Raw genomic sequence first — 135,466 nt, 5'->3', positions numbered from 1 at the left:
CTGTTATTGCGTCCGTCTCTCCCCCAGTTCTGACCCCGCTGACCAAAGTTATCCCGCGATCGGTTCTGGTATTGATCCCGGCGGTTCCCATAGAAGCTGTCGTAGTGACCTTCATAGGCGTTATCGTTGTCGTGTTCCGACTCGTTGTAATCGTAGCCGGAGCGGTACATGTCGCGGTCGTTCATTGAAGACCTCGAGTCATACGATTCGTACGAGTCGTACCTGCAAGAGACACATCAGTGAGACACCACTGAGGCAGAGCAGCAAAGATTAAGGAAATAAAACCCGCTGGCAGAGATTTCTGGGTTTATTTTTCCACCAGCAGATGCGTCCCTCAACACAGGACACATTTCACTGCATAGTGGGACAGGACAGGGACCAGCAGGTGACAGAACTTCCAAAGTTTCAAGTTCCAGTGGTGGAGGAACCAGAGACCTGTGGACACGAGAAAACCCCGACTCCAGGGAGCCCCACGAATCATCCATTTCTTCCAGAATTACCAGTGTTTTTTAAAGGAATATAAAAACACCCAACCACACTGAGCAAAGGTTCCTTCACCGGCTGAGGGGTCATCGCTTTGTCCTTGCTCCCAAACGAGCTCTAGGAGCAGCTGAAGCAAACCAAGAGTTGTTCGTCCTCACAGCAAGTTGCACCATGGCCAGAAATACTTCCAGGAACTGTAAAATTTACTCCTCCGCTACTCAAGGAATACCTTGGCACAACCAAAGACCTATTCCAGACTCATCTTTCCTCACTCTCCGTATGCGATCTACTAACCAACTACTTTTACCAGCTGGAAAGCCAACATACACCCTACTCATTTTATATGCAGTTTTCCCTCCTGGAAATGAGGTAGCGGAGGGTTTTGAACTTTACATTCTGCAATACTAAAACGCTTTGTGCTGGAGTTTAAGGCTTTGCACGTTTGCTGGCAGCACTTTGACTGACAAGGCAGGCGGGGAGGAAACCCGGTGCTTGAGAAAAGATCGTGACGCTGAACTAACGAACCTCATCAAAGCACGGCCCCTCGCCGCTGCGCTCGACAGCGAGACCTTGTGAGCAGGGAGACAGGAATCAGCGGAGGGAATAAAAAAGATGTTATCATGGCTCCAAGGTCAGAAGAAAGTCACCCCGCTGATCTAAGGAGAGACGCTGGGCCTTCAAAAATCAGGTCAGGCACTGATGGAGGAGCTGCCGGTGTCCGGTTACATGTAAAGCCGGAGCAGCTGGAGGGTGAGCAGCTCCTTGTAGCCCAGAGCCAGCGTTCTGCCAGGGATTGATCTTCCTCTTTACCGCATTTCTCATTGTTTCTTGCACGGAGCGGGAATTTTCTAACCTTTTAATCAAGTCTATCCCATTCCCAACCATGGTGCAGGGGTGCTGAAGCAGTGGAAACACGAAATCAAAGGGGAGAGGCTCAAAACGATGTCTGAAGGGACAAGAAGCTGGGGAACCAACTCGGCAACCCCATTCCAGTGTGCTTAAAGCAAGCAAGTGACCAAAAGAAATCAATCTGATATAAAAGTATGGGTATATTATTTTGTAGGAGACACAGACATACTGTTTCGTAGGAGCTTTACTGTTTTGGAAATACCGGAATGGAGCAGCAAAGAGCCACATCATATTTATTAATATTTACTCCTGAATTTTGCTTTGTCCAACATCCTTTTACCTCTTTAAGGCATGAAAAACCCCGACTAAGTAGTCACCCTGCAGAAATACCAAGTCCTGGCTCAAAACTCATAGTGCATGTTAATAAATCAGAAATCTTTGGGGAAAGCACCTTGTTTATTAGTACTTCACCATTAATTAAGATCAGTGAGGCGCTGATGGTGTCATAGAACTGAGCATCCACTGCAACACTGGCTACCAAAACCTCACTGCAGCAGCCAACCGATTCATCAAAATTAGTAATTTAAACTCAGTCCTTTGTTTTCCTTAGCACTACTCCTGAAGTACACAAGTAAGCTCGTGAGAGTATTCCTTGTAATTGTTTGATTTGTTTTGCAAGACACGGATGGAAATTTAGCGTAAAGCTCCTATTTGCAGGTGAGCGGAGGACAGCTGAGCCAGCTCCAGATGCTCGCTTGAGTCACGGTGCTGGAAAGGGCAAGAACGAGACCAGCGAGGAACAAACGGAGCAGTAACGACGCTTCACAAGCAACAGATCATTCCTGCGCCTCCTCACCTCATGCCCTGCGCTCACCTGTCTCCGCCAGAGCCGTAGTGGCCTCCTTGCATCGTGTCCGTATCCATGTGCGACACCATGTCCAAGCGCTGGTTCATTTTCGTGATGACAGCGTCGGCGTTGCCGCCGCCCGAACCGTCGGGGTTCATGTCAACGTCCGAATTGGCCATTTCCCAGGAGTTCGAAGCGGCCATGCCGTATCCATAATTGCCCGAGTTATCCTGGCCATATCCATAGCCGTAACTGTATCCCTCGTAACCTGGAACAACAAAAATAAGAGAGCTGGATTTATTTCCAATTATCCGGTTTTGCTAATATTTTAATCCGAATTCAGATGGCCCAAGCATTCGCCACAAGGAGTTAAAATAAAACAAAACTCAAATTTCTGTCTAAGTCGCTTATAAACTTTGAACTGTTGAGCTCGCACAGGTTTAAGGGAACGATTTGCTTGTAAAATTCCCATAAAAAGACAGCCATAGTTTATAGCTTCCTCTGTCCGGGGAGGAACGAACACGGCCCAAGGCAGAGCCTCCAGAAAAACCTGTTTTGGCTTAACAGAGATCTGGAACCCCCATTTTCAGCTGGTTTTAAGTTTGCTACAAACTGTTGGCGGCCAGCTGAACACAGCTAGGACATACCTCCACCAGGACCTATATAAGCTGCTTTATAAGCACTTAAATCCAAAGGGACGATGCTACAGCGTGTACCTGTGCTCTTTGGAGGCGGTACAGCTGAGTACCGACAGCACAAATGCTTTCGGCCTCGTGTTTCCCCACAAATTTTTATATCAAAAAGCAACAGAGAGGCTTCTCCTCTGGCTAAGGAGGCCCCAACTGTTATAAACAGAAAAAAAAAAAAACCACAGCAGGAACAACACAGAAGCCAATTAAAAACCTGCTGCAGCTTTAAATTTAGGTTTTTCTTCCCCCAGGCGTTTTATTTGGCTGCTGGCACATGCAGAGAGGGAATTTCTGTTTCTTCCTTCTCCGCAAGCCTCAATTTATATCATCACCTGCGCAGGTTTGCCAGGCGGCAGCAAAGTGGGGGCTTTTCTGGGGGGTGGGACAACCCCAAAGAACAAGGATTCCGCCTCAAACAGTTTTCCCGCGCAACCAGTGACAGCAGCAACGTTCTCTGTTGGCTTCTAGGCAAATTTTTCAAATAAAAAAGAAAATGGTCGCGCGGGTGGAACAGTAAGAGGCTACACAGGGTCTGCGCTGCAGCAGGGACAGTGGCTGTTTGTCACTGACGGCAGCGTGTTCCCCTCTGGCTCAGGAAACACATCTGAAGTGGAAGGTACTAAACCATGACTCCAGTTTTTACTGTACTTGCCTCTGTTCGTCCCAGAGTTCCAGTCTCCATAACCTAGAAAAAGAGCAGAAAGCAATTAAGGGATGAGCCTATCGTTATCATGGCGTTCGCAGCTAAAGATCCTTGTTCCCCAGCGCCAAAATGGAACGACGCCCCCGATAAGCCGCGGGTCTTGCGCCAAATAGCAAGGAAATCACACCTTAACGTCGTCACGTCCCCGCAAGGGCTACATTCTTTGCTTGGTTTAGGCAAAAAACCACAGGTTTTAATTTCAAGCTGAGCTCCCAGGAGCGATTTCCACGACTGAGGATTTTGGGAGCAGAGGTGAAGCGTTCGGGAAAGCAAGAGGGGTCTTGCATGGAATAACCCCCGCCCCAATTAACGCCTAAAATGGCGGGACTGGGACGCGATGGGGAAGTTTTAATCCCACCATCCGCCAACCCGCAGCATCCCGGGACTGACATACAGACGCCCTTTGGGGCAAAACGTATCTCGGCGACGTCGTTGCACTTTGCCCTTGTGGGAAACCGGCAAGAAGTTGGGAGATAGCGGGATGGGAAGGGATGGGACGATCCCAAGGAGCCGCGGGTGGGACGCCGACAGTCCGCTCCAGGAACTGTTACCCCAGCGCTAATTCTCCAATTAATTACAGCCTCATTAATCAGGGTATGTATACGTACGGCTTCCCTTCGTATCGATCCAGGTATCGATCCCTATGGATGCTACGGGCAAACGATGTTACCTCACAGCTTCTCGCTGTGATTTCCCCCTTAATTAGAAACTCTTTTTCTCGTAGGAAAGGTTAATTTATTAAACTTCTTTTTCTCTCCATTGCCCAGCATCACTGTTGGAGCCTAAGCCCCTTCCAGGAGACACCGAACAGTGGGAAATCTGCCCCGACAGCCGCCGCACTCCACAGGTGAGCGGAGAGGCCACCCCAGGAGCGGGTGAAAGAATAAAATCAAGATTAAAAGAAAAAAAAAAAAAGGTAAAAACGCCGCTGCTGCCCCAACCCGAGCACGGACGAGCAAACCCTGTCAGCAGCCGCGGCCGGGCGGCTGTCAGAGAGAAGCCAATGAAGCTTGATTAAAAAATTAATTAAAAATAAATCATTTTTCTGTCAGCAAAAGAGTCCGTCCCGCTCCCCACCCCCCCGGGGCCGGTAGACCCCCGGGGCCGGCAGCCTCCAACGCCCCACCGGGTGGCAGCGGGCCGGGGTCCCGGGGTGGCAGCAGCCGCGGGGCAGCTCCGAGGGCTGGGCCGGAGCCGCCCCACGCCCTGGGGGACGCTGACACCAGGACGGAGCCAGGCCCGGCGGCGGCACCGGCGGCACCCGCCCCCAGGGGCCGACCCGGCCGCGGCCTCCCCCCGCCCCCCAGCCCCGGGCCGGCGGGGCCCTTGGCAGCCCCCGGCCCCGGCCCGGCTCCCCCCGCGGGGCCGCCCCCGCCGCCATCTTGCGCCGCCGCCCCTCACCTGAGTAGCTCATGATGGCGGCGCCGCCGCCCGCCGCCGCCTCCCTCTGCGCGACACGGCAACGGCGGCGCGCGGACCCCGCCTCCCCGCCCCATTGGCCGCGGCGCACCGCCTTCCCCGCGCTCATTGGCCGGCGGCCCCACAGCGCCCCGCCGCCATTGGTCCGGCCTCCCCGTGTGATCCGCGGCTCCTATTGGCGGTCGGTGGGTGTCGCTCGGCGCCTCCCTCCCCCTCCGCTGGGCGGCCCCCACGGTGATTGGCGGGTGCGAGTGTCAATCGCGGCGCGGCGGGCGTCTCCCTCAATGGAACCCGCGGGGCCAGGCGCTGATTGGTCAGGGCGGCGGTCACCCCGCGAGGAGGCACGGCCGCTCCCGCTGCGCTCTCTCATTGGTCAGCTAGAGACCGGGGCGGCCCTACTTCCGCCAATAGCGCGGATATTAGCCCCACCCCTCCTCGCCGCAGCAACTGCTGCTATTGGCTGCCTCCGTGAAGGCCCCGCCCTGCCAGAGCCCCGCGCGACCCACCCGCGTGGGGGCCTCGTGGTGGGGGCGCCCCCTGGCGGCGGCGCAGGGTAAAGGGGGAGCTCGGCGGGGGGAGGGGCGGGGGCACATCCGTATCTGCCGTGGGGGTGGCCGTCACGGGGCGGTGGCCTCGGCGTGACCCCAGCCTGACCCCGGCGGCCCTTTTCCCAGGGGTCAAGGTCACATCCTGACCCCGGTGTCCCCAATCGCTGGGACCGGCCCTGCCTCGATCCCAGTGGCCAGAGGTGATGACCTCAGTTGACCTCGGCATCCCCTTCTCCCAGGGGTCAAGGTCACATCCTGGCCCCGGTGCCCCCCTTTCCTTGGGGTCAAGGCAAATCCCAGCTCCACGTCCCCATCCTGACCCGCGTCCCCACATCCCAACCCCTGCCCTCCTCCCCCCTGAGACCTAAAATCACCCCCATTCCCCCCAAAACCACCTCCCCCACTCCCCACCCCATCCCAACATTCTGGGTATCCAGAGACTCTGCTCTCCTCCCGGCTTCATTTCCAGAAGAATTTAATCCATCGTCCCATATTCCCGGGTACAAGAATCACCAGAATATGTCCCAAAAAATTGGAAATAAAAAAAAAAAAAAAAAAAAAAAAAAGAAAAAAAATTTATCCGTTAAAATTCCTTCCGAAATTCGGAAGTTTTGGGATTTCCAAATAAAAATGAATATTCCTTAATATTCCTTATTTCTACACAAATCTAGAGTTTAAAAAAGTCAGGAGGTCTATGGAGCTAGACGAGGAAAAACCAGGAAAAATAAAGAAATAATAAAGCAACGCTGAAAGTGAGAGGGGGGTTGGGGGAGGGGTGGGGGCTGAGCCGAATCCTCCCAGCGCCGCGGCGGCCCATCCTGGCTGGAAAACTGGGAATTCCCTGTTCCCACTGGAGCTCCCACCCGCTCTGCTCCTCTCCGGTGGATCGGGATGCAGCCGGGGGGGAGGCGGGGGGGGGATGGGGTGTGAATCCCACCGGATGGTGGGAAAAGCGGGAGGGAAGCAGCGGCAGGTTTTTTTTTGGTGTAGGAAAAGGGGATTTTGGGCAACATGCAACCCCGGAACTGAGGGATTCCGACATCTACGCGAGGCTAAATTTTATCATCGCCTATGGAGAGAACAAAAAAAAAAAAAAAAAAAAAAAAATCGAATATACATTAACTCTAAGGGTCATATACAAAATCCACAGCGTTTTCCGGGAACGTGGATGCTCCCTGAAATTCCCCTCCGGCCCGGCTCCATCCCGAATCGCCGTCGGTAAAGGTGACAGCGTTTGTTCTTTGGGTTAAAAAAAAAAAAAAATAAAAAAAAAAATCATCAAAACAAACAAACAAACAAACAAAAACCTAAAAAAAAAAACCCAACCAAAAAACCAAAACCCACACGGATTTTGGGAAGCGAGGAAGGGGAATAATTCCCCGTCCTGTCCCGAGACCGACACTGAGTTGTTCCCTCCCCGATCCGGTGCCGGATCGCGGTGTCTCCCGTGGGATCACCGAGGGTCGATCGCCGAGGGTTGTCTTGATCCATGTAGTGCTTGTAGCTGGGATTGTGCCCCCCCGCCAGCTCATTCCCCCGGACAAAGTGGGAAGCTCCGGAGAGGCAAAGGCAGCGCTCGATCCCCCCCTTTCCCGAAAAAAAAAAAAGTAACAACAAAAAAAAGGAATCGTGGATGTGGGGAGGGGGGGGGGATGGTGTCGCTTCCCTGTGCCGGCTCGGTCACCGTGAGGGTGGGGGCTCCCGTTACTGAGCCTCGGCGAGGGTGGGGGGGTCTGGGGCTGGGGGAGCTTCGCCCCGTAAAGGATCCGCTTTGGAGAAATTCATTTCCAGGATGTGTCGCTGGAGATGCCGTACCCATTCCTCCTGGATGGAGAGGGGCCCTTGGAATTCCACCTCGCAGAACCTATGGGGGAAGACAGCGTCGGCTCGGGGCGGGGGGGACACGACGTGCGGTTTTAGGGGACCCCTGAAACGAGGGATCCACGCTGGGGATCCCGTGGGATAGGGGGATAACCCCCCCTCCGCTTCCCCAGGGGACCCACCTGCACTTGAGGGTGTAGATGTTCCCCACAAACTTCACCAGGGAGGTCTGTGGGGGGCGGGGGACCAGGGATGGCACCGGCCTCATCCGCGGCGGCGGCTGCCGCGTCTCCTCCATCTTCTGCTGGAATTCAGCCCCTTCCTCTTCCCGGTGGAGCGCGGCATCCAGGGGTCTCGCCTGCCTCCGCTCAAACTCTGGGAGAAGGAGGAATGGGGTGGGGGGTTAGATCCGGCTGGGGGGCACCCAAGGCGGCGTGGCGCAGGGAGCAGCCCCCCCTCATCCCGGGGAACCGGCTCCCTGGGAGGAAGAGGAGGAGAGGGGGGGTCTCTGCTAAGGAAGCCCCGGGAATGGGCCGGGATTTTCCCGGTGTTTTGCCAGTGCTGGAGCCCCCCCCCCAGCCCCGACTCACTGCTGATGTTGGAGCGTTGATGTTCCTCCACCTTCACCAACGAGAGGGGGGAGGTGATCATGGGCCGCTCACCGCCGCTTCCCCCATCCAGGATTTTTCCGGCGTCGCCGTGAGCCAGCTCTCCCGTCAATCCTTTATTCAGAAAGGTCACGCCACTACCTTGAAGGCTGAGCGGCATCCGTCGTGCGCCGCCACCGTCGTGATCCCGGGCGTGGGAAGAATTCCGGAATTTCTTAGTGAAGGGGCGCCCGCCTTGGATGTAGCTCCGGTAAGCACCGGCTTTTTGGGGTCGGTGCCGGATCCACTCACTGAGGGTCTCAATGGGGGACCCGTTGACGCACCACTCAGTGACGCCGAACTGCCGCAGGTGCGCGCGCGCGTGGCTGGCCAAGGCCTTACGGTTCTCAAAGTAGAGGCCGCAGAGCTCGCAGCAGGCTTCACTGGCTGGGGGGAGGGGAGGGGGCAAGGCACCGGGGGGTCAGCGGGAAAGACAAGGGAAGGGGCAGGGAGCTGCGCCCCCCCCCCCAGGGTCCTGGGATGGATATGATCCCCCCGGCGCCAACTGCGAGGCGGCACCATGGAGCTGATTTGGGTCGGGGAAGAAGCTCCGACCACAAATCCCTGTTCCCGTCTCCCTCCTCTGTATCCCGAGCCACAATCCCAAATCCCTGCTCCTGTCTCCCTGCTCCCATCTCCCTCTTTATCCCCAAAGCCAAAAACCCACACGATCCCAAATCCCTGCTCCTGCCTCCCTCCTCTGGTAGCCTGAGCCAAAACCCACAGGACCCCAAATCCCTGCTCCCATCTCCTCCTCTGTATTCCCAGGAGCCAAAAACCACACGATCCCAAATCCCTGCTCCCGTCTCCCTCCTCTTTATCCCCAAGCCAAAACCCACAGGACCCCAAATCCCTGCTCTGCATCCCCAAAGCCAACACCCACACGATCCCAAATCCCTGCTCCCATCTCCCTCCTCTGTATCCCGAGCTACAAACCACACGATCCCAAATCCCTGCTCCCGTCTCCCTCCTCTTTATCCCCAAGCCAAAACCCACAGGACCCCAAATCCCTGCTCCCATCTCCTCCTCTGTATTCCCAGGAGCCAAAAACCACACGATCCCAAATCCCTGCTCCCGTCTCCCTCCTCTTTATCCCCAAGCCAAAACCCACAGGACCCCAAATCCCTGCTCTGCATCCCCAAAGCCAACACCCACACGATCCCAAATCCCTGCTCCCATCTCCTCCTCTGTATTCCCAGGAGCCAAAAACCACACGATCCCAAATCCCTGCTCCCGTCTCCCTCCTCTTTATCCCCAAGCCAAAACCCACAGGACCCCAAATCCCTGCTCTGCATCCCCAAAGCCAACACCCACACGATCCCAAATCCCTGCTCCCATCTCCCTCCTCTGTATCCCGAGCTACAAACCACACGATCCCAAATCCCTGCTCCTTCCTCCCTCCTCTGCACCCACAAATCCACACCCCCCCTTCCCCCCCCAGGGCTGGGGGGCTTCCCCCCGGCCCCGTTCTCCCCCCACTCACATGTGTGCGCCGGTTTGTCGTGCACGGCCTTGGATTTGAAGGGCAGCTCCGCCGGGATGTACGCCTTGTGCTTCCCGTCGGCAGGGGGGCCCAGGCGCTCGTCCTGCAGCGGCCGTTTGGCCGCCAGCGGTGTCAGGAAAGCGCCCTGGGATTTACCGGTGAGCGGCGACAGGGAAATCTCCCGGTTCAAGGTGGAGCTGCCCGGGCTGGGCTTCCCTGGCCGCCCTCCCAGGGATGCCAGGGCCATTCCCTGCAGGATTTTTCCCGAGGCCTTGGGGTCCGTCCCTTCTTCCCCGAGAGATTTGGGGAGTTCGATGCTGGAGGTGTGAGGTTCCTTCTTGATGACGCAAGGTTTGGATTTCTTCTTGAGGATCTCCCGCAGGGTGTCGATGGGTGAGCCGTTGACCGACCACTCGGTCACCCCCATCTGCCGGAGGTGGGATCGAGCGTGGCTCGACAAACCTTTGCGGTTCTCGAAATATTCGCCGCAAAATTCGCAGCGGATATCTCGCACTGGGTCAGCTCGGGAAGCTGCGGGGGAAGAGACAGGGGAGGAGGGAGAGAGAAGGATCAGGATTAAATCCCTCCGTGCTGCTCCCTGCCAGCCACAGCTGGGGTTCCCCTACCGCGGAAGGTGATGTGGGCTCCCCCCAAGCACCGGGAGGAGCCCTCAGCCCTTCCCAAAGCCAGAGGGGATCCCTGTTCCCGAGGGATCTCGGCCCCGCGGAGGGAGTGGGGAAGGCGACGGCCACGGACTTACAGAGGTTCAAGGGAGACATCTCCTCCCGCGGGGACCAGGCTCGGTCGGACGGGTGAGGTTCTCCGTGGAGTCCTCCCGACATCATCTCCCTCTTGATTTCCACCCTCAGCTGATCTTGTTTGAGTTTCTTCTGCAAGGAGGGAGGAGAAAGGCCTGGAAACATCTTCCGGGCGGTGGGAGGTGGGGACGAGGTAGGAGATTGCCCCAGGGGGCTGCCGGCTTGCTGGACCTTCTTGGGGAGGGTGGGGATGTGAAGCTCTCCGGGACCGCGTGGTTCCAAGGATCCCATACTGCCCAGGAGGGTCTTGGCCATGGCTTTTTGCCCGGGACCGGCGGGATTTGAGGCGCTGCTCCGCGGTTGGCTTCGCCGTTTGAGGATCTCCCGCAGGGTGTCGATGGGTGAACCGTTGACATACCACTCGGTCACCCCCATCTGCCGGAGGTGGGATCGAGCGTGGCTCGACAAACCTTTGCGGTTCTCGAAGTATTCGCCGCAAAACTCGCAGCGGATATCTCGCACCGGCTCCGACCCAGAGGCTGCAGGGAGAGAGAGGGAGAAAGAGAAGAAAGATCGGCGTTGTTTGACGGCGGAGCGCAGCCCACGGTGCCAAAGTCAATCCCAGCCTAAAACTGGAAGCAGGCTCAAATCCATCAGGATTCCCCAGGAAAACGCAACAGCTGGGGGCTGCGGGGAGCGGGAGGGCTTCCCAGTGCAACCAACAGCAAAGCTGTGGTCCGGAGCACTGGGATAACGGGGATGCTTGTGGACCCTGGAAGCTGCAAGTCCTGCTTGCGCTGCGGCATCTTCCCGGACACCGTGGAGCCAGTGGCACCGGGACAAACACTGCGTGCCTAAAGCGAGCACATCCTGGCTAACCCCGGCTCATCCCGGCCCTGCACGCTTGGCCCTCACGCCAGGGCAATTCCTGCCTCTGGGAAGCAGCGATTCCCGGCAGGATGATGAAGAGGAGGAGGAAGATGAAACAGGAAAAGCTTTTACAACGGCAAACAAGCTGCAGCCTGAGCCCCACGATATAGCGGGCGAGAAACGCAACTTCCCCGGTCCCTGCTGCCTTCCCGCTGCGGAGGGGAAGGAGAAACCACCCGCGCTGCAGCAGGATGGGGAATCCAGAGGCAGATCCCTGCCTGGGAACTGGGATCAAACCCCACAGCGGCTTGGGATCATTTCAGGCGGAGGGGAGATGGGTGCAGGCAGCTGTCCAGCCGTCCCTGCCGGTGGGAAGCGCTCACCGGGGAGGTCGGGGCCGTTCATTTCTAACCTGAGTTGGGATTTTGGGCACCACTGAAGTGATGCCGGGAAGGAACCTACGGAGAGGGAGCAGAGGCATCGCGGCCAGCCCTGGCTGAGAGCTGGCACGGCCGGGGCTTTAGGTTTTTAGCCAGCAGAAGGGAAATGAGGGTGATCAACCGATCCCTTGCGCCGCAGATTCGGATCTGTTGGCTGCCGCAGCCCGCAGCATGCCAGGGACTCTGCCAGCCCAGGGCCTGCCTGCTCCTACGGCTTCATTAGCAGCCTCACCGAGAGGAATTCCCATGCTGGCTACGGGACAGGCGGGAAGCGCTTTTCTGTTGCTGCTCCAAGTCAGCTGCAAGGATGAGCCGGGGCCGAAATCGGCGTTTTCTGCCACCGGCAGAGAAGCAGCACCCGGAGAGCATCTCCACTCCAGCAAACCCACAGGCGCCTGTCCCAGCACCCGCCAGCATCCTGCTCTGCCATCCCGGAGCTTTTCAGCTGATGAAAAGTGAGCTGGGAGATGGGACGGAGCAATTTTATAACCACGCGGCTCAGAGAAACCTGACAGGATTAGGAAATCCCCAGGCGTGGGGATCTGGAGGGATATCAGGTCTTCAAGCCACTCCTGCAACAAGGGGAGGAGCGGATACAGCACGTGCTGGGATGCCGTCTTCTGCTTTATCCCATGGAACGACCCCCAAACGCACCGCAGTTCCCACCGGGGATGGCCAAGTGCCTGCGGGCGCTGCCAGTGGTGGCACGGCTTTGCTGGGCAAGCCCAGGAATGAGGATGAAGAACTAACGAGGCAAAGAGCCCTTGGAAGTGTTGATGAAGACGTTCCCGGCAAGATGCGGCACGCTGGGAGAAGGCAGGTCTGCTGCCAGGAAAACCATTTCGATCCAAAGGTGTCGGAACGTCACCCATAGGGAGCTTGGGGACAAAGAGGGACACGGCAGGACCAGGGCTGCGGTCCTAAGAGCACATCTAGCGGTGGGAATGGCAACAGGGAACGGGCTGATGCTGGCCAAAGCCACCAGGCTCTGTTGGGAGAAGGGAGCTGGCTGTGCCGGATCAAGCCACGGCGCAGGAAGGTGCTCCGCACTGGCCAAACCACAGCCCAGAGGAGCTGAGGGAGGTGAGAGAAGCAAGCCAGAGAGATGTGAAAAGCTCAGAGGGCAGAGAGCCAGCAGTTTTCCTGAAATCCCGATGGAAATGCCCATTTTCCCAGGCAGGGAAGACTGTCACCTCCACTAGTCACAACCAAGTGGCACATTATCTCCCCGGCCTGGCCATTGCCAAACACCGGCTCCTGCCCTCCCAACACCAAGGGACACCCAGCTTAGCAGCACAGGATGGGAGAAGATGGGAATTTCTCCTCTAAACGGGAAACATTAGGAATAAAAAAGAAAAACTCACTTAAATTGAGTGGTCCTTCCTCATCTGCCTGCGGCCACTGGGCTTTCGGAGAGCTCTGCAGAGGGCTCAGTGAGAGCTTGGAGCTCTTCTCCTCGGGGTTTTTCGGAGACGGGGACCCCGAAAGAGCAGGTGGCACCTTCTTCAGGATGGGGGATCCCGGTTGCGAGAGGTTTTTCGAGAAGCCGGGAGGGGATTTGATGGCTTTATTTACGGGACCATCCAGCGGGCGATCGCTGGCCTTGCCGAGCGCCAGGAGCGTGGGTCGAGGGGAACCGGTGGCGGCGTCTTTGGGGGAACCGGATTTTTTGCCAAGGGTGGGAGACATGGGGCTGCCGTCGGGTTTGCCTTTTTGCTTCATCAGTTCGTAAAGCAAATCGATGGGAGCCCCACTGCTCTCCGATTCAGCTACGCCAAGTTGCCGTAGGTGAGAACGGGCGTGGCTGGATAAACCTTTGCGGGTTTCGAAGCAGGCACCGCACACTTCGCACGTCGTAAGGTTCTGGGCTAAAAAGAAAAAGAAGAAAAAGAAAAAAAAAAAAAGAGAGGAAAAAGAAAAACAAAAATCAGGGCACGGCTGCGGCAGGAGGCACAAGGAGCAGCACCCAGCAACGCTGTTTCTCTCCCCCCCTGCCCCCCCCAAGGGATTTTTCCCACCCCAACCCTAATTTTGAACAATAAGATGCTCCGTGTGCCCCGGCGCAGGCAGGAATAAAGCAGGGAAGAGCGAACAGAGCTGGGGGAGGACAAGGATCACTGCGCTGGGGTGGAAGGAGACCAGTTTTCCTGCTTGAGAATGTTTTCCAGAGTGTTTTGGGAAGCCTTGCCTGCAATTGGTGAGCCACAGGCAGGCTCCAAGGCCAAGCTAGGGAGGGAGAGGGATCTCAAAGCGATTGTTTTCGGGAAATGTCGTTAACTAGGAGAGGAAGGACTGATTGAGGTGGTTTAAGGAGAACAGGGAGTGCACATTGGTCCCAGCAAGCTTTGGAAAGCTGCTGGCACTGGGGAAAGAAAAGCGACGTAAACCAGTGGTACCGGAGTACTACGTGGCCACCATCTTAATTAAAGGATTAATTAAGCAAAACAACCTGAAAATCCTCCTGGATCAGGTTAAATAAACACCTGCCAGGCTGCCCGCTCTCTCCTCACAGCAAAAACTTAGTGCTGGGCTGTTGCAGACACCAAGAAGCCAGGCAAAATACTCACTTTTGGAGTCCTGAGGCTCTGGTTTGCTCCCGGGTGGCTCAGGAGACAGTTTGGTCCCTATCCTGGTGGGGGGTTGATCCATCTGCCCAGCGGGAGCACTTTTTTTCGGGAGAGGGGGTGAACCCACCTCCATGGCCACCAGCTCTTCCTCTTCTGGAGCCAGGACTGCCAAGATAAAGAAAGAGTCAGAGTCTCAGCGGGGATGATGCAGCTGACAGATCCATGGCAGGAGGTAGCAAAGGTTTAAGCTGTTCCAGAAGAGCTTCAGACAGAGAATGGGGGAGAACAGGGCTCTGCACGGGGCTGGCGGGGGCTTTCAGAGGGGGAGACCCACCCCGGTGGCAGATGACATGCCACCGGGACAGCGGTGACCTGCCAGTGGGATTTGGGGGAGCCTGGGGACAGCGGGAGGTGGGAAGGATGGTGGCATTTCCCTGCAGGAGGGGAGATGGTGACAGCTCCTTGCGAAGGGGGGAAATGGTGGCAGTGCCCTCAGAGAAGATGGTGGCAGCTCTCTGGAGAGGGGGGGGGACATAGATGAAGGTGGCAGCTCCCGGGGGGGGGGGTGACAGGGACATAAAGGTGGCATCTCTCTTTGGTGGGATGGATGGATGGATGGGGGCAGCTCCCTGTGAGGAGGGGGACAGAGACAGTGGCAGCTCCGGGGGGGGGGGGGGGGGGGGGAGGGCAGGAAAGGTGGCAGCTCCCTGGAGGCGGGGGGGGAACAGGGTCAGTGGCAGCTCCCTGCGGGGGGGGAGGGAAAACATAAAGGTGGCAGCTCCCTGCAGAGAGGGGGGCAGGGACATTGGCAAGTCGCTGCAGTGGGGGGAGGGCATAAAAGTGGCATCTCCTTGCGGGGAGAGGGACAGGGAAAATGGCAAGTCCCTGCGGGGGGGGGGACGGGGGACAGGGAAAGTGGCAGCTCCCTATGGGGAGGGGAACAGGGCCAGTGGCAGGTCCCTGCGGGGGTGGGGAGATGGGGAAGGTGGCAGCTCCCTGCAGGGGACCAGAAAGGTGGCAGCTGCCTAAGGGGAGGGGACAGGGAAAGTGGCAGCTCCCCGCGGGGGGGCCGGCCGCTGGCAGCCCCGCCCGGGCCAGGGGGCGGGTTGGGGGCTGCCTCGGGCTCCCCGGGCCCCGCTCCCAACCCCGGGGCGGTGCCAGGGCGCAGCCGGGATTTGCATCCCCCTACCCCAGATCGTGTGCCCCCCCCCCCCCCCGCCCCGGGGGGGCGGAGAGGAAGGGAAAGGCTTCCCCCCCCGCCCCCCACCCCCGCCCTTGCCCCCAGCAGTGACAGAAACCGGGCGCGGCCCGTTGCGAACGGCCAGGCCAGGCCTGGGGGCCCCGCCGAGGGGATGGCGGGGCCCCCGTGAGGAACAAAGCGAGGCCGGGGCACGGACAAAGGAGGGCGGCGGCTCGGCGACAGCGGCCTCCACCGGGCCCCCCCCCTCCCTTCCCCTCCCCTCCCCCGTCAGTGCCGGGCCTGGAACGGCGGCGGCCCCCGGCCGGGCCCGCCGCTGCGGCGGGGGAAGGGGGGGGGGGGGTGGGGGCCGCGGGTGGGCCCGGGCGCGGCGGGGCGGGGTCGGCGGAGGAAAAGGGGGCCTCACCCGGCTCGGGCGCCGCCTCGGGCTCGGGTTCGCCGTCCCCACCCCGGTCCCGGTCCCGGGGTCGCGGCGCCGCCGCCGCTTTTGTCACTTTGGGCTGCGAGGAGGTGGAGGCCGCCATCTTGGCTCCGGCACATGCGGGGCGGCCGCCAGGCCGTTAGGCCGAGCGCCGAGCCGCGCGCGCCCGCCCGCCAGGCCGAGCGGTCGAGCGCCGAGTGATGGGGGGGGTGGGGGGGCGGGAAGGAGAAAAAGCGGGTGGGGGCGCTCCCCGGGGCGGGAGGTCGAGTGCCGAGCGATCGGCGCCCCCCGCGGAGAGACGCGCGGGAGGTGGCGGCAGGGTGGAGGGGGGAGCGCCGAGCGATCGAGCAGTGCGGTGGGGAGGGGGCTGCTCGGCCCAGGTCTGCAGGCACCGGACAAGGCCCCGGGACCAGGCCCAGCTCAGCCCCAGGACGGACGTACCCAGGCGGCCGGGGGTCCCGGGCCCCACAGGGCCTGGCTCTGCCTACTGGGCCCCGGCTGCGATATGGGGCAGGGGCCGGGCCCAGCCCCACGGCCCATGTCCCCCCATGGTCCCCTCACACCTCCAGCCCCAGGGTCTAGGCCCCCACATGGGCCTGCTGCCCCCCAGCCCCATATCTCTCCATGGTCCCCCTCACAATCCAGTCCCACAGGTCCCCCAACGGGGCCTGCTGCCCCACAGGTCCCAGATCTATGTCCTTCCATGGTCCCCTCGCACCTCCAGCCCCAGGGTCTAGACCTCCACATGGGCCTGCTGCCCCCCAGGCCCCAGGTTTATGTCCCTCCACTGTTCCCTCACACCTCCAGCCCAGCCCCACGGGCCTGCTGCCCCCCCCAGCCCCATGGCCCATGGCCCTCCATGGTCCCCTCACACCTCTAGCCCAGCCCCACAGGCCCCCAGTGGGGCCTGCTACCCCACAGGCCCAGGCTCTATGTCCCCCCATGGTCCTCTCAAACCTCCAGCCCAGCCCTATAGGCCCCCCGATGGCACCTGCTGCCCCCCAGCCCTGTGGCCCACGTCCCTCCATGGTCCTCTCAAAGCTCCAGCCCCACAGGCCCCCCTGCTGCCTGCTGCCCCCCAGCCCCATGGCCCTCCGTGGTCCCCCTCACAGCCCTGCCCCACAGGCACCCCATGGTGCCTGCTGCCCCCCAGCCCCTGGCTCACCCCCCCTCCCCTACCAGGGCTCTCCCCATCCCCCATGGCTTGTGTGGGGCTGCCCCAGCCCCATACCCAGCCGACAGCACCATCTGGACACCTCCCGAGATGGAAAAGGCCACCCATGGCCTTTCTCCATCCCCATCCCTCTGCCACAGCCCCAGCTGCCACAGGGAGCGGGTTTCTGTTCAAACCACCCCCCAAAAAAGCAACAAAAAGCAAAAAGTGAAGCAATCCTCTGCCCAGAGCGGGGACACACGGACATCAGCCGCCTCATCGGGCACTGCGACCCCTCCTCAGAGCAGGGGGTCCCCAATAATGCCGGAGCACTGACTCAACGGGACACGAGGCAACTCGGCAAAGCCTCCCTGAAAGCCCCATTCCCAAGGAAACCAAGGAGCAGCGCTGGAGCCAGCTGAGGACGCCACATTTTTGGCGAGAGCTATCCCCAAATTACAGCAGGTGTTGGGAGAGAGCAAGCCCGGCAAAGGGAGGCCCAGCCGCGCTGCCCAAGGCAAAGAGCGGGTCCTGTCAGAAAAGGGAATGATGGAAACCATGTATAGGAACCCAAAATCCACCCAGAGTGGGGGAAAAAAAAAATCCACCTGGATTGCAAAGCAGCCGTAATGAGCGCAGACCGTTAACCTCAGTGGTGAGGAGATGACCCAATCCTGCAGGAACCATCCCCATCCACTCCTGGAACATCAGGGTGAAGGAATGTGGCTCTAACTGAAGGAACTTACAGATCAATAAAAGTTACGGAGCCTAAAATAGAAATACAGAAAGATGGAGCGTGTAATTGTTACCTTGGCCAGGTTCTGCTCAGCCCCATTCTCCTCCTCACATCCCTGGGGAAGGAAAAGCAGAGTCCCAGCATGGCCACAAGTGTTTCCTTACGGTTTCTGGGCTTAAGAGTTGAAAAACGGCGTTCAAAGCCGGCTGATTTGGTCCGTAATTCCACCAGGAAAACCCACGTGCGATGGCAAACCCGCCTGAGGCTCCCAGAGTACATCAACAAAAACAAACCAAGAAGGGCCAGCTGGGGAAAAGGAGACAGCCCGCGAGAGCCACAGCGAAAACAGAATCAGACCCACCCTGGACACTTCATTTTTTTACCACGGGGAAGCTCTGGAGGTTCAAATACCTCCTTTGGTATTGCAAGAGGGCTTAAAAACGGATGGTAGGTGCTTAATCCATCTACCGTCGGCTTCTGCGAGGTTAAAGAAGCCACGACGGGCCAAATCCTGATGTTTTTAGGGAGTTTCAAAGCCTGCAGCAGGAACCAGAGGTCTCCAGGGGCTCCGGTCTCTGTGCAGTGACGACACGGCGGGTCTTATCCTGGCCGGTTTTCGGGGGAGACGCGCTCACAGTAGCACAGTCACAAGTCCTCAAGGAGCCATGAAACACCTTCACCCCAATTCTCAACAAACCACGGGCAGAAGAGGAGAGGGAAAAGCCCCTCGTCGCAGTTGACATCCCATTGCACCTGCAAAAATGCTCCAGTAGGATAACCTGCTGCTTTAACCCGGATTCAAGGGATGATCTCTGGAGCAGCCAGTGCCGCTTCCCAGCTGCAGAGCTCAGCTTTGCCCTGTGGACTGAAAAAACCCCGATTCCCTCGAATTTGAGCCAAATCTTCCTGAAAAATATCCAGCGAAGGCAACCAGGGGTATGGGAAATGCCGGGACGGGCAGAGCTGCCTGCTCGCTGGCTCACTATCGGGCTCCGTCTGGGGTGAGGATGAAAGCATCTGTCTCGGCTGGCCAGCCTACAGCATCCAGAGCGCCGTGCAAGCCGGTTCCTTGCCAAGGAGCTTTTGCCAGCTCCCTGTCACGCTTTTGAGCCATCAAATCATTTTAAACGTGGTGCTTCCCCTTGCTGGCTCTGCCGAGGAGGACGGGCTGCCGACGAACTCCGCTTCAAGTCCTTCTCCTCTTTCTCCACTGGGGTGGTAAGGTAAAAAACCTCTCCTCGGGTTAAAAAAGCTGGAGAAAACGTCAGGAGGAGGAGGAGGTCATAAGGAATTGGTGTGGCAGGCACAGCTCGCCCAAATTGAACAGGGAGAGGAGAAAGACAAGGAATCGATGCTGTTCCTTTCTCTGCTGTCCTCTCGTTGGGACGTGGAGGTGGCTGCAGGACCCGTGGGTACCCCGGGTCATCCCAGCTCGGGGCTCCCCCCCCTACAACATCCCCTTCTCCAACACTTACAAACCAGGGTCTCCCCAAAACATGATGAAAGGGACAATTTCTACCCTCGGTTGCCAAGATTGAAATAGGTTACGGTGACCATCTGCCTTCCAGTGCTGCCCCCAGGGATCCTTACTCTGCGATTCCTGTGCTGGAAGACCTGGTTGAGAGATTTCACGTCTCTGGTGGCCATAAATCGGCAGTGGTGAAAATGGGAGCTCAAATCCAGGCTAAAAACCTGACGTATGGCCTCCCTGTGGCGCTGCCTACCATCCGAAATCTTCAGAGACTGGGAGAAAAAGAGTATCAAGGGCAATGGTGGTGCTATCCCCGTGCAGGGGAAGGAGGGAAGGGGAGCAGAAGGCCAACGCGAGCTCTTCACGTTGGAACTCAAGAAAGGAATCAAAGATGGGAGAAAGTAGGTCAGGCTGTGGGTGAGCAGCGAACAAGCACAGAGGGAGGAAAATCAGAAAAAACGACACAAAAGGAGAGCGTGACCCTGAGAGCCGTAACCTCAGGAGGGTCCTCAGGGCACATTAACCCGCGAGAGGGGTGGTGGCACCTCCAACCCTCTCCAAACTCAACGGGACATGGCCCTGAGCAACCTGACCTGGCTTTGGAGTTGGAGCTGGCACCAGCACCTGGGGGCAGGTCCAGATCTCCGGAAGGTTTTGTTAATCCGTTTGTCCGCGATGAACACGGCCACCACAGGACGCGTAGGCGTCGCTCCTCGACAGAAAGGAGGATGAAAGGCCACGTCCACAGAGCAACTTGGTTCCTTCGCGGAGGGTGACCACAAGGAAGAAAAGGTCAGGGTGGAGATCGGAGCTGCTGCTGAGCTGTGCCAAGGTCTTTCCTCTCCAGTCAAAGAGTCGAGGAAGAAATGAGGCTCAAAAAAACCCTGTAAAATCTAGTAGGAAATAATAATAAAAGTCCTCTTCCAGCCCTGGTTGTGCCTTCCCCTCCTGATCTCAGCCAGCCTCTTGCTGAGGCTGTGGTTGTCCCCATGCCAGGCACCATGGGCTCCTCCTGGCCCTGGCAGCTTGCACCCCCTGGATGAAAAGGGGGGGGCGGGGGCAGGAATCCAAGGAGTTGTAGGGCCTCTGCCTGCTCGTATCTCAGAGTGGATCACACCAGGGTTCCCCCAGGACACCCCTAAAATCAGTTTTGGAGCCCTGGACACTCAGACCCTGTCCCTTTTTCACTCGTCGTCTACTGGAAGGAGCTCCCAGTTCTCCACGTGTCCAGGAGCGCAGCCCTGCAGAGGGACCTGGGGCTTTTGGCCCATGAGAAGCTCCACCGGAGGCACAGCCAGAAGGGCCACCTGTGTCCCAGCCCAGTGGAGCAAACCAGGTGAAAGATGTGGTTGTCCCACATCTTGGTGTGACCTGGCCTTGAGCCTGTGGGCAAATTTTGGGCTCCACAATCTAAGGAGGACATAAAAAAATATTAGAACGTGTCCATAGCAAACTGAAAGTCGTGATTGTCCCATATCTTGGTGTGACCTGACCTTGAGTGTTGTGGGTGCTTTGGAGCTCCACCATTTTAAGGAGGACAGAAGAACATCAGAGAGGGCAACAGAGATGGTGGAAGGACTCAAGCAGAACCTTGGGAGGAGTGGCTGAGGCCATCAGGGTCGGTCAGCCTGGGAATGAGGAGGCTGAGGAGGGACCTTATCGCTGCCTCCAGCTTCCTTGTGATGGCCAACGGGGACGGAGGTGCTGATCTCCTCTCCCAGGTGCCTGGCGATAGGACGTGAGGGACCAACTTAAAGTGGCATCAAGGGAAGTTCAGACTGGCCATTGGGAAAGAGTTTTCCATGGAACAAGCTCCCCAGGGATGAGGTCATGGCTCCAAGCCTGCTGGTGTCCAAGAAGAGTTTGGAGAACGCTCTTAGATACAGGGTTTAATGTGTAGGTTGCCCCGTGTGGCATCTGGAGTTGGGCTCGATGATCCTCGTGGGTCTCTTGCAACCCAGGAGATCCTAAGAATGTTTCTTCTTTTTTATGTTCTAGAGAGGGAAAAGACATTCTAGCCAAGGCAGGACCCTGGGCATGGTAGGGGCAAGCTCAGTCCTCATGTGGGGGCTGAAGATGAGCAAGTACCAGATGAAGGAGTTACAGAATCATTCCCTGCCCTCTCCTCATCCTCCTGAAAACCCACGCCACGTCTGATGCACTCCAGAAGGAAAGACTCTGCGTGGGGGGTAGGTCAACCAGTAAATTCACGCCTGCTCCTACTCCCAGATGTGGTGAAACATCACTCTGCCTGCACGGGAGCAGATCAGGAGAAGAAATCTCACTCTAGCAGAAGACCTTGCAGTATGGGACAGTTGGGGAATTAAATCTGGGGGGGGGGGAAAGGGGGGAGAAGGGCAGGATGATGGTGGCCAGCCTGCAAAAGCAGTCCAGGCAACGGAGCGAGGCGAGGCAGGCTACGAAGAGGGGGAGCTGCGAGCCGTTTTGGAGAGGATGCAATTGCCTAACGCTTCTCAACGCCTGCCAAGAAGCGCCACGTGTTCTCCGAGGTGGCTGCCAAAACGCTGGGAGCCAGGAGATACATAAACAGCCTCGCTAATGAGCCAAGCTGGGCTTGACGGAGGCGGCTGCGGCAGCAGGGCACACCTCCAGCCATCACAGCGAGAGGGGGAAGCCACCGCTGAGCACGGGGACCTCCTCAGAGAAGCCACCAGCTCCACTGGGGACAGCCGAAGAACGAGCGGTCTCACAGAAAAGGGGCGAGGGGGCAAAAAAAAACCCCAAACCAAACAGTTTTCAGACTTTTAAGCTGTTCAAAACCAAACCAGAGCGAATGTTGCAACCCCTGCTGTGTCCTGGGATGGGCGAGAGCCAAGAGATCCCTCCTGCTCTCCACGGCACCGCATCTGGGACGCGTCCCACGTTAAGCGCAGAATTCCGTGGAGGGTTCAGACATACCAGGGAGGGAATTGCAAATGATCAGTGGTCTGAAACCATGGCCAAAACCTGGAGACTGACAGATATGGATCTACAGAAGAGCAGAAACCGTTGTCTTTGCTTACCGAGATAACCAGCGATGGGTTTAGATACTGAGAAAACCAACGACCCCGTCAGCTTCCTAAGGGTGAGGCCAGCGCGGGTGCTAAGGACAGTGGTGGAGGCTCCGTGAGGGAACTGGTAACCTCCAAGATCCCCCCAGTATCTCAAAACATCCTGGGTTTGCCACCCACGCTCCCATCCAACCCACCAGTGCAGCCAAACCCAAGTTCTCACCACTGACCCCAACACCTACTTCCTCCCTTTGACTTTTAGTTTTGCTTAAAGAGGTTGGTTTGGGGTTTCTTTTGTTTTTAAACAAGCAGCCAAGGGTAGGATACCAGCAAACTGGCAAATGTTTAACCCATGGCCCTTTCCCAGTGCTGCTCTTTGTTCCTCCTTCGCGTCCCGCCTGTGAACAGCTCTGGGAGGTGATGCTTCACCCCACGAGGACGGAGACCCTCGGGTGTCGCAGCGATTTGCTTATGAACCCAAGGAGGAAAAGCACCACCGTGCACATCAAATCGATCTCCCAACACCCAGAGCTGAATCCTCCGCCTTTGTTTCCCGCTGCAGCCTCGTTAGAAACCACAAACCGCAGCCAACTGCTCACCAAGGTCTCCCCACCCCCCCCCCCCCCCCAAAAAAAAAAAAAAAAAAGGGGGATTTCTCCCCGGAGTGCTTGGAGGGTTTCGGTTAAGGGTCTACCGATATTCTGAGCTCAACCGGCTCCGGAGGCATCTTGTGACGTTGGCAGAGACCTTCTGGCTGTTTCCTTCACTGGAAGCACAGAGGAAGGAAGCAGGAAGCGGTTTGCAGAGCTGCCTGTGGATTCTGAGCCGCGACATCAGCCCAGGGCACCGACAGCATCACCACTGCTGCAGCACGGGGCTGTCGGCACCGCGGCATGGAGACACCGCCGGGTCCGGTGCCCTGCCAGATCCTCCCACCTTTATTGCAAACAGCTTTTATCTCGTTCATGTGGCTTAAACAAACTGTACGTTGTGGAATGTGGATAAAAGACAGGCAGAGGGTGCCGGGCTAAGCAGGTGCCCTAATGCTGACTCCCGGCTCCAGCCCGGGAGCTGCGGTCGAGGCTTCGGCACGGCCACAAACACCCCTGCCGAAGCAGGCAGCTCACCTGAGCTCTCACACAAGCGATTCGGAGTGACAAACGGGCACAAAAAAACCCAGCCGAAATCCTCCCAGCGACGGGTTTGGCACTCCCCATCACCCAACCTGCTCCCCTGTTTGCTCAGCTGCATCCTCGCAGCCGGACCCAGAGCAAGAGTTAAATAAATATTGCAACGCCGCGGGTGCTGCTGCGTGCCGAAATCGGTTGCAACAGAGAGTTGCAGCGCGGAGTGCCCTGAAAGTGTCATGTGGGGCTGGAAGCAGAACGGGGAAGGGCTTGGAGTCGTCTCCATGAGCTGGGGTGGGTAACCAAAGAGCCTTCAGGCTGGGATTTAAATACAGAAGGCGTCCCCAGATCCCTGTCTCCAGCGGATCCATCCCCAGATTGCTGTCTCCACCTGATCCCTACCTCCACCCGACCCGTCCCCAGATCCCTACCCCCACCCGACCCGTCCCCAGATCCCTACCCCGACCCGATCCGTCCCCAGATCCCTACCCCCACCTGATCCGTCCCCAGATCCCTATCTCCACCTGACCTGTCCCTAGATCCCTATCTCCACAGGATCCCCTGTGCATGCTTTGGTTACACAACAGGCTGCCGAGCCGGGGATTGTGAAGTTTTCCAAATTTACCCATTTTCTTGGCCCCCGACGACAAAACTCGTAAGCAGACAGAGCTCGCAAGGTTAAACCTGGGAGCGCAGGACACCTAAGGGGGTGTTTGAGCTCCTGCCCTTGCGCAGGTCACGCTCACCCCACGCGAGGTGGGTCACCCCACGTGAGGACATCTGTCCTCAGCCTTATCTGGGTGGAAACACAACACCTAAACAGACCAAAACCGAGCTCTGATCCCACGACTTTTACCTAGAAGGACAATTTCCAACCTGATTTCACCCACCAGCATTTCAAAACGACGGGTGAGGGGCACGGCGAGGAGCAGGAGCCGTTCCCAGCCCAGGACCAACATCACATGCTGAAAAAAAAACCTCGAGTATGTTGCCCAAACCGATAAGCGAGATCGTATTTCAAGACGTGACCCATTTTTAAGAAGTGGAAAAAAAAACCAACCAAACTTCACATCGGGGACATTCGATAGGAGATCTGCCGCATGAAGAACTGCACTCGCCTCTACTCCACTAAGTGGTTGTTGCTGAAAGGCGGCCACATTTTCTTCACCGAGACACTTTCCACCCTTCTTCATCACAAAATACCCAAGCCCTAGTTTTTCCGAATGGTGGCGCTATCTCTAAAGGCTCGTGCCAATAAATTCTGGGCACTGGGAGATATAAAAATTGCCAAAGAATGGCCAGAGGCAGCAGGAACCCGGGGAAACCCTCCAAAACCACCTCACGTTGGCACTGGCTACCACCCTGGGCTGGTGGCCGTTCATCCTCCGAGGTTTGCCATACTGGGGAACAAGAATTTGGGTTTATTTGGTTTTTTTTTATTTTGCGTTTGTGGTGCTCAATGCTCGTTCCAAAGAGCAGTCAGGCACGTGGAGTAGCCTGGAGAGGTGGGATGACAGGCTTTTTGATATTTCGATTAAAGCCAGCGAGCTTCTCGCTGCAGGGATGGATCTAACGTCGGATTAGGCTGAGCAGCACCTAAAGAAGCTGCTTCAAAGGCTTCAAGATGCTGCCAGAAGCAACAGGCGTCAGTAGGTTGTTGCTTTTCCTCATGCAGGAGGAAGTTTTTAAGACTTTAGAAGCACAGGACGTTGCAAAGTTTTTGGTATGAGCTCAGTTTTGTGGTGCTTTGCAAGAGAAACCTGGAAGCTGTTTGGGATGGGCTCTGCTCTGGAATAAATAATCCTGTTTGAATAGTCTGGAGCTCCATGGATGGAGCAGGACCAGCTCAGCCCCAAATCCATTCGGGAAAGACCTTTTACACGTCCCACCATGGTCAGGAAAAACAAGGAGCTGCGGGGTAAAGACAGATCCCCAGCCCCGAGGTCACATCCTGCCCTCTGCGTGGCTGAGCGCTGCCAGGCTGGGCTGGCACCAGCGACCACGCTCTTCTCCTTCCTTCCACCCACGTTCTGCCCCAGGGATTTACAAAGCCCCGACAGAAACCCTGTTCCTAACCACGACGCTTTTCCAACAACCAAAGCCCGAGCGCCCCAAGCGCAGCTCCATGGCAAGACGCAACCCCTCCAGCCACCACGCCGCTCGGCTCTTTCATCCGCCGGCATCTCCACGCCCCTGCCGCCAAGCCGGCGTGGGATTCCACAGGACACACAGCGTCAACGATGGAGACTTAAATCAATGCCAGGTTACGGCGACTAAACCCTTCCCTGTAAAAATCTGCCCTCCGGCAAGGCTCCGTTCTGCGAGACGCGATGGGTCCGGGGTTATGAAAATTTGGGACCACTTACCGTCTCTGTAGGACTGCAGGGACTCGTCTCCCCACGACGGGGGGAACGGGGAGAGAGGAGAGCGTGGGATGCTGCACTCGGACATGGGGGTCATGCTCTTGTGAGGCACGAAGCCGTGAGCTTCCCTCTCTCGGCTCGGGGACGAGGGCTCAGCTCCCATCGCCGCTTGCAGCATCGGATGCTCCGAGGAGTTGGCCAACAGCTCCTTGAGGATGTTGATGGGCGAGATGGTGAGCTCCCAGTTGGTGATACCAAAGTCTCTCAGGTGGGCTCTGGCGTGGCTGGAGAGACCCGCCCGCGTGTCGAAACCGGCCCCGCAGAACTCGCATCGCATCAGGCTGAAAGTGCTCGGGTCGAAGTTCGCAACTGCAGAAAGAAGGACAGAGAGTCAGCGGCACCGCTAAACCCCCTGGACCGGGTGATCCTCTGCGGCAAGGATGGGGGAAGGGGCTTATCGCACCGGGGTCAACCACATGCCACCGGCTGTGCCGTGGCCACCGCCATTCAGGTCGGCTGCGATACCATACGTACCCAGTTCTTGGTGGGAGGGGAAAACCCCACTGATTAAAACAAGAAAATAGAAAGCATGGTGAATTGAATACATACTACCTTTTTTCTTCTTCTTTTGGAAGGAAAATTTTTGCTCAATAGCTTTCACTTCTTCCGCTGAGATGAAATGACGGACGTTGTAGCTCACCCCCACCCTGTTGAGGTGGCCCCGCACGTGGTTCGCCAGCCCGATGCCGTTGTGGAACCTGTCTGGGCAGTAGGGACATTTCCTCTCCTCGTTCTTCAACATGGGTGAGTCGGAGTCCAAGAGGTCGTCAAGCTCCAGAGGACCCTCCAGAGGAGCATCCAACAGGAGCATATCCAAGGGAAGGGGCTCTTCCATCATGAATTCCCGGGAAGGGAGCGTTGTTTTCTTCTTGAACGGCTTCCCCCGGGGCCGCTTCGTCGCCCTGGGGTGCAGGTTCACCTCCTCCAGCAAGACGATGGGGACCATCTTCCGCAACTGCTGCTGCTGCTCCTCCGAAGCGATCAAAGAGTCCGTGGCTTTCAAGGTGTCTCTGAACGTCCTCTTGAGGTCCAAGGCGGCTTGAGGGATGCTGACGGGTTTGACGCTTCTGTTCTCGCCCAAATCCATCTCTGCGCTTACGGAGATCTCCTCTTCCGTGCTCCCCGCGTCGTTGGCCAACACCCACTTGTGCCTGAGTTCTTCCAGCCCCATCGGGTGGCTCCTGAGACCGTCACCTTCTCCTTCGAGGTGCTGAGCCGCGGCTTTTTTTTTCAGCTGCTGCAGAGCGAACTGGGAATAAGCTTTTGCGGAGGGAAAACCAGACAAGCCCAGGTTTTTGTGGGGGGCAGCGTAGGGAGCTGCTTTTCTGGCATGAAACCCCGACGCCTGGTAGTCCTTTTTAGTAGCCCCGTTGCTTTTGTCGAGTCTCGGGTGAGTCAGGGCGAAACCGTGGACGGCTTCATAATGCGATGATGGGCTTTCTCGGTGGGGTGGAGGGAAAAGCCGGTCTGCTTTGCCAAAATAATCCGTCTCCGCAAACCGGCCCGGTCTGGCTGGGCTGTAGGCATCTCTGCTGGTTCCCGGTTGATTGGGATCCTCCTCGTACACCTCCGTGTCCCAGGAAAGGTGGGAATGGGCGTATTTCATGTGCTCCTTGAGAATGTTCTCATTGGGGGCCGGGAAGCTGCAGAGCATACAGGTGCTGAGCCCTTTGCTGCTGCCGTGAGGTGGTACCTGCATCTGCAGGGACGCGTGTTCGTTTGGTTTGAAGTGTTTGTAGATGCCGTGCACGGGGCTATCCCGTATTTCTCCACTGCCCGTGCTTCCAAAGAGATTCATGTTCTTCGCCCCTTGGTCCTTCCTCTCCTTGACGTGCATCTTGGCGTGCTGGACAAAGATCTTGGAGGAGTTTGTGCCAAAGACACACTTGGGGCACTGCAGCCGGGCTTCCCGCCCTTCGTCTGGAAACTCGTTCAACTTCTGGATCTCTTCGATAATTTTTTCCCTGGACTCTTGGTGGAGCCTCTTGTGCTGCTCCAAAGAGGTGGGGTCTCCAAAGGCCCAGCCGCACTCGTTGCAGCAGAACTGACACTGCCCCCCCCAGAGCATCCCTGTCTTGGTCCCTCCCTGGTCCGCGATTATGCTGAAGCATGTGATCCATCAAATGTTCTTTTTTCTTGAAGTAAATGCTGCACTCGATGCAGGTGTACACCGTCGGGTCCTCCTCTGGGGCCAGCTCCTCCTTCCCCTGCTCGTCCAACAAGACGCTGCACATGTAGGGCCTCATCTCGATGTCATAGGAGCTGCAGGGAGCCGGCTCCAGGGACATCAACGGGATCCGCTCCACCGAATCTTCAGCATTTACCGTCCAGGACTGTTTGCCGACGCCGAGGTCCGCGCCGAGCTGAAGACCTGGTTTCTGGATCGTCCACTCAGCCGTGTTGAGCGGGTTGATCTCGCCCAAGTCTGAGTCGACCATCAGCCCCTTCCTGTGGGATGAGGAGCTCTCCAGGGATTTGGACTTGCTGAGGACAGGGTTTAGCGTTTTTCTGAACACCGTGGGGGTCAGAGGAGGAGGCACTTCACGCACGGCCTGTCCCCGAAAGGGCAAGGTGGCTGCTACATCTGTCGGTTTGTTTATATCTTTGTAGTGAGGACTCGGGCTTTTGGTGGGTCTGGAAATCCAGTCAACCCTCTGGATTCCCCTCTTGCTTTTCTCTAAGTGCTCTTTGCTGAGGCCTTCGAGTTGCTTTGGTTCATTTTGAAGATATTTCTCTTCTCCACTGCCAACCGATGCCCCAGCGCAAGGGCCAGGCGTCTCTGCTGCCGCTGTGCCACCATCCAGGTCCTCAGGGTCGCTCTCCAGTTGCTCGGGATCCACCTGCACCGGATTGACAACCTGGGGCTCCATGGCGAACGACGACTCCTTCACACACCGCGCCTCCTTCGAGTCCTTCAAGCTAGAGAGTCTCTCTAAAGTGCTTTCTTCTCTCCCATCACCCGCTCTTGTCTCCAGGGTGGTGGCGTCCCATGTCACGCCGCTGCTGACCGTCATGTTGCGCAGGTCTAGGGAGCTCCTGGCATCCGTCCTGTACAAAGCCTTCTGGAACTCCAAATGCTCTTCATTCGGGGAGCTGCAAGTAAGTTTGGGGAGTTAATAACGGGATAATCAAAATATTTCCATTTATAAAAAGGGTGGTCTGGGGATGGCCCGACGCAGGCCGAGGGTTTCATGGGGACTCCCTCCTGTATCACCAAAAATATTAAAAACTCGGGACACAACCCACCCCACACCCTCCCACCCTCCCTTGGCCACGTGCAGCTGGAGCAGCTTCTACAACTTCTTCTGGGCTTGCTCCAAGCTCCTTTTGGCCACAGCTGCGTCTGCGCCCCGCAGGGGCTCTGCCACATCCCTGCCAGGGCCGTCGAGTTCCCATCACACCACCGATTCCTGCCTTGGGCCACATGTCACCTTCCTCTGGCTCCACCTCACTCTCTGCTTCTCCTTCCCTTTCCCCTTAGAACTTCTTGAGATGCTTGGACACCTTATTGTCACCTTTTAACCTGGCTCAAGAGGGACATTTGCTCCTAGCGAGGACACTTATCACCATCAGGCCAAAGACCAGGCCAGTGAGCTCTTCAAAGTTTCATAAAAATAGATTTAAGCGTCACCATGGACCACACTAAAGGTCTCCGGGACCAAAGCATGGTTTTTCTCCATGACTCAATGAAAGCCCGAGTGACCCCTCTTCACTGCAGGAGTGGGGAGCCTTTCTCCCCCGTGCAGAGACCCCAAGTCATGGTGGATCAAGGTGGTCCCTTCCCCATCCTCCTCCAAACCCTCCTGAAGGGCCCCGAAGCTGGGAAGACCCCACCAAGCAGCTGAAGAACATCAGCCTCCACGGAGCAAGCTCCACGCTGGGACCGGGTGGCCCCACGCCACCCAGACTGGTGCTGTGGGTACCACCGCGGCACTGAGGACATAGGGGGTGCTGAGAGGGGCTGAGCGCACCCACGGGCAGTCCCAGCCTTGGGGGTCTGCAAGTCCTGTGCTGGGCTTGGAGGCTTTTTGAGGGAAGATGGGAGATGATGAGGGTGCAAGAGAGGCATTCGATGTTCTCCGAGATGCCTTGAGGGACTGGAGACACCTGGCAGGGGACCAGCAGTTGTGAGATAGGATCTAAGGAGCCTCAAGCCCTTCTGCTGCGGTGGTGGGGGGCTTGGTGGGGAAGCAGAGCGCCCCGAAGGGCACCACATCCCCACGTTCAGGCTTCTGAACCGTGGTCCAAGAGATCCAGGAGCTCTGATGTCCCTCACGGCAGCTTCACAGGGGTTTGGCAGGTGCTGGGCAGACTTGGGGCTTCCATTGAGCTGCAGAGTGAGTCGAGACCCCTCTGTGTCCCCTGTCCCTGCCCTAAGGCTGTCACCCAGCTTCTGTCCTCCTCAGCCAGCCTCGTGCCCGGCTTCTCCCTCTACGCAGCACCTGTGGCACGGAGACACAGCCCCGAGCAGGATGCAGACCACCAGATCTCCTGCCGGGATGGTTTAGCAGCCATCCCTGGGGAAGAAACCTGCCAGACCGCAGAGCCCGACAGCCAGAGAACCCTGGTGACTCGAGACCTCACGCAAGGAGCTGCTCCAGGGCCAGCAAAACACTTATCTCACAGGTCAAGTTGTGCTGCCAGGAGAACAAAGCGCCTTTGTTGGGAGACAGCAGGGCTGCCAGCTCCACATGGTCCTTGCACTGCCTCTCTCTCTCTCCTCTCCTTCTTTTTAAACCTATTTATTTCCAGCTTGTTCCTGGAAAAAGCCAAGTTTAGGGGTGAACCGACCCTCCCAACCTACCGGGCTCGCCCTCCCAGCTCCAAACCTTTCCCTGTTTTATTATTATTTTTTGAATTATTATATTATCATTATGTATTTTGGAATTACTGCAGAGTGGAGGACGGGCTTGCCATTATCTGCAGCGTGATATCGGGGAAATGTGATTCCCATATGCACCATAAACTCTGCAAACATCATTAAAAATAACTCACTAAGGAAACCGCTGGCCCAGGAAGGATCAGGCAAGAGCAGATACTAAAATAAACCCATTAAAACGCACTGGGCATTGGTTGCATTGCTAAAGAGGCTAAGACAGAGCGATTCTGAGCCAGGCATGGGTCTCCAGTGCCACAAGGAGGGACAAGGACCCTTTGCCTTATATGAACCTTGGACTGGCACTCCAAAACCTGCCTTTTCCAGGCTGCTCAGAGCTATCTAGGACACCTCTTGGCAGCTTCGGGACACCCAAGGCAACCAAACCAAGCATCTACAGCATCCAGCATCCCAGCATCTCTCTTCCTGGCAGCGGGGACGACCCCAGCAGTGCCAAGGGGAACTGGGACGGCTCTGACGGGTGATTTAGGGTAGGCAGAAGCAGGACAAAATGAGATGAATTAGAGCAGCCAACACTGCTCTGCAGCAAGGGGACCGTGCTGGCTGGCCCTAGAGGGACCTGCTGACGTCCTTGGTGGTGGGACAACCCTCTTTGGGGACAGCCAGGGAGATATTTCGGGGCTTCGTGTAACTGGAGCAGTGCTAGCAAGAGGAGACGGGCTGCTGGGCGCTCCCCACTCCGCAACATCCCTTGGGAACTTACCCGAGTTCGGTCCTGTGAGCTGTGGCTGGGACAGCACCAGAGAGGGCAGGATCAGGCTCATCTGCAACAGAGAGGAAAGCTCCAAGGTCAGTGCCCAAGTAAGGCTTCTTCAACATAATTTGCAATAAAGTTTTTTTTTTGTTTTGGTTTGGTTTGGTTTTTTTGTGCCTGTGTGTTAAAAAAGCTTTCCCAGCAGATAAACCCCCTCTGCTCCTGCTGCCCGTCCTTCCCTCCTACAGCCGGGTCCGGATTACGGGAGGATTTCCGAGCCACACTTAAGAGGGTTTAATCCCGCGTGCAACTATTTGATGTATAATCGTTCCCGCAGCTAAGCAGTTTAACGGGAAGATGCACACGCCGGTGGCCCTGCTCCCGCCACCCCGGCTCGCCAGACAGGTACCCAGCAGGGAGCCGCAGCCGAGCGGCTGGACAGGGGTTGTTGTGGTCCACCCCGTGAAGAAGACCGGTTTCCCTGGCTCTACGGACGGGGCTTGTGACCCTCCCCGGCACTGGCACGCTTCCCTGCCCTTGGAACGGCACGCAGGACTTCTCCGGGTGCCTGAGCATCATCTGGGGCTTCGAGGAACTTGGCATCGCTCTGCTGCTGGCCAAATCCCTGGGATGGCTCCTGGACCAAAGCGTTTCCCAAGCCTGCTGGCAAGCAGATGCAGGATTTTGGGCAGCGATGACAGGCAGGCAAACGCCTCCTGAAGATCTGTAGGGTCTCCTGAGCCGTACCAGACCCAGGCACATCCTTCCTCAAGAGGAGGAGAGCCTTCATCTGCATGCAGTGATGTCTGGATGGAGCCTACCTTGCCCAGAGGCGGCTCCATCAGCTTGGGCTGAGCTCAGGGCAGGACAGAGGGGGTCTTGCTCTTCATGCTGGACCCCCCCTGCCCCGGTCTGGCCACATGGTGCCTGTCCCAGCAGCGTGGTAAGCAGGGACTCGCTTGTTACTACAGGCGAGGCTGGGAGCTTGGGGAAGCCGAGGAGTAGCTGGGTGAACCTACGTTGTCTCCTGCTGCCAACCAGCCCCAGGCAAGCAAGGTTACTACTAGGACAAGGACCTGTCCTGCGTCCCTGCTCCCATCATCATCATCATCATCCTGGTCCACAGGCACCGAGCAGCCCAGCCCCAGGCAAGCAAGGTTACTACTAGGAAATGTCCTGCATCCCTGTTCCCATCATCATCATCCTGGTCCATGGGCACCCAACAGCCCAGCCCCAGGCAAGCAAGGTTACTACTAGGACAAGGACCTGTCCTGTGTCCCTGCTTCCATCATCATCATCACCACCACCACCACCTTGGGTCATCTGGTGCCCAGCAGCCCAAGAGTCGCCCAGGGCTCACCAGCGTGGTGGAAGCCACTGGGAGACGATGGGAAGGAGGCACCCACAGCTGGATGGAGGGTGCAGACCTGGCACCAACCATGCGTGGGGCTTATGGAGAAAAGGGACGTGCAATGAGCAGCCCAGCCTCTACCACGCACGCACCAACAACCTGGAGAGCCTTAACGGTGACCACCAAGATAAGAAAGAGCGGGATCCAGCTGCAAGAGCCTTGGGAAAGGAAGAGGGAGTGATCTGGAAACACAGAGACAAGGAGATGGGTTTGGGGGCAACAGCCTGTGGGAGCCTCTGCAGCCCAAACCGACCTCTGTCCCCACCTGGAGGCACGCAGCTGCTCCCGCTTTGCATTTATCGTATGGACTACGGGTTGTGTGCTGCAAAACTAGGAGGAATGTGGTATTCAGGCCACCACAGATGATGGAGATGGGGAAGGCAGGGCAGGACCTGCCCTGAAAGCAGAGGAGGGACATGAAAAGCCAGGGTGAGTTTCCCTTCCTTCTAACATTTTAGGTGAGCCACATCACCGGTGAGATTTTGAAGGCTGAGCATCTCCAGCGGGTAGGTCTCATCCTGAGACAATGGGGTCGGAGCGCTCTCATCTGGATGCAGAGCTGGGATCATAGATATTGCTGGGGCTTCTCCAGCATCAGCACTACCAGAGGCCATCCTGGAGAGGTGGCAGCATCCCTGGCTCCCACATCAGGTCCTTTTGGCTTCACAATCACTTGGGAAAAGGCCAGCGGGATCCAGGGCCAAGCTGCCAAGGTCACCAGCAGCGTTATTCGGGAAAGCCTGACTCACCAACCGGCCAGGGTGGGAACGCTGGGGGAAAAAATGGGAAAAAACCCCCAACCCTCCCAAACGGGCAGATGTTAAATGCTTCCATAAATCCCCAGCATGTGGATGGAGAGGGGCAGAGAGCACGGATCGCTGAGGAAGGACGGTGGCAGAAGCCTTCCAGGGACTCCTTTGTTCTCCAGAGCTCAGCACGGCTCCTATTTTTAGAAACCGTCTCCTTTAGAGGAAAACATGCGGTGATTTATCTTTCTCCTGATGAGCACGTAACTGCCCTCCCTGCAAATCCTGGTTTCTTGGAAACAGCGAGAGATGAGAGAGTTTTAACGTCTTGGACTTGGGAGGCTCAGATTTACCCTCTATGGTAATCCAGCGAGAGCTGCTCCTCCGACCACGGACGCGTGGCTGCAGCTTCTCCCGAGAGAGCGTGGTGAATCTGAATCCATTTCTGAGCTCACGGTCTGTCCTCCGAGAGGTCAAACACCCTCGTAACGGGACCACAGGTCCCTCCTCTCTCTTTTCCCTCTACCCCAAGAATTAAAGCAACCCGGCCAGGAGATCAAACCGCTTTCAAAATCGAGCCATCACCCGAGCCCCCGGCCAAAACATGCACCAAAAAAAAGGGAGACAAAGGAAAAACCTGTGAGTTTCCCAGTCCTGGAGCAGGAAACCAGGAGACCAGGAGCTCTCCTAGATGTGCCAGACCTGGCTCTAGACAAATTTGGCGATGGTTAATTACAAAACGTGTTTCAAAGGTCGCGGATTGAGAAATACCAACATCTCCAGAGGAGCTGAAAGAGCCCTGGCTCATCGAGGCCGTCACGGTCAGGGTTGATAAGCAGAGGTTAACACCATGCTCGAGAGGCTCAATCACCTATCAGGATGCAAAAGTTTCCCTAAACCTTCACCACCACCCCAAAACCCACCAGGATGTACCTTGAGATGCTCTTCCACGTCACCCCCCTCTTTGTCTTCCCCCCCAAAGCGTCTGGTTTATTTCTTAACGAAGCTACTCAACACGTACTTGAAGAATAATGACACCCCAAAATGGTAGCTGTGACCATCAGCAAGGTTGCCCCACTGCCTCAGGAGGTCACAGAGATGTTGATAGATCCAACAATCCAAGGAAACAAGCCCAGAGAAGGTCCCCAGCCGCTGGGGACCGGGGGACATGTTGTATGACAACAGGCTGGGGGAGTTGGGCTCGTTCTGCCTCAAGATGTTCAGCATGAAGGTGCTGCCTACAGCTGCTAATTAGAGGGTGCAGAGAAGGTGAAGCCAAACCCCTCCTGGCCACGTGCAATGAGAGGGTGAGGATGTCACAAGATGGGAAAAACCACCCTGTGGGAATGGGACAGCTCTGGGACAGGCCAGAGGTGGTGACCTCCATCCTTGGAGATGCTCAAAACTCAACTTGATGGAGTGACCTGACTTTGAAGTTGGCTGTGCTGCGAGCACAGGGATGGGATGAAGACCTCTCCAGGGTCCTTCCAACCTCAATTATTCCGTGATTTTAGATTAAACCCCCAAAGTTCAAGAGCCTAAAGCCAAGAGGTCTTTGGGATGGTGGTTAGCAAGACCCTAGACCAGCTCAGAACAGGGAGAGGACCTCTCTTAGGGTTCAACCAAGGAGCTACGCTATACTCTCCCGAAAGTTTTCTACCCAACTACCACAAAATATCTATTGACAGTCTAAAAGAGCGGAAGATTTCAAGAAAACTCAAAAAAGATCTAACAAATAACAGCATCTCCCAAATTTCAAAAGCTGTTCAACCACGTAAGGCTGCATCACCAGAAGACAACAGTTTTCCCTTCCACACATCCTCTGGGATGGGAAGGATGGGAAGGATGCCTACCTGACCTCCGCGTGGTCATGGATGACCTTCTGCACCTCGTATCTCAGCGATAAAGGATGAAGAGGGAAACTCAGCTCCAACTCAAGTTCCCCAGCAGCTTCCAGATCGGCTGGGTTCCCACTGCGGAGCGACCAGTGCTTCCAAAGGACATCACTGAGGATGCAGTGAACCAGCCTCCAGCCAAGGGAGGGGAAAAAAAAAAAGGCTCCTCCAGAGGGTGATGACTAAGCTTAGACCAGAACTAGACTCTTCAAAAAAACCCCAAATTAAGCAAATTGCACAGGAATTTGCAGCACCGCTTTTGTGGGCAACCTGACAGCTTCCAAAAGCCCTTAAGAAACCAGATGATCACCTCCAGAAAGCCTCCACACCTCCAGAAAGCCTCCAGAGAGCCTACACGTCCCCTCCCAGGCTTTGCTTTTTTCCAGTCTATCTAAACAAACTGGGAGAAAAAAAAAAAAAAACCAACAACAAAAAAAAGGCAAAAAGATGTTTTATCTTCTCTACGGCAAGGCTGAGGGACCTTGCCATTTGAGCAATGGTATTAGGCAAGGGGTGAGTTATTGCATCATCTCCTGAGTAACCCAAGATGTCGCAAGACATGATTTAGCTCTGGAATTAAAGACTAGCTCCTACTTAAGGCCCTTGCTTTAATCTCGGGTGTTTAATTTGGAGAGCAAAAGGTACTGGAAGAATTGCTCATTGGCACCAGCTCATGATACAGCTTCTGCATCTTGTGAATAAGCTGGGGGATAAAAAAAAAAAAAAAATTGGCTCGACGCATGGCTTTTTGTGGTTCGAAACCACAAGAGTAACCAGCAGTGCCAAAAAAAAAAAAAAAAAAAAAAAAAGTCAACAGACAAACCTGTGCGCTGGGATTAATGCTTGGTCCTATGCTGGCAGTGCTGGAGCCCAGCAAGCAGCTGGGTGTCCACCAGGGTGCTGCCACCCAACCCAGCCACGGGGACTTCTGCTGCAGCAGACAGCATGGACCTGGGATTGTTATGACGAGGAATCCCACCACCCTGGAGCTGTTCAGTCAGATGGGACCACCAGATGGTCAAGAAACGGAAGGGGTTCCAGCCCCCAGCACCGCAGGAGCTATTTAGCTCCCCCCAAAGCTCACTAGAAACGTGGGGAAGCAGGAGCTTCGTTTCTCACATCCCAACCTACCTCCAAATCCATCCCACGACCCCAGCCTTGGCTCTTCCAACCCAAAGCAGCGGTGCAGGACCACTTCTCCAAGGTCATGTCCACACTGGCGGAGCCGCAGTGGGTCTGAGCCAAGCTGGGCTAGTGTTTGCAGTGCAAACAGCTGCGTCCGGCGGGCAAAGGTGCCATCAGCACTTAGGCTCGGTCACCCCGGCGCGAGCGCACGGCTCCAGGAGAAGCAAAACATGGAGAATCCTGCAAAAGGGGGTGCGAGCGGCAGCTCTTTCCACTCTGACCTTCTCTGAGCAGGGCCAACAGCTCCCACACGTGAAGGCAGGGCTTTGCACGAGTGCTCCACAGCATGGCTCTTCCCTTGCACGAGCGCAGGAGACCCCCGGTGTCCCCCCCGCCCCAAAAAAGCACCTGGATGAGCAACCGCGATGCTCCGTGTGCTATCCTCAGCCTGGGGCTCTTTGGGCTGCCATCCCCGCCAGATTCAAACTCTGGGATGATATTCCTGCCCTGAATCCCTGGGGTAGATGTTCCTCCTCCATCCCTGGAGCCCAGTGTCGCCCCAGCCACTTTCCAGGAGAAATCCTTTCACCCACAGTCCGAACGCGCTCCCCGGAGCCAGACGAGCTGCTCGCATTCCCTGACCCTGCGCTGCGACTTGCCAGAAGCAAGCTGGAGATTTCGTTAGCGCTCCCGAATACCGATGAGCCGGCATGAGGACAGACTTTGCTGAGGGAGGGCTTGGCTGGAGCTACAAACTCCACGTTTTCTCCTAAAAACGGGCGGTTTGGGGTTGGTTTTGCTGCGCTTCTCCAGGTCCCGCTGCAATGAAAGTGCTCGGCTGCCTGCAGATGGAAACCAGAGATTTTTTTTTTTTTTTTTTTCCTCTTTTGTGCTCATGGCAGTATTTAAGGACGCTCCTAATCCTGCGGACAGGTGACCTTGAGGACAGGAAGCTCTTCAAAGCACAGCGTGCTGGCAGCACACTGCGCCTCGTCCCACTCGTGCTCAGCTGGCTGCTGGTGGAGCTGGAGATGGTGGTGGAGCTGGGGACGGGATGGTGCCATCACCTTCAGGTGACTCCAGCAGCTCCACGTTGGCTTCTGCTTGGGCCTCCCAGGAGCGGTGTGGGTCCTTCCACCCCTCCACGAGCACAGGGTGGCGGTTGTTCACGTATTTAAGGGCTGGAAATGCCCAGGGTTGTGCAACCAGCATCCCGGTGCCGATATTTCTCCTGTTGGACTTTGCACAGGCAGGAAAAGATATGGCAAAGGGCTCAAGCAACTGCAGACCACGAACAGCGCGGTGGGCAAACACTTCTATACCCGATGTGGTTGCTCCAGTCCCAGCAGGTAAACGCTGAGGGCTCCCGTGCAAGGGAATCAGCTCGTTGGGGTCAGCTTGTCGCAGCAGGACAAACAACCCACCACGGTTGGTGTTTTAACCCACTCTCCTGCCTGGGAGGAGCTGTCGGTGTTGGGACTTTGCTCAGCTCGGGGCAGCAGCTGGACTGGGGAGCTTGGAGGACTCTGTTGTCGCTGCAGGAGGGGGTGAAGCAGACTCTGCTGATCAAAGAATGATGTCCAGCCCTGTAACGAGGTGAAAAACCCGGCGTAGGGATAAAAGCATCCTGAAGGGATGCGGCTTGGTACTCCACAAAGGATCCTGTGTTTTTAATTGCACTGGTCCTGCTTTCTATCCAACTATTCACCCGTTGACCAGCGGAGCCCGCACCGAGCTGTAGTAATCCCGGTGCGAGCAGAACAGGCTGTAGTAATCCCGGTGCGAGCAGAACAGGCTGTAGTAATCCCGGTGCGAGCAGAACGATCTGTACGTGGTCCCTCGGGCTCCTCCAGCAATGCTGGACACGATCCCAAAGGAGGTGGCAGGACTGCGCAAATGTAGACGTGCTCCAACACCACATGCTGGACAAACGGCGTGTCGGGTGCCGGCAGCCACGGTCCCATCCTGCTCTCTGACCATCCCTTGTGCCAGCTCGGCTCTTTTTTTCAGCCGTTTCAGGGGGTCTAACAGAGAATTCCTGGGAAAATGGGACTGGGTTCAAAACCAAGGACTGCAGATACCTCTGGGGAGGGTCAGAGCTCTTCTCCTCCACGACTCAACGCTTATCCCAACACGGTGGCTCATGTGGGATGTCTCCACTGAGAGAGGCCAGGCACAAGATATCAAAAAGGCATTTTGGAAGCCTGAGATCAGCACAATTCCCATCCCTCCGTCTCCTCCTTGGGTTAATTTTGTCCATGGGGACAGAGGACGACTCCCTCCAGAGACGCCGTGGCACCTCCATCCTGGGATATCTTCCAAGCTGGACAAGCTGCTCTTGCTTTGGCAGCAGCTCTCCAACCCAAATCCCCCTTCTACCCGAAAAGATGTTCAGGCTAAAGAAGAAACACCCCAAATATTCTTCTCCCAGCTCCATAAAGGTATCACACGTGCTGCTCCCTGCTTGTTCCTAGCCTTCACCCAGACACGAACCACCAAACTGTCCCCCAACAACTGAATTTCCAGAAGCAGGAGCCTTCAGTGGGGGCTCAGAGACCTCCAGAAGCCTCACTCCGGCAGGAGATAAAGCAATTTTGGAGCAGAGGGAGCTGAAACCTCCTGCCTTTCGCTCCAGCAAGTCCTTGGCTCCTGCCTGACTTGGGGAGCAAACCAAAAATAAATCCTATTTCCATCCCTTAAGTGATTGCTGCACCTGGGGCTTGGGAAGAGCCACGAGTGTGGGAGCATCACCTGAAACAGCAGCACAGGAAGGGGACGGGGGTCATGAAGTGAATCCAAGAGGCTGGAGGGGCAGGTCTGGATGATGGATGGGGCAGGGACCAGCTCTCCTCACCACCCCGTGGGAAAGTCAAGGCTATGGGGAGACACCAGGACAACCTGGAGGACAGGCACAACAACAGGTGCCACCAAATCTGAAGAGCTCTTGGCAAGAGAAACCACACCACCAGGAACTCCAGAGCAGGAGACAAGGACCTTCAGGCTCTACCAAACCCAGCAACACCCCAGGATCAGCTCGGCTAGGAAGTTTTAAGGTAACTGAGCCACAGAACAAGGACGAACACCCAGGCGTTTCCCGTAGAAGACCACCACAGGGATCACATCGGCTCTGGACCGAAGCCACCATCCCCAGCCAGTGATGGCCACAGGTCTCAAGAGGCACAAGGAGACCTTGAAGCAACGACTGAGCACCCATCCTTCCCAACGGATGGGCTTTGGAACAAGCATCGGTCTCTCCTCCGGCTCCCACCTCCCCTAAAATCCAGCTCGTGGGTTTCCACCCTCCTTTCGCGCAGGAGGGGGATCACATCCCTGCACAGGATCGATCCCATCTGCTGGGTCCCCTGTTTGGTTTCTAGATGAAAAATAGGATTGGCTTTCGCCCTGCCTGGACACCGCAGACCCCAAAACCCCACACGAGACCGCGGGCCATGGTCCGGCATCCTACCACACGTTCGGGGATGAGCGGGTCCCTCTCGCCTCCATCGCTGGTGGTGGTCCAGGGTTATCCCGCTGGTGGTCCAGGGCTATCCCACCCCCACTATCGAGCTCTAAGTTAGAAAGGCAGCACCTGCTCAGGTCTCTGGAGCAGAGATACGTGGGGAAGGGCGCCACTGCAAGGGGAAGGTGCTGGATGTGCTGACACAGCATCCCACCCTGCTCCACCTCGGAGCAAGACCCTCCCAGCTCCCTCCCAGCACCCTGCTGGGATGGTGAGGCCGAGCGATAGACCACGGACCCAGAAAACCACCAAATAGCTCCAACCCCATCAGCACCCATTTTCCACAGAGGGTTTTCCTGATGCCACCAGCCCTCATCCTCCTTCCCTCAGCTCCCACCATGCAGGATTTTCCTGCCATCGCTGTCACGCCCAGGCTTAACTCTTCCCCTCAAAACACAGACCTGACACCCTGGATGTCTACTCGGCTCAGCTATGCCTGGGCATGCTCCATCCAGCAGCTCTGGAGTTCCTTCTTACTGGTCCGGACAGATCAGTGCGTGTTGCATAAGTACAAAAACCCGCCGGAACCTCTCAGGATGAGACCTCTGCCTTATCAAACAAGTGCCAGGGCGCTCTGTGTGCCCTCCCCGGGTGCTGAGCAGATGTTTCGTGGGATGCCACGTCTTTGCTGTGTGCTCGGTGGCTGCGTTTCTTGCTCCTTCAAGGCAACACTTGGAGATTTGGCACCAACTGGTCACTTAAGTCAAGTGTTTCTCCTCCCAGCACCGATCACAGATAAAAGCAACAGCCCTCCTGCTGAAACAGACTGTCCTCTGTGAGATCCTCACGTTTTGACTCAGGGAAAATAAAGAATCACCCAAGAGATCCTTGTGTCTGGCTCCGAAATAAAGACCCACCCACCCACCACTGTTGATTTTTCAAGATGACACCCAAGTTTTCACACCGAAAGGGCCCATGGGGACAGCTGAGCTTCAGCAAACCGCTTATGCTGGAGAAAAAAAAATTATAAAACAAAAGAAAAAAACAAAACCCTGAACTAAACTAAGCCAGTGCCTGTTGGCTCATGTGCACGGGCTCGCGTTCAAGCTGCCCGAGTCAGCAGAGCTCAGGAAGCCTCGCGCACTTCTGGAAGACGGAGCCGTAGGAAGCTTGACACATCTTGAGATGTTGGCTCTGCTCCCTGGGATGTTTTATGGTCAGCGAGAGCTTGCCACAGTTTCACAGACTTCGTATAAACATCTGGGTGAAGGACTCTACCAAGGGTTAAGCAGAGACGCTGTCCCAGCGCGATGTTAACGCCCCAACTGGAGCAGCAGAACCTCAATGGGGACACGCAGGAGAGCCAGGTCCCACCAGGAGCACCAGCACAGCTCCATCGGAGAGAAGAGCACCGTGGGATGACCTGCTCACCCACCGAAGCCACCGCTGGGGACCCTCGTCTTGCTGTTCAGCTCTGATTGAGGAGGAAAAAGATGAAGCTCAGGGATGAGGTGCCTCATCTCCCCAGTCACCAAGGGCTGGAGAAGTCCCACTGAGGTGGAAAGGAGATGTTAAGTGTCTGGATGGAGCCACACCACAGCTTCGAATGCTTCCCTTTGGGTCTCCTGGGACAACATGGTCCCTCCAGCTTTTGTAGGACTTGCCAGGGCCACCAGAAAATGACACTAAATTTTTTTATCTCCCAAACCTTGGCTATCTGGACACCATCGTCTTCTCAGAAACAGCTCCGCAGCGACACGCTCTTTCTTTTCCAAGAAAGAGGCCAACCTGCAGGTCTGCGAGCCAAAGAACGGAGCCAGGACAAGACGCCTGCCCAGAGGAAGAGCCGCACCCTTCCATGACCAACGGAGCCAGGAAACATCCCCACAGCACCCCAGGGACCTCGGGGGGGGTCTCCACCGCGGTTTAAGCCACCGCAACCCAATGGTGAGGGCTCTGGAGACAAAGCAGGACCAACCATTCAAGGTAGAGAAGGAGAAGCATCACAGCAGCGTGAGACCCACCAGCACCCATGACCACAGAGGAAGTACAGAAGATGTGAAGGCCACTGGAAGAAAAAATGGGGTCAAAGACCCAATGGAGAAGGAAGCATCGAGGGGTTGCGCTGAAGAGTCTCCTGGAAAGCCTGAGCAGCCACCGGTGATGGTCCCATACCTGCTCCTGACCCCAAAGGGTGCATCAGAAAGGCTCCCAATGCAGAGGAGAACCAAGCAGCAAGACCCCGAGGGAAAAGAATGGGGGGGGGGGATCTTGTGCCAAAAATGCCAGAACTAATCCCAGGAATTGGAAGAGAGGTACGGCTGATCGACCACAACAGGATGAGAAGCTCGTTAGCTGGATGACGGATGACCTGCTGCGCTCAGCGATCACACGGGAGCTGTGAGTCACCAACGGTGTGGTTGGGTGTGTGTGTGTGTGTATAAACCACCACCAAAAAATAGAAGAAAAAAAGAAAAAAAAAAATATTCTATCTAGCTGTGGTTTGCAACCTGCAGTTCATGGACGACTTCAAGAAGCAGCGGCGAAAAGGCAGCTCGAACTCGCTCCGGAAAACTCTCTGGCAAATCTAACGATGCAGAAAAAAAAAAAAACAACAAACCCAAACACAAAACACCAAAACCCGCCTTGTTTCTCCCCCAAACTTGGCGCAGGACAGGGTGAAGGAGACCCCGCTGAGCCCCTGAGCACCGTGAGGCGTGAGCAGGATGAAATGAAACTGAAACAGGTGCGGGGAAGCGCTTCCACGGGGAAAACCAGCTCTTGTGCCGAGCAGCGTGGCGTGTTTAGCTTGGCACAGCCAAGCGGGAACCTGACACTTTCCCAGCAAAGAGCTTTGCTCTTATTTCCAGCCTCCCTGCACTCCTCGGCCAGAGGACACAAGTTCTACCTTGGGGTTTTCTTTATTTTTATTTTTATTTTTTTTTCCGGGTATCTAGAGCCCGTGGGATGTACTGAAGCCATGCCCTGCTCCCAGCCCCAGCGTGGGGGGCAGATGGCGGGGGGGGGGGGGGGGGGGGGGGGGATGCAGAGCCCAGATCCATCTGAAAAAATTCCAGGCGCTGGGAAGCAAAGCTTTGGGCTGCGTTTCCTCCAGGAGAAAGGCAAAAGCCGGTGGTACGAGCCTGAGAGCCAGGGCTGAGCGCTTGCTCCCGGGCTCCAGAGTGATGCAGGCTTCCCAAAATATTCCGAATACTCGTGTGATTCCAGGCTCCGGTGATATTTCCGAGGCTCCGGTGATATTTCCGAGGCTCCCGCAGAACCAGATGAGACTGTGGGGTAAGGGCAGACACCCAGCGCCCCGAACCTGGGGCTACGACCCCCATCAGGTTGGGAGGATGCTGCTGCTCCTTCCCCGACCACGCCTGGACCACTTGCACCAGAGATGCTCAGCCCACAGCACCAACCCCGTTCTAGCCCGGGGCGGCCATCTGAACCCAGAAACCTCCCACTCGGAGCCCAGAAAAAACTCAAAAAAACCCGGGAAAACCTCCAGAAAACAGCGCCGGGCTTTGGATGGGTTCGAGATGCAACGCCAGCTCCAAAACGCTGATTGCTCTCCTGTGCCTGCTGCAGGGATATGGCTCTGAAAAGCCGGGATATGGCCCTGAAAAGCCTCCTGACGCCCCCAAAAAAGCTTTTTTTCACAAGCTCTCCTTAACCATCCCTGCCCTGTACAGCCCTGAGCTGCTGGCACTGCACCCAGCCGTATCCCAGAGCATTTCCAGAGCCATATCCCAGTGCGTTTCCACAAGAGCTGGCTGGCTGGGGATGCTCCATAGAACCTGGCCATGCCTTCACCGCTTAAAGCCCTGGGGGCTCCCTGGCTGCACCCCCTGATCCGGCGGGATGGGATTGCAGTGGGTAGACACCCCCCCCCCCCCCCCCCCGCCCCCGGTCCCTCCAAGGGATGCTGGCTGCCTGTGGGTCCCACATCCAGCACCTGGTCCGTTCCCTGCACCAGGTTTTGCAGCACCTGCGCCTGCAGGGTATTTTCTACCCCCACGGGTTGTTCCCAGTTCTGCATTTCCCCCATTACCAACCCTTTTAAAAACAAAGACAAGCCAGACAGAGCACTGCCTGAGGGTGCCAGCCCTCCATTCAAGTCTTTTACCTGCAGCTAAGATCCCAAATGGAGCCTTTTCAGAGGCGATTCAGGCTGATCCTTGAAAACCTTTCATTTATTTTTATTTCCCTTAAAGAGTTATCAGGCCTCCATACAAATTCATCCTCTAGGTCCTGCTCCACTCCCTCCAGCTTTAAGCAAGATTTATGTGACCGGCGGCAGAAAGGCAGAAAAACTTTCCTCGTCAGCAGAGGAGACGTCCAGCATCTAATGAAAGAACAGTTTCTATCCAAGCTGCTTGAAAGGCATCCAGGCTCTGTTGCAAGCTCATCTTGTTTGGATCCATCTCTATTAAATTTCCAGCAGATTTCGGCTGCTCCCGTGAAAGTGGTAGTGTTTTTTTTACCAGCCATCAATGCAGGCAATTCACATCCACAACCCCTTTGCGCTCCTGGTCCCTCCAACTCCTGCGTCTTTCACCCCCCATCAACTTTTCCCTCCGTCTGCCAGCAAGTTTTGGCTTCCAAACGGTGGTTTAATCATCTAAAAAAGCAACGGCGGAGGAGCCCCGAGAAGCCACAAGGTCTTTGGTACTGCAATATTAGGAGAGAAGAGCCCCAAAGGCTGGTTTGGATGCTATAAGGCCACGGAGAAGACTCCTGAGGGATCTTTTCCTCGTTGTTCTTTGCTGTCAGCCCATAACGAGCTGTCCTTTCCAATCACAGAAACCCACCATCCACCGTGAAGATCTGGGAATACTTTGGAATCCCGATGGCGTACGTGCTGGAAGCGCTCTGGAGCACGCACGGCATCCATGGGCAAAGCCTTGCGGAGAGCCGACGCGTTCCCCAACGGAGCCAAGAGGATGGATTCGGTCCTTGGTGCCAGCGCGGGGTCTCGGGGCCACCTTGGCGCGACAGGGCAGCGCTGGATGGTTTTGCCCGGTAGCATCTCGCCGTCCACGCAGGAACGTGCCAGGCTCCAGTAATGCAGGGACAGAGCCCAAAAAGCTGCTGAGATCCTTCCTCCACCCAACCATCCTACACAGAGAAGGGCTGGGGGCTCCTAAACACCCCAGGGTGGAAAAGGAGCACTCTGGCCCCGGGATGAGAGAGAAAAGACCGGCTGCCAGCAATGCTTGCTGGAAAATAGGGATAAAATGAGAATATTTTCAGTCCCTACCCAGGGCTCGGACGTCTCAGAAGGGACAGTCCAGCACAAACCAACCAGAAACACTTTCCCCAGCTCCTCCGTCCTTAAACTAATCCTTTTTTTTTGACATCTGGGTGTCTTTGATGGCCAAGCCCCAGAAGTCTCTTCCCACGGATACAGACATTTTTGGGAGACGGCAAGAAAAGGAAGAATTTTAACCACACAGACAACCCAAAACTCCAGGAAAGCACCAGACAAGAGGGCTACGAGTGGGACAAAAAAGCTGTTGGGGAGGAAGAAAAGCACCTCCTCAGCTCCACGTTGCACCCTAGAGACAAATCCAAGTGGGGTAGGGGCTACCAGCTCCCCTCCAACAAGGACACCACGCTTCCGCGGCAAGAAGGTCTGTCTTGAGCCCAGCTAGGTTCCCCAAAACCACAAAGCACCAGCTGGCATGACCCCAGTGTGTCCCAACAAAAGGACGAAGAACCTCATGTGTTGCAAGAGACCCACAAGGATCATCGAGCCCAACTCCAGATGCCACACGGGGCAACCTACACATTAAACCCTGTATCTAAGAGCGTTCTCCAAACTCTTCTTGGACACCAGCAGGCTTGGAGCCATGACCTCATCCCTGGGGAGCTTGTTCCATGGAAAACTCTTTCCCAATGGCCAGTCTGAACTTCCCTTGATGCCACTTTAAGTTGGTCCCTCACGTCCTATCGCCAGGCACCTGGGAGAGGAGATCAGCACCTCCGTCCCCGTTGGCCATCACAAGGAAGCTGGAGGCAGCGATAAGGTCCCTCCTCAGCCTCCTCATCCCCAGGCTGACCGACCCTGATGGCCTCAGCCACTCCTCCCAAGGTTCTGCTTGAGTCCTTCCACCATCTCTGTTGCCCTCTCTGATGTTCTTCTGTCCTCCTTAAAATGGTGGAGCTCCAAAGCACCCACAACACTCAAGGTCAGGTCACACCAAGATGTGGGACAACCACGACTTTCAGTTTGCTCCAATGTGCCTAATGCACCCCAGGGTATGGGTGGCCCTTTTGGCCATGAGGCCACATGGTTGACTCCTGTTGACCTTCCCGTGGGCCAAAAGCCCCAGCTCCCTCTCAGCAGGGCTGTGCTCCAGCCTCTTGCCCCCAGATCTACACCTGTATCCCAGATGACACCATCCCAGGTGCAGAACCTGGGATATTGTCCTTTTCCAGTGCCATACAGCTGGGGACTGCCCAGTGCCGATCTATTGAGACTTCTCCACGAGGCCTCTCTACCTTCCAGGGAGTCAACAGCTTCTCCTAATTTAGCATTACCAACAAAATTCCTGAGTGTGCCCTCAACTCCTACATCCACGTCATCGATAAAAACATTGAAGAGAGAAAAAACCCTGGAGAACACCACTAGTGACCAGCCACCGGCCAGATGTTGCCCCGTTGACTGTAACTTTGAGCTTGACCCTTCAAGCCAACTGTTCACCCGAGGCGTTTTGGGCTGGTCTAGGTGCCTGCTGGATGTCTTCTCCAGGAGCATCCTCCTGGAGTATCAAAAGTTTCACTAAAATCCCCCCAAACTACATCCGCTGCCTTCCCTTTGTCCGTAACCTCGTCACCAAAGGATACCCCGTTTGGAAGAGGTAACTTTCCCTCCATGAACCCACACTGGCTTTGACTGATGCCTGCACCGTCTTTCAAGCGTTTTCCACGAACTCCCAGAAAAACCTTCTCCATAATTTCACCAGGCACCAAAGTGAGACCAACAGGTAATTACAGGGTCATCGTTCCTGTCCCTCTTGGGAACAGGAGTAACATCTGCTGGCTTCCACTTGACTGGGACCTCTCCAGCGTCCCAAGACCCTTGAGAAAGGACACCAAGGTCTGACAATGGCATCGTCCAACTCTCCCGGGACAAATCCCACCCAGCCACGCAGACTCACGTGCACGCCGCTGCTGCAGCAAATCCCACACAAGTTCAAAGTCAACTGGGAGACTGTCACCCCCCCTACTCGTGGTCCTCCAGCCATGGGTTCCACAGGGTCCCAGGGCGCATCGCTGGCGTTAAAGCCAAGGGTGAAGGAGGAATGAAACGTCTCTGCCTTATCTCCATCTCTATTTATGAGGCGACTGGCATCATCAAGTAACAAACTAATGTTTTCCTTAGTCCTTTTGCTGCTAACACCCTTTTAAAAAAAAAAAAATTAATTATTTTTTTATTATTCACCACAGTACCGGCCAGACGTGGTGTTGCAGGAGACACGGTGCAAACACAACTTTCATTTTCTCAGCAGCAGCAAACTCCAGAGAAGGATGAACGTGGCCTCACACCGAAGCATTAGCTCATTTCTGCTGGGCTTGGGAGAAGGTTACGGCATCTCCATCCCCAGCTTGACCCAGCAGCACTTTGCTTTTGCAGAAGGGGTCATTGCCACAGCCACTTATCCCTGAAGAGCTTTTATCCCCCTGATATCGAGGAGAATTAAAAAGAAAAAAAAAAAACATTAAAAAAAAAAACAACCACCAAAACAAACCCAGATTTGGCCACTTGCTGAGGTTTTTGAGGTATCTGGCAGCCTAGACTGAGCAGGAGAGCAGCGTGGGCTGTAGGATGGAAGCAAGCCACCCCAAAAAACCCCAACCCAGCAGCCACGACGCATTGACACCTCGCTTCCCCCAGTCCAAACTTGGCTTTTCGTGGCCAAAAGCCAAGTTTGCACCAGCACAGAACGTCTCCCTCCCCAGAAATGCCCAGTGGAGAAGAAAGACTGGGCCACGTCCTACTTTAGGAGGCGGCAGGAGAATCCACGGCTCTGCCCGGTGTTGCCCCTGGCTTATTTTTAAACCGTGGCCCGGTTAAGCACGAGGGACGGCACAGGGGGGAGAGAGGCTGCTTGGGGGGTGCTGGATTCAGGAGGTTATTTATAGACACCGAAAGACAGGCACGGCAGGTGCTCCATGCCTTGGACCACCGTGAGCGAGCACGGGTGCGAAACCTTCTCCCAGCACCCAGGAGGAACAGCCAGCACCAGCCAGGACCCCTCCTCACCACACTTGGCCCACTCAGGACCACAGCTTTGGGTTATCAGGGACCACCCACGGCAAGAAAACACCTGGAAGGACACTCACCCTGGTGTCTCGACGGCACATTTGAGGAGCACGTCACGACCCACCTTCCCATCCCATCGGAACGCCAGTGTGCTCACGAGCGACCACCCTTGCGCTGCCACCAAACCCTCATTCTGGGGGTCACCCATGGCATGGGTGGAAAGCTACTAACCCCAAAAGTCTTTGGGAAGAGATTCCCAGCAGAGAGCTGTGTCGGAGGAGACGTAGCATAGGTTTTTTGGGGTTTTTTCCATGCAAATGTAGGGTTTCCAACTGTACTCCACATCCCAGCTCCAGCTAAGCCCTGCCTGTTGTCTTGGCCTCAAGTATTCAATTATTTATTTGCTAGGCAACAATATGACATCTTTCCTGGCACCGTTCGCAGGCTGAGGCTGACGAAGCAGTTAATTAGCCAGGAAGGTTACCAGGACTGTGAGCTCAACCTCCCAGTTAAAGAAAAGTCGAAAGCCAACAGCTCAAACTCAACCCACCACCAGCGAGGAAGGAGGCAACGTTGGAAAAGAACCACAATTTTGGGGGTAGCCCCTGGCCCACGCAAGAAACCTCGGAAAAGGTCACTGGATGTGAGCCCCAGGGATTGTCCCAAAGAGTTAAAGTGAGACCAGCAAGAGCTGCACCTCCGTTGGGTGGCTGGTCTCATGACTCGCCTATCTTTTCTGGATGGAGTTCAAAGGCAGGTCATAAAAAAAAAAAAAATTAAAAAAACCCCCAAAAAACGGCCCAGCAGTTGGCAAACACACCTTGGGATGGGCTACACGTGAGCTGCTCCACTCCAGGAAAAGGTTTAAAGGCACCTGGAGCTCTCTGCTCAAGCCAAGAGTAAATCAAAGCATGATTTCCTACACCCAAGCACTTCTTCGCACGGGGACCCCCCACCTTGCGAGAACAACACGTTTTCCCCCCAAAACACCCCGAAAACTCACTCTGATGCTTCACAATTAAAACTAAGACAGTGCCACGAGGTCTTGCCACCGAAGCACAGATCCAGGACAAAACTCCAGCTCTGCCAGGGCTGAGTATACTTTGACCTCCTCATCTTGTTAATTGTATTTTCCAGGTTCCCCTTCACAACTGCTCCGGCTCTTTGCGCTCCCGCCTCTCATCCGCAAGTCCCTACCCCTGAGCCAAGTCGGCCAGATGCTCTTTGGAACGACGACGGAGGAGACGATGGGGAAGAGGTGGGGTAGACGACGATGGAGATTGGGAAGAGGTGGGGTAGACGGCAGCATCTCAAGACCCTCCTACACGCTGCTCCACGACAAAGAATTTAAGACTTGGTTAAGGCAGAGTTGAAGGGTTAGGCTTATAAACCACATGAATATCTACCAGAAGACGATAAGGACCAATTTCTTGGGGTTTTTGTTTGGTTTTTTTTTTGGTGTCTCCCTGGGCACGTGGCTGCACCAACACTGGCCGTGGCAGCTCGGACTGAGACACACAGACTCAAGCAACAGTTGAGCAACGGTAGAAATGGCTCTTCAAAACCCAGTTTAGGGGACCAACCCTCCTGCCGTGGTGGCCCCCAACGCCGCTTCCCCTCCTCCATCCCTTCCCTCGTAGCTGTCGGTGGCCACGAAATGAGCCCGATGCCAGTGCCGCGCTCGGGGACAGGGTGACACCACGAAAGGCTGCGGTGAAATGACGTTAAACCATTATTTTGTGCAATTTCCCAACACCAGTTCTCCACCTCGGGCATGTGCAGGATCCTTTACCTTCCCTGGGGGACAGCAGTCCACCCCAGCCACCAAATGCCACCAGTTTGGCACCTCTTCAGCCAAGCCACCAACCCCCCCCCCCCCAGGGGTGTTTCATGCTTTGAGGTCCTTCCCACTGGCTCCCAGTGCTACAAATCACGCATCCTAAAAATCATCTTTCTCCAGCTGCTCCCACCGTGGCACCAGGTGGGTGCTGCCCCTCCGGGTTGCAGGTACTTTTTCAATATTTTATTTTTCACTATTTTAACATCAAATTGCGATCAGACCACGCACATCCACTCAGCATCATCCAGGTTAATGCAAAACAAAATCAACTTATTTATCGCCAGACTGGCCATGCTCAAACACTGGCGAGATCTCCGGATGAGCATTGCATGGCTCAAAAATGACAATTATTGAGGATTTTTTTTTAGCGGTGGATCTGTCTGGATCAGCTCAGCAGCGTGCAGATCCTGGCCGAGCTTTACCAAGCCCCTCCGGCCACGTCCGTGTCATGGTGGGGAGCAGAGCGACGCGCCGGCTCCACCCCCAACCTGACACCCCACAATTTGTGGCTGTCTCCCCGTTCCACTCCAAATCCAACACTGGTTCAGGGCCCTGCAAAGCAGCCAGGAAAGAAAACAAACAAAAAAAAATTTGGCCGTTTGCAACAATTTTTGATGCCTGCTACCCAACGTCAGCAGCACACAGCCCTTCGTGACGTCTTGCACCGCCAGGTTATCTGGAACATCTCCATCTCCAAATCCTCATGGCACAATCCAGGAAAAAAGAAAAACAAAACAAAACAAAACAAAACACCACCATACAGCCTAAATCCAGCTTTTCCAGCACCTGAAGGGTTCAATCCAGCATGAGCGGGAGGCTGAGCCCAATGGCCAAAGGATCCAGCTGGGGCATCCCTGGATCCAGACATCCACCTGCCACCGGGATTTATGGATTCCTACCGCACAACCGACCCCCGCCACCGCTGGGCTTTTCCAGCTGCTCCCTCCTTATCTCCATCCGCTCCGCTGTGGTTCGGTTACTCAAGCACCGTGCAAACTTTGCTCTTCCAAATCAAAGAAAAAACACCTTTGGCCTCTTCCCTGCTCCCGCTTCCCTGCTCCCATCTCTTCTGAAAGGAAAAGCAGGATTTTCGGGAGAAGGAAGGAGGTTGGGAGAGTCGTTCAGCCTTCATCCGCCGCTTCCCACGTGGAGGATGAGCATGGTTTTGGAGGGACAGTCACCCCCTACCCAGAGGGGCTCCGGGGTGGGTGAGGAGCTGGATAACGTGGCAACGTGGATCAGGAGCCAGCCTGACCCAGGGTGATTTGTCACTGGTGCCACCGACCCCCACAAAAAAATCAGGACATTTCATCCCAGTGATTCCCTCATCCCATCAGATCCCTGTGGCACCTTCTGCTCAGCCTGGAGAGCAACTCCCGTTCCGCAGGATGCCCCTGCCGTGTCTAACGAGCTTTGCTTTAGTAATGACACGGTGGTGACGCCTCAGAGGCCAGGACCGAGGACATCCACACGGACATGCTCCATGAGTACCCAAAAGATGACGCCGCGGGGCTCCCACCATCCCCAATCCTGCTGGATTTATCCCCATTTTGCAAGAGGAGCCAATTGCACAGCCTGGATCCCTCCCCCTCTACAGCAGCAGGATTTTGCCAGGAGTGCAAGGGGAAACTGAGTCACAGATGGAGCCATGCAGCTTGAGATTATTCTCTTTTAAGATAAATTAAGCCAGACGTCACCCTCCGGGCAGCGGCACCACAAACCCAGGCTCTTCTCAGCACCACGGAATGGGATGCGGCCAAAGAGATGAGCACCGTTAATCCCCAGCAGCAATTAAAACCCAAAATTACTGCCAACTGGAGAACGGGTTGTCCCCAAACCACTCCAGGCTGGAAACACAGATGGGGACAACATCCCAACACACACAGCACCAGCGACTGTCACACCCCGGCGGCTGATTTCTTGCCATTTAATTACTTTCCAAGAGAATATTCCGACAGAAAAAGAAAATAATACTACCTACAACCTACAGCCCCATGGGAGCAGTGAGCGCCCAGCTGCTGCGACAAGCCAGTGCCTTCCCCCAGGATCGTTCCCTGGGCACGGAGCCCACCTCCACCTCCCAAACGCAGTGTCCTGCCCCTCGATTTCCCGATGGGAATTGGAAAACACAGCTCTGAGCATCCTCCTCCGGGCTTCTCAACGTGACTCTGGGCTCCAGCGGGCTCTTGAGCTTCATTCCCGTAGGGGTAAAAAAAACACAAAAAAAAAAAAAACCAAAAACCCAACCCGTATATAAAATAATTGGATCGTGCACGTGGACGTTGGAGTGGGGAGGGGATCTCCAAGCGTCGGGATCAGCCTTTCCCGCGAGCGATCTCAACTTTGAGAGCTCCTTAACGGTGCTGGGAGGAATGAATTAAAAGAGGCTCTTGGCCCGTGACAGCGGTTCTTGCAAGTCAGGACCGGAGGGGGAAGGGAAGAGGGATGAAGAGGGGACACAGAAGAAGGGATTAAAAAGAAAGGAGAAGGCGGGGGGGGAGGAAAAAATTAAATAGGTGGAGAAACAAAAGGGACACGGAGGTGGGACAAGGCTGAGCCTCAGCCCCTGCCACATGCAGTCCATCTTGGGCATTGTCCTCGCTGTCAGACCTGTATAAATTAAACCCCGACGCGTGAGCACCTCCCCTACCTCCCTTCCCCGGCATCGGCATCGTCTCTTCTTCAATGGGGCAAGAAGAAAAAAAAAACCAAAAAAACCAAAAAAAAATGAACAAAAAAAAGTCTGTAAAAACTTCTCCATCTCCAGCAGCCGCACCACCTGATGCTGCGAACACTTGAGCATCCCTGCGGAAGCTCGAAGGAGTGATGTCCCCCCAAGGGGGGGGGGGGGGGGGGGGGGGGGGGGGGGTCAGGATGGGGCGGGGGTTGTTCCTGCTAGAAACCCCCTGCCAAGAGGACAAGGTGGCACAGGGTGCTGTGCTGAACAAGCCTGTGGGCTTTGGTTCTCTGCCAGCCCTTTTGCATCGCATCCCCGAAAAAGACATGGTGGATTTATTTAGTCACCTGGCTCCTAAAGAAAAAAAAATATATAAAAAATAAAAATAAAATAAAAAAATCCCTGCTGCTTTTTTCTCCCCTGAGCTAGAAACAACCCCAAACCAAACGGAAAATGCCTTCCCCGCAATTGCAATCAAAATAACCATAAAAAGCTCTAAATTGGGAATAAATGATGCTGTGGCTGGGTTTCACCGCCTGCAGCACGGGAAAGCCCTGAGATGCCCGTCACGGCGGGTCAATTAAAGCAATTTGGGATGAAAACGCTCCTTTTTAGCTAAAGCACACAAGCTGTTTGTACCTGAACTGGGCGTTTTCCCAGTGGTCCCAGTTTGGCACCTGGTGGAACCTCACAGCATGCATCAGTTCAGGCTTTCCCATCCGCTCCCACGACAGATAAAATCCAACGCCAAGGCCGACACCGGGGATATTAAAATATTGAGACCGAATCAAACCTCATCTCTGATGCAATTAGAAGCGGACGCTGATCCTGCTCCAGCAAATCAATAAATTATAAGGTGTAAAAAGAGAAGATTTAGTTAAATCAAGAGGTATCTGGCAGCTGCCGCGCCGGGAGCAGCACGTTTCAGGTCAATAATGACATGCCAGGACCGCAAATGCTATTTCCCTTCGTCAAGTGATCTCTTATTAAATCAATGTTTCGCCTTGATTAATTTGGGTAATTAATACAGCAGCTCTGGGATGGAGGGCACCGGTGGGGGCACGAGCCCACGGCGCTGACTTGCTACAGGGCTTCAGGGCTCTGCCACCCACCCAGTGTGGCGAGCACGTGTTGGGGACCTTGTGGCACTGCGTGATGCCACGGGGACCACAGTGACACCCCACGTTGTCACAGCACCCCCAAAGCGGGGTATCCCTGTGTTAGGGACCTTGGTGACACCGCACACTGCTACACTGGGGACCTTGGTGACACCACGCATGGCCACAGCATCCCCAGAGCATCCTGCTGTCCCTGAATCAGGACCTTGGTGACACCCCACAGTGCCACAGCATCACCACAGCGGTGGTGTCCTGCATCAGGGACCTTGGTGACACCCCACAGTGCCCACAGCATCCCAACAGCGGGGTGTCCCTGCATCAGGGACCTTGGTGACACCCCACAGTGCCACAGCATCCCCACAGCGGGGTGTCCCTGCATCAGGGACCTTGGTGACACCCCACAGTGCCACAGCATCCCCACAGCGGGGTGTCCCTGCATCAGGGACCTTGGTGACACCCCACAGTGCCCACAGCATCCCCAGAGCATCCTGCTGTCCCTGCATCAGGGACCTTGGTGACACCCCACAGTGCCAAGCATCCCCCAGCGGGGTGTCCTGCATCGGGGACCTTGGTGACACCCCACAGTGCCCACAGCATCCCCACAGCGGGGTGTCCCTGCATCGGGGACCTTGGTGACACCCCACAGTGCCCACAGCATCCCCACAGCGGGGTGTCCCTGCATCGGGTGACCTGGTGACACCCCACAGTGCCCACAGCATCCCCAGAGCATCCTGCTGTCCCTGCATCAGGGACCTTGGTGACACCCCACAGTGCCACAGCATCCCCACAGCGGGGTGTCCCTGCATCAGGGACCTTGGTGACACCCCACAGTGCCACAGCATCCCACAGCGGGTGTCCCTGCATCGGGGACCTTGGTGACACCACGTGCTGCTACATGGGGGACATTGGTGACACCGCTCACTGCTCCAACAGGGACTGTAGTGACACCCCACGTTGTCACAGCACCCCCAGAGCAGGGTGTCCCTGTGTTAGGGACCTTGGTGACACCATGCACGGCCACAGCATCTCCAGAGCATCCTGCTGTCCCTGCATTGGGGACCTTGGTGACACCAGGACTGTAGTAACACCCCACACCGCCACCGCAGGACATCCCCAAACTGGGGACCCCAGTGACACCCCACACTGCCACAGCAGGATGTCCCCAAATCGGGGACCCCACAGCATCCCCCCCAGCGCTGGGAGGAGCTGGGTACCACCCCCCCCCCCCCCGTGAAGCCATGACCCCAACCCCCGTCCCCTCCCCCAAATCCCCCCCCCCCCCCACTGCCGGAGCCCCTCACCTGCACAGACACCCCCGACCTCGTGCTCCATCACCCCTGGGACGTGGGGGGACCAGTGGGGGGGTGGGGGGGCACAGTCCCAAACGGCCACGATGCTGTCAGCATGGCGAGGGGGAAAGAACCCAGCAACAGCGAAGAAGAACACCCCCCCCCCCGCCCCCCCACTGATACTGGATGGGCCCCCCCCCAGCCCCCCACCCCGGTGCGGGTTGATAAGGGCACCAGCGATTCAGGAAACCGCAGCCTGGAGATAAAGGCTGAGCCATGTGGATCCTGCTCGGAGGGAGGGGGGGGGGTCCTACAGGGAACCAGCACCCCTGCATCATGCTGGGGGCGGGGCGGGGGGGATGACACAGGACTGAACCCCAGAATAGGAAGGGGGTGAAGGCTGGAGCATCTCTGGCCCCGTCACTGACGCCCCCCCCCCCCCCCCCCCCCCCCAAGAAATTACCCAAAATGCTTCCGAGGAGCCCCCGTGATGTGCAATAATCCCGGTGAGCAGCCCCAACACCCCCCCCCAAGAGAGCCAGGAGAGGAGGGGAGCCCACCAAAAAGCCCCCAGAAGGGTCTTGGTGGAACGTGCCCCCCCCCCCCCAGCCAAAACTAGGGTGACGGTTCAGGGACCACGAGCGGGGATGGGAAAACCTCTCAACCGGGCAGAATGGGGCAGCACCCCGCTTTTCTCCACCATCCTTCGTGGGTTGCATTCTGCCCCTTTGCTGGGACCAGCTCAGCACCCTCCGGCACGCCAGCAGGACACCCCACTGCTGTGGGGGATGCCGCACGCGGAGGGCACCCCAAAAGCCACCCCACCGGTGGGGACATGTCCCCCAGCCGTCACCTGCCGACCCCTCCGGCAGCACCGTGGACTCTGCTCAGAACCAAAAACCTCCCGGCAGCTGCCGGAGCCACCTCCGGCTCATGGCCACCAGCACTCGGCAGATGCCGGGATAATTCCATTTCATTGTTGAAGGCCACGGAAAAGCCCCCAAACCTTGAGTGGGGCAGCAGGGCGAGCATTTGTGTGGGGTCTTCCCACCCCACGGGGCCCATAGACCTTCACCCCTATTTTGGGGCATTTTGGGGCCATTTTCACCTTGGGGTGTCGAGCTGGGAAGCGGTGCTGGTGGCCTGCACCCCCTGAAGTCTGTCCATGAGCAAGGCTGGAGCACCCCGGGACCCCAGCTGAGCCCCACCACCCATTCCCATCCAGGCTGGACAGCCAACTGGGGACGTTCTCCTTCTCCTGACACAGCACTCCCTACTTTTGGGGGCATCAACTCCCTCCTTTCAACGTACCCGTCAACCCCCTGGGGTTAACTTTCCACCCGTTGACCACAGTGGTGGAACAAAGAGCTGAAAAGCTTCCCAGATGCCACCAGGTCCTTTTCCCACCCACCTTGTGGTGGGGAAATAACAGCCAGAGTCACCGAGCAGGTTGCCTGGGGCAAGAGATAAGGTTTTAAGTCAACTGGTGTTTGCAGAGATGGGCAAACCTGTCCCGGGGCCGAAAAAAGAATTGCAGCTGGCGACTCCACCCTGGCGACTCCACCGTTGTCACCACTTTCAGAGGAGGGAAAAAGCCACCCACAGGCCAGGGGACAAGCAACGGGGCAAGTCACTGGCCAGTGGTGGGATCCATGGCCATCATCCACCTTGTCTCCCAGTGAGGAGCCAGGGATGGGGAAGAACGGGAGGGTTGCACCGGCATGGTTCAGGTAGGACTCAGGATGGCAGAGGCACCTGACCAGTGCTTGGCATGGAGTTGATGGAGAAGGTGAGGCAGGAGAGGGTTAATCCTCCCCAGCAGGTAGGGGACAGGTGCTGGACAACCAGGGATTTAGGGACAATCTGCAGCAACCGACCAGGAATTGGCCAGGAACTGGCCGGACAGCCGCATCCAAAGCGTTACACTCAACATCTCAATGTTCAAGTGGAAACCAGTTGACAAGTGGAGTCCCTCGAGGGTCTGTACTGGGCCCAGTGCCATTTGACAGCTCCGCCACCAACACGGATCGAGCACACCTGCAGGTTTGTGGGTCACACCGAACCGAGCGGACACCTCGAGGGAAGGGATGTCACCTAGGAGGACCAGCCAGCGTGACTTCTCGATGGGACACAAACCTTGTGAAGTTGAAGGAGGCCAAATGCAAGGGTGGGGGCAACCCCCAGCACCACAAACTGGTGGGCTGGGAGCAGCCCCGTGGAGAAAAACATGTTGGAGGAGGCCCAGAGGAGGCCACGAAGCTGGAGCACCTCTCCCATGAGGAAAGGCTGCTGGACTTGGGGTTGTCCAGCCTGGAGAAGCAAAGGCTTTGAGGATACCTTCTCACAGCCCTTCCACACACAAAGGGGGCTTATAAGAACGACTTTCATACCAAGACCTGTAGGACAAGGGGCAAGGGTTTTAAACTGGAAGAGAATAAATTTAGATGGGACGTAAGGAAGAAGTGTTTTATGATGAGGCAGCGAGATGCTGGATCTGGTTGCCCGGAGAAGCTGGGGATGCCCCATGGCTGGAAGTGTTCAAGATCGGGTCACACGGGGCTTTGAGCAGCCTGGTCTAGCGGAAGGTGTCCCTGCCCACAGCCACAGTTGGGCTGGATGATCTTTGTAGATCCCTTCCAACCCTACCCATTCCATGACAACACCCTCAACCATCCAAGAGCCCTCGGAGGAGAGTTTCTCCAGAGCCACGCCAAGGATGGACCCATCAGGGTCTCCCATGAGCAAAGAAGATCCCCCAGGCCAAAACAGGACATCCCCTGCAAGAGCACCCAGCATGGACGGGGGGGATTTCACAACGCCAAGGGTGTCCCAGTACAGCTCCACACCAGCACTGGGGAACAACCGGTCCCTGCTGGAGCTCCTTGTCCCCCACCACCCTCATGAATTCGGCCAGGCCAGGCCAGGCAGCACGGCTTTGCTCTGCTCAGCGAGGTCACGGCTTCACCAGCAACACCGAAACCGCGCGGGTCACCACTGTGGCACCAGTCCCCACAACGACACGCAGCCACCTCGCACAGGGATGGACAAATCATCCCTACTAGGGGACACCTTTGGTTTGGGGTCCCAACGCTGTGCTGGAGGAGATGAGGGGTCTCCAAAAAGCCACTGGCTTGACCCACCGCCGGGTTTTGTGCTGGTTTGTGGTGCTGAGGCCGGGTGACGGCACAACGGCCGAGGGTTGTTATCCTCCCTTCCCCCAAAACCACGTGTTTCTCACCGTGCCGTGGTTCCCGTTTCACCTCAAGACGCCGAGAACTGGGGAACATCAACACCAAGAGAACCTCACCGCAAGCCACCCCGGCACGACCAACCGAACCAACCCGAGCGCCACCAGCCACGCACGAAGCACCAGGAGATGTCCCCATCCCCCAAAAAGCCACCCCAACGGCGCCAACTGGGGACTTACCGGCCACGTCGTGCGCTTCCAGGGCCACGTCAGGCTCTTGGCGGGAGAGTGACGAGAAGAAGTTGGGGTCCTCTTGCAACGGGCGCAGCTCAGCGCCGGAGGGTCCCTTCCCCTCCCTGCTCATCGTCGCCAGATCATCCACGGCGTAGAAAGCATCTTCCTCAAGCTCCGTCTCTGTTTCGACCGACGTCCCAGATAAAACTGGGTTCTCCAGGGGTTTTTTTGCGTCTTGAAGGAAAGCAGCTCTTCGTTCTTCGCCTTGGGGGCACTCAAGGGCAGGAAAAGTCTCTTCGTTTGGCTCCGGTGTCATTAACAGGGCTCTGCCTCCATCTCCTTGGCGCTCTGAGAAATTAGGGACAGCTTTCTCCATCCCTCGCCGATTGTGCTGTGTCACTTGGCAAAAAGTACCGCGCCGGCACTCAGGAGGGTTGGTGGCCAGGGACTGCCGGCAAAATCTACAAGAAATAAAAAGAGGAGAAAATGAGAAAAAAAAAATAAAAATAAAGAGGCTTCGTTTTGCCGACGCGGAGGAGAAACGGCTGCGTGCCAGAAAACCCAACGGTCTCGGTGCCCTCCCCATGGTCACCAAAGCTCTCCGCATACCCAAACTGGGCAGGACATCAGGGTCCATCACTCTCCCCTTTGCAAAAATTGGCGTTGCCAGTAGCTGCTGCGGCGTAAGGTTCCTGCTGGAGTCGAGGGACCCCAAAAAGTGCTGGTTTTCCTCGACAGAAAACTATTTTTTTTTCCCCTCTGTGCTGCGATTAGCCAGGGGAACGGCATCCCGCCGCACACGCCCCAGAAAACCCCGTCGCCCTCAAATTGATTATTTATCCCCCCAAAAAAATTCAATGTACAGGGAAAGCTAACGGTTTGCACCCCTGGGAGCTCTGCTCTGTGGGCGGCTGCCCCAAAATCGGGGGGGGCAGCCCCCAAAACTAGGGCGCGGGGGAGATTTTGGGATGCTGCCCTACATCCTTCTCCCTGGAGGAACTCCAGAGGATAGAACAGGGGAGTACTATCATACTGGGGGACCCCTGAAGGGTTGGGGGGACCCCCCTGAAGGCCAACCAGGTACTGGCCACCCAAGTGTGGATCCCCCCCAAAACCAACCCATCACCCTAAAACCACCTTTCTACCACCCAGCACTGCTACAGCCGCTGGTTAATGGGTGGAAAAAAATAAAATGGGAAAAAAAAGAAAAAAAAAAAGAAAAGAAAAAAAAAAGTGCTCCAGATCCTGATCTCTGCAGGGCAGGTTGAATCCTGACCAGGGGCGGGTGGAGAAGCGGAAAAATAGGTGGAAAGAGGCGCTAAAAGCCAGGCTTATCGGCTCCACCAGAGGATAAAGGCACAGGAGGAGAGCGAAGGAGCTAAATTTACCCTGGTGAGGAAGGAGAAGGCAGAGAAGAGACTATAAATACCTTCAAGGTAAAGAATGCAAATGAAGAGGGAATTATTCGAGCTGGCACAAGCTGTTTCCCCACCCCGGGGCCAAGGGAGGAGAGTGATGGAGCAAACCCCAATGCCCAGCGGCCACCCCGGAGCAGCCGGTGCCAGTCGCTTCCCCGGGGAACGATGCCCGGAGCCAGGGTGGGCGAGTTTGCCATTAAGAAAGGAAAACAGAAATTCAATTAAATACATTAAAAATGTTGGCTCTGCGTGCCGGTCTTTCATCCAGGAGGATCGGTTGCTCCGGCTGGCGTTGGTTTGTACGGGTATTGCTCTGGCATCACCCCAAAACGGTACCCGACGGCCGCGCCGTGCCAGCGGGATGCTCTCGCCCCCGAAGAGGGGCACCGCTCCGAGGCTTCCCCCAAATCCAAGGGAGTTTTTTTAGGGGGGAAGCAAACCCCAAATTTGGGGACGTTTAGGAGTTTGCCACGGTGTTGGCTGGGCGCTGGTGAGCCGGGAGGAGGGATGCTCCACCGGGATGAAGCCACCTGCTCTCCCCAACACCAGCTCACCGGAGGGAAGTAGCGGATCGTGGCATCACCCGTAACTGGTTTAAATCCAGTGGGACACGCACATCATCCCCTTTCCACCCCATCCCCCATTGCGCCATGGTGGCTCATCCATCCTGCTGGCAAGAAGCATCGAAGAACCTGGTGTGGTGCCAGCAGGATGGGAGCCCGGCAGCCGGCACGGCACCGGCGTTTCTCCCAGGGTTTCCCGGCGTGCTGTCAAAAAGCGAGGAGTTACCCCAAAACGTGTCACCCCGCTGCAGGGAAATGAAAATACACGGCAGAGCTGGTAGGGGACAAGATGGGCCAGATGGCAGCCCCGTGGGTCTGGCGGGGTAAAGCCATCGTGGAGTTTTCCCTTTTTCCTTGCAGCCGCATCTCAGCTGGGCTGGAGACCCCGGCACATCCCCGAGCCAAGGGGGATCCGTCCGGGCAAGAACGGGGGAAAAAAACCAAACAAAAAAACCCCACAAACACACCAAAAACGGGTTTATTTTTAAAAACTGCAGTTCTGGGGGTGTGTGGGACAGAATCTGGCATCCCACTGGGAGCTGCTGCCTCCTTTCCCTGGTGGTAAAGCTCAGCATCCCCTTGGCACGGTGCTCAGCCCAAACCTTTGCTCAGCGAAACGTGTCTCGCCGTGGCCGGGCCAAACCCCCCCCCCCCCGCTGGGAATGACGCCAAATTCCCCACCCCAGCATCGCGCTCAGCATCACCCACCAGCACCCCAAACCCCACCAGCACCAGCCAGCGCAGACGGGCGATAGGGACACACCACGCCAGTGCCATGTCCCCCACCTTGCTCACCAAAAAAAAACAACAAAAAACCACCACCAGATTTTTGGGGGGAAGTTTTCCCTTTTATCCTTCCCAAAACATGGATGCATCTCTCTGCCATGCCAGCGGCGCTCCCTAAAAACCCAATATTCTCCCTCAAAACCCGCCTGGGTGTTTTTAAGCTCACCGGGGGGGGGGAGGGGGGCGGGGAAAGGGGGAGATTTATTTTTTTCCCTGGCTTGCTCTGCGCCAGCACCCTAAAAAAACCCAAGCACTCACCATAAAGTTGAAAAAGCCTCTTCCCAAGCTCCGCTCGCTTCCCAAGCTTTGCTGGCTTCAAGGGTGGGAGCTGGACTGCTCAAACCCTTCCCCCAGCCCATCGCCCCAGAGCCATGCAAAGGCGGAGCAGGATTGGGACAATTTAAATGCTAAACCGGTTAAGTGGGGACAATCGCTGCCTTCCCTGGAAGTCAAGAGGAAGGGGCCTTTCCCCAGGCCAAACGGCTCCCGGCAGAGGTTCCCCTGCAGAAGACTTTGGCCTCGTGGGTTTTGGGCTTCTTGGGGTGTATTTTTGGGTTTTTCGTGTGATTTCTCCCCCCCCCCCCCCCCCCACGGCTGGAAGAGCACAACCACCACGCAGGAGCCCAGCGCTGCTTCCTTCCCCTTCCGTGGGGTTCACGGCCAAGGGTGCGGGGTCTGGCACACTCACGCCACGTAATTTTTTTTTTTTTCTTTGCATGTTCTTTTTCTTCCCCAAACGAAACCTGTGGCACCCACGGTGCAGAACAGCACCGTTATTTCCTGCTCCGTGCCAGCTTGCGGCCAAGCACATGGGACCTGGCAACTCCAGGTGCGCTCGAGTCGGGAAAAACTACAGCCACGTGTGGGTTTTTTTCCCCCCACTTGTTGATATTCCCCCTCCCGCATGTTGATTTTTCCCCCCCCTACCTGGTAGAAACCCGTGGCAAAGCAGAGCCACAAGGCAGGAGAACGGCACTGGTGTTTCCCCCATCACGCTGGGTCACCTCCAAGTGCATGGGTCCAGCACGCTTGAGTCGGGAAAACTGCAGCCATGTGTGGTTCTTTTCCCCCTGCATGTTGTTTGTTTTTGGTTTTGTGTTGGTTTTTTTTTTTTTTCTTATTTTTCCCCTACCTGGTAGAAACTTGTAGCACAGCAGAGCCACGATACAGGAGAATGGTGCCGGTGTTTCCCCCCACTATACCAGGTCGCAGCCAAGTGCACGGGTCCAGCACGCTCCAGTCGTGCGTGAGTCAGGAAAACTGGAAATCTACAGCCATGTGTGGTTATTTTCCCCCCGCTTGTTGGAGGTTTTTTTTATTGTCTTTTTTTTTTTTTTATTTTATTTTATTTTCCCCTACCTGGCAAAAACCTGTGGCAGAGCAGAGCCACACCACAGGAGAACGGGCACCGGTTTTTCCCCCACCACGCTGGGTCACAGCCAAGCACACAGGTCTGGCACGCTCCAGGTGCGCTCGCGCTCGAGTCAGGAAAACTACAGCTATGTGTTTAGGTTTTTTTCCCCTGGCATGTTTTTTTTTTTTTTTTTCTCCTACCTGGTAGAAACCTGTGGCACGGCAGAGCCACGATGCAGGAGAATGGCACCGGTTTTTCCCCCACCATGTCAGGTCACAGCCAAGTGCACGGGTCTGGCACGCTCGAGTCAGGAAAACTACAGCCATGTGGTTTGTTTTTTTTTCCCTGGCATGAGTTTGGGTTTTTTTTCCCCCTACCTGGTAGAAACCTGTGGCAGAAGCAGAGCCACGATACAGGAAAAGGGCACCGGTCTTTCCCCCACCACGCTGGGTCGCAGCCAAGCACACAGGTCTGGCACGCTCCAGGTGCACTCAAGTCGGGAAGACTACAGCTATGTTTGGTGGTTTTTCCCCTGGCATGTTTGTTTTTGTTTTTTTTTTTTTCCCCCTACCTGGTAGAAACCTGTGGCACAGCAGAGCCACAACACAGAACGGCGCCGGTTTTTCCCCCACCACGTCGGGTCATAGCCAAGTGCACGGGTCCGGCACACTCCCAGCACGTTTGAGTCGGGAAAACTACAGCCACGTGTGGGTTTTTGCCCCTGCTTGTTGTTTTTTTTCCCCCCCTACCTGGTAGAAACCTGTGGCAAAGCAGAGCCACGATACCGCAGAATGGTGCCGGTTCTTCCCCCACCACACTGGATGCCAAGTGCACACGTTCAGTACGCTCAAGTCGGGAAAACTACAGCCATGCGGGTTTTTTTTCCCCCTGCATGCTTTTTTGGTTTTTTCCCCCCCCCTCTACCTGGCAGAAACCTGTGGCACAGCAGAGCCACAATACAGGAGAACGGCGCCGGTTTTTCCTCCACCACGTCGGGTCATAGCCAAGTGCACAGGTCTGGCACGCTCCCGGCACACTTGAGTCGGGAAAACTATAGCCATGTGTGGGGTTTCTGTGGCTTTTTTTTCCCCCCTGCATGGTTTTTTTTTTATTTTCCCCTACCTGGTAGAAACCTTTGGCACAGCAGAGCCACAATGCAGGAGAACAGCTCCGGTTTTTCCCCCCACCACGCTGGATGCCAAGCGCACAGGTCCAGCACGGTCAAATCGGAAAAACTACATTCATGTGGGGTTTTTTTTTCCCCCTGGCATGGGGTTTTTTTTTCCCCCTACCTGGTAGAAACTTGTGGCAAAGCAGAGCCACAATGCAGGAGAAGGGCGCCGGCGTTTCCCTCACCACGTTGGGTCACATCCAAGCGCACAGGTCCAGCACATTCCCAGTGCGCTCAAGTCAGGAAAACTACAGTCATGTGTGGGTTTTTTTTCCCCCTGCATGTTGTTTTTTACCCCCCTGTATGTTATTTTTTCCCCCCTACCTGGTAGAAACCTGTGGCACAGCAGAGCCACGATGCAGGAGAACGGCACTGGTGTTTCCCCCACCACGCTGGATGCCAAGCGCACAGGTTCGGCATGATCAAATCAGAAAAACTACAGCCATGTGGTTTGTTTTTTTTCCCCCCTCTGCATATTGTTTTGTTTGTGGGGGGTTTTTTGTTTTGTTTTTTTGGTGTGGGGTTTTTTTCGCCTACCTGGTAGAAACCTGTGGCACAGCAGAGCCACGATGCAGGAGAACGGCGCCGGTTTTTTCCCCCATCACACCCAAGCGCACGGGTCCAGCACGCTCCCGGTGCACCCAAGCCAGGCAGGCTACAACGGGTGTTCTCTCCCTACATCTTTTCTCCCCCCGTGTTTTCTCCCCACATTTTGATTTTCCATCCCCAAGAGCAACACAGGATGACGGCACCAGGTTTTTTCCCTCCTCCGTGCCAGTTCACGGCCAAGCGCACAGCACCCAGCACGCTCAGCTCCAGCTGCATGGGGATTTCCCCCGCGCCCCCCCCCCCCCCCCCCCCGTGGTTTTTATTCTTCACGTGGCAGAGCAGAATCATCGTTGACAAGGATGGCACCAATATTTTTACCCCTCTGGACCCAGGTCATGGCAAAGCCCGCAGCACCCAGCATGGTCCCGGTGGCTTTTCCTCCTCCATTCCAGGTCGCAGCACCTTCCCAGCACACCACATCCCACATGCTCCTGGCTCCTTCCACGTCGGATTTCCCCCTCCCCCCCCCATGGGGTTTGGGTTTTTTTCTTTTTTGTTTTTCCCCTCCGTGGCACACCAAAGCCCCAACGCAGGAGGACAGCGCCAGTTTTTCCCCCTCCAGACCAGGTCACAGCCAAGCTCACGGGGTCCCGCACGCTCCCAGCACCCTTAAACTGGGCAGGTTGTGGCTACACGATTTTTCCCCAATTTATATTTTTTTTCTCCCCTCAAATAGCGGAGCAGAGTCACAATACAGGACGACAGCACCGGTTTTCACCCCCTGCACCAGCTCCCAGCCCAGCACACGACACCCCGTGCGTTCCCAGTGTGCTCAAGCTAGGCAGGCTCCAGCTGCATTTTTTTTTTTTTTTTCCCTCCCCCAGGTTGTTTTCTTTCCTCGCTGGCAGAAATCCATCAGGATAGAGGAGGACAGCACCACTTTTTCCCCCTCCGTGTCAGGTCATGGCCAAGCTCGCAGGGTCCAGCTCGCTCCCAGCACGCTTGAACCCGGCAAATTCCAGCCACGTGGGGTGTTTATTTTTTTGTTTGGGTTTTTTTTTTTCCTCCCCCACCCCGTGTAGTTTCTTCTTCCTGGTGGAGCGGAGTTGTAACGCCGGAAGACGGTGCCCGTTTTTCCTCTTCCGTGCCGGGATAACACCGGTGCGCCCGCACCAACGCCGCGGACGGATGAAACGCTTTGTACCCACCAAGTCCAACTCCGAAAAGGAGCAAGCGCTCTGCATTTTGGGGTGAGAGGAATTCAGGGAGGATCTGGGAAGCTCCAAGGGTCCAAGTTGCGATCCCGGAGGATTTCCCTCCATGAGGAATGCTCAGTCAATCGGGGATGTTCCTCCCCGCCGTTAATGAGCTCATTTAGCAGAGAAGTGGCTTTCCCCCCCCCCCCCATCGCAGAGCTGGAAGGAGAAAAAGAGCTCCCAGGGGGATGTGTCCTCCTTTTCTGCTCCAACGGTCGCAAATCCCACGCCGAGGGGGTTTGTTGCGATCTCGAATCCTGCGCCGAGGGGGTTTGTTGCGATCTGGGACCTCACCGGTGCTGGGATCCTGAAGGAATCTGGCTGCAGGGTGGTCGGTGCTGCCACAGAGGGATTTCACAGCATCAAGCAGAGGCGATGGGGAACACCAGCTCCTCCAAACGACACACCGAGGGCGGAAATCCAGCGTTGAGTGGCACCGGGATGCGCCAAAAGCTGCTCCAAGCGGCACTGGGACGAGCTAGGATGAGACAAAAGCCATTCCAAGTGGCACCGGGACGAGCCAAAAGCTGCTCCGAGCGGCACCGGGATGAGCTGGGATGCACCAAAAGCCGCTCCGAGTGGCACTGGGATGCACCGGGACGCGCCAAAAGCTGCTCCGAGTGGCACTGGGATGCACCGGGACAAGCTGGGATGAGCCAAAAACTGCTCTGAGAAGCACCGGGATATGCTGGAATGAGCTAAAAGTTGCTCCGATTGGCACTGGGATGCACTGGGACGAGCCAAGAGCTGCTCCAGGCGGCACCGGAACGCGCCAAAAGCCGCTCCGAGTGGCACCGGGACGAGCTGGGATGAGGCGGGACGAGCTGGGATGAGCCAAAAGCTGCTCTGAGAGGCACCGGGATATGCTGGGATGCACCAAAAGCTGCTCCGATTGGTACTGGGATGCACCGGGACGAGCCAAAAGCTGCTCCAGGCGGCACCGGGATGCACCAGGACGAGCCAAAAGCCGCTCCGAGCGCCGGCAGCACTGCTCTTGTTTTCACGCCACGCGGCAGCGGTGCCAACCGGGCACGGAGCCCACTCCCCACCAGCAACGTGCTGGGGAAACGGGAATTCCCAGCATCGTGCCAAAACTCACCGCCGAGCCCACCGGCACCGCCGAGCCCCACTGTGGGGGCTGAAGACCGTGGAGCTGGCGGCCCCGGTACCCCCCTGCCGGCTCCAACGCCACCCCGGCTGCCGGAGGGGGTCGAGGAAAAGCTCCTGGCGCAGATCGGGGGGTCACCGGCACAGATCCGGGGGGTCACCGGCGCTGCCGGCTCGTTTCACCCCGGTTAACGGGCTTGGCAGAGGTCGAGCTCCGGGAACCGGCACGTGGGGAGCCGCAGGGAAACGTTACCGGGGGTCCGGATCAGTCCCCTCCTCGGCAGAGACCCCCCTCCCCAGGCGGCAGAGACCCCCCCTCCCCACATCCCCCAGGCACCAGAGACCCCTCGTCGGCACAGACCCTCGTCCCACCGCTGCTCAGGCACCAGGGACCCCTCCTCGGCAGAGACCCCCCCTCCCCAGGCACCAGGGACCCCTCCTCGGCAGAGACCCCCCCCCCCAGGCACCAGGGACCCCTCCTCGGCAGAGACCCCCCTCCCCAGGCACCAGGGACCCCTCCTCGGCAGAGACACCCCCCCCCAGGCACCAGGGACCCCTCCTCGGCAGAGACCCCCCTTCCCACACCGCTCAGGCACCAGGGTCCCCTCATCTGCACACACACACCCCCCTCCCCAAATACCCCGAGGCACCAGAGACCCCTCCTCAGCACACACACCCCCTCCCCACGCTCGTCGGACGCCTGGCCGCCCCCCCCCTCCCCAAACACCCACCCGACCGTCTGGGTCCCCTCCTCAGCACAGACCCACCCCCCCACGCCCCTCCCCAAATGCTCCCCCCGGCCGCCTGGGTGCCCCCTATCACCACACACACACGCCCCCCCCCCCCGGGCCGCCGGGCTCCGGGCCCGCCCTTCCCCCCCCTCGCCCCCCCCGGTTACCTCAGCCCCTGCCGCCCCCCCTGGGCGCCCCCACCCCGCGTTTCAGCACCCCGGACGGGGCCGGTAAGAGGAGGGGGATGTCAGTCTCCCCTCCCCTCCCCCCCCACCCCCCCCGTGGGTGTCCCCCCCCGGTAGCGGCTTGCTTTGTCTTCCACCGGGTCGACCCCCCCAGTCCGGGGCACTCACCCTGCCGGCCCCCCGGGGCCGGGCCCGCCGGGCTGCTCCCCGTCAGCGCCGCCGCTGCTGCACCCGCCGCCACCTGCCCGGCTCCGGCCTCCACCGCAGCTGCCGCGCCGGGGACATGGTCCCTTTAAATCCCCCCCCGGGGCCCCGGCCGGTCCCCCCGCCGCCGCCGCCGCCGCCGCCGCCGCCGCCGCCGCCTCCTGCGCCGCTCCGGCCGCTCCCCCGCCCCCCCTCCCGGCGGCGGGGCCTGACTACGTCACGCCGCGCGCGACCAGGCCGCCGCCGACATCTTGGGGGCGGCGAACGGGGTCCCAGCGCCGCCTCCGCCGCCGCCGCCGCCATGTTGGCTCGCGCCGCCCCCCCGCCCCCCACGCCGCGCGCCCGTCCGCCCCGGCGGTGCGGCCGCCGCCGCCCTCCGCCCTCCGCTCGCCCCGGGCCGCGCGGCGCGCTCTGATGACGTATGCAGCCCCGCGCCGCCGCCATCTTGGGAGTGGCGGGATGAGGCGGGGCAGGGGGAGGCGGCGCAGCGACCTTCCAGGAGGGCGGGGGAGAGGCGGCGGCGCGGGTATTGCGTCATCAGAGAGCGACGGCGGCGCCGCGGCGCCATCTTGGGGGGGGCGGAGAGGGAAGGTCTGGCCGCTCTGGGAAGGGGCGGCCCTGAGGGGACCCCGCGGGGACCCCTGGCCCTGCCCCGAGGGGCCACCGTGGCCTTGTCGTCCCCAAAGTGTCCCCGTGGCCCTGCCCCGAGGCGGCCCTGTGGCCCTGCTGTCCCCAAGTGGTCCCCGTGGCCCTGTTGTCCCCAAAGTGTCCCCGTGGCCCTGCCCCGAGGGGGCCCTGCGGCCCTGCTGTCCCCAAGGGGAACCCGTGGCCCTGTTGTGCCCAAAGTGTCCCCATGGCCCTGTTGTCCCCAAAGGGACCCAGTGGCCTTGCTGTCTCCGAGGGGACCATGTGGCCCTGCTGTCCTTGAGGGGACTCTGTGGCCCTGTCCCTAGGGATCCCTGTGGCCCTGTCGTGCCCGAAGTGTCCCCATGGCCCTGCCCCAAGGGGTCCCCGTGGCCCTGTTGTCCCCAGAGTATCCTCATTGCTCTGTCCCGAGGGGTCCCCGTGGCCCTGCTGTCCCCAAAGTGTCCCCATGGCCCTGCCCTGAGGGGTCCCTGTGGCCCTGTCCCTAGGGGCCCTGTGGCCCTGTTGTCCCCGAAATGTCCCCATGACTCTGTCCTGAGGGTCTCCATAGGCCTTTCCCGAGGGGTCCCCATGGCCCTGTTGTCCCCAAAGTGTCCCCATGGGCCTGCCCTAAAGGATCCCTGTGGCCCTGCTGTCCCCGAGGGACCCCATGGTCCTGCTGTCCCCAAGGGGACCCCATGGCCCTGTCGTCCCCGAAGTGTCCCCATGTCCCTGCTGTCCCCAAAGCGTCCCCGTGGCCCTGCCCTGAGGGGTCACCATGGCCCTGCTGTCCCTGAGGGGACCCCATGGCCCTGTCCCAAGGGATCCCTGTGTCGTCCCCGAGGGCACCCCATGCCCCGAAGGGTCCCCGCAGCCCTGTTGTCCCTAAAATGTCCCCATGGCCCTGCCCTGAGGGGTCCCTATGGCCCTGCCATCCCCATTATGGGCCCAAACCGTCCCCACAACCATGTCCCCAGGGGTTCCCTGCTGTCCCTTTCACTGCCCCAGGTCTTTGGATGTTCCAGGCAGGCATCGGGTGCTGGGGACAGGGTGGGGACAGAACCCTGGGGGGTGGCAGGACACAACCAAGCACCTTGTAACGCTGTTTATTGCTTGGGACACCCTGCAGGACGGGGACCAAACCTGCAGGAACCACAGGAGATGATGTTGGGGACATCGGGACGGCCAGTTACACGCTGGTGGCTTGAGCATCATCACCGCTTTCGTCCCAACCTCGCGTCAGCACCCAGCGTCCCGTCCTGCCGGGGGTGCCCAGGACGTGGGCGACGGCACCCCGCAGCTCCGCCTGGTCCCTCTCCAGCACCGCCAGCCGCCTCTCCTGCCAGGGGACCACGTCAGTGCCACCAGGTCCCCCGCGTCACCCCTGGGTGCACCCACAGCCCAGCTCTTACCAGCTCCTGGCTCTTCTCCTCGTGGTCTTCAGCCTCTCCAGGTCCTTCTCCTAGTGCCTCAGCAGCCGTCAGCCTAATGGGGGGGGTGAGCCAAGACCCTGCCCCGGTGGTGGCACCCTCTGATTTGGGGCACCCACTCCCCACCCCCACCTGACACCCACTTCCCACCCCCACCTGGCACCCACTCCCCACCCCCACCTGACACCCACTCCCCCACCCCCACCTGACACCACTCCCCACCCCCAACTGGCACCCACTCCCCACCCCACCTGACACCCACTCCCCCACCCCACCTGGCACCCACTCCCTACCCCCCACCTGGCACCCATTCCCCACCCCCACCTGGCACCCACTCCCACCCCCACCTGACACCCACTCCCCACCCCCCACCTGGCACCCACTCCCCACCCCCACCCGACACCCACTCCCTACCCCACCTGGCACCCACTTCCCCCCCCCACCTGGCACCCAATTGGCCGCACGGGCGTTGGCCTCCTCCAGCTGCTGCCGCAGACGCTCGAGCTGCTCCCGGTGCTGCCCCTGCTCGTGCCGCAGCCCCCGCTGGTGCCCCTCCATCTCGCCCACCTGCCTCTCCGCCAGCCGCAACTTCTCCCGGTTCTCCGCCACCTCCTGCCGCAGCACCTCGATCAACCGCCCGTGCTGGAAGGGGGGACGAGGACTCGGGTGTGGGGAGGGGGTCTGGGGGGCACCCCCGTGCCTTGGGCTGCCACCCACCCTGGCGTTACCTTCTCCAGCGGGCGCACGGCATAGAGCTCGCCCTGCGCCGCCGCTGCCGCCTCCTCCGCGTAGCGCTGCCACGGCACCGTTGATTTGCGTGGTAGCGACACCGATGAGCGCAACTTCCCGTGACCCTACGGTGGCACCCATTAACGGCGCCGGTGGCACCATGAACACCACCCACCAAGCACCCACCCCAACACCAGGGTGATGGCTGCCGCGGCTTCCCGCAACCCTATGGTGGCACCGGTTAACGGCACCAGTGGCACCATCAACGCTACCCGCCGAGCATCCACCCCAACACTGGAGCGATGGCACGATGGCTGCCGCGGCTTCCCACGACCCTACGGCACCGGTGGCATCCGTTAACGGCACCCACCGAGCACCCACCCCAACACCAGGGCGATGGCATGATGGCTGCTGCAGCTTACCGCAACCCTACGGTGGCATCTGTTAATGGCACCGGTGGCACCATCAATGCCACCCACCGAGCACCCACCCCACCGGGATGATGGCGCGATGGCTGCTGCGGCTTTCTGCAACCCTACGGCACTGGTGGCACCTGTTAACGGCGCTGGTGGCACCATCAACGCCACCCACCGAGCACCCACCCTAATGCCAGGGTGATGGCACGATGGCTGCCGCGGCTTCCCGCAACCCTACGGCACCAGTGGCACGTGTTAACAGCACTGGTGGCACCATCAACACCGCCCACCGAGCACCCACCCCACCGGGACAATGGCGTGATGGCTGCCGTGGCTTACCGCGGCATCGCATGGCACGAGGGACCCCGGGGTGTCATTGGCGGGTGGCTCAGCCACCTGCTCAGCGCTGCTCTGCTTGCGCAGGCGCCGGGTGGCTTTGATCTGTGCCGGCACGCTCTGGGTGCGCTGCACGTTGCGGCGTTCCCGGTTGGGTGGCGGTGATGGGACCAGTGCCGGTGATGGCTCTGGGTCTGGGCCATCCTCCCGGCTCCGGCCACGGCGGATGCTGGTGAGGGACTGGCTCTTGATGAGGGGACTGTGCTTGCTCAGGTCCCGTGGTGGCACGAAGCCTGGTTTGAAGCTTTCTGCCTTGCTGAGAGGGGAGGTAGGCGATGGAGAGGGCCAGGAAAGTCCAGAACCATCCTGAACCCCACTGGGACCAGAGGCACCCCAGACCCCCTTGGGGTTGGACCCATCTCCTGAGCCCAGCCTAGACCTGGACTACCCCAAGCTCAGACAGGACCAGAAACACCCCCTGAATCCATCTGGGACCAGGAACATCTCCTGGTGTCCACCAAATCCAGTCCAGACCAAAAACAGCACCTGAACTGGGACAAGAACCATCCCCCACCTGGACAACAACCATCTGCTGGACCCACCAGGGACCAAAACCATCCCCTGAACTGGGACCAGCCTAGACCTGAACTACCTCAAACCCAGTTAGGTCCAGAAACACCTCCTGAATCCACCTGGGACCAGGAACATCTCCTGGAGCCAGCCTGGTGGCCACCAAATCCAGTCCAGACCAAATCCATCCCCTGAACTGGGACCGGAACCACCCCCAACCTGGACCACAACCATCTGCTGGACCCACCAGGGACCAAACCCATCCCCTGAACTGGGACCAGAACCACCCCCAACCTGGACCAAAACTATCTGCTGGACCCACCAGGGACCAAAACCATTCCCTGAACCCAGCCAGACCCACAACCACCCCAAACCCACCCTCGTGCCACCACTGTCCCAAAGCTCCTCCTGGCCCCACATGTCCACCTTGGTCACATGTGTCCCTCTGACCACCCACCAGTACCTTTGCTCCGTGGTGGAGCTGAGACGGACGGAGACAGGGACAGGGGTCCCCTCCCTGATGGCAGTGAGGATGGTGGGCAGGGGCTCCAGCTCCTCCTGCGTGGCCTACCAGGACCAGGACAAGACAAGGACATTATGGGGACAACGGGTGGCCGTGGGGTAAGTGCCATCCATGGGGCAACGGCCACCAGCTCTGTCTGTGGACAGAAGGAAGTGGCCAGCCTTGCCAGCTACCCTTGGGGACAAACGGGTGGTGGTACCTGGTCCAGGCTGGAGAAGATGTCACAGAGCAGCAGGTGGAGGGTGGCGAGCTCCAGAGCCAGGTCCACGTAGCCATCGTAGGTGGCCATGTGGACGCTGCTCTCGGGGTTGGCCACACTCTGCAGGAATTCTGTCATGGTGCTGCAGTTGTGCTCCAGGAACTCGTTCATGAAGCCCATGTAGGCCTCTTTCTCTCCAAACCTGGGGACCACCATGTCCAGTCACCTGAAGGCCAGGAGAAGGCCTGGGCCACCATTGTGGTCATGGGCCAGGCCACCTCCAGGATCATGGTCCAAGTCATCACAACGTCCCTGCACTGTGTCACCACCAGAAGCCAGGACATGGGTGAGGACACATCCATGTTCTCCAACCAAGCCACCCACAGGTCAGGCCACCACAGGTGACACATGGGGCTCTTCATGGAGTGGAGATATCACAGCCCATGGCATTTATGGGACATCCCTTCTGCTCCATGGCATGTTGGGGACAAGATCTCACAGCCCATGGCATTTATGGGACATCTCTGCTGCTCCATGGCATGTTGAGGACAACCCAACTGCCCCATGACCGTCCATGGCACGTGCCACACAGCATGTAGGGATGTCCCCACCACCCCATGGCTCCCCGATGGACATGTGTGCCCCCGCCCAGTGCCGTCCCTGCCGTGACGTACGTGGTGAAGTTGGCCAGGTTCTGGATGACCTTGGCCACCAGGGTGAGGGTGCGGGTGGTGGCTTCGCTCGGGTACTCCTGGACGAGGCCGAAGAGGCTCGGGGACATGATGGCCGGGCAGAGGAAGCGCAGGAAGAGGGACGCCGAGACCAGGCGCTGCCCGATGGGTGCTTTGCCCCGCGCCGTGCACTCATCCTGCCACGCTGAGAAGATCTCACCCAGCTCCGCCGGGAAGGTCCTATGGAGAGACGTCCTGATGGGGGATGGGGTAGTGGGGGTGGGCTGGAGCCCCTGCAGGGTGCCACCCTGGGGTGTGGTGGGATGGGGTGCCCGCCATGCTGTGCTTGTCCCTGTGCTCGTCCCCTCTGCTGGCCTCCAAGGTTCTTCCTGGTGCCCATCTCCCTGTTCATCCCAGGGATGGTGCCCACCCCTATCCCTCTGTCCCCCATCCCCATGTCTGTCCCCAGGCTTGTACCCAGGTCCTGCTGGTGCCCATCTCCATGTCCCAAGGATGGTGCCCACCCCCATCCCTCTGTCCCCCATCCCCATGTCTGTCCCCAGGCTTGTACCCAGGTCCTGCTGGTGCCCATCTCCATGTCCCAAGGATGGTGCCCACCCCCATCCCTGTGTCCCCCATCCCCATGTCTGTCCCCAGGCTTGTACCCAGGTCCTGCTGGTGCCCATCTCCATGTCCCAAGGATGGTGCCCACCCCCATCCCTGTGTCCCCCATCCCCATGTCTGTCCCCAGGCTTGTACCCAGGTCCTGCTGGTGCCCATCTCCATGCTCACCCCAGGGATGGTTCCAGTCCCCAAACCCATCCCCATGCCCACCCTAGGGATGGTGCCCACCCCCTTTCCTGACCCTCATGTCCACCCCAGGGATGGTGCCAGTCCCCAAACCCATCCCCATGCCCATCCTGGTGCCACAGCCTGTCCTCCTGCCCATCCCCATCCCTGTCCCCAAGCCCATCCCTGTGCCCATGCCCATCTCCAAGCTTCTCCCAGCTCCTCCTGGCATTGGTGCCCACTGTCCTGCCTGTCCCATTGCCCATGCTGTCCATCCCCAAACCCATCCCTGTGCAGGTGCCCGTCCCCATGGCCACCCGCGTGTGCCCTCACTCGCAGGAGGTGGCGATTCGCTGGAGGGTCTCCTCGCAGACCTGCCGCAGGTTGTTCTGGTTGTCGGAGAGGTCCAGGCTGGCGCATTTGCTGGGATCCACCTCGCAGCTGTCATCCGAGGTGCAGAGCTGGGCCACAATCTCACCTGGGCACCAAGGGACAACCTGTGAGAGGTGTCCAAGTGGCCACCACCATAGGGATGGCTGGGACAAGCCTCCACCACATCCCCATGGATGTTCTGGGGGTTTCTTGCAGCCCAAAGTGCCCCCTAATGCCCTGTAGCACCCAGTAACTTCATGCCCAGGATGTCCTGCATCCCAGAACATCCCATAATGTCCCACAAAGCCCTGTGATGTTCGGCCGTACCCAGCGTGTCCTGGAGGTACTTGCCCCCCACCAGTTTCATGTACTCGTCAATGGCCTTGGTGGCCAGCGTGTTCTCGCGGAAGATCAGTGCCTCGCGGTCGTCAAAGCGGTCCAGCTCAGCTACGCCAAGGTCAATGAGGAACGACTGCCAGGACATGTTGGAGGGCTCAGAGGGCACCCATGGCCCCAGACTGGCTCCACCAACCCACCCTGGGAAGGGCCAGGATCATATCCACCCCCCCCCCCCCCGCCCCCGTCCCATTCAAATACATCCATCCCATCAACTCAACTCATCCCAACCCAAGCCATCCAACCCCAACCCATCCCCTCCATCCCATCCCCTCCCAACCCAACTCATCGAACCCCAACCCATGTCATCCATCTCATCCTCTCCCAACCCATCTCATCCATCCCACCCCCTCCCAACCCAACCCATCCAACGCCAACCCAACTTATCCATCCTATCCCCTCCCAACCCAACCCATCTAACCCCAACCCATCTCATTCATCCCCTCCCAACCCAACCCATCTACCCCATCCATCCCACCCCAGCTTTCCTGGCACCCCCAACCCATGATACCCATCCCACCCCAACTGCCAAACCCACAACACATGAGATGACAACCACCTCGCCCCTATCCACCTTCCCCCCCCCTCCCCATGTCCCCCATGGCCACCACCCGCTCCACCTTGGCCTTCCCAGTGCTCTGCAAGACGTGGACCAGGGCACCAGCCAGCTCCTCCTTGTGCCGGACAGCGATGGTGGGCTCCAGGTGGGCACACAGCTCCCGGTAGTGGAAGGTGATGAACTCAGCCAACTCCTTGTAGCGCACGATGGGCAGCACCCGCACCTCCCGGTAGCGCCCACGCACCCTCACCGACGGCACCCGCTCACCTCCCCCAGGACCACTCAGCGGGTACCAGCGCTCCAAGGGCTGCCGGGTGGCTGCCAGCTCGGCCAAGGGGACGGTGATGGAGGCCACCGGTTGTCCAGGTTGGTCATCACGGCAAAGGGCGAGGGTGAGGGCACGGGTGGGTGGTAGGGCGGCCAACTGGAAGAGTTCACCCCAAAAGAGCTCACCATCGGGACCGGCCACCTTGGCGGTGGTACGGGCAAAGAGGGTGCCATCCAGGTGGAGGTGACAACGGAGCCGCCGCCGAGGTGGCAGGTCCCGTGCTTCGTACACCCACAGGCTCAGTGCCAGCTCCAGCCGCTCGCAGTTGTCCTGTCGGGGTGGGGGGGTCATGGAGGGGGTGTGTGTAAATCTGGGGGGTGGGGGTTGGTGGCTACTGGGGACTCTGTGGGTGGACATGGGAACGGGGACAAGAGGGGACGTGGAGGGACAAAAGGGGATATAGGGGCAATAGGGAACAGGAGGGGACATAGAGGACGGGGGGGACACTGGGGACAGGAGGGGAAAGGGGAACTGGGGGGGACATGGGGGACTGGAAGGGGGCACAGGATTCAGTGCAGGGACTTGGGGACAGGAGGGGACGTGGGTGACAGGATGGGACACGTGGGACAGGAGGGGACAACCAAGTCCTCAGGGGACAGGAGGGGACACAGGGACACAGGGCTGTGGGTGCCAGCAGGGCTCCAGGGTGGCTCATGCCCCAGTTTCCCCAGCCAGCCCTGCCAGTGGGCCTCATACTGCCCACTGGGGAGGCAGGGGGTGTGTGGGTAGTCCCCCATGTGGGGGTGCTGGGGGGTTCCCACCCCCTGGGGATGGGGGGGGGGTGGCCCATGAGTGGCCCATGGGTGTCCCGCAGTCCCACCTTGTTGGGCTGCACAGTCCGGCGCAGGTTCTCGATCCAGCGGTCGCGCTCAGCCAGGGATGTGCACCCAAAGGACCGGCTGCCCTCGCCTGTGATGATCTGGGTGCAGGGAGGGTGTCTGGAGGGGCACCCTTGGGTGCCTGGGAGGGGGCTGTGCTGGGGGTCTGGGTGACCATGGCTAAGGGCTGTGCTGAGGGGTCTTTTTGGTGCTGAGTGGGAGCACCCTGGGTGCCTTTGAAGGGTGCCCTGCATTCCGCTCCGGGGTTTGTTGGGTGCCCCATCACGGTACCTGGGTGCCATGGGTGCTCCTCCAGGGTGCCATGGGTGCTCTGGACACCCTGGGGGCTTTTCCAGGGGGCCCTGGGTGCCTGTGCAGGGTGTTCTGGGTCTCCAGTTGCCACTCCAAGGTGCCTGGTGTACCCTGGGTGCACCCCAGGGTGCCATGGGTGACTATCTACGTGGCCACGGGTGCCCTGGGTGCTTCTCCAAGGTGCCATGGTGTACCCCGGGTACCTCTCCAGGGTGCCATGGGTGCCCTGGGTGCCTATTCAAGGTGCCATGGGTGCTATGGGTGCCTATCCAAGGTGCCATGGTGTACCCCGGGTGCCTATCCAAGGTGCCATGGGTGCCCTGGGTGCCTATCCAAGGTGCCATGGATGCACTGGGTGCCTATCCAAAGTGCCCTGGGTGCCCTTAGGTTCTCCTTCAGGTTGCCCTCTGTGCCCCCCCAGGGTGCCCTGGCTGCACCCCGAGCACCCCCCTGCAAGCCCATTACCTGAAAGCAAAACTTCTCTCCCACGATGCTGCCGTGCACGGGCCGGACGATGACGTTGTCCCCGGTGAGGTCCAGCTCAGCGGCGCTGGGTGCTGGCAGCAGCGATTCCCGTGAGCCACTCCTGCTGGGCACCCTACAGGGACAGCACGGTCACCCAAGCACCCCCCCCCAGCACCCCCCCAACCCACCGCCTCACCCCACCCTGCCGGACCTTTCGCCGTTGGGGACCATTGCTGCTGGAGTCTCAGCTTTGGAGCCACCACGACCTTTCCGCTCCCGGAGCCTCTTCCACAATAACCCCTGGATGGGGTGAGGAGACGGGTGCCGTGTCAGCCATGGGGGGGGCCAGCACCCGGGGGGGGGGGGCTGGGGGTAAGGGGGTGCCCACCTTGACATTGCTGAACTGCAGGGTGGGGGAGGTTTCGCTCTCGCTGCTTCTCCCGGCACCTCGGGTGCTCCGCTCATCCACAGCGGAGTCTGGGGGGGGGCACCCAGCATCAAGACCCCTCTTGCCCAGCACCCTGAGCACCCCAACACTGCACCAGCATTTGGGGGGGGCAGGATACATCCATACCTCCCCTCCCCCCTGGGGAAACATCAGTCAAAGCTGGAGGAAGCAGCCAGGTGCCTGGTTCTGGGTGCCCAATCCTGCACCTCCCCCTACCCATAGCCCCCAGTTGCAGCCAAGCTGTGGGTGCTGCAGGTGGGCGCTCAGGGGTGCGAGGGTGCAGGGATTTATCCTGATGCCCTGCCTCCAGTGCTGCAAAGCTCAGCACCCATCCAGGATGGTGTCACCCTGGTGCCATGTGGGTGCTGGTCCAGGCTGCTGGGGTCACTCACCTCCCTGCGCGGCGCAGAGCACCCAGCGCCGGGGCCCCATGGCGGGTGGCGATGCCGGTGTGGGGTGCAGGGGGGAAGGCGGTAGCGGTTATCGCTGCCATCGGCAGGCACAGCAGCGGGGAGGAAGCGGTGACGGTACAAGGCAGCCTTGCGCATCACGCTTCCTGCATGGGGCTGGTGTGGGGCACGGCGTGGGGCATGGCACAATGCATGGCAAGGGGCACAGGACACAGCGTTGGGCATGGGGCATGGCGTGGGGCACAAGGCACGGCGTGGGGCATGGCACAACACACAGCGTGGGGCATGGGGCACAGTGTGGGGCACAGGGCACAGCGTGGGGCATGGCAAAATGCAGGGCATGGGGCAGGGGGCATGGCATGGGGCACGGCAGAACGCATGGTACGGGGCACGGGGCATGGCGTGGAGCATGGTACAGGGCATGGTGTGGGGCACAGGGCATGGCAGGGTGCATGGCATAACACACAGCGTGGGGCACAGGGCATGGCATGGGGCACGGCACAGGGCTTGGCATGGTCTGCTGCATGGCACAGTGCATGGTGCAGTGCACAGCATGGTGCACGGCATGGCACAGCAGGTGTCATAGTGCATGGTGTGGTGCACAGCATGGTGTGTGGCATGGTGCATGGTGCATGGTGCATGGTGCATGGTGCATGGTGCATGGTGCATGGTGCACGGCACGGCAAATCACGTGTCGTAGTGCATGGCATGGTGCACAACATGGTGCATGGCATGGTGCATGGTGCATGGTGCACAGCACAGCACAGCACGTGTCGTAGTGCATGGTGTGGTGCCCAGCATGGTGCCCAGCATGGTGCGTGGCATGGTGCATGGTGTGTGGCGCACGGGGCACGGCATGGCACACGGCCGTGGTGAGCACACAGTGCACAGTGCATGGCGCAGGGCCACGTGGTGCATGACACAACGCACGGCGCAGCGCATGATGCACGACTGCATGGCACACGACACAACACACGCGCAGTGCATGATGCGTGACCGCGTGGCACACGGCACGGTGCGTGGTGTGGCACATGATGCACGGATGTGTGGCACATGACATGGTGCACGTCACGGCACACGGTATGGCATGTGGCCAAGAGAGCTCCACGCACCAGAGCCACACCAGAGCTGCATGCACACGGCTTGCACCAGCGCATGCCGACATCCTGTGGCACCCGTGTGCGGCAGCGTGGGCTGCATGAGCTCACCAGGGTCCCTCGTGCCGCCTGCCGGTTTGGCACTCCCCGTCCAGTTCCTGCTCTTGCCCACAGCCTGGGGACACGGAGGGGTCAGCCAATGGTGTCCCCAGCACCCACCTGTGCACCCCAGGGGATGTCGGCACAAGCCCCTGGGTTCCCTGGGGGGACTCATGTCCCCGTGTCCTCACCTCTCTGTCTCTGCCCACGAGGACCAGGTGGCCGTCCACCAAAGAGAAGTTGGAGACATCCCACACCGGGGTGGCGGGTGCTGGTGCCAGCAGGATGGATGATGTCCCATGGGTGTTGGCTGGGGGTGCAGAGCACGGTGTCGGTGGGCAGGGGGGCTCCCCGTGCCCCAGCACCCGTGGGTAGCGTGGCACTGCCAGGGGACATGGCTGTCACACTGCTATGGGTGTGGTGATGGTGCCAGAGGACTATGGACCACCTCCACGGTCCACCATGGTGGACAGGTGGCCATGGAGGTGCCACCATGAGCGTGGTGACCTTGGGGGACACATGGCCACGGAGGTGCCACCATGGGTGTGGTGATGCTGGTGGACACGTGGCCACGGAGGTGCCACCATGGATGTGGTGATGCTGGGGGACACGTGGCCACAGAGGTGCCACCATGGGTGTGGTGATGCCAGGAGGGGCCAAACCTGGGTGGCTGCTCTGCCCAGGGCCCTGCCAGCACTATGGGTGGCCCCGCTGGCACCGTGGGTGGCCCTGCTGGCACTGTGGGTGGCCTTGCCAGGGCCAAGCCAGTTTTGCCAGATCTGGGTGCCGCTGGCACCCATGTGGCTCCATGTGCCACCACCAAGCCCCGTGCCAGGCACATGTGGGACCAGGGCCACGGGTGGCTGAGTAGGCCCTGGGGACAGGTGGGACCCAGCCACCCTGCACCCATGGGTGCCCCCCCCAACCTTGGAGGGCACCAACACCAGTGAAGCCTGGGCAGATCCTGCACCCTGCTGTGAGCCCAAAGTCACCCACCCAGACCCCAGCTGTCACCATCCCACCCATCGCCCCATCACCCACCACCCGTCACCGCCACCCAGTGCCCTCAGCCTGCTGCCCCCCGCCCACCACCCCAGATCATCACCCCCATCATCGTTACCACCCCCCACCCAGCATTATCACCCCCCACCCAGCATTGTCACCCCCCACCCATCATTACCACCCCCCACCCATCATCACCCTCTACCCAGCATTATCACCCCCTACTAAGCATTATCACCCCCCACCCATCATCATCACCCCCTACCAAGCATTATCACCCCCCACCCAGCATTACCACCCCACACTCCTTATCCCCAGCCCCCACCCCTCCTCCACACTTCCCCACCCCCCTCTGCCCACCGCCACCACCTCCCACCCTCCCTGACCCCCACCCTCCGCCGCACCCCCCCTTACCTGGCAGAGCATCATGGAGCACCTGCTCCACCTTGGCGCTGCTCTCCATGGGACCCTTCCTCTTGGAGACGGAGCGCAGGTACCACTGCAGGGTGGTCCTGCCCCCCTCGGCACCCCGCGTCTCCTTGGGACCCTTGGATGGGGCCGAAAAGGCCCGTTGGAAGAGGGACCGACGGGTGCTGGCCTTGGGTGCCCCCATGGGGGACGTGCCCTCTTCAAGACCACTGGGCTCGGGGTGGCTGTAGGAGCGTTTCCATCCCTGCAGCCGGCTCCAGTGGCGGCTCCCTGGGGACCCTGCGCCCCGCGCAGCTTCTCGGTCACCCATGGGTGCTGCTGTTCGCCACTTGTAGGTCTTGAGCAGGGCTGGTGGCTCAGGGCCAGGTGGGGGTCGCTCTGGGTCCATCTGTGGGGTGGGGAGAGACACGTCAGCCATGGGGTGGGGGGTGGGAGGTGGGAGACCCTTATCCGGGCACCCCAACCTACCATCCCCACCTGGGCAGCCCTATCTGAGAGTCACTTTATGGGTGCCCCTATCCAGGCACCCCCACCCAGGGCACCCCTATCTGGGTGCCTCTATCCAGGCACCCAAGCCCAGACACCCCTATAAGAGCACCCCTATATGAGCACCCTATATGAGCACCCCTATATGAGCACCCTATATGAGCACCCTATATGAGCACCCTATATGAGCACCCCTACATGAGCACCCCTACATGAACACCCTATAAGAGCACTTCTATATGAGCACCCCTATATGAGCACCACTACATGAGCACCCTATAAGAGCACGCCTATATGAGCACCCCTACATGAGCACCCCTATATGAACACCCTATATGAGCTCCCTATATGAGCACCCCTACATGAGCACCCCTATATGAACACCCTATATGAGCACCCTATATGAGCACCCCATAAGAGCACTCTATATGAGCTCCCTATATGAGCACCCTATATGAGCACCCCTATATGAGCTCCCTATATGGGCACCCTATATGAGCACCCCTACATGAGCACCCCTACATGAACACCCTATAAGAGCACCCCTATATGAGCACCCTATATGAGCACCCTATATGAGCACCCCTACATGAGTACCCCTATATGAGCACCCCTATAAGAGCACCCCTACATGAGCACCCTATATGAGCACCCTATATGAGCACCCCTATATGAGCTCCCTATATGAGCACCCTTTATGAGCACCCTATATGAGCACCCTATAAGAGCACCCCTATATGAGCACCCTATATGAGCACCCCTACATGAGCACCCCTACATGAGCACCCCTATATGTGCACCCCTATAAGAGCACCCCTACATGAGCACCTATATGAACACCCTATATGAGCACCCTATATGAGCACCCTATATGAGCACCCCTAATGGGTGCCGCCACCCTGTGCCCCCCTATCTGGGGGTCTCAATCTGCCCCCCCCGCTCCCCAATCCAGGCACCCTCACTGGGGCCCCCCACATGGCTGCCCTTCTCCAGGGCACCCTCAGGCCCCCCAGTTTGTGTCCTGTCACCCAGGGCACCCTTAACTGGGACCCACTTTGGGGCACCTTGGGGTGCCCCTCGCTGTGGGGTGGCTCTGCCCACCCTGGGGTCCCCATTTCCATGGGTGGCCCAGCCACTGTGGGGGTCCCCCCACCCCGTGGGTGCCCACATTTCTGAGGTGCCCCTGCCACCCAGGACCCCCCAGTTTGGGGGTGCCCATGTCCCCAGACTGCCCCTGTCCACTGGGGGGTCTCCATCTCGTGGGTGCTGCTGTCCCTGGCCACCCCGGGGTCCCCCCACCCACGGGTGCCAATACTCCTTGCAGCACCCATCCCTGCCGGGGCGCGGTGGCACGGCAGGTGCGGCAGCATCAGCCTTTGGTGACAGTGGGGTGCGGTGACACCAGGGCCGGGGTGACACCCAGGCAGGTGGCCTGACACCCCCGGTGGCCCCGAGCGCAGGCGGGTGCTGGCAATGCTTCCGTCGCTGCCGCCGCTGCGGTTCCCCTCACACCGCCACCCCGTTTCATCCTGGCACCTGCACCCCGCGCCAGGACCCCGCCAGCACCCCAGGGTGAGCCCAGGGTGGGGGGCTGGGTGCACCCAGGACCTCCTCACCGTCCCCCCCCCACCCCCCTGGTGAGATGTGGGTGCCTATGGCTCCAATTTCGGGGTGCCAGCACTCCAGAGCTGAGCTGCAGAGGGGGTCCAAACGCTGGGGTGGGACGGTTTTGGGGTCCCCCCCAAACTTGCAGCACCCTACAGCACCCCATCACCCACACCCCCCCTCCAGAACCCCATCACCCATACCCCCCGCAGCACCCCATCACCCATACCCCCCCCCTGCAGCGCCCCAGGGTGCTGCCTCACCCCACCCCAGCATCCTGCATCTCCCACGTACCCACCAGGCTGGAGCATCACCCTGGGGTGCCCCCCCGCCCCCCCCATGTCCCATCCCCCCATCCCCGTGGTACCTCGGCTGTTCTCTGGCACCCTGACTCGGCCTCCCCGGTTCCTGTCGTGGCTTCCCCATGTGACCAGGCAGGAGTTTCAGTCACACCCTCACCTCCGCCTCTGCCCCAGTGATGTTATCTCCGCTCCCAGTTTACACTGGGCCACAGCTCGGGGTATGTCGAAGGGGGTGACCCACCCTGGACCAACCCCCGAGGGGGGCTGGGGCCCCTGGTGGCCAGGGGCACGCATCGGGTTTAAACGCCATCATTAGGTTTCAGAGTGAACGGGTGCTGGAGCTGGCAGTTCCTGGGTGCTGTGGTGGGGGGTGCAGCGTGGGAGCTGGATGTCCGTCTGGGGGGTGGGATATGGAGGGGGGGGGGTCTCCTTGGGGGTCATGTGGGGTCCCCAAGGGATGGGGTAAGGGGGGGACAGCACTGCTTGGGCATACGTGTACACACACACACACACGTGTGCCACAGCACCCAGCCCTGCAGCAGGTCCTGGGCACCTGGGTCCCTCAGGTCCTCTCCCATGGCCATCCCCTCCCCCATGCCTCAGTTTCCCTCTTGTTGTCCAGAGACCACCCAAAGCTGATGTCCTGCCACTGACTTTATTGCAGGGGGATTTCTGGTGGCTTGTGGCTACAGGAAGGGGCTGCTGGGCCGGTGGGGCCAGGTCAGGACCCTCCTGGCCCGGTGCCAATCTGGGCCAGGATCTGTCCAGGCTGGTAGGCTTCAAGGTTGAGGTTCTTCTGGGCCAGGGTCCGTCAGGGTTGGCATCCATTGGGCTGGTGTCCACGTGGACCAGGGTCCATCAGGGTTGGCATCCATGGGTTTGGTGTCCACCTGGCCCAGGGCTGATCCCTGATGACATCCCTTGGCTCAGGGTCTGTCTGGACCAGGGTCCACCCAGGCCGGCACCCACAGAACCAACATCTGTTGGACCAGGGTTCATCTAGACCATCACCCATCAGGCCAGCATCCACCTAGATCACCATCCAACCTCTCCCGCACCCATCCAGACCAGGATCCAGAGGGCTGGTCCTCACTGCAGAGGAGAGAAGAAACCATGACCAGCCCCACCACCACCTCCACCAACCCACCACCCTCCCAGGCATGCCAGCTGGACCAGACACCCCAACCGGGCACCCAACCTCCAAGCCATGAAGATGCCACCGATGCTCACCTTGAAGCCATGCCAGGTCTCAATCTCATGGAAGAGGGAGTTGCCCGGGCAGTTGGTGTGACCCATCTGGCGGTGGCCACGTAAGGTGTAGTTGGGATGGAGCCGGCCAGTCCTCACGGCGCAGGGCAGGAGATTGTCCCGCACCAGGGCAATGGCATCACGGTCTGGCAAGGTGGTCGAGAAGTCTCCAACGTAGCTGACGCCGTAGCCTTTGGTGTTGTAGCCTTTGGTGTGGGCACCCACCCAGTGCCAACCTCGACCTTGGTACAGGTACCCATCCGACCCCACCACGAAGCTGCAAGCACCCACGGGTCAACCTGAGCCACCCAGGGATGGGTGGTGGGGACCACGGTGGGGTGATGGTGACAGGGTCTCACCTGTAGCCAATGTCATCCCAACCACGGGTGTCCTGGTGGAAGCGTTGCATGGCACGCATGGCACGGGCGCAGGCGGTGAAGGTGCGGCACGGAGTGCTGGGTATGAAGGTGTGATGGATATAGACGGAGCCCAAGGGGAGGGTCAACGGTTTGGGGGTGCCCCGGTAGGGACGGGCACCCCACATGCACCGGGGCATGATGGCTGGGCACGCTGCGAGGGAAGGCAGGTGGTGGAGGAAGGGGACATGCCTGGTCCCATGGGCGGTTGGACCCATGGCAGTGTCCCCTGGGGGTCTTGGGGACATGGAGCATCTGCCCAGCTGAGGGACACCTTGGCCTGGGACATGATGGTGTCCCCCTGAGGTCCCCTCATCTAGGGGTAACTGAGGACATACTGGTGTCCAGCCAGGGGACATGGTGGTGTCCAGCCAGGGCACACAGCGGTGGTGGCCACCATGCCAAGCCACATGTCACCACTGAGCTCTCAAAGCTTGACTCCCCTCGGTGCCACCTACACAGCGGTGCCACCAGAGACCCCACCCCCACCCAGGGTGCAGCTCTCCACCCACCCTCCCACCCAATTTTTTTTTGGGGGGGGGACAGAAGATCTGCTCCCACCACCCAGTGCCACCTCCCTACCCACATAGACCTCCGTGAAGTCCCTTGCTGCTTGGCGAGCAATGGCCACCACCTCCTCCGGCTTCACGTCCTCCAGGAGCTCCCGCGTGGGTGGCAGCACCTGCAGCACCCTCAGCATCGCCGCCACCTCCTCCTCCAGCTTCTTCGGTGCCACCAGTGCCCCAAAATCTCGCCGCCGGTAACTGCTGGGTGGTAGCCCCTTCTCCGTGCCGTTGCCTGTCCCATAGTAGCCCCGGAGGAGATCGGCGAGTGGGATGGGTGCTTGGGCCAGCTGGGCACCCAACAGCACCCCATCCATCGCCGCGTTGGCGACGGCATCGGGGATGGGGGAGGGGGGTCCCAGCAGGGTGTAGTTTTGGGGGTCATTGACATCATCCCAACAGCCGGCGGGTCCCAGCGCCGGCCGGTGGCCACCACTGTCACGGGCCAAGAGGAAGGATGTCCCCAAGGCTTCGGTGATGGTGACGGCGTAGAGCGCATCGACGGGTGGCTCCAGGGTGGGGACAGCCCACCCCAACGCCCGCCTGAGGCCAACCTCGATGCCGGCAAGGAGGGGTCCCAGGGTGACGGTGGAGCCGTCGGGTGCCAGCACCGCGCCGCGCTCGGGCGCTGTGGTGTCGTGGTGGAGGAGTTGGGTGAAGAGCAGCCACTGCTCGCGGCTGAGCATTGGTGGAGCTGGTGGGACAGTGGGTGGGTGGCCCAGCACTGCGCGGCACCCCGGGGTGCTGCAGGCACCCAGTGCCCGCGCCAGCTCCGGCACGACGCCGGTGAAGCCGCGGCTGGTTGACTCCAGGGCTTCCACCATCTCCACCACGGAGTCCATGTGGCGCGGTGGGAGACCTGCAACGGGGGACAGGGGGACCTGCAGGGGCACCCATGGGTGCAGGGGGTGGCTGGAGTGTCCTGGGGTGGGTGGGGGGGCTTGGGGTGGGGGGATGTGCCCGAAACAGGGGGGATGCACCCAAACTTTGGGGGGATGCACCCAAAACAGGGAGGATGCACCCAAAAAACAGGGGGAATGCACCCAAAATGGGAGGGAAAGCACCCAGAAAAAGGAAAATGCACCCAAAACTGGATGAATGCAGCTAAAACTGGGTGCAAGCACCCAAAACAAAAGCTAAAATTGGGGTGAAAGCACACAAAACTGAGTGAATGCACCCAAAATGGGAGGGAAAGCACCCAAAACTGGGCAAATGCACCTAAAATTGGGTGAAAGCACCCAAAACTGGAGGGAAAGCACCCAAAACTGGGTGAAAGCACCTAAAACCGGGTGAAAGCACCCAAAACCGGGTGAAAACACCCCAAAACAAGGCAAAAACCCCCAAAATCAGGACGACCGCACCTGCTGCCAGCACCCAGAACCCAAATCCCCCCAAAACTGGGTGCAGCCCCCACCCCCGCCCCACCCACGTGGGCACGAATTTGGGCTCAAATCGCCCTAATTAGGGGGGAAAAAACCAACCAACTGGAGGGATTTTGGCTCGAAAACGGGCTCGGAGAAGCCACTGCGGTTGGCACATGTGTGGTGGTGTGTTGGAGCGTGTTGTGGCATGTCGCTGCACCTCGGGGTGCGTCGTGATGTATTGTGGTATGTGGTGATGTGTTATGGCATGTTGTGGCATGTCGTGGCATGTTGTGGTATGTTATAGGGTGTTGTGGGGTGTTGCCTTGGCGTGTCGTGGTGTGCTGTGGTATGTTATGTGATGTCGTGATGTGTCGTGGCGTGTTGTGGTATGTTATGGGGTGTTGCGGGGTGTTGCCATGGCGTGTCATGGCATGTCGTGGTATGTTACAGGGTGTTGTGGGGTGTTGCCGTGGCGTGTTGCAGTATGTAACGGGGTGTTGTGGGGTGTTGTTGTGACGTGTCGCGGCGTGTCGTGGTATGTTATGGGGTGTTGTGGGGTGTTGCCGTGGCATGTTGCAGTATGTAACGGGGTGTTGTGGGGTGTTGTTGTGACGTGTCGCGGCGTGTCGTGGTATGTTATGGGGTGTTGTGGGGTGTTGCCGTGGCGTGTTGTGGCGTGCCGCGGTATGTTACAGGGTGTTGCCGTGGGGCGTGTCGCGGTGTGGCGTGGGGTGTACCTACCTGCGGTGTGCTGGGCGCAGAGGCTCAGCACCAGGAGCCAGGGGATCGTGGTGCAGGACATGGCCCCCGTCGCGGTGTCCCGTGTTGCGGCCGCGCTGGACTTTGTCCCTGCACCCAGGCCCCGATGTCACCGGGGGTGGGGGGGACACGGGGCGGGGCAGGGTGGCACATGTGTGTGTGGTGTCAGTGCTTCCAGCGGGGCAGCACACATGTGTTTGGGGGGGGTAACACGGGGAGGGGGGGGGGGGAGGGGCTACACACGTGTGCATGCGTGTGCGCATGTGCATATGTACATGTGTGTGCATTGCATGTGCACGGGGTGCGTGTGCAGACATATGGTGCATGGAGGGTTGTGCGTGCATACGTGTGCACACATGTGTACACGTGGTTGGGGGGTGCACAGGGTGTGTGCATGCGCTCTTGCATGCGTGCAAACACGTGTGAGCCCATGGCATTGCCATGTGTGCCCATGGCATTGGCATGTGTGTGCAGGCAAAGGATACATGTGTGCACACGTGTGTGCATGTGCATGCAGAGGGGTGTGTGTGCCACAAGGGGGGTGGCATGGTCAAGGGGTGGCAGCTGGGGGAGGGGACAGTGGGGACAGGGTGGTGGCATCTGGGGGGACAGTGGTGACAGGGAGGTGGCACCTGTGGGGGGACAGTGGGGTGGCATCTGGGGGGACATTGGGGACCAGGGGGGTGGCACCTGGGGGGACAGGGAGGTGACAAAGTGGTGGCACCCTGGGACAATGTCCCCAGGACACACGTTGCCACAAAGCCACCAGGCTGCGCGCGATGCCACCCGTCGTGGGGACACGTGACACGGTGGTGCCACCCAACCTTTGCCCTGTCCCCAGGCGGCGGGTGCCATGGCGGTGGCCTGGGCGCTGTGTCCCCTGGGGGTGCTGGCCGTCATCACCCTGCTGCTGGCCCTGCTGCTGCGGTGGCTTTGGGATGTCGTGGTCACTGTCACCCGCTTCGGAGCCACCTGCCACCAACTGCGCCGCTTCCCCCGGCCGCCATGGCAGAGCTGGCTGCTGGGTCACACTGGCATGGTGAGGGGACAGCGGCGGGGACAACGGGGTGGCACCTGGAGGGGAGTGGGGACAGGGGGGTGGCACCTCAAAGGGAAAGCGGGGACGGGGGGGGGTGGCACCTGGGGCGACACTGGGGACCGGGGGGGGACAGTGGTGACAGGTTGGTGGCACCCGGGGGGGACATTTGGGACAGGGGGGTGGCATCTTGGGGGGACAGTGGTGAAAGGGGGGGGGCTCCTCAGGGGGACAGTGGGGACAGGGGGTGGCACCTGGGTGGGGGACAGTGGGGACAGCGGGGTGGCATCTGGGGGGACATTGGGGACAGGGGGGTGGCATCTGGGTGGGGGACAGTGGGGACAGCGGGGTGGCATCTGGGGGGACATTGGGGACAGGGGGGTGGCATCTGGGTGGGGGACAGTGGGGACAGCGGGGTGGCATCTGGGGGGACATTGGGGACAGGGGGGTGGCACCTTGGGGGGACAGTGGGGACAGCGGGGTGGCATCTGGGGGGACATTGGGGACAGGGGGGTGGCATCTGGGTGGGGGACAGTGGGGACAGCGGGGTGGCATCTGGGGGGACAGTGGGGAGAGGGTGGTGGCGTCTGGGTGGGGGACAGTGGGGTGGCATCTGGGTGGACATTGGGGACAGGGGGGTGGCATCTGGGTGGGGGACAGTGGGGACAGCGGGGTGGCATCTGGGGGGACAGTGGGGAGAGGGTGGTGGCGTCTGGGTGGGGGACAGTGGGGACAGCGGGGTGGCATCTGGGTGGACATTGGTGACAGGGGGGTGGCACCTTGGGGGGACAGTGGGGACAGCGGGGTGGCATCTGGGGGGGACATTGGGGACAGGGGGGTGGCGTCTGGGTGGGGGACGGTGGGGACAGCGGGGTGGCATCTGGGGGGACAGTGGGGAGAGGGTGGTGGCGTCTGGGTGGGGGACAGTGGGGTGGCATCTGGGTGGACATTGGGGACAGGGGGGTGGCATCTGGGTGGGGGACAGTGGGGACAGCGGGGTGGCATCTGGGGGGACAGTGGGGAGAGGGTGGTGGCGTCTGGGTGGGGGACAGTGGGGACAGCGGGGTGGCATCTGGGTGGACATTGGTGACAGGGGGGTGGCACCTTGGGGGGACAGTGGGGACAGCGGGGTGGCATCTGGGGGGACATTGGGGACAGGGGGGTGGCGTCTGGGTGGGGGACGGTGGGGACAGCGGGGTGGCATCTGGGGGACAGTGGGGAGAGGGTGGTGGCGTCTGGGTGGGGGACAGTGGGGACAGCGGGGTGGCATCTGGGTGGACATTGGTGACAGGGGGGTGGCACCTTGGGGGGAGAGTGGGGACAGCGGGGTGGCACCTGGGGGGGATGGTGACAGTGGGGACAGCGTGGTAGCAGCTGGGGGGGACATTGGTGACAGGGGGTGGCACCTCAGGGGGGCAGTGGGGACAGCGGGGTGGCACCTGGGGGGGACAGGTGGGACATGTTGGTAGCATCTGGTGGGAAAAGCAAAGAGAGGGTGGTGGCACCTAGGACAGGGGACAGTGGGGCCAGGGCGGTGGCACTGAGGGGGACAGTGGGGACAGGGTGGTGGAACCTAGGATGGGGGACAGTGGGGACAGGGTGCCACCACATAAGTTCTTAGCGACCCCAGGTCCATCTGTGAACCCAAGCTGAGACTGTCCCCAAGGCTGGCCGTGACCTGGGGACACCCCTGTCCCCACGGCCCTGGGGACAAGGGTGTCCCCAAGGCTGTCACTGAGCTGCGCGGTGCCACAGGGGAAGAGCACGGAGGAGGGGCTGCAGCAGGTGGATGAGTTGGTGGCCCAGTATTGTCACTGCTGCCTGTGGTGGCTCCTGCCGTGGTTGCCCATCCTGCGCTTCTTCCACCCCAGCACCCTCCGCCCCATCCTGATGGCCCCAGGTAGGACACAAGGGCCACCAACCCACCCTGAGCGTCCCCATGGTCACCCCAGGGCCAGCCCAGGGAGCACCCAAATACCCAATGGTGGCCACCAACCTGTCCTTGAGGGCCACCTCTGGGTGTCACCATGGCCAAATACCCAAGGGTGGCCACCAACCTGTCCTTGAGGGCCACCTCCAGGTGTCACCATGGCCACCCCAGTGGCCTGGTGGCACCCAAACTCCCATCCTGAGGTGGTTATGGGTGCAGACAGGGGGTCCCCTCTCCCTAGCCTCGCCCCCCCCCCCCCCCTTGCCTGCCCCTCAGGGGACCCGATGCCACCCTGGTGCCACCTGTCACCATCTCCTGCTCACCTCCCTCACAGCATCCGTCGCCCCCAAGGACCAGCTCTTCTACGGCTTCCTCAAGCCCTGGCTGGGTGAGTGGTGCCGGGGGAGGTGGGTGGGACGGGGTGGGGGAGGGGCAGCACCCATGGGTGCCCCCCGATGGAGCCGGGTGACCTCCCCCAGGTGATGGGCTCCTGCTGAGCGCCGGGAAGAAGTGGGCTCAGCACCGGCGCCTGCTGGCACCCGCCTTCCACCGGGATGTCCTCAAACCTTACGTGGCCATCTTCAACCGGAGCACCCACGTCATGCACGTGAGCACCCATCCCCCTGCCCCTCCTCCCCCATGCCCCAGCCCTCCTCCGGCACCCATCCCCCTCCCCCCCCAGGCCAAGTGGCGGGCGGCGGCGGAGGCGGTGGGGGGCACAGTGGCGCTGGAGGTGCTGGAGCAGCTCAGCCTCCTCACCCTGGACACCCTCCAGAAGTGCATCTTCAGCCATGAAAGCCACTGCCAGGAGTGAGTGTCACCGTCACCCTGTGTCCCCCCCCAGGGACCCCCACACTGTCCCCATCACCCCTTACCAGGGTCACACACAAGGGACCCCCCCTGACCCTGGTGCTGTCCCTTGCTGGTGTCTCCTGCCCTGGTTGGGTCCCCCCTGGGCTTTGTACCCATCAAGTTGTACCCATCAAGGTCCCCATCACCCCAACATTGTCCCCCCACCCCAACTCTGTCCCTCCTAGGGTCACCCCATCTTCCCCCCATCAGGGTGTCCCCCCCTCGGGCTCTGAGTCCCCCCATGTGTCACCAAACATCCTCATGGGGAGGGGACCTTCCACCACCTCATGTCCCTGCTGAAGCTCACCACGGCCAGGGGGGTGGTGGCCCTCGGTGGCCCCTGGTGGCCACCCCCAGCGGTGCCCAGTGCCCCCCAGGCAGCCCAGCGAGTACATCAAGGCCATCATGGAGCTGAGCACCTTGGTGGTGAGACGCCAGCGCCACCCGCTCCATCACCCAACGTGGCTCTACCACCTCTCGGCTGACGGGCGCCGCTTTGCCCGGGCCTGCGCCACCGTGCACAGCTTCACCGCTGCTGTGGTGCAGCGGCGGCGCCAGGCCCTCGAGCGCCTTGGCCACCAAGCCTGGCTGGAGAGCCACCAGGGACGGAGCATGGACTTCATTGACCTTCTCCTGCTTGCTAAGGTCATGCCGCAGCAAGATGGTGTGGCCATGGGCAGGGCTGGCCATAGGGTGGTGGCAATAGTGGGATGGTGGTGGCCAAGCGGATGGTGATGGCCATGGGAAAGTTTGGTCATAGAGTGGTGGTCATCACAGGATGGTGGTGGCCAAGGGAAAGGTTGGCCATAGGGTGGTGGCCATAGTGGGATGGTGGTGGCCATGGGAAAGGTTGGCCATAGGGTGGTGGTCATCATGGGATGGTGGTGGCCAAGGGAAAGGTTGGCCATAGGGTGGTGGTCATCATGGGATGGTGGTGGCCAAGGGAAAGGTTGGCCATAGGGTGGTGGCCATAGTGGGGGGGGTGGTGGCCAAGGGGTTGGTGGTGGCCATGGGGAGGGTTGGCCGTAGGGTGGTGGTTGTCATGGGATGGTGGTGGTCAAAGGAAAGGTTGGCCATAGGGAGGTGGCTACAGTAGGATGGTGGTGGCCAAGGGGATGGTGGTGGCCATGGGGAGGGTTGGCCATAGGGTGGTGGCTCCAGGGGACATCTTGACTGCCACGGTCCCCCTGGCAGGACGAGGACGGCAACCCCCTGTCGGATGAGGACATCTCGGCGGAGGCCAACACCTTCATGTTTGAGGGTGAGGAAGAGCCACCAGGTGCCATCGGAGGTGGGGGACAGGCATGTCCCCAGGCTCAGCCCTTGTCCCCTCAGGCCACGACACGACGGCCAGTGGCTTGGCGTGGCTGCTCTACAACCTGGCCTGCCACCCCCACCACCAGGAGCGGTGCCGCCAGGAGGTCCACGAGCTCCTCAAGGGCAGGGATGTGCAGGACATTGAATGGTGAGATGTCCCCAAGTGACGTCCCCTGACCAGCCAGCTTGGGGACCCCGGTGCCACCGTGTGTCCCCCCCTCCAGGGAGGACCTGTCCCACCTGCCCTTCACCACCATGTGCATCAAGGAGAGCCTCCGCCTGCACCCCCCTGTCACCGCCGTGTCGCGGTGCTGCACCAAGGATGTCACCCTGCACGATGGACGCATCATCCCCAAGGGTACAGCTCGCCCAGGGCATGGGGTGTCCCCAGTGTCCCCGTCCCTCCTTGTCCCCTGTCCCTAAGGTGGCTGTTTCTATCCCACCAGGGGTCATCTGCCTGATGAGCATCTACGGGACCCACCACAACCCCGACGTCTGGCCCGAGCCCCAGGTGGAGCCACCTGGTCCTGGTGGCACCAGGGATTGTCACCATGGGCAGGGACAACTGTGTGACGATGTCTATGTCATCCCAGGTCTACAACCCATTGAGGTTCAGCCCGGAGAACAGCAAGGAACGGTCCCCGTTGGCCTTCATCCCCTTTTCCGCTGGTCCCAGGTAAGATGTGGTGGGAACGCAAGTGTCCCCATGTGTCACCTCCCCCAGCCTGCTTGGCTTCGAGGTGGGGTGGTTGTCCCCAAGCCATGCCATCACGGGGACAACACCACCCCCCTGATTTGGGGAGGTTCCACCATCTGCTCCACCACCTTGATCATCACGGGGACAACACCGTCCCCCTGGTTTGGGGAGGTTCTACCATCTGCTCCACCACCTTGATGGGGGGTGGGGTGGGGTCTGCTGTCCCCCCTGGGGAGGTGACAGAGGGAACGTGGTGGCAGGAACTGCATCGGGCAGAGCTTCGCCATGGCCGAGCTGAAGGTGGTGGTGGCACTGACGGTGACACGCTTCGCTGTCCGGCTGGACACGGGGCGGCCACCGCGGCGCAAGACCGAGCTCATCCTCCGCGCCGAGGACGGGCTCTGGCTGCTGCTGGAGCCACTGCCAGGGGTGGCCTGAGGGACACGGGACAACCCGCATGATGGGTGGCCTGTCCCAATGAGGAGCGGTGAATAAATGGTGGCACCAAGGGGACGGTGTCGTGGTGGTGGGGGTGTTGGGGAGGATGGGTTGTCCTCCATCAGGTGTCACCTCCGTGCCACATGTGACCATCCTGGCATGGTGATGTCCTCCTGGGCCACATGTCACCACCCATGGTCGTGTCCCGTCATGCCACATGTCACCATCCATGGACAAGTCCTCCTGGGCCACATATCACCATCCATGGTCATGTCCTCCTGGACTGTGTGTAACCACCCATGGTGATGTCCTCCTGGGCCACATGTCACCATCCATGGACATGTCCCCTGGGCCGCATGTTGCTGTCCATGGATGCATCTCCCCATGCCACATGTCACCATCCATGAACATGTTCTCCTGGGCCACATGTCACCAAGCATGGACGTGTCCGCCTGGACCACTTGTCACCACCCATGGTCATGTCCTCCTGGGCCACATGTCACCATCCATGGACATGCCTCCCCATGCCACATGTCACTGTCCATGAACTTGTCCCATCATACTACATGTCACTGTCCTGGCACGGAGATACATGTGACACGCCCCCCTCCAACCCCCCAGGTCACGGCAGGGGCGGGGAAGCAGCACAGGCGCTGTGTGGGCCTAGCCATGGCGGGGCAGGCGTGGCCAGAGTGAGGGTGGGAGTGGCCATGACAGGATAGGCATAACTTCGGACCACTGGGTGTGACCGCAGCCGGGTGGGCGTAGCCAGAGCGGCGTTAGGCGTGGCCGTGACCATAGCCGGATGGGCTCGGCTAGAGCGGGAGTGGGCGTGCCCAGAGCCGGGTGGGCGTGGCCAGAGAGGGGGTGGGCGTGGCCATGACCGGGTGGCCATAACCACAGCCGGGTGGGCGTGGCCATAGCCAGATGGGCTCGGCTAGAGTGGGGGTGGGCGTGAGCACAGCCGAGTGGGTGTGTCCAGGGCGGGGGTGGGCGTGGCTATAACCGGATGGGCTCGGCTAGAGCGGGGGTGGGCGCGAGCACAGCCGAGTGGGCGTGTCCAGAGAGGGGGTGGGCGTGGCCATAACCGGGTGGGCTCGGCTAGAGCGGGGATGGGCGTGAGCACAGCCGGGTGGGCGTGGCCAGAGGGGGTGGGCGTGGTCATGACCGGTTGGGCATAACCACAGCCGCGTGGGCATGGCCAGGGCAGAGTAGGCGTGCCCAGAGCCGGGTGGGCGTGCCCACGCAGTGCCTTCCCGTCACGTGATGCAGGTGGCGAAGCCGCCCTGAGGCGGCGCCATGGCGGCCCCGTCCGGTGAGCGGCTCCGGAGGCTGCGGGGGGGGCCCGGGACGGGGGAAGGGGTCGGCCCCGTCCGGTGAGCGGCCCGGGGGGCGCGGGCTGGGCCGGTGCTGCCCCGCGGGGCCTCCGCTCCCCCCCCGGTAACGGCCGTTTCCCCTCAGAAACCGAGCGGCTGCTGGGCCGCGGGCCCGGTTACGGCACGGCGGAGGCCCCGGCGGTGGCGGAGGAGGAGGAGCTGCGCCGCCGCCTCAAGTATTTCTTCATGAGCCCCTGCGACAAGTACCGGGCCCGCGGGCGGCGGCCTGTGAAGCTGGGGCTGCAGCTGGCCAAGATCCTCCTGGTCACCGTCCAGGTGCGGGGACACCGGGGGGTGGGGACACCGGGAGGGGGGGTGCGACGCTGGGGCGGGGTGGCCCTGGGGAATGTGGACACCAAGGGGGGGGTGGCCCTGGGGAACGGTGACACTGGGCGCTGGGGCATGGGGACACCGGGGGGGAGGTGACACTGGGCAGCGAGTGGCCCTGGGGCACAGTGGCACCGGGGCATGGGGACACCGTGGCGAGGGGGTGGCCCAGGGAACGGGTGGCTCTGGGGAATGGTGACACTGGGCACCAGGACATGGGGACACTGCGGGGGGGAGGTGGCCCTGCCGACGGGTGGCCCTGGGGAACGGTGACACTGGGCACCGGGGCATGGGGACATCACAGAGGGATGGTCCTGGGGAACAGTGACACTGGGCACCAGGGCATGGGGACACTGGGGGGGGTGGCACTGGGATACCAGGGGGGAGGGGGTGACACTGGGGAATGGTGACAGCGGGCACCGGGGCATGGGGACAGGATCCCCTGGGACATGGGGACAGCAGGGAGGGGGAGCCCAGGGTGGTACTGAGTGGCAGAGGGACACGGGGACATGACACGTTGGGGGGGACAATGACACGGGGGCTCTGAGCACTGAAGGTGACCTCTGAGGTGGGCACTAGGCCTGGGGACGTCGGAGTGGGCACCCCCAGCAAGGCTTGGGGGCATGGTGGGGAGTGGTGGGGGTTTTTGGGGGGGCTTGGGGACAGCGGGGAACTTGGGAGAGGTCCCCTGGGATAGGTGGGGTCCCTTGGGATGACCCTGGTGGCACATCCCTGGGGCTGGGTGACACACACTGGGGTGGCTCAGGCAGTGGGTAATGCCGGGGTGCCCCAAAAAAGGGGGGGGGGGGGGGGAGGGGCAGAAAGTTTGTCCCTGCTCAGGGTGACACTGGCTCCCAGACAGGCACCAGGCTCCATCCTGGGTCTGTGGTGGGACATGTGGATGTCCCCAAGGAGGTGGTCCATGTCCCCAAGGAGATGGTCCCCGCCCCGTATGTGGTGGGACACATGGGTGTCCCCAAGGAGATGGTCCTCACCCCGTATGTGGTGGGACACGTGCGTGTCCCCAGGGAGACAGTCCATGTCCCCAAGGGGATGGTCCTCGCCCCATCTGTGGTGGGACACGTGGATGTCCCCAAGGAGATAGTCCATGTCCCCAGGGAGATGGTCCTTGCCCCGTCTGTGGTGGGACATGTGTCTCCCTCCAAGGAGATGGTCCGTGACCCCATCTGTGGTGGGACACGTGCATGTCCCCAAGGAGATGGTCCATATCCCCAGGGAGATGGTCCATGACTCCATCTGTGGTGGGACACATGCATGTCCCCAAGGTGATGGTCCATGACCCCATCTGTGGTGGGACACGTCCGTGTCCCCAAGGAGATGGTCCATGTCCCCAAGGAGATGGTCCATGTCCCCAAGGAGATGGTCCTCTCCCTATCTGTGGTGGAAGAGGAGCTTTGCCACAGAACGGGCAGCAGAAGAGGTTTTGGGATGACCAGATGGAGATGGGGACAACCTCAGCGACATGCAAGCTGGTCCTTGTCATCTTGGGGTCACCCAAGTGTCGGGTGGTGGCATTTTGCCTCCTGTGAGCTCCTTTGGGGCGAAACGGCCACGTTTTGGGTGGGGTGGTGCTGGAGCTGCTGGGGCGGGGGTTTCATCATGGTGTCCTTTGTCCCTCAGCTCATTCTTTTTGGGCTCAGCAACCAGATGGTGGTGACGTTCAAGGAGGAGAACACCGTTGCCTTCAAGCACCTCTTCCTGAAGGACTACGTGGACGGCGCCGACGACTCTTACGCCGTCTACACGCAACGCGACCTCTACGAGCGCATGTTTTACGCCGTGGAGAAGGTGAGATCTGTGGGGAGAGCGGGACACAGAGGGTCACCTCCAAGATGCTGAGGGCATCTCCTTCTCCAGTACTTGGCCATTCCCAACGAGACCATCGGCCGCTATGCCTACGTGCAGGGCGAGAGCAGCGGGAACCACTCGGCCCTCATGCTGTGCCAGCAATATTACCGTAAGGGACGCATCGATCCGGCCAACGACACCTTCAACATAGACCCCAAGATCGTCACAGGTGGGTTTTGGGGACGGTGGGGCTGAGAGTCCTGGTCCCGCAGCTCCTGCTGGCTCCTTGAGGAGCTTTTTGGTCCTTATTTTGCCCTTGGGAAGGGTCCGAGGGGTCTGTGGGGTGGGGGGCTTGGGCTTCCCTGAAGATGCTTCTCCCTTCCTGCAGACTGCCTGGGGGTGGACCCTGAGGACCCACAGCCTCTTCCTCCAGAGCTGGAGCACAGCTACAAGAACTTCACCCTCAAATTCCACAAGTAATCACCGATCTCGTCCCTACGAGCCTGGGGACATCCCGTTGGCACAAAGTGGGGACCCCAGTGTGGGGTATTCCTGGTGCTGAAGCCCGCTGCCAGGGTGGAAAAGCCCCCCACGTTGTGGGGTTTTTTGTTTGCTTTTTTTTTTTAATTAAAAAAACAGTCATGGGATAGAAATAAATCCCCCCAGGGGGATGTGAAACCGGTGAGGTTGCACAACAGAGCAGCTGATTTCCAGCCCCAGCTCCATCTCCGAGGCACCACAACTGTTCTGCAACACCCAAAATCCTTCCACGGGATTTTTTTTCCGTGGCCAAGCCCCGTGGTTGTTACCGGCACGGGCCAGGTGCCGTCTTTTGCCCGGTGGTGTGGAGAGGGATGCTGACAGCGAGAGACGCCACATAGCTTGTGGCATCGTTTCTTCCAGAGGGTTCAGCCTGCCCCCTGAAGCAAAAGTCACTGGTGCTGGGGCAGGTGGGGTGTGAAATGCTCCTCTCGAGCTGGAGACACCTTCTCCCGGGGTTTTACGCACCCCCAGGGGAGGTTTTTCCCCTCCTGTCATCAGTTATTTGACTTGGGGGGTTGTGTTTGGGGGGGGTTTGGTGGGGTCTGAGTGGGCTGAGACCCCCTGGACCAGCCGAAGTCACTGGTGCTGGGGCAGGGGGGGGTGTGATTTGCTCCTCTCGAGCTGGAGACACCACCTCCCGGGGTTTTACACACCCCCAGGAGAGGTTTTTCCCTCCTGTCATCAGTTCTTTGACTCGGGGGGGTGTGTTTTGGGGGGGGTCTGAGTAGGCTGAGACCCCCTGGATGAGCCCCAGCAGGAGGAATAACAATTATCCGTCCCCTCCCACAGGCTCATCAACGTCACCATCCAGTTCAAGCTGAAAGCCATCAACATCCAAACCATCATCAACAACGAGATCCCCGACTGCTACACCTTCACCATCACCGTGAGTGCGTCGGCACCGCTCCCCACCGTGGGGCGAGGTGGGGGAGGGTGACATCCCTGGGGGGGTGTAGGGATGGGGTGCGGGGAGCATCCCTGATGGGCACGTAGGGATGGGTGATGGGCAGCGTCCCTGGGGGGGACGTGGGGCTGGGGAGCGTCCCAGCAGCAAGGAGCTGCCGGGTGGTTTCCAACCATCTCACTCTTCTCCAGATCACGTTTGACAACAAGGCGCACAGCGGCCGGGTGAAAATCCACCTGGACAACCGGGCCGACATCAAGGAGTGCAAAGATCACAGCGTCTTTGGCCGAGGTGGGAGCTGGGAGGGCATGACAAAGCTGGTGTCCATCCCCAGTTGGGTGCCGGGGGCTGCGTGGGGGGTCTCAGGGTGCTCCTGGGTGACTGTCCCCCTCCTTGCAGGTGACAACTCCTTCCGGCTGTTCTTTGACGTCATCGTCATCCTCGTCTGCTCGCTGTCCTTCATCCTCTGCGCTCGCTCCATCATCCGGGGCCTGATGCTGCAGCACGTGAGTGGGGGGGAAGGGGGGGTCGGGAAGCGGCATGACCGTAGCCCCCCTCCGTGGTGTAACCATGATGGGGGGGGGGACCCAACCCTGGCATTCCACCCCCCCGGAGCTGCTCCCCCTGCACCAAACCCCGGTGGTGGCACCACAGCCCATGGCACAGCCACCACCAGGAGCTGGCAGGACAGACCCTGGCGCTGCTTGGCCCCCCAAAAAACTTGGATTTGGGAGGGGTGGGGGGGACACTTTTCCAGCCCAGACGATTTTTGGAGGAGACCCTTTCCCAGCAGGCATCCCCCAAGCTGTGGGGTGCTGTGGGATGGGTCAGGTTCTCCGGGCTGGTGGATGGGCAGCGTCCTTGGTGGGGACGTGGGGCTGGGGAGTGTCCCTGGTGGGGACATAGGTTTTTTTTTTTCCCTCTGCCTGCAGGAATTCAGCCGGTTCTTCCAGCGCCGGTACAACCAGCGCGTGTGCCTGTCGGATCGCATGGAATTCCTCAACGGCTGGTACATCCTGCTGGTGATCAGCGATGTCCTCACCGTGCTGGGGACCGTCATGAAGATCGGCATCGAATCCAAAGTACGGGCAGGATGGGGAGCGGAGCAGAAGTTTGGAGGTCCTGGGTGTCCCCACGCTCCGGGGAGGGGACGGTTCCCCGTGACAAGCCACGACAGCCACCCTTGGGTGCTGGTGATGCGTTATCCGCCCCGGTGGAGCTGTCCTGGATGCCATCAGAGCCTTGGTGGCAGGTTAGGGGGTCCTCGAGTGGGACCCCCGGAAGCCACCTCTCCCCTTGGGACGGGGAGATGGTGCCAAAGGGTCTTGTTTGGTGGCACCAGGATTTCGCTTGTGGCTGGTGGAGAGGGTGTTGGGGGTTTGGGAACAGCTTTGGGGACTTCAGGGGGGTGGGGGTGGCTGTCCCTCAGCCCCGTGCCACCTCTGTCCCGGCAGAATTTCGCTGGCTACGACATCTGCAGCATCCTGCTGGGCACCTCCACGCTGCTGGTCTGGGTCGGGGTCATTCGCTACCTCACCTTCTTCCAGAAGTACAACGTGAGTGCACCAGCGAAGGGGGGAGCGTGTCCCCTGGGAGCCCAGGGGACAATTTTCTAGGTTGGGAATGACCGTCCTGGTCTGGCCCTCAGCACCTGGGGGAGCTCAGGCTCATCCTACACCTGCTGCGTGTGTCCCCAGGGTCCCCATCCTGCTCTGCTGGGGACCACGGGGGCCGGGGGGGGGGGTGTCTCCCGGGGTGCTTTGAACTGCTGGGGATGGGGGTCCCATTCTGCCGGGGTTGATCCTGAGTGGATTTTCCTCCACCAGATCCTCATTGTCACGCTCCGGGTGGCCCTCCCCAACGTCATCCGCTTCTGCTGCTGCGTGGCCGTCATCTACCTGGGCTACTGCTTCTGCGGCTGGATCGTGCTGGGACCGTACCACGTCAAGGTGCTGCTCCGGGCGCTCGCCCTGCCCGCGTGTAGGGCGAGAATGGGGGTGGGCCCAATCCGGATTTGGGGGATGGGGGTTACCTACGGTGCTGTCGGTGGCATCGGGGTGGCACATCGGGTGGCAGGGAGTGCTCGCTCCTTCTTCAGGGGCTTCCAGCGGGGGGGGGGGGGGGGGCGGGGCACAACAGCCCGCCCCGGCTTACTGGTGGTTTATGGGTTCCCATCCCAGTTCCGCTCCCTTTCCATGGTGTCCGAGTGCCTCTTCTCCCTCATCAACGGGGACGATATGTTCGTCACCTTTGCCGAGATGCAGCAGAACAGCTACTTGGTGTGGCTCTTCAGCCAGGTCTACCTGTACACCTTCATCAGCCTCTTCATCTACATGGTCCTCAGCCTCTTCATCGCCCTCATCACCGGCTCCTACGAGACCATCAAGGTGAGGTCACATCCTGCTCTCGGAGCCGAGCTTTACGCCTCGGGGATCTGGTGGGAAGGGGGGTCCCCGTCCCGCTCGCTGGAGGGATTCAGCTTCCCTCTCCCCTTTTTTCCCCCTCCCCCACCCCCCAGCATCAGTGCGAGGGTGAGACGCCCGTCTCCCAGCTCCACGCCTACATCGCCCAGTGCAAGGACAGCCCCAAATCGGGCAAGTACCGGCGGCACAGCACCTCATCCTGCTCCGTTTTCTGCTGCTGCGAGCGGTGAGTGAGCGCTACCGGTGCTGCAAGGTGTGTGTGGGGGTGTTCTGGGCAGCAAACCGGGGCTGGGGGATGCTCTGCGCCCCCCGTTACCTACCCTGCTCCCCCCTGACTCTTTTCGCCGCTGGCTCCTCGTGCGCGGCCGATTCCCACGTGGATTGTGATTTCCATCCCCTCTCCGTGCCCACACGTCTTGCTGCCCCCCCCCCCCCCCCCAATAGCTCTGTGCCTGCGGGGACCCCTCCATGTGGGTCTAACGGGCGGTCTGCATGTTCCCTGCGTCCCCCCTTCGCTGCCCCACGGCTCCCCGCTGGTTTCCAGGATTTGTTTCCCAAATGGAAGCAGCTTTTCCCCGAATTCCCTCAGATTTCCCGCCCCCCCATTACCACCCGTGTGTCTCCCCACAGGGCTCCCCTGCAAGACAACGCGCTGCTGGTGAACTGAGGGAGGAGCCCCCACCCCCCCGCAGACCCCTGGGGATGCCCCGTGCTCCCCTCCCCCAGCCTTGAGTGCTTTTTTAATTTATTTTATCGTCTGTTTTTACCGGCTTGGGACCCCAAAGGGGTGGGGACAGACGGTGGCCGTGTCCCCTGCACCTGGGGAACACCAGACAGATGCTTGTGGCCCCGTTAATTTTCTTAATGGACTTTTAAGCTTAACACGCTCCCAGGCCTGAACTGCAGCTGGGGCAGCCGCTCAGGGGCTTGCCATGGGTCCTGGGACCCCTTGGATGTGTTTTAGGGGGGCTGCCTGGAGCCCCCTGACCCCACAGATGGATTTTGGGGGGCAACCTGGAGCTTTGGCACCCCACAGATAGATTTTTGGGGGGCAACCTGGAGCTTTGGCACCCCACAGATGGATTTTGGGGGGCAACCTGGAGCCCCCAAGCCCCTGGACTGTGTTGGGGACACGTCCCCAACCCCTTGGCTGCACTGGGGACTTGTCCCTGCCCTTGTCCCCAAGCCCCCGCCCCTTGGCCACATCAAGGGCTTGTCCCCCCCCGTTGTCCCCAGGTCCTCACCCTCTCCGTCCCATCAGGGATTCATCCCTGGCCTTGTCCCTGAGCCCTACAAGTCCCCTGCTGCCATGGGGGATGGATGTGGACCTTTGTCCCCAAGCTCTGCAGCCGTTCTGCGGGGGGGGTGGGGTGTCTAGGCACGAGGGACCCCAGGCACCTCTACCTCTGTCGCCGGAGCTGCAGTTTTCCGAGCTGTTTACGCGCGGCAGGACGGGTCAAGGGCACGTTTTGTACTGGAAAAGCAGCTGCTCCCAGTTGGAGCGGGGCCAGGGGCGGCTGGAGCCAGGCCCCGCTGCCTCCTGGCCTTCCCAGCACCCAAAAAAGCCTGATTTAACCCCAAAACGGGGCCCTGGCAAGGGGGAGGGGGAGGGGAGCGGCACTCAGCATGGCGTGCTCATTCCTGCGCGGAGTTGTGGCCGGTCTCAGGTCTTGCTCACCCTGGGGTTACCCCCCCCCCCCCCCCCCGCACCAGTTTTGGGGTCAGAGGGGGGAGTTGTGCCCGGGGGGGGACAGGGGTGCCCCCGTGGGGCGGAATAAAGTGCCCCCTGAGATCAGTGGGTCTGTGCTGCTGTGGGACCCCCGCGCCAGGGCGGCGGGTGTTGGCACCCTGGGGGGTGGGGGCGGGGGTGTCACCACCCGTGGGGATGGGGACAGCAGTGGGTGCCACCATCCATGGGGACAGGGCTGGTGGTGGGTGTCACCACCTGTGGGGATGGGGACGCTGGTGGGTGTCACCACCTGTGGGGACATGGCTGGCACTGGGTGCCACCACCCGTGGGGACAGCAGTGGGTGCCACCACCCGTGGGGACAGGGTCAGCCCTGGGTGCCGCCACCCGTGGGGACGGGGACAGCGGTGGGTGCCACCACCCGTGGGGACGGGGACAGCGGTGGGTGCCGCCACCCGTGGGGTGCCCGTGGTGGGGGTGGGGCCGGCCCTGAGGATGCTCCCCGGTTCCCACCCCCACGACACCCCCCGATAGGGGGGACACCACACACACACCCCCCCCCCCCCCCCCACACTTCCCCCATGTCCCCCGCCCTCCCTTTGCCACTCCCAAGATGGCGCCGTGGCGCGCACCAAAACAGCTCGCCCCCCCGCGCATGGGCGCGTCGGCTTCTGATGACGTCACCACAGCGCCACCCCCAAGATGGCGCCCGCCCGCCGCGCTGCGTTCTGCCCTCGCGCCTGACCTTCCCAAGATGGCGGCGGCGCCGCGCCGTGCGCCCCGCCCCCGTGACGTCAGCGCGAAGGGGGCGGGGCCGCTTTAAAGGGGCCATGGCCCCGCGGGGGCCGCCGTTACCGCCGAGGCCGGAGCGGGGCGCGGGGCGGCGACCGGCGGCTGGTGAGTGTGTGTGTGTGGGGGGGGCACGTATCGTCCCTTGGGGCAGCACCGGCTGCGGGGGGGGGGCAGGTTTGGGGCTGGGGAGGGGCGGGGGGAGGCAGGTTTGGGGCGGGGGGGGGATGAGCAAAACCCGTTGGGGGGGCAGCAATAGTGGGGGGGGGGGCGTAATGCTGGGGGAGGGGCACTATCACCCTTGGGAGGGGACAGTAACGCTGGGGGGGGGGCTGCGGGGGGCAGCATCAGTCCCCCAATTACGGGGGGGGGGGAATATTAGCTTGGGGAGGGGGCAGGGACTCCCTGCGGCGGGGGCTTGGGGGGCATATTAACTTGAGGGGGGGGCCCCTAATGTTGCGGGGGGCGCAGTAACGCTTGGGGGGGCAGCATCAGCTCCTCAGTTACTGGGGGGGGCAATATTAACCGGGGGGGCAATATTAGTTGGGGGGGGTCTTTATAGCTTTGGAGGGGGGGTGTAAAGGTGGGGGAGGGGCAGGAGCAGCTGGGGGGACTGGGGAGGGGGGGTAACAGTGGTGGGGGGGGGCAGCACCAGTTGGGGGGGGTGTTGCCTTAGGGAGGGGGTAGAAGCAGCTGGCGGGAGGGGTATTTAATGGGGGGAGGGGCAGTTGTCACCCATGGGGGGGGGGGCGGTCCTCAGGCCCCGGTCACAGGGTGTTGGCGCGGCACTTGGCAGCGTGTCCCCTCCCCCCCCCCATGGGGTGACAGGGGGGGTGACATGTGCCAGCCCCGGTGACGTCCCCGCCGGTGCCACCATCACCTCCCCGGGGTGTCCTTGGGAAGGACGGTGGGGACAGTTGGGGGGGGGACGGACACGGTGGGGCTGGGCTGGGTGGTGGCACCGCGACGTGGGGACCCTCGTCACGTGGTGGGGTGACAGCGGGGACGGGTGTCAGTGGTGATGGGTGACCACCGGGTGACACCGGTGGCCTCGGCGCTGTTGCAATGGGAGGGTTCCTGTCACCGCTTCCTCTCCCAGTCGGAGTGGGGACACTGAAGTCCCCAAGGGGGGGGACACCGAAGTGTCCTCCTGCCACTTGATGTCACTGAGCACCCTGGGGACACCCTGGGGACACCCTGCGGGCACCCCAGCTCCCTACCCCAACCCACCATGCAGCAAATTGAGCCCAACCCCCCCCCCAGAGTTTCACCCCCTGGGGGGATGTCACCCAGTTGTCACCTGTCCCTCGGTGGCTGTTGCGTGTCCCTGTGTCACAAACTTCTCTTTTTGGGGGGGGGGGGTGTTAAACCATTGTTCCCCGTTTTCGCAGCTTTTTGCATGGGCACAGCCCCACCGCGGCCATGGGGCAGAGCGAGTCAGAGCCGCAGGAGGAGGCGGAGGTAGATGTCCCCACGGTGGGCTGGGGGTGACAGTCACCCCTGTGTCCCCCCCCAGCTGTGGGGGGGTCAGGGGGGGCTCAGCTGTCCCCTTGTCCCCGCAGGATGTGTCCCTGACGGCCATGCTGCCCAGGCTCTTTGCCGAGGAGCCGCTCTCCACTGGTGCGGTGAGCACCCCTGAGGGGACACAAACTTGTCCCCATGTCCCCAGGGGACAGCGTCCGCATCCCGATGCTGTTGAGCCCCTCCCATCCCTCCATGCCACCAGGGTGGCGGTGCCATCGGTGTGTGTGTGTCCGTCCGTGTTCCCCCCCCCGATGTTCCTGTCCCCTGGGGGGGGACACACGGGGGCCACATGGGGACCCCCCCTCCCTCCGCAGGTTCTGGGGATGTTGCTTGGCCTCGGCCTCGTTGCTGTCATCGTCGCCGCTGCCATTGTGGTCCTGGTGCGTCGGCTGCGCCTGAAGAGTGAGTGACACCACGCTGGTGGCCTTGGGGACAAGGGGGGGGGGACAGGGCTGTGTCCCCTTACCGTGTCCCCATCGTGTCCCCCAGAAATACCCGCCCAGGGGACCCCGAAATATCGCTTCCGCAAACGCGACAAGATGCTCTTCTACGGCCGCAAGATCATGCGCAAGGTGACGCTCCGGGGGGTGGCAGCTGGGGTGACATCCCATTGTCACCGTCCCCAGTGGGTGACACCCTACCCGCTGTCCCCAACCCCAGGTGTCCCAGTCCACCTCCTCTCTGGTGGACACCACCATTTCCAGCGCCTCGCGGCCCCGCATGAAGAAGAAACTCAAGATGCTCAACATCGCCAAAAAGTGAGGTGCCACCAGCAGGGGGGGGGGGGGGGGGGGAGGGGTGGGGGTGGCCGTGCCGCGATGTCACCTGGTTGTCCCCAAGGTTCCTGCGCATCCAGAAGGAGCTGCCCACGCTGCAGCTGAAGGAGCCGCCACCCTCGGTGCTGGAGGCCGACCTGACTGAATTCGACGTGGCCAATTCCCACCTCCCTTCCGAGGTCCTCTACATGCTCAAAAATGTCCGGTGAGGCTCAGCACCTGGTCCCTGGGGGGTCCTGGGTCAGGATCCGGCCCCGGGGTGTCAGGATCCATCCCTGGGGGTCAGGATCCATCCTTGGGGGTCAGGATATGGTCCCTGGGGCTCAGGATCCATCCCTGGAGGTCAGGATCTGGCCCCTGGGGATCAGGATCCATCTCTGGGAGTCAGGATCTGGCCCCTGGGGGAGTCAAGGATAGGATCTGGCCCTGGGGGTCAGGATCTTGTCCCGGGGTGCGTGTGTGGTGTGTGTCAGGATCCATCCCTGGGGGTCAGGATCTGGCCCCTGCGGGGGGGAGCGTGTGTCAAGGTCAGGATCTGGCCCTGGGGGTCAGGTTATGCCCCTGGCGGGGGGAGGGGTCAAGGTCAGGATCTGGCCCTGGGGGGTCAGGATCCATCCCTGGGGGTCAGGATATGGCCCCTTGGGGTCAGGATCCATCTCTGGGGGTCAGGATCTGGTCCCTGGGGGGATCAAGGTCAGGATCCATCCCTGGGGGGTCAGGATCCATCCCTGGGGGTCAGGATACGGCCCCTTGGGGTCAGGATCCATCTCTGGGGGTCAGGTTATGGACCCTGGGGGGTCAGGATCTGGTCCCTGGGGGGTCAGGATCCATCTCTGGGGGTCAGGATCAGGCCCTGGGGGGTCAGGATCCATCTCTGGGGGTCAGGATATGGACCCTGGGGGGTCAGGATCTGGTCCCTGGGGGGATCAAGGTCAGCATCTGGCCGCAGGGGGTCAGGATCCATCCTTGGGGGTCAGGATCCATCCCTGGGAGTCAGGATCCTGGGGGTCAGGATCAGGCCCCAGGGGGTCAGGATCCATCCCTGGGGGTCAGGATCAGGCCCCAGGGGGTCAGGATCCATCCCTGGGGGTCAGGATCAGGCCCCAGGCATCAGCACCCACCCCTGGCATCCCTTTGGCAGGAGAGGCTGGACCACTCCCTTGAAGGATGCTCTTCTCAGCATCCCCGTTGCTGTGGTAATCAGCTGCTGGGGGGCTCCAGAGGACCAGGGTTGGGGGGGGGCAGCTCCCGGCGGGCTCTGTGTCATCTGCTGTCCCCATCCTTGTCCCCACAGGGTGCTGGGTCACTTTGAGAAGCCGCTGTTCCTGGAGCTGTGCAAGCACATGGTTTTCCAGCAGTGCCAACAGGGCGACTACGTTTTCCGTCCCGGCCAACCCGACACCAGCATCTATGTGGTGCAGGACGGCAAGTTGGAGCTCTTCCTCACCGAACCGGTACAGGAACGATGGGGACACCGGAGGGGACGGGGAGGGGGTGGGGACACCAGGGGGGGTTGGGGACGGAGAGAGCAAGGGGTCTGGTGCTCTGCAGGATGGGAAGGAGACGGTGATGAAGGAGGTGTTCCCCGGGGACAGCGTGCACAGTCTGCTCAGCATCCTGGATGTCATCACGGTACTGCTGCCGCTGCTGTCCCCGCTGCCACTGCTGTCCCCGCTGCCCCTTCGGGACCGGTTGGGGGTGTCCCCAAGCCCCCCAAGCCTGGTTGTGGTTGTCCCCAAGCCCCTCCCCCTCTGCCCCAGACTGGTTGTGGCTGTCCCCAAGCCCTTCCAACCCAACCACGGCCATGCCCAAACACCCCCCAGCCTAACTGGGTGTCCCCAAGCCCCCCCAGCCTGATCATAGATGTCCCCAAACCCCTGCAGCCCAGCCGTGGCCACCCCCAGGCCCAGCCGTGGCCATCCCCAGGCCCAATGGTGGCCACCCTGAAGCCCGACCGTGGCTACTACCAAGCCCAACCATGGCCATCCCTAAACCCAACCCATGGCCATCTGTAAGCCTGACCGTGGCCACCCCCAAAGCCTGACCATTGCTGGGCCCCAAGACCGGGATGGCCACCCCGACGCCCAGCGGTGGCCGTCCCCAAGCCCAGTCATGGCCATCCCCAAGCCCAATGGTGGCCACCCCCAAGCCCGACCATTGCCGTCCCCAAGACCAGCTGTGGCCATCCCCAGGCCTAATGGTGGCCATCCACAAGACCAGGATGGCCACCCCCAAGCCCAACCGTGGCCACCCCCAAGCCCAACCGTGGCCACCCCCAAGCCCAGCTGTGGCCACCCCCAAGCCCAACGGTGGCCACCCCAAGCCCAACCACCCAAAAGCCCGGTGCCACCAGCAGACTTTGCCAGCCCCTACCTACCCCGCCCCCCCCCCCCCCCCATGACCAGGATGGACCTCCCCATCCCTGCAAGGCCACCAACGCCGTGGCGTGTCACCTAGGGTCACCAGCGACCATACCGCACCGTGTGTGCGCGAGCCGCAGAGGATTCCACCATCCTGCGGTTGCCCGTCGAAGCTTTCTCTGCTGTCTTTGAGAAGTACCCCGAAAGTTTGGTGCGGGTGGTGCAGGTGAGGCTGGGGGAGGGGACACACACGATGGGGGGTGGGGGGTGTCCTTGGGGGTGGCAAGGGACGTCTGATGGCTTCTTGTCCCCCTCCAGATCATCATGGTGCGCCTGCAGCGCGTCACCTTCTTGGCGTTGCACAACTACCTTGGGTTGACCAACGAGCTCTTCAGCCACGTGAGTTTGTGGTGAAAAAGGGGGGGGGAGACACAGGGGACAGGTCAGGACCGTGCCCCACCCCCCACCCCCGATGTCCCCCCCTCCCCCCATATGTCCCCCCTTGCAGGACATGCAACCGCTGCGCCTCTTCCCCCAACCCGGCCACACCGCCCGCACCAGCCCCGTCCGCCACGGCAAGCGGGGGCTCGGTGGTCCCGATGAGGGCAGGGACCCAGGTGAGAGTGGGGATGGGGGTGCCGGGACCCCTCCCCCCCCAGTGCCGCCACGGGGGGCTCAGGGGGGTCTCATCCTGCAGCTGAGGGGCTGAAAGCGGGAGGTCCTGAGAGCCCCGCGCCGCCGCCGCCGCTGAGTCGCTGCATCTCCATGCCTGTGGACATCTCCGGTGGGTCCCAGCCTGGGGGAGGGCGCGTGGGGGGCGGGGGGAGTCCTGGGGTTGTGTAGACCCCTCCCACTCTGGGGGTGCATCTCCTGTCAGCTCCTGCATCCCCCTCCCCAGGGGTCCCCCTGCTCGCTCCTGCATTCCCCCAGCGCTTGTGCATCCCCCTGCCCCCACCCAGTATCCCCATCCTGGACACCAGTGACCCGCTGGTCCCCTCCCCCACCCCCCCAGGCCTCCAGAAGGGTCCCCGCTCCCCCTTCCCCAGTATCCCCATCCCAGACCAGTATCCCCATCCTGGACACCAGTGACCCGCTGGTGCCCCCCCCCCCCCCCCCAGGCCTCCAGAAGGGTCCCCGCTCCCCCTTCCCCAGTATCCCCATCCCAGACCAGTATCCCCATCCTGGACACCAGTGACCCCTCGGTCCCCTCCCCCGCCCCCCCAGGCCTCCAGAAGGGTCCCCGCTCCCCCTTCCCTAGTATCCCCATCCCAGACCAGTATCCCCATCCTGGACACCAGTGACCCGCTGGTCCCCTCCCCCACCCTCTCCAGGCCTCCAGAAGGGTCCCCGCTCCCCCTTCCCCAGTATCCCCATCCCAGACCAGTATCCCCATCCTGGACACCAGTGACCCGCTGGTCCCCTCCCCCACCCCCCCAGGCCTCCAGAAGGGTCCCCGCTCCCCCTTCCCCAGTATCCCCATCCCAGACCAGTATCCCCATCCTGGACACCAGTGACCCGCTGGTCCCCTCCCCCACCCCCCCAGGCCTCCAGAAGGGTCCCCGCTCCCCCTTCCCCAGTATCCCCATCCCAGACCAGTATCCCCATCCTGGACACCAGTGACCCGCTGGTCCCCTCCCCCCCCCCCCCAGGCCTCCAGAAGGGTCCCCGCTCCCCCTTCCCCAGTATCCCCATCCCAGACCAGTATCCCCATCCTGGACACCAGTGACCCCTCGGTCCCCTCCCCCGCCCCCCCCAGGCCTCCAGAAGGGTCCCCGCTCCCCCTTCCCCAGTATCCCCATCCCAGACCAGTATCCCCATCCTGGACACCAGTGACCCCTCGGTCCCCTCCCCCGCCCCCCCAGGCCTCCAGAAGGGTCCCCGCTCCCCTTCCCTAGTATCCCCATCCCAGACCAGTATCCCCATCCTGGACACCAGTGACCCGCTGGTCCCCTCCCCCACCCTCTCCAGGCCTCCAGAAGGGTCCCCGCTCCCCCTTCCCCAGTATCCCCATCCCAGACCAGTATCCCCATCCTGGACACCAGTGACCCGCTGGTCCCCTCCCCCACCCCCCCAGGCCTCCAGAAGGGTCCCCGCTCCCCCTTCCCCAGTATCCCCATCCCAGACCAGTATCCCCATCCTGGACACCAGTGACCCGCTGGTCCCCTCCCCCACCCCCCCAGGCCTCCAGAAGGGTCCCCGCTCCCCCTTCCCCAGTATCCCCATCCCAGACCAGTATCCCCATCCTGGACACCAGTGACCCGCTGGTCCCCTCCCCCACCCCCCCAGGCCTCCAGAAGGGTCCCCGCTCCCCCTTCCCCAGTATCCCCATCCCAGACCAGTATCCCCATCCTGGACACCAGTGACCCGCTGGTCCCCTCCCCCACCCTCTCCAGGCCTCCAGAAGGGTCCCCGCTCCCCCTTCCCCAGTATCCCCATCCCAGACCAGTATCCCCATCCTGGACACCAGTGACCCGCTGGTCCCCTCCCCCCCCCCCCCAGGCCTCCAGAAGGGTCCCCGCTCCCCCTTCCCCAGTATCCCCATCCCAGACCAGTATCCCCATCCTGGACACCAGTGACCCGCTGGTCCCCTCCCCCACCCCCCCCAGGCCTCCAGAAGGGTCCCCGCTCCCCCTTCCCCAGTATCCCCATCCCAGACCAGTATCCCCATCCTGGACACCAGTGACCCGCTGGTCCCCTCCCCCACCCCCCCCAGGCCTCCAGAAGGGTCCCCGCTCCCCCTTCCCCAGTATCCCCATCCCAGACCAGTATCCCCATCCTGGACACCAGTGACCCCTCGGTCCCCTCCCCCGCCCCCCCCAGGCCTCCAGAAAGGTCCCCGCTCCCCCTTCCCCGGTATCCCCATCCCAGACCAGTATCCCCATCCTGGACACCAGTGACCCGCTGGTCCCCTCCCCCCCCCTCTCCAGGCCTCCAGAAGGGTCCCCGCTCCCCCTTCCCCAGTATCCCCATCCCAGACCAGTATCCCCATCCTGGACACCAGTGACCCGCTGGTCCCCTCCCCCGCCCTCTCCAGGCCTCCAGAAGGGTCCCCGCTCCCCCTTCCCCAGTATCCCCATCCCAGACCAGTATCCCCATCCTGGACACCAGTGACCCGCGGGTCCCCTCCCCCACCCCCCCAGGCCTCCAGAAGGGTCCCCGCTCCCCCTTCCCCAGTATCCCCATCCCAGACCAGTATCCCCATCCTGGACACCAGTGACCCGCTGGTCCCCTCCCCCACCCCCCCAGGCCTCCAGAAGGGTCCCCGCTCCCCCTTCCCCAGTATCCCCATCCCAGACCAGTATCCCCATCCTGGACACCAGTGACCCGCTGGTCCCCTCCCCCACCCCCCCCAGGCCTCCAGAAGGGTCCCCGCTCCCCCCTTCCCCAGTATCCCCATCCCAGACCAGTATCCCCATCCTGGACACCAGTGACCCCTCGGTCCCCTCCCCCGCCCCCCCCAGGCCTCCAGAAGGGTCCCCGCTCCCCCTTCCCCGGTATCCCCATCCCAGACCAGTATCCCCATCCTGGACACCAGTGACCCGCTGGTCCCCTCCCCCACCCCCCCAGGCCTCCAGAAGGGTCCCCGCTCCCCCTTCCCCAGTATCCCCATCCTGGACACCAGTGACCCCTCGGTCCCCTCCCCCACCCCCCCCCAGGCCTCCAGAAGGGTCCCCGCTCCCCCTTCCCCAGTATCCCCATCCCAGACCAGTATCCCCATCCTGGACACCAGTGACCCCTCGGTCCCCTCCCCCGCCCTCTCCAGGCCTCCAGAAGGGTCCCCGCTCCCCCTTCCCCAGTATCCCCATCCCAGACCAGTATCCCCATCCTGGACACCAGTGACCCGCTGGTCCCCTCCCCCACCCCCCCAGGCCTCCAGAAGGGTCCCCGCTCCCCCTTCCCCAGTATCCCCATCCCAGACCAGTATCCCCATCCTGGACACCAGTGACTCGCTGGTCCCCTCCCCCACCCCCCCCAGGCCTCCAGAAGGGTCCCCGCTCCCCCTTCCCCAGTATCCCCATCCCAGACCAGTATCCCCATCCTGGACACCAGTGACCCCTCGGTCCCTTCCCCGCCCCCCCCCAGGCCTCCAGAAAGGTCCCCGCTCCCCCTTCCCTGGTATCCCCATCCCAGACCAGTATCCCCATCCTGGACACCAGTGACCCGCTGGTCCCCTCCCCCCCCCCCCCATGCCTCCAGAAGGGTCCCCGCTCCCCCTTCCCCAGTATCCCCATCCCAGACCAGTATCCCCATCCTGGACACCAGTGACCCCTCGGTCCCCTCCCCCACCCCCCCAGGCCTCCAGAAGGGTCCCCGCTCCCCCTTCCCCAGTATCCCCATCCCAGACCAGTATCCCCATCCTGGACACCAGTGACCCCTCGGTCCCCTCCCCCACCCCCCCCAGGCCTCCAGAAGGGTCCCCGCTCCCCCTTCCCTGGTATCCCCATCCCAGACCAGTATCCCCATCCTGGACACCAGTGACCCGCTGGTCCCCTCCCCCACCCCCCCAGGCCTCCAGAAGGGTCCCCGCTCCCTCTTCCCCAGTATCCCCATCCCAGACCAGTATCCCCATCCTGGACACCAGTGACCCGCTGGTCCCCTCCCCCGCCCTCTCCAGGCCTCCAGAAGGGTCCCCGCTCCCCCTTCCCCAGTATCCCCATCCCAGACCAGTATCCCCATCCTGGACACCAGTGACCCGCTGGTCCCCTCCCCCACCCCCCCAGGCCTCCAGAAGGGTCCCCGCTCCCCCTTCCCCAGTATCCCCATCCCAGACCAGTATCCCCATCCTGGACACCAGTGACCCGCTGGTCCCCGCCCCCCCCCCCCCAGGCCTCCAGAAGGGTCCCCGCTCCCCCTTCCCCAGTATCCCCATCCCAGACCAGTATCCCCATCCTGGACACCAGTGACCCGCTGGTCCCCTCCCCCGCCCCCTCCAGGCCTCCAGAAGGGTCCCCGCTCCCCCTTCCCCAGTATCCCCATCCCAGACCAGTATCCCCATCCTGGACACCAGTGACCCCTCGGTCCCCTCCCCCACCCCCCAGGCCTCCAGAAGGGTCCCCGCTCCCCCTTCCCCAGTATCCCCATCCTGGACACCAGTGACCCGCTGGTCCCCTCCCCCACCCCCCCAGGCCTCCAGAAGGGTCCCCGCTCTGACTTCGACATGGCCTACGAGCGCGGCCGCATCTCGGTGTCGCTGCAGGAGGACAGCACCGCCGCCTTGGCCGCCTTCTCCCGGGTAAAGCCGGATCGGGCCGCACGGCGTCCCCCTGCACCGCTCCCCCGCCCCAACGCGGGGGGGGCTGTGGGTGGGTCCTGGCGCCAACCCCCCTCCCCACAGTCCGTCTCCCACGAGCCCAAGGAGCGCAAGTCGGTGACGGTGGAGGAGCAGCCGTCAGGGGTGCACCACTACGACTGCGAGGACGAGGTGGCACCTGGGGACTGTCCCTTCGGTCCCTACCAGGGCCGCCAGAGCAGCGCCCTCTTCGAGGCCGCCAAGCGGGAGCTGGTCAAGCTCATGAAGGTGGAGGTGAGAGCAGGAGCGGTGCCACGAGGGGGGAGTCGTGGCTTCCCGGTGGTCCTCTCTGTTGTGGTGGGTTCCCGTGGCTTCCTGGTGGTCCTCTGTTGTGTTATGGTGGGTTCCCGTGGCTTCCTGGTGGTCCTCTGTTGTGTTGCGGTGGGTTCCCGTTGCCTCCTGGTGGTCCTCTGTTGTGTTGTGGTGGGTTCCCGTTGCCTCCTGGTGGTCCTGTGTTGTGTAATGGTGGGTTCCCATTGCCTCCTGGTGCTTTTCTGTGGCTTTCTGATGGTCCTCTGTTGCGTTATGGTGGGTTCCCATTGCTTCCTGGTGGTCACCCATGGCTTCCTGGTTCTCCCCTGTTGTGTTGTGGTGGGTTCCCGTTGCTTCCTGGTGGTCCTCTGTTGTGTTATGGTGGGTTCCCATTGCTTCCTGGTGGTCACCCATGGCTTCCTGGTTCTCCCCTGTTGTGTTGTGGTGGATTCCCGTGGCTTCCTGGTGGTCCTCTGTTGTATTATGGTGGGTTCCCATTGCTTCCTGGTGCTTTTCTGTGGCTTTCTGATTGTCCTCTGTTGTGTTATGGTGGGTTCCCATTGCTTCCTGGTGGTCACCCATGGCTTCCTGGTTCTCCCCTGTTGTGTTGTGGTGGGTTCCCGTTGCTTCCTGGTGGTCCTCTGTTGTGTTATGGTGGGTTCCCGTTGCCTCCTGGTGGTCCTGTGTTGTGTAATGGTGGGTTCCCATTGCCTCCTGGTGCTTTTCTGTGGCTTTCCGATGGTCCTCTGTTGCATTATGGTGGGTTCCCATTGCTTCCTGGTGGTCACCCATGGCTTCCTGGTTCTCCCCTGTTGTGTTGTGGTGGGTTCCCGTGGCTCCCTGGTGGTCCTCTGTTGTGTTATGGTGGGTTCCCATTGCTTCCTGGTGGTCACCCATGGCTTCCTGGTTCTCCCCTGTTGTGTTGTGGTGGGTTCCCGTTGCTTCCTGGTGGTCCTCTGTTGTGTTATGGTGGGTTCCCGTTGCTTCCTGGTGGTCCTGTGTTGTGTAATGGTGGGTTCCCATTGCCTCCTGGTGCTTTTCTGTGGCTTTCTGATGGTCCTCTGTTGCGTTATGGTGGGTTCCCATTGCTTCCTGGTGGTCACCCATGGCTTCCTGGTTCTCCCCTGTTGTGTTGTGGTGGGTTCCCGTTGCTTCCTGGTGGTCTTCTGTTGTGTTGTGGTAGGTTCCCGTGGCTTCCTGGTGGTCCTCTGTTGTGTAATGGTGGGTTCCCATTGCTTACTGGTGCTTTTCTGTGGCTTTCTGATGGTCCTCTGTTGCGTTATGGTGGGTTCCCATTGCTTCCTGGTGGTCACCCATGGCTTCCTGGTTCTCCCCTGTTGTGTTGTGGTGGGTTCCCGTTGCTTCCTGGTGGTCCTCTGTTGTGTTATGGTGGGTTCCCATTGCCTCCTGGTGCTTTTCTGTGGCTTTCTGATGGTCCTCTGTTGCGTTATGGTGGGTTCCCATTGCTTCCTGGTGGTCACCCATGGCTTCCTGGTTCTCCCCTGTTGTGTTGTGGTGGGTTCCCGTTGCTTCCTGGTGGTCCTCTGTTGTGTTGTGGTGGGTTCCCGTTGCTTCCTGGTGGTCCTCTGTTGTGTTATGGTGGGTTCCCGTTGCCTCCTGGTGCTTTTCTGTGGCTTTCTGATGGTCCTCTGTTGCGTTATGGTGGGTTCCCGTTGCTTCCTGGTGGTCACCCATGGCTTCCTGGTGGTCCTCTGTTGTGTAATGGTGGGTTCCCGTGGCTTCCTGGTGGTCCTCTGTTGTGTTATGGTGGGTTCCCATTGCTTCCTGGTGGTCACCCATGGCTTCCTGGTTCTCCCCTGTTGTGTTGTGGTGGGTTCCCGTGGCTTCCTGGTGGTCCTCTGTTGTGTTATGGTGGGTTCCCGTTGCCTCCTGGTGGTCCTGTGTTGTGTAATGGTGGGTTCCCATTGCCTCCTGGTGCTTTTCTGTGGCTTTCCGATGGTCCTCTGTTGCGTTACGGTGGGTTCCCATTGCTTCCTGGTGGTCACCCATGGCTTCCTGGTTCTCCCCTGTTGTGTTGTGGTGGGTTCCCGTGGCTTCCTGGTGGTCCTCTGTTGTGTTATGGTGGGTTCCCGTTGCCTCCTGGTGGTCCTGTGTTGTGTAATGGTGGGTTCCCATTGCCTCCTGGTGCTTTTCTGTGGCTTTCTGATGGTCCTCTGTTGCGTTATGGTGGGTTCCCATTGCTTCCTGGTGGTCACCCATGGCTTCCTGGTTCTCCCCTGTTGTGTTGTGGTGGGTTCCCGTGGCTTCCTGGTGGTCCTCTGTTGTGTTGTGGTGGGTTCCCATTGCTTCCTGGTGGTCACCCATGGCTTCCTGGTTCTCCCCTGTTGTGTTGTGGTGGGTTCCCGTGGCTTCCTGGTGGTCCTCTGTTGTGTTATGGTGGGTTCCCGTTGCCTCCTGGTGGTCCTGTGTTGTGTAATGGTGGGTTCCCATTGCCTCCTGGTGCTTTTCTGTGGCTTTCTGATGGTCCTCTGTTGCGTTATGGTGGGTTCCCATTGCTTCCTGGTGGTCACCCATGGCTTCCTGGTTCTCCCCTGTTGTGTTGTGGTGGGTTCCCGTTGCTTCCTGGTGGTCCTCTGTTGTGTTGTGGTGGGTTCCCGTTGCTTCCTGGTGGTCCTCTGTTGTGTTATGGTGGGTTCCCGTTGCCTCCTGGTGCTTTTCTGTGGCTTTCTGATGGTCCTCTGTTGCGTTATGGTGGGTTCCCGTTGCTTCCTGGTGGTCACCCATGGCTTCCTGGTTCTCCCCTGTTGTGTTGTGGTGGGTTCCCGTGGCTTCCTGGTGGTCCTCTGTTGTGTTATGGTGGGTTCCCATTGCTTCCTGGTGGTCACCCATGGCTTCCTGGTTCTCCCCTGTTGTGTTGTGGTGGGTTCCCGTTGCTTCCTGGTGGTCCTCTGTTGTGTTATGGTGGGTTCCCGTTGCCTCCTGGTGGTCCTGTGTTGTGTAATGGTGGGTTCCCATTGCCTCCTGGTGCTTTTCTGTGGCTTTCTGATGGTCCTCTGTTGCGTTATGGTGGGTTCCCATTGCTTCCTGGTGGTCACCCATGGCTTCCTGGTTCTCCCCTGTTGTGTTGTGGTGGGTTCCCATGGCTTCCTGGTGGTCCTCCGTGGCTTCCTGGTGGTCCTCTGTTGTGGTATGATGGGCTCCCGTGGCTTCCTGGTAGTCCTCTGTTGTGTTATGGTGGGTTCCCGTTGCCTCCTGGTGGTCCTCTGTTGTGTTATGGTGGGTTCCCGTTGCCTCCTGGTGGTCCTCTGTTGTGTTGTGGTGGGTTCCCGTGGCTTCCTGGTGGTCCTCTGTTGTGTAATGGTGGGTTCCCATTGCTTCCTGGTGGTCACCCATGGCTTCCTGGTTCTCCCCTGTTGTGTTGTGGTGGGTTCCCGTTGCTTCCTGGTGGTCCTCTGTTGTGTTGCGGTGGGTTCCCGTTGCCTCCTGGTGGTCCTGTGTTGTGTAATGGTGGGTTCCCCTTGCCTCCTGGTGCTTTTCTGTGGCTTTCTGATGGTCCTCTGTTGCGTTATGGTGGGTTCCCATTGCTTCCTGGTGGTCACCCATGGCTTCCTGGTTCTCCCCTGTTGTGTTGTGGTGGGTTCCCGTTGCTTCCTGGTGGTCCTCTGTTGTGTTATGGTGGGTTCCCGTTGCTTCCTGGTGGTCACCCATGGCTTCCTGGTTCTCCCCTGTTGTGTTGTGGTGGGTTCCCGTTGCTTCCTGATGGTCCTCTGTTGTGTTATGGTGGGTTCCCGTTGCCTCCTGGTGGTCCTGTGTTGTGTAATGGTGGGTTCCCATTGCCTCCTGGTGCTTTTCTGTGGCTTTCTGATGGTCCTCTGTTGCGTTATGGTGGGTTCCCATTGCTTCCTGGTGGTCACCCATGGCTTCCTGGTTCTCCCCTGTTGTGTTGTGGTGGGTTCCCGTTGCTTCCTGGTGGTCCTCTGTTGTGTTATGGTGGGTTCCCATTGCTTCCTGGTGGTCACCCATGGCTTCCTGGTTCTCCCCTGTTGTGTTGTGGTGGGTTCCCGTTGCTTCCTGGTGGTCTTCTGTTGTGTTGTGGTAGGTTCCCGTGGCTTCCTGGTGGTCCTCTGTTGTGTAATGGTGGGTTCCCATTGCTTCCTGGTGCTTTTCTGTGGCTTTCTGATGGTCCTCTGTTGCGTTATGGTGGGTTCCCATTGCTTCCTGGTGGTCACCCATGGCTTCCTGGTTCTCCCCTGTTGTGTTGTGGTGGGTTCCCGTGGCTTCCTGGTGGTCCTCTGTTGTGTTATGGTGGGTTCCCGTTGCTTCCTGGTGGTCACCCATGGCTTCCTGGTTCTCCCCTGTTGTGTTGTGGTGGGTTCCCGTGGCTTCCTGGTGGTCCTCTGTTGTGTTATGGTGGGTTCCCGTTGCCTCCTGGTGGTCCTGTGTTGTGTAATGGTGGGTTCCCATTGCCTCCTGGTGCTTTTCTGTGGCTTTCTGATGGTCCTCTGTTGCGTTATGGTGGGTTCCCATTGCTTCCTGGTGGTCACCCATGGCTTCCTAGTTCTCCCCTGTTGTGTTGTGGTGGGTTCCCATGGCTTCCTGGTGGTCCTCTGTGGCTTCCTGGTGGTCCTCTGTTGTGGTATGATGGGCTCCCGTGGCTTCCTGGTTGTCCTCTGTTGTGTTATGGTGGGTTCCCATTGCTTCCTGGTGGTCCTCTGTTGTATTATGGTCGTCCCCCGTGTCTTCCTGGTGTTCCTCTGCTGTGTTATGGTGGGTTCCCGTTGCTTCCTGGTGGTCCTCCATGGCTTCCTGGTGGTAATTGTCACTTCATGGTTGTCCCCATTGGTCCGTGGTGGGTCTCTGTTACCTCATGGTGGAGCCCCATCACTTTGTGGTGGGTTCCCATCTCCTCCTGGTTGTCCTCTGTTGTGTTATGGTGGGTTCCCATTGCTTCCTGGTGGTTCTCTGTGTTATGGTGTGTTCCCATTGCTTCCTGGTGGTCCTCTGTTGTATTATGGTCGTCCTCCGTGTCTTCCTGGTGTTCCTCTGCTGTGTTATGGTGGGTTCCCATTGCTTCCTGGTGGTCCTCCATGGCTTCCTGGTGGTAATTGTCACTTCATGGTTGTCCCCATTGGTCCATGGTGGGTCTCTGTTACCTCATGGTGGAGCCCCATCACTTTGTGGTGGGTTCCCATCTCCTCCTGGTTGTCCTCTGTTGTGTTATGGTGGGTCCCCATGGCTTTGTGTTGGGTCCCTGTTACCTCGTGGTGTGTTCCCGTCTCCTTCTGGTGGTCGCTGTTGCTTTGTGCTGGTCCCTGTGGCCTCCTGGTAGTCCTCTGTCTCCTCGGTGGTCCCCTTCTCCTCATAATGGTCCCCATCACCTCACACGATGCTGTTCTTCCCTCTAGGACCCTTCTCTCCTCAACAACCGTGTCTTGCTCCATCACGCCAAAGCTGGGACGGTCATTGCCCGTCAAGGGGACCAGGTGGGTGTGGGTTTCAAGGACCTGGCGGGGCATCTCAGTCCCCCTGCCCTGTATTTCTATTGGGTGCTTCCCTTCCTACTCCCACCCTCTGGGGGGAGGCAGCTGGAATGATGCCCAGAACCATCTGGTGGGTGGAGAACACTGTGAAGAAGACCAGAAGAAAACCTAAGTGGTGTTTGTGGGACCTCTGGTGCCTGGGGGTCCCAGGTGACCCCCTGCCGGTGACGGGACGTCGTTTTGGCAGGACGTGAGCCTCCACTTCGTGCTGTGGGGCTGCCTCCACGTCTACCAGCGGATGATCGACAAGGCGGAGGATGTCTGCCTCTTCCTGACGCAGCCTGGCGAGATGGTGGGACAGCTGGCAGTCCTCACTGGCGAGCCCCTCATCTTCACCATCAAGGCAAACCGCGACTGCACCTTCCTCAAGATCTCCAAATCCGACTTCTACGAGTGAGTCCCAGCGCCGGCGGCGGAGGTTTGGGCCAAAGGGTTGGTTGCCACAACATATTCCTCCAAAGAACACTGGTGGTGGCATCTCCTGGGGCCACCACCAGGTCCCTCAACCGCTGTTGACCCGTAGGATCATGCGGGAGCAGCCTAGCGTGGTGCTGAGCGTCGCCCACACCGTGGCTGCCCGTATGTCACCCTTCGTGCGCCAGATGGACTTTGCCATCGACTGGATGGCGGTGGAAGCTGGCCGGGCGCTCTACAGGTGGGCACCACAGGGTGGATGCCCACCTCAGCTTGGTAAGGACCACCGTGGCCGGGGGTTAGGGTCCCACCGGTGGTGTGTCCCCACCCTAGGCAGGGTGACAAGTCGGACTGCACCTACATCGCGCTCAACGGGCGCCTGCGCTCAGTCATCCAGAAGGGCAGTGGCAAGAAGGAGCTCATCGGGGAGTACGGCCGCGGGGACCTCATCGGCGTGGTGAGAGCTGCGGTGGGGCCGGGGTGGGCACTCCTTGGCGCCTGGCCGACACGTCTTGGTGATATGTCTTCTTCTCCAGGTAGAAGCCCTCACCCGGCAGCCCCGTGCCACCACCGTCCACGCGGTGCGGGACACGGAGCTGGCCAAGCTGCCTGAGGGCACCTTGAACAACATCAAACGCAGATACCCCCAGGTACCACCAGGTCCCCACCCGGGGGTCTGCACCCTCTTCCTGGGGAGGGAGCGTGTCCCCATGTCCCCTCCAGGTGGTGGCCTGTGACATTGTCAAAATCAGCTTAAATGAAGGAATTAATGAGGTCGTTAAGGCTGTTGGGGGAGAAGGGCTGATGGGCTAAAGGGGTGGCCCTCTCAGAGGTCCCCAAGGTGACCACAGCCCCATGGCATGGTGGCAACCATGGGGTGGTGACAACCAGAGCCCCACAACATGGTGGGGACCACACCACGGTGGTGACCACAGCCCCGTGGCATGGTGGTGACCACTGTGGTGGTGGCACACAAAAAGGCATGTGGGACACTTGCCTGGGGTGCTAATGAGTCTCCAGCTTGGGAAGCGCTGCCAGGTCTGGTGGCCATCCCTGTCCTTGTCCCTGCAGGTTGTCACCCGCCTCATCCACCTCCTGAGCCAGAAGATCTTGGGGAACCTTCAGCAGCTCCGTGGGCCCTTTGCGAGTAGGTCCCACAGGGACTGGGGGTGATGGGGAGCCCTCTCCAGGGCATGTGGCCATCGGTGGAGCAGTGCGTGGAAAGTGACCACCACCCTGTCCTCTGTCCGTGCAGGCTCTGGCTTGGGCATGGCCTCCAGCTCTGAGCCCACCAACCCCACCAGCAACCTGTCAACAGTGGCGGTGCTGCCGGTGTGCGACGACGTGCCCACAGCTGCCTTCACGCTGGAACTCAAGCACGCACTCAATGCCATTGGTGAGTGCCGGCACGGTGGTGGCCGTGGTCCTGTGGTGTGCTAGTGACCTGGTGTGGTAATTGCAGCCCCATGACATGGTGGCCATGGCAGTCTGGTGGCCGTGGTCTTATGGTGTGGTGGGCACCATGGCATGGTGACCATCACAGCTCCATGGTATGACAGTGACCACACTGTGGTGGTGACCACAGCCCCATGGCATGGTGGCAACCATGGCGTGGTGATGACCAGAGCCACACAAGATGGTGGTGACCACAGCCCCATGGCGTGGTGGCAGCCACGGTGTGGTGACAACCAGAGCCCCACAACACGGTGGTGACTCTGCTGTGGTGGTGACTGCAGCCCCATGGCATGTTGGCAGCCATGGCATGGTGGTGACCACACCACGGTGGTGACCACAGCACCATGGCATAGTGGCAACCATGGGGTGGTAACAACCAGAGCCTCACAACATGGTGGTGACCACACCACAGTGGCAACCACACCATGGTGGTGACCACAGCCCCATGGCATGGTGGCAACCACGGTGTGGTGATGACCAGAGCCCCACAACACGGTGGTTTACCGCAGCCCCATGGCATGTTGGCAACCATGGCATGGTGACAACCAGAGCCCCACAACATGGTGGTGATTACACCACGGTGGTGACTACAGCCACATGGCATGTTGGCAACCATCACATGGTGACGACCAGAGCCCCACACCATGGTGGTGACCACACCATGGTGGTGACATGCCATGGTGGTGACCACAGCCCTATGGCGTGGTGACGACCAGAGCCCCACAACATGGTGGGGATCACACCACGGTGGTGACCACATCACGGTGGTGACTACAGCCCCATGGCACAGTGGTGACCATGTCCCCACCTCTCCCAGGTCCCACGCTGCTCCTCACCAGTGACATCATCCGGGCCCGTCTCGGCTCCTCGGCGCTGGACAGGTAATTCCCATTGGGAGGAACGTCCCCAGCCCCCCACCCCGTGCCACCGGCTGACTCCTCTGTGCCGGCAGCATCCAGGAGTACCGGCTGTCCGGCTGGTTGGCGCAGCAGGAGGACATCCACCGCATTGTCCTCTACCAAACCGACTGTACCCTCACGCCGTGGACCGTTCGCTGCATCCGTCAAGCCGACTGCATCCTCATCGTAGGGTTGGGCGACCAAGAGCCGGCGCTGGGTGAGGTGAGGCGGGTGGTGGTGGTGGTGGTAGTGGGACAACACCGCATTGGGTGGCTGATGGCTTCTACAGCTGGAGCAGATGCTGGAGAACACAGCGGTGCGCGCGCTGAAGCAGCTGGTTCTCCTGCACCGCGAGGACGGTCCCAGTCCCTCCCGCACCGTGGAGTGGCTCAACATGCGCAGCTGGTGCTCAGGTCACCTCCACATCAGGTGTCCCCGGCGTGTCTTCTCCCGCCGTAGCCCCACCAAACTGGTATGTGCGTGCCCCCCTTGGGTGACCTCGGTGGGCCACCGCTGTCGCCCTCACCCATGGTCCATGGCGCCCGCAGCGGGAGATGTACGAGAAGGTGTTTGAGAAGAGCGCAGACCGGCACAGCGACTTCTCCCGCTTGGCGCGGGTCCTCACCGGCAACACCATCGCCCTCGTCCTGGGGGGCGGCGGAGCCAGGTGGGTGCTGTGCCATGGCAGGATGGGACCTGGCAGGGTGGGGGTCCCTACCCCTCTCAACCTCCCCTTTATGTGGTCTGTCCATCCACCAGGGGCTGCTCCCACATTGGGGTGATCAAGGCGATGGAGGAGTCTGGGATCCCCATCGACATGGTGGGCGGCACCTCCATCGGCGCCTTCATCGGGGCACTCTACGCCGAGGAGCGCAGCGCTGTGCGCACCAAGCAGCGGGCACGGGAGTGGGCCAAGGTGGGTGCCGCGGCGCCTCCCCCACCCCAGTGAAGGGCCACCTTGCCTGTGGCCAGCCCTGCCTGGGCTGTTCCTGAAGTATCTCCTTCTTCTCCTTCCTCTTCTTCTTCTTCCCCCTTCACGTTCTCTCTTCCTCCTTCACCTTGTTCCGTCCTCCTTCTTGTTACTCCTCCTCCTCTTCCTCCTTCTCCTTTTTCACTCCTCTTTCTTCCTCCTCCTCCACCTTCTCTTTTTCTTCTGCTGCTGTTTGTTTCTCCTTTTTCTTTCTCCTCCTTCCTCCTTCTTCTTCCTCCTTCTCCTTCTCTGCCTTACTGTTCTTACTGCTTCTCCTCCTCCTTCTCTCCTTCCTCCTCATTCTTCTTCTTCCTCCTCCTCCTCCTTCTCCTTCTGTGCCTCTTACTGTTCTTACTGCTCCTCCTCTTCCTTCTCTCCTTCTTCCTCCTCTTTCTCCTTCTTCCTCCTCCTCCTTTTTTCTTTCTTCCTCCTCCTTCACCTTCTTTTTCTTCTACTGCTGTTTCTCCTCTTTTCCTTTTTCTTTCTCCTCTTTCCTCCTGCTTCCTCCTCCTCCTTCTCTTATTGTTCTTACTGCTCCTCCTCCTCTTCTTCATCCTTTCTCCTTCTTCCTCCTTCCTCTTCCTCCTTCTCTTACTGCTCCTTCTCCTCCTTCTCTCCTTCTTAATCCTCTTTCTCCTTCTTCCTCCTCCTTTTTTCCTCTTCTTCCTCCTCCACCTTCTGCTGTTGTTTCTCCTCTTTCCTTTTTTTTTTCTCCTCCTTCTTCCTACTCCTCCTTCATTCTTTTTCCTCCTTCTCCTTCTCTTACTGTTCTTAATGCTCCTCCTCCTTTCTCTCCTTCTTCTTCATCCTCTTCTTCCTCCTCCTCCTCCTCCAGTGCATGAATTCAGTGTTCGAGACTGTCCTGGACCTCACCTACCCCATCACCTCCATGTTTTCGGGCTCAGCCTTCAACGCCAGCATCAACAAGGTGTTCCAGGACAAGCAGATAGAGGTGCGTTGCATGAACCCCCCAGGACTTCACCCTGCCATGACGAGGGTTCTGGCCAGCTCCCCACCCACCCCCTAGCGTCCCCACAGTGTCACCCACCTTGTCTTGTCCCCACAGGACCTGTGGCTGCCCTACTTCAATGTCACGACGGACATCACGGCCTCGGCCATGCGGGTGCACACGGATGGTAAGAGCTCCCTGGGGAGCCGGGGAAGCTTTGTGGTACCACCACGTCCCCCTTGGTGGGGACTCTCCTCACTGGCACCCCAAAATGGTGTCGCTGCCCCATGGGGGAAGGTTTGGCATGTGCCAAGGGGACGATGCGTCCTGGCATGGCAAGGAAAGGGCGTTGGAGGACTCGTGGTGGGGCCAGGCGGTGGTGGCTTCCTGGAGCCATCTGGCGCCGGTGACCTCATCAGGCTCCACACTCCGTGGGGATCTGGAGGTGCCCCACGTCCTGGGTGGGGCTGGGGGCAGAATCTGGGTGCGGAGCCGCACCCTGATGCCTTGCACATGCACGTCCTCTCTAACACACCTGCTCACCACTAACCCCAGTAACCCGCACTCATGGCATGTGGTGGAGCACAGGGCAGTGCTGGGGACAGCACGGTGGTGGTGGGGATGGCATGGCGGTGAAGATGCTGCGGTAGTGGGGACGTGGCGGTGGTGGGGACGGCACGGCGGTGGGGATGCTGTGGTGGTGGGGAGGTGGCGGTGGTGGTGGGGACATTGTGGTGGCTGCCCCTCCTCCTTGCCTGGTGTTGGAGCTCACCTGGGACATTGAGCCGTCCGCGCGGCACCCGTGGTGGCTCGTTAGCAGCCTGGCTCTCGCTCTGCCTCTTCCTCCAGCCTCTAACGCCAACTAATCCCTGCTCACCGCCCCTAACCCTCACGGCGAGCATCTCACCCCATCCGTCCTTGCCCATTCTCGGCGGCTCGGTTGTGGGGCTACCAATGTCCCTCCAGTGCGGTGCTGACACCCTCGGTCACCTCCCCCCGTGGCCCCCGTGGCCGTGACCGTGTCCTCTCCCTCCGGCAGGCAGCCTTTGGCGTTACGTCCGAGCCAGTGCCTCTTATACCCCCTACCTGCCTCCGCTCTGCGACCCCAAGGACAGCCACTGGCTTGTGGACGGCTGCTATGTTAACAATGTCCCAGGTCAGCATCTCGCCCGCCGGGGGTCCCCCCACCCCCCAAAAAAAACCCAAACCAATAAACCCACCCCCTCCCACCTCAAAACCACATCCCATCCCGCGTTGAGCCAGCAGGGCGTGCGATGGGTTCCTCTGCCACCCATAGGTGCCTATGGGGGTACCTATGGGGCGCAGACGTCCCTGGGCACGGGCAGGGGCGAGGGGCAGCCCCCCGGGGGGGTGGTCTCCCGTGGGCTGTGCTCATTGCGTTTGTTCCTGCCGGTGCAGGCTCGCTCTGGCGGTACGTGCGAGCCAGCATGACCCTTTCTGGGTACCTACCGCCACTCTGCGACCCCAAGGATGGCAACTTACTGATGGACGGTGGTTACATCAACAACCTGCCAGGCAAGTAGCAGCTCAGCACCGTCACCGCTCAACGGGGGCGGCAGATGACGCAGCGCCAGGGCCGGCCCCGGGGGCAGTGGGGGCTGCCTCGCCACCACAAGATGGGTTCTCCATGGCCTGAGATGTTGAGGTTGGATTTAGGACATCTTGGCTTTGTGTTGCATCTTCTTGGTGTCATCTTTGTTGGGTTTCATCCTCTCAAGGCATCTTCATCTTTCACGTGCAAAAAAACACGCATCCATCTTGCACCATCCCTTCGTGTCCTCCGTATCAGGTGGTTTTCCAGGGCATCTTCACGTGTCTTCGTATTCCTTCATGTGCAAGGTACATTGCTTCATCTTGTCTCATCTTGTGATGTCTTCAGTGCTGGGCATCCTTTCACGGCATCTACATCCTCCTTCAGGGGCCAAAAAAGTCAGGGTCTTGCATCATCTCTTGGTGCCACCAGTGCCAGGTGGTTTCCCAGATCATCTTCATCCTTCTGTACATGCAAAAAAAATGTCCTTTGGTGTCCTTGGCACTGGGTGCCCTCCCAGAGCATCCTCATGCTCCTTATACGCCAACCACCTTCCTCCATCCTGCATCATCCTCTCCTGGTGTCTTTGGCACTGGGTGCTCTCCCAGGGTATCTCTGTCCTCCTGCAGGTACCGGCCACCTCCCTCCATCCTGCACCATCTTCAGTGACCTCAGCATCGTGTGCCCTCCTGGGGCATCTTCATGCTTCATCATGCGCAAGCCACCTTCATCCACCTTGCGTCATCTTCTCTTGATGTTTTCAGCTCCAGGTGCCCTCCTTGGGTCTCTCCATCCTCCTTCACCTGCAAGACACCTCCACCTGTCTCGTACCAGCTCTTGGTGCCTTGGATTGCCTCCTTGGGCATCTCCACCCTCGTTGATGTGCAAGCCACCTCCCGTCATCTTACGTTATCTCGTGGTGTCTTTGACACCAGGCACCTCCCTCCATCCCAACCCATCTCTTGGTATCCTTGATGCCAGCTACCTCCCCATAACATCTCCCTGCTCTTCTGTGTGCCAGCGTCCTCCCTCCATTCTGCGTCACTCCTGGTGTCCTCGGTGCAGTGTCCCCTCCCAGGACATCTTCATCCTCCTTCACATTCGAGCGACCTTTCTCCACCCTGCACTGTGTTTCAGTGTCTGTGGTACTGGGTGGCCTCCTGTGGCATCTTTGTCCTCCTTCATTTTGAAGCCACCTTCCTCCCTCCTGTGTCATTGTCCCTTGATGGTGTCAACACTGGGTTCCCTCTTGCAACATCTCCATCTCCCTTCATCTCCAATCTACCTCCCTCCGTCTTGCATCATCTTTAGGAGTCTTCAGCACCAGGTGCTCTCCTGGAGCATCTCTGTCCTCCTCCATGTGCAAACTGTCTCCACCTGGCATTGTCTCCTGGTGTCCTCACCACCAGATGTCGTCCTGGGGCATCTCCATCCTCCTCCATGTGCAAGCTGTCTCCATCTCCATCCACCTGGCATCATCTCCTGGTGTCCCCACCACCGGACATTGTCCTGGGGCATCTCCATCCTCCTCCATCTTCAATCTACTTCCCTCCGTCTTGCATCATCTTTTGGAGTCTTCAGCACCAGGTGCCCTCCTGGAGCATCTCTGTCCTCCTCCATGTGCAAGCTGTCTCTATCCACCTGGCATCATCTCCTGGTGTCCTCACCACCAAACGTTGTCCTGGGGCATCTCCGTGCTACTTCACATACCACCCCAGATGCTGCAACTTGCCTGTGCCCCCCCGTTGCACATGCACACAGTTGCATCACTGCTCTGCTGCCCACCAGCGTCTCCTGCCCCCAGTTCCAGCACCCGTGGGACGCTGTTCACCCCACCACAAGCCCCAGCATGGCTTTGCCACCCAGCCCGGGCTCGGGAACAATCCCCCAGCCCCATTTCCTGGCTCCACTTGCCCCACAGGCTCAGAGCTGGGGGAGCGGCCAACCCAGTTTCTTCCTTCCCCACCCCACAGCCGACATCGCCCGCAACATGGGTGCCAAGACAGTGATCGCTATCGACGTGGGCAGCCAGGATGAGACGGACCTGTGCAACTACGGGGACAGCCTGTCTGGGTGGTGGCTTCTCTGGAAACGTCTCAACCCCTGGGCTGAAAAAGTCAAGGTGAGGAGCGGTGGGACGCAGGGGGATGCTGAGATGGTGCAGGCAGGGTGCTGAGCACCTCATCCTCACAGGTGCCCGACATGGCCGAGATCCAGTCCCGCCTGGCCTACGTGTCCTGTGTGCGGCAGCTGGAGGTGGTGAAGTCCAGCTCCTACTGCGAGTACATCCGTCCCCCCATCGACCGCTTCAAGACCATGGATTTTGGGAAGTTCGACGAGATCTATGTGAGTTGAGGGACGAGGAGCCCGGTGGGGTGGCCTGCGCCATCATTTAGGGAGCCTCAGGCCATTAATGAGGTCCACAAGCCATGGGCTGGGTTCTCCAGCCATCTGTTGGGTGTCCCGGCCACTAATGGGGTGCCCCAGATGAGGGTTGGGTTGCCCCAGCTGGGGGTTGGGGTGCCGTTGCCATCAGTTGAGTGTCCAGGCCATCAGTACGGTCTTTTGGCCATCAGGTGGGGTCAACCAGCAACTGAGTGGGTGCCCCCCCCCCCATTTGTGGGTTCTCTGGTCCTTCAGTTGGGTGTCCCAGCCACTGATGGGTGCCTCAGCCATCAGTTGGGTGCCCTGACCATTACTGGAGTGCCTGGACCATCATCTGGGCGTGCCTGAGCCATCATTTGAGGTGCTTGGGCCATCAGTTGCCATCCCTGGTCATCATTTGGGCTGCTTGGGCCATTGTTCAGGGTACCTAGGTCATCATTTGGGGCTCCCCACCATCGCTGGGGGTGCCCGGGCCACCGATGTGCCGCGGCTGCTCTCCCTGCAGGACGTGGGGTACCAGCATGGCAAGGTGGTCTTTGACGGCTGGAGTCGGGGCGACGTCATTGAGGAGATGGTGAAGGACCGGCGTGCGGCTGACTTCTACGAGAGCAAACGCATGGACGTGAGCAGGGGGTGGCACTGGGGCTCACGGGTGGCCGTGGCCACCTGGGCATACTTGCCCTGGGACATCTTGGGATGGGACATCCTGGCCCTGGCACCTTGATTTGAAGGGGTTTTATTTCCCTGGCCCTGGAGCCACCTTCAGGGAGCAGCACCCTGCCTTGTCCCTTGGCCCCTCTGTGTCCCTCGTGTCCTTCTAGCCCTCCTGGTGCAGCTGGTCCCCTGTGGTGGCCTCCTGTCCCTCCCCACCCTGCTCCTTCCCCTTGGTCCATCTCCCATCACGTTTTTGTCCCCCGATGCCCTGCCACCCCCTTACCCATCTCGCGTCCCTCCTCCTGCCCCCTCAATCCTTACCCTTCTCGTGCATGGGTGGGGGGGCTTCTGGGGGTCCCCCCCTTTCCCTCCCACAGGTGCTAACGTGTCCCAGCGCTGGCTTCACCGACCTGGCGGAGATCGTGTCCCGCATCGAGCCCGCCAAGCCCTACTTGTCCGACGGCTACGCGGATGGTGAGCTGCGGGGACACACATAAGACGGGGCTGGATCCACACACGGGACCTGACCCCACACCCCCTTTTACCCCCCCAGAGGAGTCCGACTACCTCACGGAGTATGAGGATGAGGGGCCGGAGCCAGCGCGGGGCGAGGAAGACGCGTTTGCCCCTTCCGAGTGGGCCAGCACCAGCGCCTTGGAGGCTGTGAGTGACCGCAGCTGTGTAGACCCTCTAAAAGGGGGTGCCCTTGGGTTTGGGGAGGTCCCAAGGGTGCCTCAACCTCAGGCACGGGGGTATGTGGTCATGAAGACCCTCCAAAATGGGGTGCCCTTGGGTTTGGGGGTGCCCCAACCTCAGGCACAGGGGTATGTGGTCACAGAGACCCTCTAAAATGGGGTGTCCTTGGGTTTGGGGTGTCCCAAGGGTGCCCTGACCCCACAGGTGCTACATCCAGTGTCCCCAACGTGTCCCCTCTGTCCCCAGGAAGAGGAGAAGCCCCTGCGGCACCGCCCACGCCAAGCCCGGGACCCCTCGGCCCCCCACACCTGACCCCACCACCAAAGGAGCCCGAGTGCTGTCGCTACCTCCGCACCCCAGGACATCCCCCCACCGTGACCCCCATTTCCACAGCACTTTCCCCCTCGTCCTGGCTTGTCCCTGTCACTATCCCTGAGCCAGGGCAAGGCGGGGGGCTCCAGAGACCCCCATGTCCCACCCTCTTGCACTGTTGCACTGGCCCAAATCCCCCCTCCAAGGCCTGGGGAGGAGGGGATGTGACTGCTGTATATTTTCTTTTTTTTTTTTTTTTCTAATTATTATTATTTAAAAGGAACCCAGCTGTATATTTTCTTTTTTTTTTTAAATTATTATTATTATGATTTAAATTTACCCAGCGGTGCTCTTCCTGTGGGGATCAAAGCGTTCAAGGCACGAGGCGTCCGGCTCCGCGGTGCCACTGCACCTTCCTCGTCCTGGCATTGTGTCCCCAAGTTGTCACTGCTGGTGGCTGCCTGGTCCTGGCACACTGGCGTCCGTTTGGCACTGCCAGCACCCCCTTTGTCTTGGCATTGTGTCCCCAAGTTGTCACTGCTGGTGGCTGCCTGGTCCTGGCACACTGGCGTATGTTTGGCACTGCCAGCACCCCCTTTGTCTTGGCATTGTGTCCCCAAGTTGTCACTGCTGGTGGCTGCCTCAGCCTGGCACCGCAGCATTGGTTTGGCGCTGCCAGCACCTGCCTGGTCCTGGTGCTGTGTCCCTAAATCAGTGCCGGTGCCATCCGCCCAGTCCTGGTGTTTATTTTGTGTCCCTAACTTGGCGCTGCCAGTGGGTGCCTGGTCCTGGCACCGCGGCGTCGGTTTGGCACTGCCAGCACCCCCCTTGTCCTGGCATTGTGTCCCTAACTTGGCGCTGCCAGTGGGTGCCTGGTCCTGGCACCGCGGCATCGGTTTGGCGCTGCCTCTTTGTCCTGCCGTTGTGTCCCCAGATTGTCACTGCTGGTGGGTGCCACATCTTGGCACCGTGGCATCGATTTGGCGCTGCCAGCACCCTCCTCGTCCTGGCACTGTGGCCCCAACTTGGCGTTGCCAGCATCAGCTGTGGCCCAACACTGCGGCGTTGGTTCGGCACTGCCGGTGCCTGCCCTGTCCCGGCTGCCTGGTGGCAGTTTGGCACCGGTGGCATCTGCTGGGTGTCGGTGCGGTGGCCTCAAATCACCCCCATGGGTGTCCCCACAGGTGTCCTTGAGGTGCTGGCGCTGCCGGCACCGACTCTAGCTTGGCGCTGCGGCCCCCCATCCGTGTCCATTCTGTCCCAGTGCCCTGGCACAGTTTTGGCGCTGCTGGTGTCCTGGGTCCCACCTGTGGTGCAAGGAGAGAAGGGGGAGCAGCAGCACCCAAGGGTGACCCCAGGGTGGTGGGGGACCCCCGCCCTGGTACTGGGGACACCCCAGGGACACTGAGACACCGGTGATGAGTGCTGGGCCGTACTGGTGCCGGGGTCACCAGTAACAGGGCCTCATGGGCAAGTCCCTAGTGCCGTTCCCCATGCCAGACTGGTCACCCAGTAGCAGCTTTCCAGCTCCCCAGTCCCAGCCCAGTACACCCATCACCACACCAGTAAGTGGGCCTGCGTCCTCTCCTCCCAGGTACTGCCCGCCCCCCCCTCCGGTACAGCCCCCTCCCGCACTGGCTCCCCCAGCTCCGCAGTACTGCGTGGCTCCCCTCACCAGCTTTACCCAGTACTTGCCCCCCGGTCCCAGCTTTCCCATTCCCGGTCTGCCCCGTTCCCGGTGTCCCCCTGCTCCTGGGCGGGTGGGGGGGGGGGGGGCGGAGGGGGGTTGCGCTCAGCCCCGCCCCTCGGCGGCTCCTCTCCCACCGTGACGGCGCCACCTGGCGGCTGCGGGACCCCCGGGACACGCGTGGGGGGGGTGGAGACACGCGTGGGGACAGGGCAGGTGTGGGGGTCCTGCCAGGCCAGGGACTGGTTGGGGGGACCCGTGGGGACACCTGGCACCGCCACAGCTCGCTGTCACTGCGGTGGGACAGCCGGCACCACCACGGGAGCCACTGTGTGGGCCCAGTGGCGCTGGGTGCCTGGTGCCACCGGGTGCGGTGACGGGGAGCTGTGGCCAGGGCTGGTGGGTGCTGATAGCACCCGGCTCTTCCTGCGTGGCCAGAGCCAGCATGGGGCCCAGCACCCCCCTCAGCACCACCCGGCTCACCCATGGGTGCTGGGGTGGGTGTGTGGCCACCCCGGGGTGGGCAGGTGCCAGGGCTGGGCTGGGCATGGGGACACCCGGTGACAGGGACATCGCGGTGTCTTTGCCAGCACGCAGTGGGGCCTGGCACTGGCAGTGCCAGCTCCCGCCAAGCTTTGGGGTGCAGCGAGGGAACTGCTGGGTGCTCAGGGGCCCCTTTGAGGCCCACCCCCCGGAGTAAGGGTGCATCTGGGCCCCCCCGGCCCCGCCGTCACCCGCTTCCCACAGGCTTTATCAGTGGGAACACTCGCTTGGGGACAGCACTTTGGTGACACAGGGACGATGTACGGCAACCTCGAGTCCAGCCAAGCTGGCCAGGGGCAAGTGTCGGTGCTGGGGCCCGGCAGGGAAGGTAGGGAGCACCCTGGGGTGCTGGATGGGGTGGGGGTGAGCCCAGCAGTCCCCCGTCCCTTTTGGGGTCTCACAATGCTGGGGGGGCACCCCCTGGCTCTGTCCCCAGTGCCCAAGGGAGGATCCCAGGGTGGGTGGTGGCACCCTCGTCCCTGGTGCCCAATACGGGGTCCCCAGGGAAGTGGCACCGGGGGGAATCTCCCACCCTCATGCTCCAGGGAAGTGCCCAGGATTGATGGTGGCACTGGGAGGGGGGGGGACCCCCACAAGTGCCATCAGTGCCCCCCCTCCCCAGCCTGCAGCACCCTGTGCCCCACAGAGGAGAACCTGTACGAGCCCCTGGACCCCACCAGCACCGTGCCAGGCCAGAAGCACGTGCCAGACCCAGGTACGCCGTGGGCGAGGGCAAGAGCATCGTCAGCAGGAAAAACCCACGCTGTGTTTAAAACCAGTGGCACCCAGCTCTGCCCAAACTGGGAGCCGGTCACCACTCACCCACCCTCCCCAGCGTCACGGTGCTGCTCCGGGAAGAAGCTGGTGCTGGTGGGTGCTGCGGTGCTGGGAGTCTCGGTGCTGATGAACATCCTCTTCCTCACCATCGGTTCACAGCGCAGTGAGTAGCGGGGCTCTGCGAGGCTCGGGGGAGCACTGGGGTGGCGATGCTGGCACTACTGGGGGACAGAGGGAAGGTTAATGGGGTGCTGGGGGTCTCTGTGGGGGTCTCCGAGTGCTCAGCACCCTTCCACACCAGCCCTTCTCCCATCCCTGCCACGGCACCAGCTCCAGGACACCCTGTGCCTTGTGGTGACCCGCCTGTGTCCCCATGTCCCCCCGCAGTTACAGCCCTGACATCAGCGCTGGAGGCAGAGAAGGAGAAGCAGCTGTCCAACGTGGGTGTGTACCCCTCGCTGCCCCCCCCCCCCCCCGCTTTACCGCTGTGATCCCCAGGGACGTGTCCCCCAGCCCCCACGTGTCCCCCCTGGTTCACTGGGAACCTCTCCGCAGCCTCCCGCTCCTTCCTGCTGTACAACGAAGACCACCGCAAGTGCGTGGCGGCTAGTGGCCACCAGCTGATAGCGACAGCTTGCCAGCCCGAGGCGGCTGCACAACAGTTCCAGTGGCTACAAGGGGGCCAGCTACAGGGCTGGCAGAGCCAGCGTTGCGTTACGGCGACCCGTGGGCAAAACAGAGCCTTCGTGAGGCTGGAGCCATGCCGCGCCGACGGCCGGCTGCAGCGTTGGGAATGCCGCGACGGCGGGCTGTTGGCACTCGCCGGTTACAACCTCTACTTCAATTATGGCAACAACCAGGAGCAAGTGGTGATGCTCTACACTGGGAACCGCCAGTGGAGCCGCTGGGTGATCCACGGGAGCCAGGACAACGTCTGTTCCCGCTCCTGTCAGTGCCGGCACCTTTATCCCAAATATTTAGGGCTTTGCCTAACCCCTGCGCTGGCTGAAATCCAGGCCTAACCTGGCAGGGATGCAACTAAAGCTAAACTTAGACTGCAACAGGGTGTTAAACATAAGCCAATCCTACATTTAGGGTGATTTAACCCAACCCTAACCGAGCCCAAACCCTAACGGGGGCATAATCCTGATGCAGACTTAACCCTAAATATATGCATAATCCTGATGCAGACAACCTAACCCTGAGGTCAAACCTCGATGGCATCTTAACCCAGCTCAAACCCTAAATAAATGTGATTTTATCTAACTCTAAGCTAGCCCAAACCCCAGCAGGGCCTTAATTTGTAGCCCTAAATACGTGGGATTTAAACTAACCCTAATCCAGCACAAACCCTGATAATCCTAACCTAGCCCTAACCCTAAATATATAGGATTTAAATTAATCCTAATGAAGCCCTACTCCCAGTGGGGTCCTAACGCTACCTCAGCCGTAGCCCTAAATATCTAGGACTGAAGATAATCCTAATTTAGCCCAAAATTCAGCGTGGGCCTAACCCCAACCCAGCTGTAACCCTAAACATATAGGATTAAAGCCAAACACAAACCCCAGTGGGACCCTAATCCGGCAAGAATCCTAAATAAATAAGATAAATACAAATTTAAACCTATAAATATAGAGGATTTAACCTAATTCTGATTCAGTTTAACCCAGTCCTAACCCCAAATATACAGGATTTAACCCAAACCCCAGCAGGGCTCTAACCGTAACCCAGCTGTAACACTAACCCCAGGGGAGATGCTCTCTGCACCAACGTTATGGGGGTCTCGCAGCCCCAGCTAGGGGGTAACCCCTCTTTTTCTGGGTGTCCCCCCTCCCCAGGCTGTCCCCCTTGCTCCAAAGGCTGGACCTACTTCAGGAACTCCTGCTATTTCTACTCCAAGACGCCAAGTTCCTGGGAGAACGCCCAGCGGTTCTGCTCGGTCCTGGGCACGCAGCTCCTGGAGGTGGATGGTGCTGAGGAGAAGGTGAGCAGGGATGGATCCAGGTATCCAGGAAGGGGGATGGGGAGGGGGAACACTGGGGGGCCTGAGATGGGCTTTGAGGGGAGGGGGAGCGGCTGGAAGCCTCGTGTGAACCCTGTCCTGAACCCTAGGCCAGGTCTGGGGTCGCCCCACACACCATTTTGGCCCATGGGTGGGTGCTGCTGAGCCCTCACCCAAAGCTTTACCCAAATTCTGTCCTTTTAACCCCGAATTTCCACTCTAGTGCCTAATATTGCTACGATTCACCCCAACCCCATTCCCAACGGAGCTGTAACCCTAATACTGAAACAAATCCAGCTCAAACTTATCCCTAACCCCATCCCGAGCCCTAAAATCCTGATCCTAAGCCTGATCTGAACCTTCCAGAACCCTGACCCTAACAGTAACCCCGACGTTAACCCTAACGCTAATCCGATTCTCCGTAATTTTAATACTAGCCCTACCCTAAACTTAATTTTACATCTATTTATAGGACTTGACCTACCCCTAAGCTAGCCCAGACCCCCAACAGGGCTCTAACTTTAACTCTAACCCTCATTTTTTATTACTGTGACCCCCAACCCACAGATAACCCAACCTTAACCCCAGACAGGCCCTCCCCCTGCCACCCCCACCCCCAAATCTCCTCTGAACTGTTCTCCAACCCCCAAAACCCCCAAACTCCCCCTGTAACCCCCCCACTCCAGGGCAGAGCTTGTGTCAGCAGTGGGGAGGCGTGGGGTATTGAGGGGGGGTAT

At 60.0% G+C, this 135,466-nt stretch overlaps 8 protein-coding genes across 21 annotated transcripts in view; 4 read left to right on the top strand and 4 right to left on the bottom strand.

Moving 5' to 3' along the window:
* AKAP8L (A-kinase anchoring protein 8 like) overlaps nucleotides 1–5,114 on the bottom strand; it is a 12,405-nt gene extending 7,291 nt beyond the window's left edge. The window contains exons 1-4 of one of the 2 annotated variants that reach the window (XM_037407111.1): nucleotides 4,973–5,114; nucleotides 3,521–3,553; nucleotides 2,207–2,447; nucleotides 1–222 (exon numbers count right to left, since the gene is read on the bottom strand). The exon at nucleotides 1–222 is cut by the window's left edge and continues 247 nt beyond it. In XM_037407111.1, the coding sequence (XP_037263008.1) occupies nucleotides 1–222; nucleotides 2,207–2,447; nucleotides 3,521–3,553; nucleotides 4,973–5,099 (623 nt within the window). In that variant the 5' untranslated portion in view covers nucleotides 5,100–5,114. Of the gene's footprint in view, nucleotides 223–2,206; nucleotides 2,448–3,520; nucleotides 3,554–4,179; nucleotides 4,822–4,972 lie in introns of those variants that run through there. The other variant, XM_037407112.1, reaches the window with a different exon arrangement.
* An 882-nt stretch (nucleotides 5,115–5,996) lies between these two features.
* On the bottom strand, nucleotides 5,997–68,139 carry WIZ (WIZ zinc finger). Its single transcript, XM_037407086.1, is given in 14 exon segments — nucleotides 5,997–7,402; nucleotides 7,542–7,734; nucleotides 7,950–8,393; nucleotides 9,490–10,020; nucleotides 10,250–10,786; nucleotides 12,922–13,425; nucleotides 14,125–14,289; nucleotides 25,608–25,973; nucleotides 26,217–27,726; nucleotides 27,728–28,757; nucleotides 31,265–31,325; nucleotides 58,519–58,973; nucleotides 67,801–68,030; nucleotides 68,032–68,139. Coding segments are annotated over 14 exon segments (6,294 nt in total). The 3' UTR covers nucleotides 5,997–7,242.
* Nucleotides 68,140–69,550: 1,411 nt separating this feature from the next.
* On the bottom strand, nucleotides 69,551–83,349 carry RASAL3 (RAS protein activator like 3). Its single transcript, XM_037407105.1, has 19 exons — nucleotides 83,317–83,349; nucleotides 80,844–81,246; nucleotides 79,619–79,737; nucleotides 79,440–79,503; nucleotides 77,762–77,850; nucleotides 77,585–77,673; nucleotides 77,374–77,506; nucleotides 76,599–76,697; nucleotides 75,512–76,048; nucleotides 74,823–74,967; nucleotides 74,457–74,601; nucleotides 73,338–73,574; nucleotides 72,664–72,865; nucleotides 72,405–72,508; nucleotides 71,375–71,687; nucleotides 70,619–70,744; nucleotides 70,334–70,532; nucleotides 69,873–69,945; nucleotides 69,551–69,799 (listed from the first exon to the last, which is right to left on the bottom strand). The coding sequence occupies exons 2-18, from the start codon at nucleotides 81,244–81,246 to the stop codon at nucleotides 69,941–69,943; spliced, it is 3,009 nt and encodes a 1,002-aa protein (XP_037263002.1). The 5' UTR covers nucleotides 83,317–83,349; the 3' UTR covers nucleotides 69,551–69,799; nucleotides 69,873–69,940.
* Nucleotides 83,350–83,887: 538 nt separating this feature from the next.
* Nucleotides 83,888–87,704, bottom strand: PGLYRP2 (peptidoglycan recognition protein 2). 2 transcript variants are annotated; one of them, XM_037407120.1, is made up of 5 exons: nucleotides 87,584–87,704; nucleotides 85,498–86,337; nucleotides 84,859–85,069; nucleotides 84,482–84,776; nucleotides 83,888–84,159 (listed from the first exon to the last, which is right to left on the bottom strand). In XM_037407120.1, the coding sequence occupies exons 1-5, from the start codon at nucleotides 87,642–87,644 to the stop codon at nucleotides 84,031–84,033; spliced, it is 1,536 nt and encodes a 511-aa protein (XP_037263017.1). In that variant the 5' UTR covers nucleotides 87,645–87,704; the 3' UTR covers nucleotides 83,888–84,030. The 2 variants fall into 2 exon arrangements, with proteins under 2 accessions (XP_037263017.1, XP_037263018.1); XM_037407121.1 differs by having other exon boundaries at nucleotides 84,062–84,343; nucleotides 87,584–87,703.
* Nucleotides 87,705–88,415: 711 nt separating this feature from the next.
* LOC119156794 (cytochrome P450 4F22) lies at nucleotides 88,416–93,942 on the top strand. 2 transcript variants are annotated; one of them, XM_037407118.1, is made up of 12 exons: nucleotides 88,416–88,640; nucleotides 90,393–90,537; nucleotides 90,902–90,955; nucleotides 91,047–91,174; nucleotides 91,250–91,377; nucleotides 91,722–92,064; nucleotides 92,614–92,680; nucleotides 92,755–92,884; nucleotides 92,961–93,094; nucleotides 93,183–93,247; nucleotides 93,330–93,412; nucleotides 93,694–93,942. In XM_037407118.1, exons 1-12 carry the CDS (start codon nucleotides 88,455–88,457, stop codon nucleotides 93,869–93,871), a joined length of 1,641 nt encoding a protein of 546 aa, XP_037263015.1. In that variant the 5' UTR covers nucleotides 88,416–88,454; the 3' UTR covers nucleotides 93,872–93,942. The 2 variants fall into 2 exon arrangements, with proteins under 2 accessions (XP_037263015.1, XP_037263016.1); XM_037407119.1 differs by having other exon boundaries at nucleotides 88,417–88,640; nucleotides 91,797–92,064.
* A 1,152-nt stretch (nucleotides 93,943–95,094) lies between these two features.
* MCOLN1 (mucolipin TRP cation channel 1) lies at nucleotides 95,095–102,135 on the top strand. Of its 4 annotated transcripts, none has more exons than XM_037407116.1 (14): nucleotides 95,095–95,186; nucleotides 95,333–95,523; nucleotides 97,216–97,383; nucleotides 97,501–97,612; nucleotides 97,772–97,859; nucleotides 98,716–98,812; nucleotides 99,022–99,121; nucleotides 99,230–99,336; nucleotides 99,763–99,912; nucleotides 100,285–100,386; nucleotides 100,657–100,779; nucleotides 101,011–101,217; nucleotides 101,349–101,479; nucleotides 101,884–102,135. In XM_037407116.1, exons 1-14 carry the CDS (start codon nucleotides 95,171–95,173, stop codon nucleotides 101,918–101,920), a joined length of 1,629 nt encoding a protein of 542 aa, XP_037263013.1. In that variant the 5' UTR covers nucleotides 95,095–95,170; the 3' UTR covers nucleotides 101,921–102,135. The 4 variants fall into 4 exon arrangements, with proteins under 4 accessions (XP_037263013.1, XP_037263011.1, XP_037263012.1 ...); XM_037407114.1 differs by having other exon boundaries at nucleotides 97,453–97,612; XM_037407115.1 differs by having other exon boundaries at nucleotides 97,453–97,612; nucleotides 101,349–101,506.
* A 1,583-nt stretch (nucleotides 102,136–103,718) lies between these two features.
* PNPLA6 (patatin like phospholipase domain containing 6) lies at nucleotides 103,719–129,995 on the top strand. Of its 4 annotated transcripts, XM_037406917.1 has the most exons (37): nucleotides 103,719–103,838; nucleotides 105,122–105,191; nucleotides 105,293–105,355; nucleotides 105,569–105,656; nucleotides 105,744–105,826; nucleotides 105,915–106,012; nucleotides 106,095–106,235; nucleotides 107,325–107,484; nucleotides 107,582–107,662; nucleotides 108,488–108,616; nucleotides 108,709–108,789; nucleotides 108,899–109,007; nucleotides 109,088–109,174; nucleotides 113,517–113,623; nucleotides 113,726–113,914; nucleotides 119,299–119,376; nucleotides 119,621–119,826; nucleotides 119,957–120,088; nucleotides 120,181–120,304; nucleotides 120,384–120,497; nucleotides 120,919–120,994; nucleotides 121,103–121,243; nucleotides 122,120–122,183; nucleotides 122,255–122,423; nucleotides 122,491–122,673; nucleotides 122,750–122,868; nucleotides 122,961–123,117; nucleotides 124,007–124,123; nucleotides 124,238–124,307; nucleotides 125,160–125,276; nucleotides 125,540–125,656; nucleotides 127,646–127,794; nucleotides 127,866–128,018; nucleotides 128,563–128,679; nucleotides 129,089–129,185; nucleotides 129,265–129,374; nucleotides 129,654–129,995. In XM_037406917.1, exons 2-37 carry the CDS (start codon nucleotides 105,153–105,155, stop codon nucleotides 129,717–129,719), a joined length of 4,131 nt encoding a protein of 1,376 aa, XP_037262814.1. In that variant the 5' UTR covers nucleotides 103,719–103,838; nucleotides 105,122–105,152; the 3' UTR covers nucleotides 129,720–129,995. The 4 variants fall into 4 exon arrangements, with proteins under 4 accessions (XP_037262814.1, XP_037262816.1, XP_037262817.1 ...); XM_037406919.1 differs by lacking the exon at nucleotides 125,540–125,656; XM_037406918.1 differs by lacking the exon at nucleotides 125,160–125,276 and having other exon boundaries at nucleotides 103,720–103,838; nucleotides 129,654–129,994.
* Nucleotides 129,996–131,032: 1,037 nt separating this feature from the next.
* LOC119156708 (macrophage mannose receptor 1-like) overlaps nucleotides 131,033–135,466 on the top strand; it is a 5,095-nt gene continuing 661 nt past the window's right edge. The window contains exons 1-6 of one of the 5 annotated variants that reach the window (XM_037406926.1): nucleotides 131,033–132,277; nucleotides 132,596–132,664; nucleotides 132,785–132,889; nucleotides 133,057–133,170; nucleotides 133,282–133,674; nucleotides 134,566–134,711. In XM_037406926.1, the coding sequence (XP_037262823.1) occupies nucleotides 132,208–132,277; nucleotides 132,596–132,664; nucleotides 132,785–132,889; nucleotides 133,057–133,170; nucleotides 133,282–133,674; nucleotides 134,566–134,711 (897 nt within the window). In that variant the 5' untranslated portion in view covers nucleotides 131,033–132,207. Of the gene's footprint in view, nucleotides 132,278–132,571; nucleotides 132,890–133,056; nucleotides 133,171–133,281; nucleotides 133,675–134,565; nucleotides 134,712–135,466 lie in introns of all 5 variants that reach the window. The other 4 variants (XM_037406925.1, XM_037406923.1, XM_037406924.1 and 1 more) reach the window with 4 other exon arrangements.

Source organism: Falco rusticolus, chromosome 13, assembly GCF_015220075.1.
Source record: "Falco rusticolus isolate bFalRus1 chromosome 13, bFalRus1.pri, whole genome shotgun sequence".
Taxonomy (NCBI): domain Eukaryota; kingdom Metazoa; phylum Chordata; class Aves; order Falconiformes; family Falconidae; genus Falco; species Falco rusticolus.
This window is presented reverse-complemented; position numbering and strand designations above follow the sequence as displayed.

What these genes read in the sequence shown, in the direction of transcription:
- RASAL3 (XM_037407105.1), bottom strand. Translation starts at nt 81,246, where the DNA reads ATGGACCCAGAGCGACCCCCACCTGGCCCTGAGCCACCAGCCCTGCTC. An exon ending in TGCAGTTCAGCAATGTCAAG is followed by an intron (nt 77,674 to 77,761) that starts GTGGGCACCCCC and finishes CACCCCATCCAG; the next exon opens with GGGTTATTGTGGAAGAGGCT. An exon ending in CCGTGCGCCCGCTGGAGAAG is followed by an intron (nt 70,533 to 70,618) that starts GTAACGCCAGGG and finishes CCCCCCTTCCAG; the next exon opens with CACGGGCGGTTGATCGAGGT.
- LOC119156794 (XM_037407118.1), top strand. Translation starts at nt 88,455, where the DNA reads ATGGCGGTGGCCTGGGCGCTGTGTCCCCTGGGGGTGCTGGCCGTCATC. An exon ending in CTTCCTCAAGCCCTGGCTGG is followed by an intron (nt 90,956 to 91,046) that starts GTGAGTGGTGCC and finishes GACCTCCCCCAG; the next exon opens with GTGATGGGCTCCTGCTGAGC. An exon ending in CATGAAAGCCACTGCCAGGA is followed by an intron (nt 91,378 to 91,721) that starts GTGAGTGTCACC and finishes TCCCTGCTGAAG; the next exon opens with CTCACCACGGCCAGGGGGGT.
- PNPLA6 (XM_037406917.1), top strand. Translation starts at nt 105,153, where the DNA reads ATGGGGCAGAGCGAGTCAGAGCCGCAGGAGGAGGCGGAG. An exon ending in GTTTGGTGCGGGTGGTGCAG is followed by an intron (nt 108,617 to 108,708) that starts GTGAGGCTGGGG and finishes GTCCCCCTCCAG; the next exon opens with ATCATCATGGTGCGCCTGCA. An exon ending in AAGAGCCGGCGCTGGGTGAG is followed by an intron (nt 122,424 to 122,490) that starts GTGAGGCGGGTG and finishes TGGCTTCTACAG; the next exon opens with CTGGAGCAGATGCTGGAGAA.
- MCOLN1 (XM_037407114.1), top strand. An exon ending in TGTTTTACGCCGTGGAGAAG is followed by an intron (nt 97,384 to 97,452) that starts GTGAGATCTGTG and finishes CTCCTTCTCCAG; the next exon opens with TACTTGGCCATTCCCAACGA. An exon ending in GCTCCTACGAGACCATCAAG is followed by an intron (nt 101,218 to 101,348) that starts GTGAGGTCACAT and finishes CCCACCCCCCAG; the next exon opens with CATCAGTGCGAGGGTGAGAC.
- PGLYRP2 (XM_037407120.1), bottom strand. Translation starts at nt 87,644, where the DNA reads ATGTCCTGCACCACGATCCCCTGGCTCCTGGTGCTGAGCCTCTGCGCC. An exon ending in CTGCGCCCAGCACACCGCAG is followed by an intron (nt 86,338 to 87,583) that starts GTAGGTACACCC and finishes CCCCCGTTGCAG; the next exon opens with GTCTCCCACCGCGCCACATG. An exon ending in AGACCTGGCATGGCTTCAAG is followed by an intron (nt 84,160 to 84,481) that starts GTGAGCATCGGT and finishes GGATGTCATCAG; the next exon opens with GGATCAGCCCTGGGCCAGGT.